Genomic DNA, 144,179 nt, shown 5'->3' with positions numbered 1-144,179 from the left:
CCATATCCCTTAGGCTGGCACTCAAGGCCTTCCCATAAACCAGAGCACCTAGTCTTCTCACCTTTTCTTTTATAATATTTACATAAAAAATATTCTCTAGCTGAACTACAGCCAGCATCACCTGGCAGGCCAACCTTCCTTCAAGCTGATGCCTTTGCCCACAGCGCCTTCCTCCAAACCAAATCTGCTAGCCTTATGAAGTTCAGCCCAGAAATGAATCCTATGCGTGAGTGTAACAGCCTTATGTGTATCTATCATCGATATTCTTCTTAAAGAATGACATGGATATCTGGCCATTTATTTGTCCCTGTCCCTACCAAGGCTATAGCTGGATTTGGGTGCTCACTGGCCTTTGGGCCCCACATTCAATATAACAGTTGAGGAATATCACTCTCACTGGCTGGGATACTCCTAAAGCACTTTCCATGAATCATTTGTCTTCTTTCTCTACAAAAAAAATATGTCGAGTTCTTTCTCTCTAACATTATGAATCCGAACCACTGCTAAATTCAGCCTCCAGTTTTTATCTCGGCTTTCTATTTCTGGCTCACTCTCTGAGCCCTCTTCATTTCTTTTCACCCACATCCTCAGTGCTAGTTGTTGGCATTCTTTCAGAAGCCACTTGTCACCAAGACACTAAACTGTGAACACTGCATGAGACATGCTTCTGAAGGGTGGGGGTACAGGCATGGGGCAGTCAGCAAGCCTCCTTCCCCACCCCAGAAGCTCCCTTCTGAACAGCTCCCCGCCCATGACAAAAGTCAGCCTCTACCACCCCGCATATTACTGCACACCTCCAAATTGCTTAAGAACAGCTGAAGTTATAAGTGATGAATCCTGTAGCTCCCATCTTACAGAGTTCTGTGAGGCTTAGAGACTGGCCCAAGTAATCCCTGGTACATATACAGCAGGCACTCAATAAATAGCCACCACTGTTGCTGCTATGCAACCAATCAGGTTACATAGAGTCACGCATGTTCCCTAACATAGTACCCATAAGGATGAATGGCCTTAGGGACCTAACAACTCTGTTTCCAAGCCTTGTATTTTGCTAAGCCTGCCCTGCAGCATCCTTCCTATCACCTGTTTCCCCTGACCTGGGTATCCTCACTCAACACACACCCACACAACAATCCCTTTCCTGTATCACCTACACTAATGAGAAATACCAGCAAGGTCTTTTGTAAGTTGGTAGGGGAAAGAGGAAGAATCAGAAGGTTCTCCCCGCATGTACAAAACCCTGGCAGGCCCTGAGGATGCATGCAGTAGTCTAGGTTTCTGATTCCGGATGCTGGCGGGGATGCCAGAAATTCAGCTGCTAACAGCAGCAACGGATGTCTTGCCTGCTCAGCCTCCCACATCTGCTCTTGTGCTCCAGAAGGGGGAAGGGAGACCCTGCACAGGAGGTCTCAGAGCAGATGGCAGCTCCACTCCCTGTGGATGGCTTCACTTGGGTAATTACGCCAGATGAGGAGGTAGGGAGGCCCCCTTGCCCGGTGGTAATTATCCAGGATAAATAAACTGAGCCCTGCTTGGAGAGCTGGGAGAAGATGAAAGATTAATACTAGTGGCTGCTGGTCACAGGACACCTACTAATGAAGCCCTTTTATCAGTCATTTTTGTTAGCACTCCCCCACAAATCTATGAGGTGTGTGTTTTTATGATCTCTATTTTACATTTAAAAAAACAAAAAAAAGAAAAAACTAACATTCAAAAAACATGAAAGCCATATACCAAAATTATACAGGCAACAGGGAACAGTTTTGAATCTCAAAACTTAGTTTGATGCAGGAGCCCTGGTCTTTACTGGGGAGCCACACACCCAGGATACCACTACCGATTGAACAATAAAGATCCCTTTAACGATACAAGTCCTGTCCTTAATCTACGACACATACTAAAATGACTCTCACTCCTAGCCACAGGGACTCGAAGTCTAGGGGAAAAATAAAAATATACATCAATACCATTACATAGCTATTGTGTGATATTTTGTGTTCTGGCAAATAAAGCTTGCCTGGAGATCAGAGGGTGGAACTAGCCACTAATTAACCATAGAGGCCAGGCAGTGGTGGCTCACACCTTTAATCCCAGTGCTTGGGAGGAGGAAGCAGGAAGATCAGGAGTTCCAGACCACCCTGGCCTACATGAGATTGAACCAGTCTAAAAGAGAAACAGTCTAAAAGAGGCAGGCAGTGGTGGTACACACCTTTAATCTCAGCACTTGAGAGAAGGAAGCAGGAAGATCAAGAGTTCCAGACCAGCCTGGGCTACATGAGATTGAATCAGTCTAAAAAGAGAAACAGATGGAGAGGATGTGGAGCAAAGGGAACACTCCTCCACTGTTGGTGGGAATGTAAACTTGTACAACCACTGTGGAAATCAGTATGGCGGTTTCTCAGAAAATTAGGAATCGAACTACCTCAAGACCCAGCCATACCACTCTTGGGCATATACCCAAAGAATGCTGATACATACCATAAAGATACATGCTCAGCTATGTTCATAGCAGCACTATTTGTAATAGCCAGAACCTGGAAACAACCTAGATGCCCATCAATGGAAGAATGGATGAAAAAAATGTGGTACATATACACAATGGAGTACTACTCAGCAGAGAAAAACAATGAAAGCATGAAATTTGCAGGCAAATGGATGGAACTAGAAAAAATCATCCTGAGTGAGGTAACCCAAACCCAGAAAGACAGTTATGGTATGTACTCACTCATTGGTGGATTCTAGATATAAAATGAACAATCAGACCACAACCCATAGATCCATAAAGGCTATATATATATTGAAAAAAAATAGCCAAATGAATGGAAACACATGAACTATGAACCAAAGGCTGAGGGGCTCCCAGCTGGATCAGGCCCTCTGAATAGGTGAGACAGTTGATTGGCTTGATCAGTTTGGGAGGCATCTAGGCAGTGGGACCAAGTCCTGTGCTCATTGCATGAATTGGCTGTTTGAAACCAGGAACTTATGCAGGGACACTTGGCTTAGTCTGGGAGGAAGGGACTGGACCTCCCTGGACTGAGTCTACCAAGTTGATCACAGTCCTCGGGGGAGGACTTGTCCTGGAGGAGGTGGGAATGGAGGGTGGGCTGGGGGTATGGGGAGGGCGTGGGAGGGGGGAGAATAGGGGAACCCATGGCTAATATGTAGAACTGAACGGTATTGTAAAATAAAAAATATATATCACAAAAAAAAAGAGAGAGAGAAACAGAGGCATACGTGGTGGCGCACACCTTTGAACCCAGCACTTGAGAGGCTCACACCTTTGATCCCAGCACTAGGGAGGTGAAGAGAGGAATATAAGGCAGATGGAGACAGGATCTTAGGGCCCATTCAGTCTGAGGATTCATAGAGACAAGAGCCTGCCCATTCAGTCTGAGAATTTCTAGATACAGGAATTCCCTCATTCAGTCTGAGCTTTCATAGAGTCTCTAGTGGCTGGATGCCCTGCTCCTCTGATCTTTCAGCTTTCACCCTGACACCTGACTCTGGGCTTTTATTATTAAGACTACTTAGGATCATGCTTCACATAGCAACCCTCTCCAGGGAGGTGGTCACCTGGATGACTTCTGCTGCTGTTGCTCATTCCTTCATTTCCATTGTTCCTGGGCCCCTAAAGGGCCACAGAGAGTGAAACAGTTTTGACAGAGTTGGGGGGGGGGAGAGGAGGGAGAGAGGGAGAGAACATTATAAATACTGCATGATAATTAGTCTCAATTGTCAATTTGATGAGATCCACCTGGGAAATGGGACCGTGGCATCCCTGTCGGGGGCTGTCTTGATTAGGGTAGCACTATTCCCCGGGCTGGGATCCTGACCTGTATGAAAAGGAGAACGTGGGCTGAGCATAGGTGTGGTGTTCTGAAAGCAAATGGCTCCCATAGGATTATATGTTTGCATATTCACTCCCCAGTTGGGAAGTATTAGTAGACATGGCCTTGTTGGAGGAAGCGTGTCACTGGGGCAGGCTTTGAGATTTCAAAAGATTTATACCATCCCCAGTGTCCATCTCTGCCTCCTACTGTGGATCAAGATGTGACCTCTCAGCTGTTCCTGCAGTCATGGCTTTTGTTACCATAATAGACCCACACCCCTGAAAGCCATAAGCCCAATTAAATGCTTTCTTTCATAAGTTGCCTTGGTCATGGTGCTTTGTCACAGCAATAGAAAAGTAAAAAGACAAGAGGCATTCATCTCTCTCTGCTTCCTGATTGTGTGTATGATGTGACACCTTCTTCAGGCTCATGCTGCCTTGACTTCCCTGCCATGATGGACTGTACTTTGAACTGTGAGCTAAAATAAATACTTCCTTCCTTATTTCGCAAGCAACAGGAAAAGAAACTAAGACACACAGGAAAGACAAGGAAAGGTCAACTATCCACACACCCAGGTTTTGTGTCTCTGAATTCAGCCGCCCACTGATAGGAATTAGGGTGAGGGAACCATTTCTGTACCCAGTATGTATGGACTTTTCACCGCCAATGTTACCTAAGCAATACAGAGTGAGAACTGTTACATCATGGGTATCCTAGGTAATCCAGAATGCTTGAGGTATTCAAAAGGATTTGCATAAGTTCTATGTAAATACTATGCCATTTTATGTGAGGGACTTAAGTGTCTATGGACTTGGGTGTTTGTCGAGAATCCTGGAAGAATTCCCTTGCAGATGGATGACAAGGCATGACTGTAACCACATGTCAGAACAGGGATCTCTCCTCTGAGCTAAGAGCATACAATATGGACCTTGTCACTCTGGAAAGTTTGGCTTCCAATGACCTGAGCTTCCGTCCACAGCTCAGAGACAGAGTCGGACATCTGCCCCTCTTATTTGACAGGAGACCCTGTGGCTTACCAAATGTCTTCCCACTCTTGGTCTCAAATGTCTTCAGACCTCTCATTGCCATTATCATCCTCCCTGGACAGTAAAGAGGTCACGGGGGTAAGACTAGAGGGAGTAACTCCACAGTCACACCAGCTCCCAGAAGGCTCTGCAGTTGCTCAATGTAACTTCCAGGTCAGGACAGAAGGCTTCCTGCCACTCTCTAAGGTCACCTTTCACTGTGAGAGGCCTGTACTATGTGAGCTGGTCTCAGAGACCAAAAAAAAAAAAAAAAGTGAGAAGATAACCAAATATTGATTTGAAATTGAACTGGACAAATGATGGGAAACAAAAAGAGTAAAGAATATAATAAGCCAGTCTAACTGGTGGATATATTTAGTAAGTTCCCATAATCATTAGACAATGGTTCTTAGGAGCAATGAGTAAAAAAGACCAGGAGTCCACACACTAGGGCACCTACATTCTAAGAAGAGGAAATAATCAGCACATAAAGCAATGTAATAAGGTGGACGAGGGAGATGCCCCAGTGGTAAAGTGTGTGTCAGGAAAAGCTAAGTTGGGTCCTCAACACCCACATTACTGCCATGTGGCCATGATGGTCCACCTGTGATCCCAGCACTCGGAATGTGGAAACAGAGGCTCGCTAGAACAAGCTGGCAAGCTCTAGGCTCAAGTGAGAGACCCTGTCTCAATATATAAGGTGGAGCATAATCAAGAAAAGCATGTTACATCTGCCTATGGCCTCTACACACACATATACATGTGAACAAACACATACATGCACAACACACACACACACACACACACACACACACACACACACACGGGCAAAAAACAAAAAGATGCATTAAGTTAACTTTAGGTATTGGTAAGTTCTTTTGAGTGTGTGTGTGGAGGAGGGTATACATGTGGAAGACAGAGGATACCACCAATCATCTTCCTTGGTCTCTCTATCTTATTTTTTAGACAGGGTCTCTCACTAAACCTGAAGGTCATTGCTTCAGCACATTGGGCTGGCCAGGGAGCCTCTGGGATCTGTCCATATCTGCTCCCCACAACACTGGACATAAATTAAACAGAGGAGTGACATAACATGATTTATGCTTAAGAAAGACGATCATGGCTGCTATGTAGAGTTCAAATTAGAAGAGTGAATTATTAGAATTATGAGTGAGACTCAGTACATTAAAAGTAATCTTCGATGATAAAGCAAGGTTTACCCCATAAATAGACTAAGACAACACTAAGAAATGCATGGATATATTTTGTCACAATTTTTAAATGACAAAAACACATGGTTATCTCAATAGAGGTAATATAGGCATTGAATTTCAAATGCATTTCAAATAAACAACATTTTAAAAGTGAAAATCGACAGGTTACTTCTCAACATGATAAAGAGGTCATGTTTCCCACTGATATTATTTTTGGCTGTCAAGGGTTAGAAGCCCATAACAAAGAGGTCTGTCATTTCCATTATGCTTTATTGCTTTGTTTACGACATTGTAGACAATCCAATAAGACAAGAAACATAAATAAGAAGCAGCAATTTGGAGAGAAGATTGTCTTTTCTGATAAAGAGCTGGATTACTTTTTCCTGAGACTCTAATCTTAGGTGTGAGCCTCCATTGTGTTGAAAGTCTCCTATTTGCCACTGTACAGGTCCTGAAGCTCATTAGGGGAGGCATCTTTCCCGTGGACAGAGACAGCAACTTTCCTGGCTAGTGAGTTGGGAAGCTGAGTTTTGGAGGTGAGTTTGTACTTACAAAGCCTATGTTCTTATGTAGTGCTACCAAAATACAAAAAAAAGATGAAGCCAAGAAGCCACTGCCAGCTTGCTTTCTTATGTCTCAGAGCTGTGGAAATTCTAGACCACATCAGGATGTAGGCAGAACCTAGAGCTCATTAGCATTTAGCACTAATAGTCTTGGTGCTAGGGGGAGGTGATGCTGTGGGCAGCTTCTGTTGGAAGCTGTGCTGGCCCCTCCACCCCCAACCTGAAGAAGAGACCTCAGAGCCTCAGAGGCTCTCCTGAAAACATACTAAGAACTCTGTATTCTAGTGTGAGCCTCTGAGGCATTCCAGGAAATGTTTAAATTTCAAAGTAAGAAAATGTTTTACCCAGTTGAACCTACAATGATTTGAGTCACACGAAGAATATCTCAACAGTGGAAGGAGTGGTTCCTTCTATATTCCCCTTGCCCTCTGACCCTATGCCACATGTCCCACACATTCCTCCTATGCTAGAAGAAAACCAGGATATTGTTACATGCCCCTGAAACTGTGCTGACCCTGACCGGAACTTAGAGCTGCTTCACTAAGGTAAGAAGAAGAAAAAAATATGGACCCTTGGGCCATGACTTCCCAGTCTGACTGACGCTCGGGAATGCTGCATTATCTTGAACCAAAATCATGCTGATGCTTGAAGCATCAGGTTGCCTGGTGAGACCATGAACTTGCTCTTCCTTTGGGTAGCAACATCAGAATAAATAGATCTCTTTCCTCTTTCAGATGAAACCCTTAATTCAAGGACCTGAGCAGACTGACATCTCTCTCTATTTTCCTCATTACTCTTGAAATACCAGCAAAGGCAACTCATCAGCTGTCTCATGTCTAGTAAACCCAAAGCTAGCAAGCCCAAACTGCTCTCCTCAGTTGCTGGTCACTTTGAAATTTTTCACTTTCCTGCAGAAGTTTTCTGTCATCCCACCCTAAAAGCATACTGTCCTTCTTGCACGCATCCTGTGTACCCTGACTTTGCTCCCATCTCAGTCCTCCACTGTGGAGTAGATGTGAATGTTGGGTATGGGACAGAAGAAGAGGGAAGCACAGGGGAGCTCAAGGACAGAAGATGGGAAAGGAGGAACATTTGAAAAGGGACCAAGAGGATGTCGCAAGAGACTATGCCTCACTGAGTGGGTACTCAGGGCAGTTCTTCTCCTGGTGCCTAAAGCACCTTTGTGCCACCATGAGGGTCAAGCTGCCCCTGTTTGTCCCAACTTATATTCCAGGCACACATCTAACCATTGTGGCACATGGCATCCCATTGTCTGTTACCTTAGGAAGTCTGCCCTTCCAGAGGCCAGTTTCCCACTTGCTAAGTTTGCCAAGCATGGCCAGGACCTCGGACAGCACCCCCCCTTGCGGCCCAAATCTCTTTGAGACTTCCCACAATCCTTCTACCTGCCTCTTCTGAATTTCAGCCGTACCAACAATAAACACTGGTTTTCTCAAAACGAAATGTAGGACTAACTGATGCACAGGCAGGAGAGGGTGTTCTACAAAACAGCAAAGCTTTTTAAACATGGCTCCCGCATCCCCCACAAGTCGCCCCGTTTATCATTTATGACAAGGTGTTTATTAGCAGTAGAGCAGTAAACAGTGAGTGAACATCTGAACACAGAGCTATAAAATCCCGTAAATCACCTCAGCGCAGGCAGCTACAGGCACTGGGACCACCCCTTGAGTCACTTACCACTCTGGAAACATGGCTGGCCTCCATCTGCATGGAATTGCTTGCCTTGGAAGCTAGAAAGGGCTTTTCCCTAGGAGACTCACTCTTTCCTGTGCACTTTGTTTAGAGTTCCTACTATGTTGCAGATGCCGAATTTAGGATCAAGCCTGAAATGACTCCAGTCATCACACAGCTCACAATCCATAAGCTAAAGTCAGGGAGCTGACCCCCACAGGCTTTGTTTTCTCAGGGTCCTGGTCTTACCATACCATGGGCCTAAGCTCATATTTTGGCATGTGACCTGATTGGTAGTGTGCTCACCTAGCATGTGTGAGGTCCTAGGCTCAGTACTCAGCACGAATAAGCCCAGCCCAGTGGCAGAAGCCTCTAATCCTAGCACTTGAGAGGAAAAGTCTGAAGGATTAGAAGTTTAAGGTCAGCCTCAGCTGTATAGGAAGTTTGAGGCCAGCCTGGGATACATAAGACTCTGTCTCCAAGACAAGAAGGAAAAAACTTTTAAAGCTCATATCATAGTTTGAGGGGGGCATGCATGCATTTTGCAGTACTAGAAATTGAGCTAGACAAACAAGTGCTCTACCACAAATCTACACACACACACACACACACACACACACACACACACACACACACGCCCAGTTCTGGGAGTTCATAGTTCATGTATAGGACTTGTCAGGTCCAAAGGAAACTCCATTTCCCCAAATTCTGGCCATTAGACAAAATCCAGCATTCCTCAGGAAATTGTGAAGCTGGTTCCCCTCTACCCAAAGGAGCCATTTCCCTTATCACTAGATCACTAGCAGACAGGACAAATAGCTGTCTGTGGTGCCTACTAGCATACCAAAGTGCATGCTGGCCTCCAGGCTTCCCCCATATCACAAGTACCTGTTACACATTTCAGGGTCCATGGTAGCACCCTAGCCCTTCTCACCTCTTCCCCCTACCAGAAACTTCCTAGTTCACAGGCTTCTTCCCCCAAGCTGCTCTTTCTCCTCATAATTCTGCTACTTCAGCTATGCTCTCTCTTTTGCCAAACTCCTGTCTTCATCTCTCTCACTTCCCATCCATTTTCAGTTTACTATTTTCTCTTTCTGATCTGAACTCTTTTCAGATGCCTCCGGCTGTTCTCTCTGTCCTATGTACAATAAAAACCTTCCTCTTAACCATACCATGGAGCAGTCATGTCATCAGTTTATACAAGACCCAGTTTGCATGCATTCCAAAATGAGCTTGGTCATGGGGTGCTGTTTGGTGTTATTCCTGGTACTTCTGAATTCTTGGGGATCATAAGGAACAAGGCCTCATATGTCACTGGCGAGACATCCTGCCTCACACTTCCCTTTATGCTGGACCCATTGTACCCTTCAAACTCATGTGCAAACACACACACACACCCACACCCACACACACACACACACACACACACACACACACACACACTAGTCCACCGAGCCTCTGTTGCAGGCTGCCAAAGAAGTCCACTCCACCACCTAAGACATAGGATCCGCCTTCACAAGCAGCTGCCCAACGTAACCAGGTAACATAAGCTGGAAGCACAAAGAAGTTAGAGCCCCATGAATGAGAACTCTGGCTGATCAACACAGAAAGATAAGGGGACAGTGATCCATCCTCCTCCCTCTTCTGAGCACCAGATAGCGTTTCTGTAAAACCTCTCGGAGATTCCCCACATTTTGGGAAAATGGCTCTTCTTTTTCATTATACCACAGTGCTTAGCGACACATATCTTTAGTTTGTTGTTGTCGTCATTGAAGAAGAAAGGATTTTGCTTGATGGAAGGTTTTTGAGTACAGTCCACTGCGGTGGGAGAGGCGTGGAGGCAGGAGCATGAGGCAGCTGCGCACGTGTCATCTGCAGTCAGAGAGGTGGGTGCAGGGCTCCCCCATGCTTGTTCTCTCACTCCTGCCCCAGTTCTCTTTCTCTAGACACTCACAAGCCTGGGGTTTGTTCCCGCATTACAAGAGAGCAGAAACTCGCTCATTTTGCCTCAGACTCCATGCCTGAGGGAATTCAGACCACAGCATTTCAACTATACACAATCTCCTCACAGCCTTCTCTTCACCCAGCCCCATTGCTTCCACAGGCCTGCTTCAGGCTTTGCCTCAGAACCAGCTTCCGGTCACAGGGAAGAGGAAAAAAATCCGAGATGGAACTTTTCAAAGGCAGCACAATGGCTGCCAATACTCCATCAGTGTCTACGTTTCCAGTGTCTACGTTTCCATTTTCTTTCACTACCAGTGTTGGCCAGCTCTGGACATCATACCCAGTCCCTGGGGAACCCAGAAAGGATGAAGCATTACCCAGAGATCCTTGGGACCTAACAGGTGATGGGTGTTGATTTTCCTCCTTCCCAGTTCGGAGCATCACCACCACCACCACCCATTCCTTCTCAGTCTTCTCGGTCTTTGCATCATCTCTCTCTCATGACAAGCAGCACACAGAGAAGAAAATGCCAATACAAGCACACTTACAATATCTGTGTGTGTGTGTTCGTGTATGTTGCCACCCCCCCTTCCTCTCCCTCTCAATATTTCTGGCTACCTAGAGGGCATTCTGAGTAACAAACATCTCCATGTGGTTCTTTTTCTAAACCAGACTCACGTAGCACCTGGCAGCTGAGTGACTTGGGGAACACAGCTTCTTGTCACACATCTCTGCACTCCACCAGCCCGAGGAATCACTGGTAATTGGGAAACAGAGGTATGGAGGTTGGCATCGGGGCGTCCTCCTTTATAACAAAGTAGGGGAGGGGTGAGACTATGCATCCCTTCCTTTCCTGTGACATACCCTCTAGGATTCATCTCAGCTCGAGGTGGGACTCCACCCCTTCGCATCTGTTAATATTTTGTTATTTACATATAGATACAGTGTGCCACTCCCATGGCAAAAAGAAACCACGGCTGTCTCTTTCTGGCAGCTAAGTGAGTTCAGCGCCTCTTCAAGTGTCAGACAAGCTCACCTGACTCCTTCCCGAGTTCGATTACATACTGTACAGGGTGTTATCATCTAGGCAAAATCAAGCATAGTCTACTTTCAAACCAGCCTCTGATCGTCCCTCTTTTGTAATGTTAATGGCGCCATCCTTTCTTCTGCGTCTCTCACCTGCACTTTTAGGGTGCCTCACTAAGTTCCACATTTTCCTTCACATCCCAGTTACTGATTGTTTTCTCTTCTTGGCCGTGTTAAAAGTTTCTTGAGGGTAGAGAGGCAGAATAAACCACTTTGTCACTGGCAGTACCTTGTATGTCTTAGACACTCATAAATGTTCCCCTGAATGAATGTTGCCTCAAAAAAAAAAGGAACAAAAAGAGACAGTGAAACCCCGTCTAAAATTTTTTTTAAAAAAAGAACATAATAGCATGCCTTTCATTTCTCTTGGGTACCAGACAGCACCTGAGGGAGGAAACCTGAATCCACTCGTCTTTTGTGAGTTTCCCATGAAGCCCCGAGCTTACCTCTCGGTCTAAGTCTCAACCAGTCAGTATCATGATGCTCTTGGAACTGACTGATCAATACCCAAGGGATTAGACAAACTCCATTCCAGAGCCACTGCTTCTCCCGCTAATTATCTTCAATGCCTCCTGAACAAATGGCTGCAGTCAGTACCTCCATCCTCGGCAGAGAGCCCATACCTGACATAAGAGGACTAAAATTCTGCAGTAATCAGGGTAGTCCACTGGCCTGAGAATTGAGGCCCAGACACTAGTGAGTTAGCACAGGGATAAGAAGGCTACAACAGGTCAGAGGAACCCCTGTGGCTACCCAGCCCTCTCATTGTATGATCAATAACATGGGAAAATAAAGGAAATAAAGAGCAAAGAGTTGAGGTACTTCCTCAAGGTCACGGGCTCCTTGAAGATAGAAATGGGGTTAGGACCTTATAATCCTGATGCCCCTGACTCAACACATGCTCAAATTACTTTTTATATGTCTAACACAAAGCACCAAAACTGTGTTACAGATGGATTACAGCAGATACAAAACAAAGGTTAAAAGTTGACTATTGCTGGGCAGTGGTGGCACACGCCTTTAATCCCGGCACTCGGGAGGCAGAGCCAGGCGAATCTCTGTGAGTTCGAGGCCAGCCTGGGCCACCAAGTGAGTTCCAGGAAAGGCGCAAAACTACACAGAGAAACCCTGTCTGGAGAAAAAAAAAAGTTGACTATGCATTAGGGATGAGAAAAAGAAATCCTAAGGTGAGGCTGCAATTGATTACAGACTTAAGCAGAGGGGATTCCCCTATAGAAACAGCCCTACAGGTTACAGAACAGCAACAAGCAGGACAGGGGCGTCACTCAACAGTAGAGCGCTTGCCCAATTTGACCAAGGCTTGGGTTCATCCTTAGCCCTGAAAAATATGGTAGAAGTCTAAGCATTTCACACATGGAGAACTAGACCGTAGACCAGGGTGTCCTGCACCATCATGAATGGAAGAGAAGGCCAGGGTGTGCTGCCCCAGTGGCTCACACAATTCAGAGCTGCCTGCATAGGGAGCAGAGGAAATGTCAGGGATTATGAAATGATTGGTTAAGTCTCCCTGGAGGAAGCGGCTGAGGAGCTGCACCTTGAAGGAACAGCGATGAGTGTGAGAAGCAAAGGCTGTTGAGAGAAACGAAATCAGTGGAGGCGGCTGAGACAAGCCATCGCTGTGTGTAGCATCAAGACTAGGGAAGCTTTAGAGGAAATGTCCAGAGTCCAGAGTTAAATAAATGATGCTCTTTGTGGTCACCTCTCCCACTTCCTTCCTCTTGGTGCCCTCTGCACATTTACTCTCTCTGCTGATGTCACCCTAAACCCAGTGGCTGAACATCACTGCATCTATCTGGTCCAGCTCCCGTATTCTCAACCATCCCAGTCTCTCACCCCAAAAGCCAGTGTAAACCATGGCTATTTCTGATCTCTTACCATCTAAAATGGCTGGCTAAGGAAACTAACAGGGCAATGATACAGAATAACTGGACATATCAGTTGCAACAAGGTACGGAGGGCTAGTACCTAACAAGAGATGGACAGCATCTAATTTAGTACTCACAGTTACTTATTTAAATTAGGTATTGCTATTATTTGTATTTAGCCAAAGAATAAATTGAATGTGGTAAGCCAAAAAATGATCCTCCCTCCAAAAATGCCCACATTCTAATGCTTGGGATGTATGGATATATTAGCTTTCATATTAAACTATGCTGAGAAGGGGCTTTGCCAATGTGATTAAAGATCCTGATATGGGAGACTATTCTCGACTCTTTATGTGGGACATGATCACAAGGGTGTATAAAAAAAAAGGAAGCAGAAACACCAAAGTCAAAGAGGGGTGTGAACTGGTGTGATAGTGCTGCTTGTAACCCCAATACTCAAAAAGTTAAGGCAGGAGGATCACTGAGGTGTGAGGCAGCCTGGTCTACATAGTGAGTTCTAGCCCAGTCTGAGATACACAGCAAGACCCTGTCTCAAAACGGGAAGTGGGGTGGGGGTAGGGGACAAGAAAAGGAGGCAGAAGGAGAGGAGGAGAAGGAGATGATGGAGAGAGAAGGCAAAGAGAAAAGGAAGAGAGATGTACGATGGAAGAAGAAGTTAGAACCATGCACCTTGAAGATGGAGAGAGGAGCCAGGAGCCAAGGAATGCTAGCAGCCTCTGAAAGCTGGAAAAGGTGGGAAATAAATTCTTCCTAGAACCTTCAGAAGAAATGCAGCCCTACTGCCTTAGAGTTTCTACTGCTGTGACGAAGCACCATGACCAAAAAGCAAGTTGGGGAGGAAAGGGTTTGTTTGGCTTACACGTCCACATTGCTGTTCATCTCTAAAGGAAGTTAGGACAGGAACTCAAACAGGGCAGGAACCTGGATGCAGGAGCTGATGCAGAGGCCATGGAGAGGTGCTGCTTACTGGCTTGCTCATGATGGCTTGCTCAGCCTGCTCTCTTATAGAACCCAGGACCACCAGCCCAGGGATGGCACCACCCACAGTGATCACTAATTGAGAAAAATGCCTTACAGCTGGATCTCATGGAGACATTTCCTCAGCTGAGGCTCCTTCCTCTCTGATGACTCTAATTTGTGTCAAGTTGACACACACCACCAGCCAATACACCTATCAATACCTTGGTTTAATCCCATATGCCCTGTGATTGTTGATACTGACTGTCAACTCGACATGACCTAAAATGACCTAGGAAACAAACCTCTAGACATGCCTATGAGGGGCCATCTAGATTAGGTTCACTGAGGTGGGATGACCACCGGCCACAGCATCCCATGGGCTGGGGTCCAGAACTGAATGAAGAGGAGAAAGGGAGCTGAGCGCCAGCGTTCATCTCTCTCTGCTTCCTGACTGCAGATGCAAAGGGACCGGTTGTCCCCCACTCCTGCCACCATCGTGAGCTCTATCCTCTCATCTGCGACCTGAAATAAGCCCTTTCTCCTTTAAGTTACTTCTTGTCGGGTATTGTTATCACAGCAGTGAGAAAAGTAACTAACATAAGCCTCATTTCAGACTTGTAACCTCCAGGACGGTGAGGTAATCAATCCCCATGGTGGTGAGCTACTAAGTAGCAGTAGAGAACAAAGAGGTCTATACACAACATTCACACTTCACCCTCATCACCTAACAGTGGCATTTATTCAAACAAAAGAACTGGTGAAAACTGGCAGACAGACAGGAGAACTGTGTTTGTTTGTCCTGGGGCGGGCGGGTGTTTGTTTTTTGTGTTTGTTTTTGTTTTAGCTGCAGAGTATTATACGAGGTAACTTGTTACAGAGTGCTGAGAAGTCTGTTGTAATAGCAGAATGCCTCAGGCAGTTAACATCCTCCCAGGTTGAAATTCTGACTAGGTGTTTAAAGAGTCCTGGGTCAGGATGGACCAAGCTGAGCCTGCCTCCCTCCTTCCAGGTTCCACATCCTTCTCCATGCCTTTATCCTGGCACCGATGGCTGCAGTCTTTGCTCTACAGGAGGCTGCTGTCAAGCTGACTAATTAGGGTGGTGTAATGATTAGAAATGGGAACCATAAAAGGAAAATTGCTGAGCGGTCAGCTGCCCATTAGAGAACTATACCTGCCATATCCATTACTGAAGGAAAGGCGGGGCTTTGCATAAACCTCCGCTCTACCATTGCCTAGTTGGTGTGTCTCGGCCATGGGAGACTGAGCAGGGCGTCCTGAAACAGTTCAAACCACTTTACTGGACAAGAGCTACTTTGTATTCCATGAAGCAAAGCAGATTTGCTCAGCTGTCTATCCGCCAGCGGTGGGGTAGCTGAGGGTTTTGTTTTCAAGAACATGTAATCAGTTACTGGGCGGCAAACACTGAGATCAGTCTCTGCTGTGAAGAGAAAGACATTAGCTCTTCATAGGCTTCTTCTCAAGAGCCCAAATCCCACTTTAATCAAAAGAAAAACAGTTGGGAGAAAGGAAGATGGCTTAGCGGGTAAAGGTGCCTGCTGCCAAGCCTGAGGGCGTGAGTTCAATCCCCAGGACTCCCATCGTGGAAAGGAAGGAATGAACTGACCCCTGGGAGCTGTTCTCAGATCTCTATAAATCACACACAGAGAGAGAGAGAGAGAGAGAGAGAGAGAGAGAGAGAGAGAGAGAGAAATGAATGATGAATGGATGAATGAATGGATGAATGGATGGATGGATGAATGAATGAATGAATGAATGTAATTGGGTGGGGAGAGAAAAACTTCAGACAAATGAGGGAGCATCTATAAAGTAACTGACCAGCTCTCCTCCAAATACCACATATACTGGCAACTGCCATAGTTTCCATTTCCTTACATAGTGTGAGAACTCTGGCTTCTACACTGTCTCCCTGATCCCTTGCCGTAAAGGGACCCCAAAATTCCCTGCCCTGGGATCTATGCAGGCAATCTTTGAGTCTCAGGAAGAAAAAAAAAAAACAGCATCAATAAACATCAAGATTTGCACCTGCGTGGCTCAAGAACCAGGAGCCAGGGGCCTGGGCAAGTGCCCCCTCCTTCCTGGGCAGAACCTGGTTACGTCCCAGCCTTTTGAATCTATTTTTGTAATCACCAAAGGACCTTGCTAAAGGTGCAGTTTCCAATTCAATAGATTTGGGACAGGGCCCAAGAGTCATCCAAAAACTTCCTGCCCCGACTAGACCACGGTGGACTGTTTTAGAAGGAAATGTCTAGACTCATAGTTCTGAAACAGACAGCTTTTGGTCTACTGGGGACGTTTGGCAACGATTGGATGGCCGTCTCTGCTAGAAGGCAGACACTGCGGAGAGCTGTTAGGGGGAAGCCCGGGGCGCTGTTAAACCCTCAGTGATGCAAGCAATGACTGCTCGCAATAAAGACTCATCCACATCCAAAGTATCAGCACCGAAGGTGGGAAACCTGGGGCCAGGGGGTCCCACACCTCAGTAGAAGAGGGTGGCACTAGAAGACACCCCAGTCCAGATGACCTGAGGATGAGATTGTCCCCTTCACCTTTGTGTGACCTTGCACACATCACTAGCATTTCCGAACCTTGATCAACAGTCTGTAGGTTAAAGCGATCCAGATTCCCAGGGGTCCATATGGAGGATTCATCCAAGCAGTGGTGCATGCTACTGTGTGCTAACGCCACCTTAAATGGGCCACACTACACCAGTGAAACAGTAAAACCCTTTCCCTGTGCACCCTTGCTGGGCACTCGGCATTTTTACATTAAATGTACTCAAGCCACATGAATGGGGCCACCTCTCCCTAAGAAATCTGTCACACACAGCTTCTGCTCCAGTCACCAAGACAAGCTCCAACAAGCCAGGCAGCTGCATCAGGGAAACTGGAACCCAGGAAGGCCGTCTCTGGGATGAATTACTTTCGGCTCAATATGGGGTAAGGTTACAGCTCTCGGAGCTTTAAACATTAAGAGTTTCATCGTGACTATTCTGTTACCTGGTGAGCCGCACCAGTGGTAATACAGTCACCCAGGGTGACTGGTCAAGGCAGGAGGTGAGATTTGCTGGACTCAGAGGCCAAGTCCTGCGAGGCAGGGAACCTGGGCATTGGCAACTCACAGTCAAATGAAAATGCATGGAGGGTGAGACGTGTGGAATGGGGTTTCTTTGTGCCAGCCACTACGCTGGGGAGGCAGCACAATGCTGGGTTCTGAGTGATTGGCACGGCAGGCGACCACCAACCCCTGCCCAGGATGTGAAGGGCCGAGAGGTCCTCCCTGCTTTACATAGAGGTCAGCTGAGAAGGCCTGGCTGGTCAACACAGTAACTGGCCCAGAGCCTCCCCCAAGCCCCTGTGGTGAATGAGCTGGCTGTGAGTTAATGCTGTCCTTAGCCAGCGTTCCTCATTCCGGTAGCACACCTCTACAGGAGATCTGTTTGGTCTGGCTAACCGTATTCTCCCGGGGAATCTCAAAACAGTGCCCAGTGCCCATTTATCGACACTCACCCGACCTCTGCCCCCCTCTGTCTGGCCCCCATTCCCTGGTGACCATGCCTAACTAGTGTGATAATCCTCCAGATCTAGGGCCAGTGAGTACTGACTTGCTACGACACTCACTGCACTGAAACACTAAGTTCAAAACACATATTCGTGTGTTTCCTATTGATCGACTGGAGATTGGTTTCTAAGGGCAAGACAGATGTGGGAATTTGCCAGGCCCTGAATAGAGTCTGGGTGTAGAAGGTAAAGTGTGGAAGAAACATTTACCTCCCCAAGACCACAACACTAAGGGGTAAATATTATTTAAACAAATGTTTGCAAGTGAGATATCTATGGCTAATGCATTTTAAAGAACTTTTTCGAGAGTCACATAACTAGCCAAAGCCTAGCCAAGATGTCCTGTGATGGTTTGAATGAAAATGGCCCCCATAGACTCCTGGGAGTGGCATTATTGGAGGTGTGGCCTTGTTGGAGGAAGTGTGTCACCAGAGGTGGGCTTTGAGGTTTCAGAAGATCAAGCCTGCTGATTGCCTGCTGATCCAGACGAAGAACTCTCAGCTACCTCTCCAGCACCATGTCTGCCTGCATGCCACCATGCTTCCTGCCATGATTATAACAGACTAAACCTCGGAACTGTAAGCCAGCCCCAGTCAAATGCTTTCCTTTATAAGCATCACTGCAGTCATGGTCATGGTGTTCCTCCGCAGCAAAAGAAACCCTGACAAAGACATGTCCTGATTCTGAGCTCACACACCCTACCACCTGTCCTGGGAAGAGTGACAATATCACGTCCACCCAGGAGAAGCCACCTGTTAGCCACCACGTACCTGGCTTCCTGACAATATTTGTACTTGGGGAGCCTAGAGGAGAGAGGCATCTCCTAAAACCTGTACCGAACCTACACACTCCTCCCCACTCCCCTCCCTGCACCCCAAAGCCCTTCAGAGTATAGTTACAGAGATCACAAAGCCCAGCCAGCTTGGCCTGAGTGGGAACGAAAATGGCTCAGATGTTCCTTGTGAGATGGGAGGATCAGCTCAGCCTGCTGAGACTTGGCGCAGCTGGCCCTCCGTGGCCTTTCCGCCCTCTGCCTGGAATGGGGGAAGCCGCGGCAGCTAAGCTGGCCAAGGAAAGCATATTCAGCCTCACAACCTGGTATCTTAAATGTCAGCCCTCCTGGGTCCAATTTGCATTTTAACCACCATCTTCGCATCACCACCAGGAGAGGGAGACCTGCTTGAGAGAGAAGCTGGACTTTATCCGAGCCAGAGGAGGTTTGGGCCTTGCAGGGCCCCCTGCCAGGGTCTTTTTCTGGCAAGACAGCTTAGCCTCGGCTGGGCCTCCTCATTAGGCAAGGACTGCAGACAATGGACTTCCTAAGTCCTACTCCAGTCTCACTCTCCAGTCTTGAAAGGGGTCTCTCCTGTCCTTTCTGCTGCCTCTCCACCATGGCACCACCCTCCTGCACCCCAGCATAGCCCCACAGAGCCCCAAATCTGCAGGATATCTTTCTGTGTCTCTGATCTGCCTTTGACATGTGCATCCCAGCCAGCTGCTGAGCCAGCTCTTGATCATTCGGCCTGCCACTGACTTGCTCTGCTGCCCATGTGACCACAGCTCTCTCTCTCTCTCTCTCTCTCTCTCTCTCTCTCTCTCTCTCTCTCACACACACACACACACACACACACACACACACACACACACACACACACACCACAAACCCTGTGGTAAAATGAAAGCGTTTTTAAGGGATTGTGTGTAGCTCCCAGTTCTCTGGGATCATCTCAGGTATCATCTCTAAGTTTCGGCTTCACACCCAAAAAAGCAGCTCCTGTCCACCTCAGAAGTGGGGAATAAGAGGGTTGGTAGGGGCCCAATGAATGATGCTCCTGTCTTCACTCATGAGCTCAGAACTAACAAGGGGAAAAAAAGACAAAAATGAAACATCTTTTTCAAAATATGTTTTATTGCAGGGTGGTGGTGGCACACACCTGTAATCCCAGCACTTGGGAGGCAGAGCCAGGAGGATCTCCATGAGTTCTAGGCCAGCCTGGTCTACAGAGCAAGATCCAGGACAGGCACTAAAACTACACAGAGAAACCCTGTCTTAAAAAAAGAAAGAAAGAATGTTTTATTGGCACCTGTAGAAAATGGATTAGATTTTTGGTCAAGGGGCCTCCCAAGATACAGATGTGAAGGGTAGAGAGAATTTGGTTATTTGACTGGGGAGGGGGGTGCTTTTCATTATTTCGACTTTTTTTTTCCTTTTTTTTTTCTTTTTATAGGGTATATCTCTAAGTAGCCCAGGCCTTGAACTAGAGAAGCTCCTGCCCCAGCCACTCAAGTGCTGAGATTACAGGCAAAGAGGGACTATTCTGAGCAGCAGCACACTGAGCTAAGGGATGAGGCCCTTGTTCTCCGACGGCCACACACAATGCTCGAAGCAGGTACACTGGCTACAAAAGAGAACACTGAGGCCAAAGAGACAAAGCAGTTTATCCAGATTAATAGGCTGCACAGCTGGGATCTGAGCTAAATTAGTTTTGAAGCCCAGGGTCTCAGCACTAGTTTGGATGAAACTGGGGCCCAGCCAATAGGCAACTGACTTTACCGCACATGGAGGCGCAGGCATGGGACAACTCTCCCAACCAAGGGGCGACCTTCACACTTTCCAAGGAATGTCACAGTCATTATCTCATTGCATCCACTTGTCCTTTCAACCAATATTTGTTGAGCATCCCTGTGTTCTAAACTATCTTTGAAATCCCAAGGATGCAGTAAGAAATAACACAAAGTCCCTGACCATAGACACTTTTATACTAATAAGATGAATGCCCAAAACAGCAGCTAAGGGAAAATACATAAAAATAAACAAAGGCATAGGTGTAGACAGAGAAATAGACGTAGATAAAGACATAAACAGGTCATAGATAGACACAGGCATTAACATAGGCATCAATAAAGACAGACTGGATCTATACATTGGCATACACATCAATACAGACAGACCAGACATTGACATACACATCCATACAGACAGACAAGACAAAGACATAGACATAGACATAGACAGACATAGACAATCCAATCCCCATGAGAAAAATTAAATCAGGACTGAGGGATATAGAAGACGTCAAGGACAGCTCTAAGTTACATACCCAGCAAAGAAAATGTCAATGTCCGGGGAAGAACATTCTAAGCAAACGGACCAGTCAATGCAACACTCCAAAGAAGGAAACAGGGTGGTTGTCACGTTCTATCCAGGAATTGAGATCTTAGCATCAGTGAGGGTGGTAAATGTGGAGCCTGGCTAATCACAAGAAGGACTTTGGATTTTGATCTTCTCTGGGTTGAGGACCAGAGACTGTAGAATAAAGTAGGTGTTCTGATTTGATTTACTTTTTTTTTTTTTAAATTTAACTAAGGACAAGAATGGGAGAAAACAATCCCAGGCTAGTCATGAGGGTCTTACAGCACTGAATCTGACAGACGAGGGTAGCTTGGATCAGAGGGTAAGCATTGAAGAAGTTAGTAAGTGGTTGGACTGGGGATCTGTTGCAAAGGCAGCAGGATGAGGGTCACTGTAGATGTAATTCTAAACCATCTTATTAAATAAGAAACACAGAGCCAAATGAAGAGTTAAAAGCCCAGAGATCGAGCACTAGCCAAGAGCTAAGACCACCTTATCTTACCACTCGCTGCTGTCCTTACCCTGAGAGAGACCTTCTTCCTGTGTCCTGTCATTTTATTGCCTTTCTGTTCTGCCTTCTCATTGGCTGTAAACCCAACCACATGACTTCCTTGTCACTGCCTGTCTATACAGACCTCCAGGTCTCTATGGTTGGTACTGAGATTAAAGGTTCTGGTCACTGCTTGGCTGTGTCCTTGAACACACAGAGACTCTGCCTGACATGTGATCAAATTAAGGGCGTGTGCTATCACTACCAGACTTCTGCTTAATGGCTTGCTCTTAGCTCTGATTCCCCAGGCAACTTTATTAACATACAAATAAAATCACATTTCAGCACAAATAAAATATCACCGTAGGTCACCCCAGAAGCAGGATGGGGACCCCAGAGCTCAGGATGGGAAAGGGAGCATGAATGTGTCATGAGTGCATTACCTAGTTCATGGCAGTGCAGTCAGCTTTAGGAGCACCTGCCCATCCCTCGGCCAGGGATCATTGCACTATCTGCATGAAGCAACCCAAAATGTCCAGCTGGTTCCCAACTCCAGTCACTGAACCATCCTTGGTTCCTCACCCCTCTCCTGGCAAGATGGCAGGCCAGCTGCACCATCTAACGTTTACTGTGTGTTTTTCAAATGACATTTTCCCAGTAGGGAAAACACAGCATGCCACTTTGGTGCAAGATGATAGAACAAAGGAACAGCTCTCAGGGAAGCATCACATCGCTCCCATTCAGACAGCCACACTGTATACCCCACAAAGAGGATGGTGGCTCTTCTTCCATACTGTTCCTCAACTGTGGCATGCCAGGTGCTTGCTGGCATGCCAAGAACTCCAGGATGCTGGTGGGGAGAGAGGTGCAGACTGATGAGGAGGGGGAATCCTTCATCAGAGGCTGCGGTGACATGGGAGGAGAGGATGAACCCAAGGGTGAGTAGAGCAGTTCCCAGTGTGTGCCCTGACTCCGTAGCAGGGGTGGTGGAGTGGAGGGAGTCTAGTAGGAGATGCTGTGGCCTGATGTGTGGGAAGAAACGAATGCAGAGTAGTGTCCACAGAGCAACGGGAGGGCAGCAGAAGGCGCAGAGAGCAGGCTGATCTGCGTGGGGAGCTTAGAGGTACCTACCACTGTGCGGCTGCCATGACTACCACTCCATCTCACGAGGAAGCCAGCGTTCAGAGGGCAGACTCGCAGGAGCAGGTGGAACCTATGTGTATAGCTTCCCCGGGAGGAACTATCTATCACCCAGGTGCATAGGTGGAACCCACTGCTCAAAAGCCTCTCATTCCTCTCCCAGGGAGAGTCCTGTCTTGATTTCCATCTCAACAGGTTACTTATAAAGACGAGACTGACACCACCAGGTTTACCAGTATCCTGAGCCCAGAAAAATCTTTTGTCTTTTATTTTTTATTAGTATGTATTAATTATACATAGCAGATTCCATTATGACATCTTCAGACATGTACATAATGTATCTTGACCATATTTACTGCCGATTGCCTTCTCTTGTTCCCGTTACTCTCACTGGCCTCACTCCTCTTCCTCTTATTCTTTCATATCTTTTTTTTTTTTTTTTTATGGCTCAATGAACTTCTTTAGGGTTGCTTACAGTAGCATGGGTGAGTGGTTATTTGCAGGTGCATGGCTCCTTACTAGGGGTTACACCACTGGAGAAAATGCCTCTCCTCCCCTAGAAACCATTAACTGTGTGTAGATCCTCAGGGAAGGGCGGAGCCTTAGGAACTCCTCGGGCTTGAATGTGCACTCACAGCTGCAGTGAGTTCAAGACCACACGGCCACGCCATGCGCTGAAGTCAGCATCCCACACCATTCCCCGACTTCATCCAGCTCTTACATTCTTTCTTCCTACCCTCACCCTGACTATGATTGTTCCCTGAGCCTTAGGGAAGGTCATAGCAATGTCTCTTTTATGGCTGGGCATCCAGTCCTGAGAAGAGGATTTTCAGTGTACTCAGTGATGGGTGGACAGGACCTCTCCAGTCTGAACTGGTCCGCCGATCAGGACAAGATTAACCCTGGTTTCTCAAACAGCATTTTCCACAGCTCTCCACTTCTCGCCTCATAAGTTCTGATGAGAACCTTATTATGAAGACAAGTAACGGTCCTCTGAACCAGTACCCTTCCTAGAGTTAGCATGAGCTGAGCAAGCAACCACCTCAAGGAGACACACACACTCCAACCCACAGATGGGGGTGCTCTTATAGTGTGTAAGTTGGGGAAGGGCCTTTAAGATGAAATACAAATGGCCAGCTGTGGTGGCACACACCTTTATCCCAGCACTCGGGACTCTGTGAGTTCAAGGCCAGCCTGGTCTACATAGTGAGTTCCAAGCCAGCCAAGCAGCTAAGGCTGCATCATGAGATGCTGTCTAAAAGAAGAAGAGGAGGAAGAGGAAAAGGAGGAGAAAAAAATATGAGCTACAAATGGCAAAATCCATAATGGGCATGTGTAAGGGTGCTCAGGGCTCAGACTATTTGCCAAGATAATCACGTTGGTTGGATGAACTGTGATTTCCAGAGCATAACCTACTGAAGAGCTACTGATGTAGGCATATGGGGCAGGGCAGAACTCTGTCATCGAGATAGCTAGACATAAAAAAAAGGTTTAGGGTTCAAGCTTTTCAATCAGAAAAACACAGGTTTAAATTGCAGCTTCCCCATGTATTGCTGACTCATCACAATTTACTTAACCTCCCCTAAACCACAATCTCCTTTTTAGAATGAGAAGTAATATCGTATACCTCACAGAATTCAAATGAGGTTTAAAACAAAATAATGCTGTGACAGGCATACCGTAAGAGTTAGCAATATAAATGGAGTGAGAGAAATTGCAAGTCTGCCCCCTGGTGGAAAGTTAAAGCCTAGCACATTGGAGAAGGAAAGACTGAAAGGTGTCATGGCCAACAGACACACAGTCCATCTTGGCTGTATCCTCCTTGCTGCTACAGAGCAGAAGGGACCGAGAATCACACATGCAACCAGGAGAAAAAAGCTCCAAGGCTGAGTGTGCAGAAGCCACATCCAAAAATCCATTAGGGAATGTTCAACCGGAAGGTGGTGATGCTGACTGTGAGATCCTTACGGGAAAAAATAAATCTCTAACCTAAAGCAGCCACCAGATCATCAATTAAAAACCTCTCAGGGAAACTGCTCTTTCATATAGGCTTCCTTCTGGTTCCCATTCCCATCCAGCAGCTCTGTACACACACACACACACACACACACACACACACACACACACACACACACACCGATAGATAGACCTACAACAGAAATCTCACCTTCACTGAAGTTTTTAAAACATAATTTGTGATCTAATTGAAAAACACTCTTGTTTAAATTGACTCTTAGGGCTGGAGTTGGAGGCCAGCCTGGTCTACAGAGCTAGTTCTGGGACATCCAGGACTACACAAAGAAACCCTGTCTTGAAAAAATAAATAATTAGAAAAACAAGAGCTCACAAGACAGAGGAGAGAGCCAATGGGGCCTGTAAACATGTAACTGAAGGTCCACAGAGAGAAAAGAGGGATCGGAGGGAGTGAAAAATAGGTCAGAGCCCTAAAAGTAAAACACGACTCTGTAAAACTTGTAGAAGACAATACAATAGAAACATGTGACAAGGGGTTATAGAAAGATTTCTTAGATAGGAAAAAGCACCCCAGTTAAAGAAAGTAATTGGTAAATCAGAAGTCATCAGGTTTTAGACATCAGATCTTTAGAAGACAGTATCATCCAGAAAGTGGAATCAAGCCACAGAATAAGAGCAATCACTTACAAAGCCCCTTAAAAAGATGTGTCCAAAATTATAGAGAGAGACCTCAAAACTCAACAAGAGAAATGCCCTTCCCCTAGAAGTGGCAAATATTTGCTACACCCAACATGGATGAATCACAGAATTATGCTGAGACAGAAATAAGTACATAATATATTGTTGCACTGTTATAAACTTAAGAGAACATGATGCAATCTGGAGCAGATCCGAGGTGAGTCACCTGAAGACTGTGGACCAGGAGAGAACTCTGGGTGGTAATAGCTAAGTTTATTCTCTTCATCACAGTGATGCTGTCTTAGTTTGCTGTCTGTTGCTGTGATGAAATACCATGACCCAAAGCAACTTGGGAAGGAAACAGTTCCCTCATGAAGGGAGGTCAGGGCAGGCACTCGAGGCAGGAACCTGGAGACAGGAACTGAAGCAGAAGCCATGCAAAGTATTGGCTTGTTTTTCCTGGCTTGCTCAGTTTGCTTTCTTATACGCGCCAGGACCACCTGTCCAGGGTTGGCACCATCCACTGTGGAATGAGCCTTCCCATGCCACTCACCAATCAAGAAAATGTTCCACAGGCTTGCCTCCAGGCTAATCTAATAGGGCATTTTCCTCCCCTCAGTTGAGGTACCCTCTTCCCAGATGACTCTAGCCCATGTCAAGTTGACATAAAATACTAGCCAGCAGACAAGTTATAGCTCAATAAAAAAAATTTTTATTAACTTTATTTAATGTAGGGCCAACCAATCTTGATGGTTCATGCCTTTAATGCCAGCACTTGGGAGGCAAAGACAAGTAGATCTCTATGAGTTCTAGACCAGTCTTGTCTACATAGCAAGTTTCAGGCCAGCCCAGGTTACATGAAGCCTTGTCTCAAAACAATACAAAACAAAACAACAAAAAAAAGAGTAAAATAAATAGATAATGCGTGGGAGGTTATGGGGGGCCATTAAAGAGGTCAACCTGCAGGGGTGAATGCTCTCTATCCACTATATGGATCCGAAGGATTGAACTCAGGTCATCAGACTTGTCAGCAATCACCTTTCACCTCTACACCATGTCAAGCCAACGTCATTAAGGTTTTTTAAATAAAATTCTATTAACAGCTTTCAGTGACTGAGAGTTTGTCTTTCCGGGTTTTGCTCATTGCATCTCTGTGCAGTTCTGATTTTTTTTTTTTTTCAGAGAAGAGATGCAGTTGCCTGAAAAGACCACATTTCCCTGTCTCCCTATGAGACAGGTGCATTCTGAGTTCTGAAGGCCGAGGAAATGTAAACAGAGGGGTCCCTCTGGAAAGCCTTTCCAAACTGGACTAAGCCTGGCCCTTCCCCACATCCCCTCCTGTATGGAATGAAGGTTTGTTGACTGTAGCCCCAGCAGCCTCTTTGGACTGTGAAATGATTTTGAAAATGAAAACTAAGTGCTGCTGATGGAAACCGTGGAGCCGGAGTCTCTGATGATTGTTAGCACTGGACCTCAACCCGGCCTCTAGGACAGCTGTTCTCAACCTGTGGGTCGTGACCCCTTTGGAGTCAGGTGACCCTTTCACAGGGGTCACATATCAGATATCCTGCATATCAGACATTTGTATTAATTATGATTCATAACAGTAGCAAAATCACAGTTATGAGGTAGGAATGAAAATAATTTTTTGGTCAGGAACTGTATTAAAGGGTCGCAGCTTCAGGAAGGTCGAGAACCACTGCTTTAGAAGAAAGCAAGCAGCTTTACTTAATTCAGGGTGTCTTTGGTACTTCGTTTTCTGCTGTATGCAGCTCAGCCCAGCCAACCCTGCTAAGACATCAGGTCTGGGGACAAACTGACCTGAAGTAGAGGAATAAATAGTCCTCCTGCAGCTTGCTGGTTCACGGACATCGCCTGCCACCTCACGACTGACCTGATGTCAAGTGCCAATCATCAACTGGACAGACTCTAACAACACCTGGGCCTCTGGGCATGCCTGTGGGGGATTAGCCAGACTATGTTAACTGGAGTGGGAAGCCCCTCCCCACTGTGGGTGGCGCAATTCCTTGACTTACGTCCTGGACTGCGTCAGTAGAGAAAGAGGTTTGAACAGCAGCCTGCGTCTGTCGCCCTCATCTTCCTGATTGTGGATGCCGCTACCACTCCAACTTCCCCTCAACTTTGCCCTTGGATGGTGAGCTAAAGAAAAGCCTTGCTTCCTGTAAGTGTCTTTTCCTAGGGCATTTTTTTATCACAGCAACAGGGGAAGAAACTGAGTACTACTTTTTGGTCTGAGCGGAACTCAATCAACTTTCAATACCACCAAGGCTAGCTGCGTATTGCAGTGAACTGAACAGCAAGCCCTGGGAGCGTTATACATTTATTATTCCTCATTCACCTAACTCACACTGTGTCATCTCATGCACTCTACTAAGCCACTACATCAAGAAAGGTGGCGACCACATTCTCAGTTCTCAAAGAGGACTGGGGGAGCAGGTGACCCACCAGCAGTCCATACAGTCCCAAAGCCTGGGGGAAGTTATGGCCAGAGGCAGGCTCCGTGATTCAGTCGTGGAAGGCAAACCACAGTGCTTCCATTTAGTGCCTGTTCCGATTGGTCTCTGAGTGCTCTGGAGTGAGAACTATGCTGGGCTGTGTTGGATGCTCAGTGAAGCAGACAGGCTCCCTGCTCTCAAGGTGCTGTTCCAGGCAGAGCTGGGATGGGGTGCCTTCTGTGTGGCCAATGGCATCTCCCCACTGTCTGTTCTGAACTGCAAGAATGAAAGGACCCCAGTGTCTCCTTCTCTCTTCCTTGGATTACAGTGATCTTGACCTTTCCAGTCTCCATCTGGGCAAGGGGAGCCCAATGCAATGCATGGGACATGTCCGAAAGAAACGGCATTACTGATGCTAGGAACACTATGGCCTGTAAGGGTCCATGTGGCTAAATATACAAGGTCCTGGCATTCCAACCCGTCCTGCAGAGCTGATCCAACTCACCCAAACAACTTGTTATCAGTGATCCTCTTCCTAGGTCTACAGAATCAGAGTTCTCAGGAATGTATCCCAGTGATGTGGATTAAAAAATAATCTCTCGGCCGGGCGGTGGTGGCGCACGCCTTTAATCCCAGCACTCGGGAGGCAGAGGCAGGCGGATCTCTGTGAGTTCGAGGCCAGCCTGGGCTACCAAGTGAGTCCCAGGAAAGGCGCAAAGCTACACAGAGAAACCCTGTCTCGAAAAACCAAAAAAAAAAAAAAAAATCTCTCTCTCTCTCTCTCTCTCTCTCTCTCTCTCTCTCTCTCTCTCTCACACACACACACACACACACACACACACACACACACACACACACACAGCTGGTTCTAATAGCAGCTTGTAAAACTACTATACTAGAAACAGTTGTAGCCTTGGGTCTGAGAAGGTGGCTACACATGCATGAGGACCCAAGTTCAGGATCCCAGAATCCACTAGGTGCTGCAGCACACATCCGTAACCTCAGTTCATGTGGGCAGGGGCATGCAGGGACAGGAGGATTCCCTGGAGCTCACTGGCCAGCCTAGCCCAATAAGTGAGATCCATGCCCAGTGAGAGACCCTGTCTCAAAAATAAATAAATAAATAAGGTGGAGGCCAGAGGTGGTGATGCACACCTTCAATCCCAGCACTCAGAAGGTAGGAGGCAGAGCTCTGTGAGTTTGGGACCAGCCTGGTCTATACAGTGAGACACTATCTAATAATAATAATAATATAATAATAATAATAATAATAATAATAAAAGGTGGAGAGTAATTGAGAAAGACACTTGACAACTGACAACTTCTGGCCTACACACACACATACACTCATTCCTACACACCCATGCACACATACATCCACACTCCCTCCCCCATCTCCATCCACACAGGATTGTAGCCATGGAGACATTAAGAGAGTTAGCTTCTATGTGCTCTAGTGGAGGTTTATATATTTTCCAAAGAGGGAGGGCAAAAGTCATATTAGTAGTTAATACTTTTAGGGGCACTTGGGTATATATGTCTTAGATACCTACAGGCAATCAAATGAGACAGTCCAACAGCCAAAGCCACCCCCTCCTGCTGCCACCTGAATCATCCCACTAGATGGCAGACACACACCAGACTTGCCACAGTTTAGGTTAGCTGTTCCTAGCAGCTGAATTTAGTTTCCCAATATACAAGCACATTCCTAGCATACTTCACAGGTCTGGTTTTTTGGTTTGTTTGTTTGTTTTGTTTTGCTTTTTTAAGGCCAGTGAATACATGACAAACACCAGACAAGTCAAATATGATCTTACAGCAGGGGCTGGATCCTGCCGAGAAAGCAGTCTCTGGAGGACTCCCATGAATATCCAGGAGGGCGATGAGCATCCTGGGCAGGTGAACTGTGAGGACATGCTGGTTTGCCCTGGCCAGGACATTCAACACTCACACACTGAACTCCTTGCCAGCTTCCTTCTGGACAACAAGTCATTGGTACCACCGGGTCCAAACAGCTCCTCAGAGAAAGACAATGGCCAGTGTGGAGGTGACTAGTTTATATAGAAAGCAGTTTTATGTCCTGATTGCTATCCGACTGCTATCTAGTCCTGAGATGTATATGCCAGGGCTTAGTCCTGTATCAGATGGGTTCACACAGCTATTTTAGTTTAGCTCATGGCTTACTAAAGTGTGTGTAAGCATACACACAGGAACAGACTAGGATCTAGCATGGTGGTGTTTGGTTTTGCGGTCCTGGGAACTGAACCCAGACCTCTTGCTGATGCTAAGCAGGTGCTCTAACACCAAGCCACATAAATGCCCAGCACAGAAAATGCCCTCTCGTTCTTTTTTGAGAGATCGGGAGTATTTTTGAGACAGGTTCTTAGTATGTGAGCCAGGATGACTTCCAGCTTGCCATCCTCCTGTCTCGGCTTCTCCAGCGTTGGAGGTCACAGACGTGTGCTACCACACCTCACCTTTAACATTAGCTGTAAAGTATCTAAACATCCCCAGCACCATATGAAGGAATCCACCCAAGTCCAGTCTCTTAGAGCCGACGTTGTCGTGTTCCAAGACCCCTCCTCTACTCCTTGTATTTAAGTTTCAAGCAGGTATCAACAGTTTCCTGCAAACTGTTGATTTCCTACTCCATCGATGGCTTCATTAAAGCAGCACTAGTCTGTGGCTAGAGAAGGCTCAACGGTTAAGAACACTGGCTGCTGAGAGGCTCACAACCACCTGTGACTCCAGTTCCCAGGGATCTGATTCCCTCGAGGGCACCAGGCACACAATTGTTACACAGATACACATGGAGGCAAAACACCCATACACATAGAAAGAATTTAAAACAGCATCACTGCCCACTAGGGGAAGAGGGGACGCTTCAGAGAGAGGCTCCTGTTGAGAGATCTGCCACTTCCTAGATGGGATGGCCTGGTCGGCGGAAAGATGGGATCAGCAGACAGAGGGAAACTAAATCAGGACTCTCAGGCGCTGCAAAGGGCACAGGCCAATTCTGTGAAAACCCTGGTGGCACATGATGTAGGTCTTTTAAAAACAAGGGTAAGTTGAGTGTGACAGCACACATCTTTAATCCCAGCACTCACGAGGATGGGGCAGGTGGACTTCTTTGAGCTCAGAGGCCGGTCTGGTCAACATGGTGAGTTCCAGACCAGTCAGGGCTATATAGAAGACCCTTGTCTGGGTGGTGGTGGTTCACACCTTTAGTCCCAGCACTCGGGAGGCAGAGATGAGGCCGGCCTGGGCTACAGAGTGAGTTCCAGAAAAGGCTCCAAAGCTACACAGAGAAACCCTATCTCAACAAAAACAAAAAACAACAAAAAAAAAAAAGACCCTTGTCTGAAAAACCAGCACCAACAAGAATAGAAAGGCTGGAAAGATGGCTCAGCAGTTAAGAGCACTCACTGCTCTTTCAGAGGATCCAGGTTTGTGTACCAGCACCCACATGGTGGCTCACAACTATCTGTAATTCAGTTCCAGATCCAACACTCACTTCTGGCCTCCTTGGGCACTGCATGCATATAGTATACATAAATACATGCAAACACTAATGCACATGTATCTTTTAGAAAATAGATATACATATGTCTTCATTCATTTCAGCATGAGTGATAATGAATGCAAACTTTCTGCTACTACACACCCCTCAGTTTACTCCATTTAGGTTTCATTTTCATTTTTAATATAGAGAAGTGTGTGGGCAACTGGTCTGGGAAGGCAATAGAGGCAGAGGCCACATAAATGACATGTGATAACAGAGCCGGTATTCCAAGAATCACGGCCTCCTGGAAGCCATGGCCCAGTGGTTCACGTGATAGGAAGTGCAAGGCAAGTAATATTAGGAGAACCGGAGCTCAGCTAGGGCCCGGAGTCGGCTCCACACACATCCCAGGACCAGAGGCCTAAACACAGCAGGCCAGGCAAGCACACTTCCTCCAGAAACCGCAAGCCCTCCCTCCACCACTGAAATGTCACAGCAGGCTCTGGCAGGCTGCTTCTCACCAGACACCACAAAGCAAAGAAGCCAGGGGTTGGGTAGTTTTTGTTCGTCTTTATTTACAGCAAAGTACATAGGACGTGGTCATTATATAGCACTAACCACGGTAGGGCAGTCAAAAGCAAAGGGAAGAGACATCATCTTCTAGGGAAAGAACAGTCTAGGTCTCTATCCAGCCACTCACGCTCGCTCCCGAGGCAGGCCTGGGTGGGAACGCAGGGCCTGAGAGCAACAGGAAGCTGCTAGAACACGTCACCTGTGCCTGGCACCATGAGAGCAGAGCAGGCCCAGAGCCAGAATCTTAAAGGGGACTTGTGCACCATCCACTTGTACCTTTCCCAACCTGCTCTCTTCCTGGTTCTGACACAAAGCATTCAGCAATCCGCCTGGAGGAAAGGATGAACGGCAAAGGTGACAGAGAAGGCCGGCTGGTCCTTCCCAGAAGCACCAGCCTGTATGTACCCAGGACTGACCCGAGTCTCAGCCAAAGCTGCCCATTCTTTGGAGATTCTTGGACATGAACACAGATTCCAAAGGCAGTGAAAGACATTTTGCTGCAAGAGGCTTGCAGTCAATGTGGACGTCTCTCTGCTTTCAGCTACTCGGGGGCCACACCTGACCCAGTTGCCTCGAAAGACACAGACAAGCCACCCTGGACAGAGCAAGCTGGAGGCAACTCCCCTACGATCTGAGCAGCCACCATCATAAATATTAGTTCTCAAGACAGGTGACTTGGACACCCCTCTCTCCTCAAGGCCTGAATCGACCCCCTTCCCCAGGGTCTGCTCTACCCACTCTTTATCAGATTCCCATCTTTTTTTTCACACCAGCCTCTGGATACCCAAAAATCACAGGCCAGCAGGCGTTACGTTAGTGGGATGACATGTGAGGCTGGGCCTCTGGTTCCCCCAAAGAGAAGTCACAGGCCAGCAGAAGTTGCATTAGCAAGATGAAGTGTGAGGCTAGGCCTTCCTGTGACACAAGGCTTAGAAGTTTGTCCTTAACACTTGAGCCAAAGACAGTATGTGAGCAGGGCGGGGGGAGGCGAGCACCATTGGGTGGCTCTGAAGCCGAGGGATTTATGCACCTGATTAATGCGACACAGCCCCGTTCAGCCATGCTTCCTCTCTGAACAGCTAAAAAGTCCCCAGACGACCAGTGTCATGGTTTCCTAATAAATTTACCTCCAACTCTCCAATGGGATTGGAGATCCAGAACCTCAAGACTCCGACCACAGCGTTTCCTGTACAAAGTTCAAGTTCAAATGCACAACTGGCCAGAAGCTGGGGCAACCTCAGAGCGGCAGAGCCTCCCAGCCCTTCCCTGCACCCAGCAGACACTGCTTCCAGCCAAGCCAGAAGTGCTCACACTTTCCCCCAGGAGGTAGGGATAGGGTCGTCCTAAAGCTGTGTACAAGCTGGGAACGGACTGCTCAGAGGTCCTGGAGGCTGGCTTGGTCCCAACACCAAGGCAGATGAGGAAGCGGCTAAGTAAAGGCTCAGAGATGAGAAGAATCCATTGGCCACGGCAGTGGGGATAGACAGCCAAGGCACTAAGTGGTTTGGCACCTGGGAGCTTCAAGTAAAGTTGAGCGCGCCACCCACCGAGAGGCCGAGGGAGGCTCTTGCGGACAGGAATGGGTTTCCCATGAGCACATGGAACCCCGGCAAGGCCAGGGCCCTTGGCCTTGAGGATGCCAGGCCAGGTCCTAACCTACCTTTTATCTCAGGACTAGCATGAACGTGTGAAGTGGATGTGATACAGACTGTCCCCCGGACACTCTAGGATGTATCTGTCTCTGTGAGTGTGTGCCTACCCTACAGGTACCGGAGCTCAACGCTCTCTGCTCCAGCAGCAGGGACCATCGTGGGAACGTGCTGCAGAGCCTGCACCATGGCCTCCGGATGCCTCAGGGAAGTGGCAGAGCTCTACCGAGGACTAGGTTCGTGTCTTTTAAATAGGAAAAAAAAAAAACGGAGTTGGAGGTAAATTTGAATCCTGATTGGGGAACTGGACGGTGCTGAAGCAGTGAGGGAACCTCGGCTTGGCTGGATAATAACAGAGAAAGAACCTCAGCGGACTCTTGAGAGCCACTGAGGCAGAAGGCTCTCCAGTGTCCATGTGGAGTGACTGAGCGTGGGACCCACAAAGTGCAGGATGGTGACCACCACCATGACAGTCCTTGGCTTGTCTACAGTTAGGCGGAGACTGAGGTCTCTACCTCACACCTGTCCCTTCTTGTTTGGTTCCCATTTCCTCTGGCTTTCTTCACAGCATGTCAATCAACTTCCTTCAGGCAGGAGTGCCTACCAAGAGGAAGTGTTCGGGAGAGCTGAAAATCTCTACCTCGGGCATCTCTAATACAAAACCCCAGCTTAGGTACCCATGATTTAAATACTCTCCCTTGATACCTTCTAAGAAATACTTCCCATCTCCTAGCCCCTTCCTGCCCGGCAGCCACCATATTATCATGGTGACAGTGTAATTCAGGAAATCATCCTGATGCCACTGCTCAAGAGAATCTCGGGTGGGAGGCATAGACTGTCCTTATCTCACTGTACAGCCCCAGCTCGGAAGGGACACAAGCTCTTGTCAGCTCCCTGGGTGGAACTCCTGGGGGCATCCTGTGAATGACTGTCAGTGGTCAATACCAGATGTCCTTAACCAAAGTCCAGGCTGCAATGAGCCACTCCATGTCCAATAACATGTCCAGGCAACCTGACCAGCGACTTAGGAGGCAGTTCCTCCTTAAACATGCCAAGGGTCACGGTCCTGCCCCTCCTTCCTCTCTCCTATCCTGAAGGATGAGACCCTATAAAAATCTCCACCAGGAAAACAGACAGCAGAGGAAGGAAGGAGTCATGGAGTCACTCAGGCAGCCAGAGCCAGAGTGAGGCAAGAAGAAATGCAGACAGACTGATCTTCCTCAGTGGGTCTCTTCCCTGAGATTGAGTTTGAGCTGAGATCACATTTAATTTCAACTCAAAAAAAAAAAAAAAAAAAGACAAAAGTATCTATCTTTCTTGAGCTCCAGTTTCCAGGAGGGGGCGATCTGTGGGGTGGGGGGCGGTCTTGAGAGTTGAGTCCCATCCCTACCGAGGCCCATGGTGCTGAGAGCGAGGGACATCGACCAATCAACCACCCACTCCCGCTGCTTCCCAGATGCCCAGAGCACAGAGCCCCGCTGAGTGGAGCGCCAGGCCCAACACCCACACACAGGTTCCTGCAGAATACTTATGGCAAACAGCTTTACAGTATTTGTACATTTACACAAAAATAGATCCTTTATATATATCTCTCTATATATGTACGTATGTACGTGTGTATTTATAACTGGTTACACGTTGGATTCATAATTAGGCATCACCAGTAGTAGTTGGCACAGTTTGTCACTTAAGCTCAGGGTCAAGTTCTGTTTGATTTGCTGTTCCAAAGTACAAAAAAAAAAAAGGAAAAAAAGAAAATCAAGGCAATTCATCTCCGTGGTGTTTTCTTAAATACAGTAATTTCATAGGAGGCGTATGTACAGATGACCAAAGCCTCTCGACCCTCCTGTGTCTTGGAGCTGGGGGCTGGGTTCTGGAGTCAGGGCACAGACGGGGTCAATGTGGCCGGCTGCTGGATTCTGAGGCCTGCCTCTTGCGTGAAGGGGTGTAGCCGTTGATATAGCCGTTGGTCTGCTGCCGCTTGGAGAGCCCTCCATTGAGGATGTCCTGGATGTGCTGCACGATGAGGTTGATGGCCACTGTGGGGCAGAGAGCGACAGTGAGAGAGAGCGAGGAGAGCAAGGGCACGCGTGCGGGGCTGTGACGGCCTGGTCTGTGTGCATGCAAGGGCACAGGGGAACCAGAGGCAAAGACTTCCAGGAACAAGGCCCTGACCTTCCAGGGCCTCCAGCTGGGCTCACAGGACCTGCTTTGTAAAGTGTTCTAAAGAGAATGGAAGTGAGACCTCACGAATGGACATCCTGCTAGTTAGAGTCCCCACTGCATAAAGCGAGCAACGCAAACATTGTGTGGATAGACTAGAGATGGTTTTAACACCACCGATCACCTCGAAGTCCCTTTGCCTAAGCATCTACCAACTTCCGTCCCAAACAGGGCCACAATACAGAAAGCCATCTTCCCACAGAAGGGTGAGCTGCATTTGCATCAGAAACAAACTTCATACCTCAGCCCACTGACCGGTGCTAAAGCACCAGGAAACGTGTGCCACTGAGTGTGTGAGTGCATGCGGTGGGGAGGGGCAAATACGTGTGAATGTATAAGGAGGCTAAAGGAAAATGTCCAGTGTGTCCTTTTCCACTGCTCTCCATCTTATCCCCTTGAGACAGAGTCTCTCACTGACCCTGGAGACAGCCGGACTGGCAGACAAGCTCCAGCAATTCTGTTTCCAGTCTACACAGTACTAGGGTTACAGACACAGACCCCGCCAAGGAAAGATTTTGAGATTTGGGTCTCACCATGTAGCCCTGACTAGTCTGGAGCTCACCAGTTCAGACCAGGCTAGCTTTGAACTTGGAGATCCACCTGTCTTTGCCTCTTGAGTGCTAGGATTAAAGGTGTGCATCACCATGCCTCGCTCTCCTTTTTTTTTAAAAAAAAAACCATGGGTGCTAAGATCCAAACTTGGGCTCTCATGTTTGAGCAAGCGCTCTTAACCACTGAGCCACCCTCCCAGCCCCAAACAACAAAGGACTACTTTCTGGCATGATTTACAGAGACTGTGTAAGCTGATGGCCGCCACCGGGACAGTGGGCCTCTGCTCCTAACACCGTCCGTGTGGTAAAAACCGAACGCAGGCTGAGGGCGGCTCAACCCTGCGTTCCCTGACCGTGGCTAGGAATGAGAAGGCCGTGCTTTTAAAACACACAGTGAAATGTTTGCTGCTGTGCTGAACACACTTTTTAAATGGAAGAAAATGAAATCAAAGAGAAAGAAACGATGAGGTCCAGTCCGATGCAACAGATGAACTCAGCTACCCTGCATTCGAGGCTGTGGGTAGCCATTGCTTCCCAGATGTCCCGAACACTGAAGGACACACTAGTGGAGCCATCCGACTCCTTTTCAGAAGGGCAACCCTGGTGTGATGGCACATCACTCTAAATCAGATTAGGAAGAAACTACACTGAAAGGTGGTCTTAGATACCAGGTGTCCAAGTGTCACTACTGGAGAGGCCGCTGAAGGGAGTCAGCAGCCCTTTATTTCTGCTGGAGATTCCCTGATTATGTCTGTCCCCACACATGGATATACACATGACTATCTATGTCTGTTCCCAAGACTATATCTGTTCCCAAGAACTATGTCTGTTCCCAAGACTAGATCTGTAGACAGAAACACCTTTCTGACTATCACAGACTACAAGACCCTGTATGGTCGGTCATATCACACTGTGCCCAAGTTATGACTGATGTGAGAAGAAGGTACTGCCCACAGGAGGACACCCCACTGGTACTCACCAAGATTGTCTGCACCTCTAGGAATGATCACGTCGGCATATTTCTTTGTCTGTGGAGAGAGATATTTACCACACATTAGCAGGGGCATTCAGAGACAATCCTGAGCCCCTCTCCAAGGGCACAAGGAAAAGCCAGCCCCTGGCAGAGGGAAGAGCCAGCCAGCCCCAGCAGCAGCTTGAGGCTTTGGATGTGATACTGTAGAAGGCACCTAAAAACAAGGAGAGGTCCAAGGAAGTACCTTCATAGCTAAGATGTGAAGGTTAGAAGGGAGGAAGAGGATAAGGAAAAGGAAAGAAGGCTTTTCCTTTGTACAAGAGGGAAAGTGGGTTGATTCAAAAACCAATTCATAATCCAATGCTTAACTCGAATGCTTAGCCCTGATGTCTATTTTATATCCACATTATACAGCCAGCTTTTCCCTGAGTACTTATTACTGGTGCCTAACATCTGTTTCCACCAAGGACCTGCAGAGAACATGGCCTTAAAACCACACATGTTAACTGTCTCCGACACCAGGAATACTATTAATTAGAAAAACCAAACAAAGGGCTGGAGACCAGCTCCGTGGTAGAGCTCTCTTGCCTGGTATGAGTAAGACCCTGGGTTCTACCCCCAGCACCGACAAAGCAGAGCAACAGTAACTACAAATTTAAAGGGGGATCCGTTCACCCTGAGTTTTGAAGAAGCCTGAAGGGTGACACTATTCATAGCCAGCTCTCGGTTAAGGCCAGAAAAGGCAATCCCCTCCTGGTGACCAGCTTTACTCCATCATTACAGTATTTTACAAAGTAAATTTTTTTTTAAAGGTGAAACCGTGCTCCTTTTGTGTGTCTCCCCTTTCCCCACCCATTTACTGAGATTTCATAAGCCATTCTGGAAATAAGTGTCCTGGAATGTACCCCCAGTTTTTCATACACGCCATTGAGTAGTAGTATGCCTGAGTACCCTCAACTCCTCATAACTGCTGACCCAGAGTCATGCCAGCCTCAGCCCCCAGACTTTTCTCAGGTCCCAACTATGGAAAAATTAAATGGTCTTCCCCGAGCTAAGAGCGGACAGTGGGGTAGAGCACAAACATCCCAGAAAACACTTGGCCAGAATCTTCAGCTCCTGCAGCTGAGCTAACCAGCAGAACACACCAGTAGGGTTGGTTCCCAATGGTGAAATCCCTTTGTGTTCTCAGTAAGAGACAAAAGAGTGAGGAGGTCCTCGGGTAAACAGATGGAAAGAATTTCAGTCCCTTGGCCCTGGGAGCCCTTTCTCAGAAACCCGATCTCATAACCTAACCTTCAACAGGGCATCGGCCTCCTGACAAATTTCCTCAAGCTGACTCAACGTCCACCAGTCCCTGACTGAAAACCAAGTCAAGCCTGGTGCAAGGCTGAAGGCCTCCTAACGGACTGAAGCAGGGCACGGTGAGGATTACCTTGTCCAGGAAAGGAGATAAAGCAGAGGTCATTGATTCTGGAGACCTTCCCAGACACCACTCTTCCCAAATGATTTCACTCAAATCCAGCCTAAGGCCCAGCTTCTCTCTCTCTCTTAATTATAAATAACGAAGGCCGGCTCTGCCGGACCTGAGCTTGCTCAAGCAGGGAGGATGTGGTGAGTCAAGATGCTCCTAAATCAAATACTTCTTCCCCAACTAAACCTTGTTCCCCATCTTCTTCCCTTCCCGCAATCCCAGGTCCACCCTGGGTCTGGAAGCCTCATGTCATAGGCCCCATTTGGTCTCTCCCGGGGAGATGTGTGTCTCTGGCTGATCATTAGCTGAGAGCCACCCCACTTTGGTTCTTAGAAAGCCATCTCACTAGAACTCAAGATGCTCTATAGGGGATACAGATGTGCCAGGAGGGAGGCAAGGGAAGAGGATCTCAGCATAGCCCAGCACTTCCCAAACGCAAAGGCCAAGAAGGTTTCAAATAAACCGCCTGTGGAGTGCCCTCCCTGCACCCTGACCTTCCCAAGTCTCCAGCTGGCTCAGGTCTATCTTGGGCAAGCTTCAGGTAAAGTCTGATGGCAGCTCTCCCAGGCAAGAAACGCAGGTTATGCTGGGAGATGTGCAGAACCAGGGTGACCTTCGGGGGAAGAAAGATGGCAGGACAGAACCCAGCCTGCCACCTCTTAGGACTTCAGGATGATCACTCACGAGAGGGGACTAAGATTCAAGCTGGGGTAACCCCAGCAACCTACAGGCTTTTAAATCTATCATGAAGGACTAGAGCGATGGCTCAGCATCTCTCTAGATGATGAGAGTTAAGTGCTCTTGTTGCTCTCACAAAGACCCAGCATGCACATGGCAGCTAATGACCATCCCTAACTCCACTTCCAGAGGATCTCATGCCCTCTTCTGGCCTCCATGGGCATTGCATGCATGCATGTGGTATACAGACGTACACAGGCAAAAAAACACCTATACACATAAAATAAAAATACATACATCTTGCCGGGCGGTGGTGGCGCACGCCTTTAATCCCAGCACTCGGGAGGCAGAGCCAGGCGGATCTCTGTGAGTTCGAGGCCAGCCTGGGCTACCAAGTGAGCTCCAGGAAAGGCGCAAAGCTACACAGAGAAACCCTGTCTCGAAAAACCAAAAAAAAAAAAAAAAAAAAAAAATACATACATCTTTAAAAAAAAAGATTAAATCATTAAATGTCAAGATGTACATTTAGCAGAAACAAAGAATATAACTCACTGGCAAGCAGAATTCCTCAAAGGCGGGCTTCACGAACGTAATGTACTGAGATAAAATCTGTTCAAGGTCCCTCCCTCTTTCGCTGATGTCCCTCAATACTGTAAGAGAAGGAAAAACAAGAATCAAGAACACAGTGCACGAGGTAGCATGCCAGGCTCCCGCAGGCCACCCAGCTGATTGAGAAGTCAGGACTACTTAGAGACTTGCCCTAGGATGGACCAGCCACAGATTCAGAAAAAACAAGTTTTGTAAGTCTCAATACCATCAAATTCTACTACAATGTGTCCCCTAACATAAAAGGCTCCCTGGCCAAGACTAGCAGCTTTCTTGTTTCAAGCAAACAAAATCTCAACATGAACCAGAAAAGATCAGGGCATCCCCAGAGAGTCGTGACAACAGGAAGCAGTGGCGTCTGGCTGGAGAATGCTCACCTGTGTTCCCAAGTCCAGGGACCCACTGCTGTGGGGTCAGCCAATCACCCACCTCACCCACCCTCTCCTGGGTGGGAATCCCAGTGGTGGGGAAGCTTTTTTCTGCCCACCTGGGGCACAGAAGTTTGCAAATAGAACATTAGTTAGTGAGAAAACCACGCTCTCAGGGACAATGAGCCAAAGCGAGGAGGAAGCCAAGGTGGATCCAGATTTACCATCTATCATCCACCATCTTCCTCGGTGCCTTCTAGAAAGGGACCTGCAGCGAGTTGTAAGGGCCAGGGCATCCGGATTCTGTCACTGTGTCCTGACCTCCCTAAGCCTCAGTTTCCCTTGGAGTAGTGAGCTAGGAAGGAGGTGCTATCAACCAACACAGCCCTCTGCACAGCTGCCACTTTGAAGCTTATTATCAACCAGCTAAGTTTTCACCTGTACCCCAGAGATTACCCCATCAGGTAACTCAAATCTCTGTAAACAAACACAGGGAGTTTTTGTGAATGAAATTCTGGAGAGAGCTACACCACTAAGTATTTCACACACACACACACACACACACACACACACACACACACACACACACACAAGAGATCACGCCTGCACATACTAGAGTGCCTGAGTTCAGGAGCTTGTGCTGCCCTTGGAGTGCTTGGTGCTGGGTGTGTTTCACGTGGCATGCTTTTCAGGAAGCTACCGGCTTTAGCACTCTGGAAAGTTTTGCCCTTCTCCCTATGGCGCACATGTGGGCACACCCCACACAGACCTCCTGCTGCCCACGGACCAGACCTGGTAACTTCATCTGTTATAAGAGAAGCCAATGGGTCATGCAGGAAGCTCCAGGGCCAAGTGGCAAAGCAAGGCTGCTTGGCTCTCTCTATCTAATGAGTACGCTCTATCTAATGAGTATGGAGCTGAAGGAACGTGACCTAGATATGAGTCCTGTCCCCAGAAACTCCTGCTCCTGTGACCTTAGACAAGTGACTTATCCTCTTTGAATCTTCATTTCCTTAAACAAAAAGTAGACAAAGAACGTCTTATTTATAATGGGGGGGGGGATCTCATGCAGCCTAGCTTGATCGTGAACTTAGATATGTAGCTGAAGATGACCTTGAACTCATACTCATGCCTCTGATTCCCAAGAGCTGGGGTTACAGGGTGTGCCGCTGTGCCCAGTTTTTATGCGGTGCTGGGAGATCAACCTAGGGTTTTGTTCATGCTAGGCAGTCATTCTACAAACTTGAGCTGCGTTTCCAGCCCTGAGGAAGCTATTATTTAAGAAAACAAGGGGGTACAATCTCCAGCATGGCGGCTGGCACACAATCCGGTCAATAAGCCTACCTACCCTCCAGGGGCAACTGTAGCTCTAGCCCAACCAGGGGTGGGGGCGGGGCTCCAGGAGAGCAGAGGCTCCTGACAGGAAGATCAGTCAATGTGAGGAGGACGAGGTACATGGGGGGAAGTGTGTGCGCAGAGGAACCCGGCAGAACACTGGAAAGGTGTGGCAAGGTTCAGGAGAGGCCAGTGGGATACAAACCCATGCAATGGATATGTTAAAAATGGACACATGGTGAAGAAATGGGGACAGGCAATAACAGAAGGCACTGTCACCTAACTCCCTAAGAGCCTTCAAGGAAGTTGTCACCTTAAACGGACTCGGATGGCTCCGTGGCCAAGGACCAGCTAGCTCACTGCATTAGAAACGCCCTGCTCCTTGGGCACTGCCAGGAAGCAGAATCAGGCCAAGGGTTGAGTCAGAACAAGATCTTGGCACAAACTGGAAACTCCAAAAAAAAAAAAAAAAAAAAAAAACACCAACCCAACACCTCCACCCCAGCCCAGCCTGAGCCCTACACACGTGCTGGGTAGGATGGGATCATTCCCAAAGGAATGGGCAGGAAGCTGCAAGTTTGCCGGTTCCCTGCCTGGCCACGCAGCCCTTCCAAATCCAGCGGTGTTCTTTCAGCTCCAAATGCCCACGCCCCACTCTTCCCCCTCCTGATGCTGGAGCAGACAGGGAAGCCCTCGGCAAACTCAGCCACCAAGAGTAAGGCAGGGGATCCAGGAGGGCCTGAGCCTCCCAGGCAGGCACTGCAGGATTCCAAGGCCAACTTCTCCCTGATTGGAATGTTAGTTGTAAGCCTGGACGTTTATGAAAGATGGGTGGGAGCATGGTACTCCATTCTCTCGGAATATTCTCCATCCAGCCCCACTACTACTACCTGCCACTGTTAGGGACTGTCCCCTGCCCTCAGCACCCTGCACTTCACCAAGCATATGCCAACATGTTCTTTGTCCTACCCGGACAGAAGGAACTTGTAAAAATAAATGGCATATAGAAAAACCACACAAACGTACCAGGAAAGTGGCTTGGCAGAAGGGTACTTGTAAAGAGACACCTGAAATGAGGAGGTAGCAACCTGCCCAGACAACAAAGGGCCAGAGAAGACTTGGGGGGGAGGGGTGCGGGAGGGGGCTACACACGCCTTTAATCAACACTTGGAGGCAGAGGCAGGCAGATCTCTTGAGTTGAGGCCAGCCTGATCTACACAGCCAGGGCTACACAGAGAAGCCCTGTCTCAAAACCCAAGTTCCACGTTATTTTAAAGATTTCCCATATTCATATAAAGACCCTCTCTCTCCCCACCCCAGGCCAAGAAACGGAAGGAGAATGTGCTGCTTAATCTGCATGCTGACCTCATTTGAGTTAGGAGCCAAGACCCACTCAATTTCCAAAGACTTCACAACTCCTCCAAATCTGGCTCTAATTCCCTAGATGCTGTCTTTTCTCCCTCCTTTGAGTTCTCTCTAGGACTGAGTCCCACTTGCTAGACTAGTCAGCCAGTAGAGCAGACTCCTGGGGTCAGAGTCCCCAGAGGCCGGCATTGCTGCCGAGAACACGATACCAGCCACCTATCTCTCCAAGATTCTGACCTGGGATGCAGCAGCTGTCAACTAATGTGCCCGTTGGCACTGCCCCTGAGTTACCTCTCATCTATCCCTAGAGGACTGATCTCCGGATTATCTGATAGAAAAATAAGGTTCAAAGAGGTTAAAACACAACTTGTCCAGGGCCACACATCCATGAGCAGTGAAGCTGGACTCACCTGGCTTTGAACTTGTGTTTCTTAATAGAACACACTGCCTCTTCAACTCGGCAACCATCAGGGACAACGGCCCACCAAGCAAGGGAAGAGCTAGGCTTGTAGGTGAGGTGGTAAGCCAGACACTGGGGCAGATGCATGGCAGTCGGGGGGTTCCATAAAGAAACACAAACCTGGGGTATGGGTAGAGCCACTGATGTCACAAGACTAGGTGGGGGACCTGCCTGCTGAGACTAACATGGTGTCTCTCCTGACCGTTCTTCACACAGTGACGCCTTTGCTGCTCCCCACCTAGAGGGAAGTGTGGCTCCAAATCAGCATGCAAACCCAGACTAGTCTCTCTCAGTTCTACTGGTTCCACTAACAGCTCTTGCCAAATATTATGTTATCAGCCTGTTTGCTAGAATGTCCAATAAGTCACAGATTCACCTACCGGGACCTGTTTGAAACAAGGTCCAAACTGGCCCTGCTACACAGCTAAGGATGACCTTGAATTTCTGATCCTGCTACCTCAACCTGCCCGGGTACATTACAGGTATAGGATACCTGTTTGTGTGATGCTGGGGATTGGATGCAGGGCTTCATAGATGCTGGGAAAGCACTCTGCCCGCTGAGCTGAGCTATTTCCCTAGCCCAAGCTACTTCCTAATGTCTTGTTCACTATCTCCCGTATATTCCATCCACATGGGGCTCTCGGAGCAGGGCACTGTGTCTGTGTAGATAATGAGCATCTTCTCTCCGTGCCCGCTCCACGGTCCCCCCTCACTCCTGCGACCTAACCCTTCTCCTCCTGAAAGGTGGAAGCACATGGCTCAGGACCCTGCAGAGCTCAGCTCCTCACCCAGTTCTGGGGCTCTGAGAATGCACAGGCTGGATGGACATAAGCATGGTGCACACTCGGGAAGGCCTGCCGGGGAATGCTCCAGGGCTGGGTGGAGAGAAGGAGAGCACGCTGGAAGCAGATGGTGGAACAAGACACCCGGGACTGCAGGCACAGGGCTCCCCATCCCCAGATGCCCTACGGCTACTTCCAAGACCAAGGCATCTTTTCTTGATGCCTCATGAGAAAATTAAAAAAGACCTGGGCATTTCATCTTAGTGACCTCACAAGCCTTCCTTTATCTAAAGAGTAAGGTGACTAATCCCTTCCTAAATGTCACTAAACATCGGGTGACAGGATGTCCTGGGGTTGGGCTACAGCTGGGCAGGGTCACGGAGCCACACAGCTGCATCAGGAGAGGTCCCGGCTTCAGACTCAGGGGGGCACATGCCTCTCGCGGGTTTCCACCTATCTGCTCCCAAGGTAGCCACCAAACGGGCCATCTGAAGCCTTACAGAACGTACCTCTGCGAGAGAGACGAGTGTCCGCATCTGTGTCCACAAAAAGCTTCATCTGGAACAGGTCTCGGACCTCCTGGGAGTAGAAGGCCAGGATCCCTTCAAAGAGCACCACGTCCGCGGGGTAGATAGTGACCGTCTCCTCTTTCCTGCAAAACACAGATGGACTGAGTGGCCAGGGAAGGGAGCCGGGTGACAGCAAGGAGCAGAGCATCTGCTGGGTTGAGGTTCTGGGTTCTCTCCCTCCAAAGACCTACACAGTAGACAGAGGAGCTTGGCCCAGAGACCTCAGGCCACCACCGCAGACAAGACGGGCGTTAAGAAGGCTAAGGCAAGCTCTTCTGAACTTTTGCCATACATACAGCAGGAAAGAGGAGCAACCGTCATTCTTTAAATAAAGTAAATGAGTTGAAGAATACAGACATTCTGTCTCTAATATCTGTGTCTAGTTTACTGTCTCCTGTATACTCCATCCACATGCTGTTCTCCAAGCAGGCCAGTGTGTGTCTGTGTAGGTAATCTGCATCTTCTCTAGCTGCCTGTATGTGTGGATAGTTATACAGGAGACCGTAAACGAGGCATTTTGTCTCTACAAAAGCGGGTATGATTTCTAGTTTCCCTGAAGGCATCTCCAGGAATGCTGTCGCGCCTGGCACTTCTGCAGCTTAGTCTGACCTTTAAGAATTGGTATTTGGGCCGGGCGGTGGTGGCGCACGTCTTTAATCCCAGCACTCGGGAAGCAGAGCCAAGTGGATCTCTGTGAGTTCCAGGCCAGCCTGATCTACAGAGCGAGATCCAGGAAAGGCACAAAACTACACAGAGAAACCCTGTCTCGAAAAACCAAAAAAAAGAAAGCAGGCTGAGGAAGCCAGAGGACACAAGCCAGTCAGCAGCACCCCTCCATGGCCTCTGCATCAGCTCCTGCCTCCAGGATCCTGCCCTGTTTGAGTTCCTGCCCTCGCTTCCTGCAGTGAGGAACAGCAATGTGGAAGTGCAGGCCAAATAAACTTTCTTCCCCGACTTACTTTTTGGTCATGGTCTTTCATCACAGCAATAGAAACCCTAACTGAGACACCATCCATCCCTTACACCACCAGCCCAAAGTACAAGCCTATCCTTCAGAGAGAAAAAGGAAATGATCCAGCCATTCCTGGAAACATCCTCATGAAAGTTGGGGAAGGTACCAGGCAGTGATGGTGCACACCTTTAATCTCAACACTCAGGAAGCAGAGGAAGATGGATCTGAGTTCAAGGCCAGCCTGGTCTACAGAGTGAGTTCCAGTCCAGCCAGGGCTACACAGAGGAACTCTGACTCAAAAAAAAAAACAAGAGAGAGAGAGAGAGAGAGAGAGAGAGAGAGAGAGAGAGAGAGAGAGAGAGAGTGAAAGAGAGAAGGAAGCTGAGTGCACTCCTGGGATGCTCTAGGCTGCAACAGCTAACAACCTCTGGCCCAGCCCAGCTTACTTACCGTGAGTGGGAGACGAAGTCATACACGGGTATCTGGACTGTTTTTCCTTCGGTGATTTCTTTCAGTGTTTTGAAGATAAGTTCGTTGTCAAAGGCATCTGAAGGATATCAAATTATTAAAACGGCTCTTGGTTTTAAACTGACCTGTCATAAAATCACAGCAAACTTCACACCCAGAACAGGCTGCCCTTCCAAAGCCAATGTCCACCCATGGTGGAACACAAACACTCCCCGGATCTTAAAACAGGGTGTGTGAGTGAGTTCTGGCAAACTAATCTGTTGTTTGATTTCTGCTGACTTTCTGTACCTGGTGTTGACTCGCCCCCTCCCATCTCTCCTCAAAGGTCAGCTGGTGCCCTGGGATCGATTGGCACATGCTAAGCATAGGTCTCATGTCAAGAAGAGCTGACTCTCACCAATATGAGAAACCTAAACCACCTGAAGGAGCAACACGTTGATCTGGAATATCAGCAAAACTCACTTAGAGGGCCACCTTAAAACACCCCCACTTCCCTTCTTGATGGTCACCAATCAGACCACATGGGCCAAATGTACACACATGGGACAGTGTGGAGGCAGGGGTGGCACAGGCTGCTACACATCAGAAGGCAAAAGACCAGCTGTGTTTGTTTCTCGGGCTCTCTGCCCAAGCTTGCATGGTTTACCTTCATTCAATACAAATTCAATCAGCTCTCTGCAAAGTGTTCAAAACCCATTCTTTCCTGTAAGCCCATGATGACCGTGTGAGGTGGTCCTCAGGCCCCCTACGTTGGCTACAGGAACAGACTGGGAGAAGCTAAGCCCTTCCTCATGAAGGCAACCACAACCCGCTCCGCCTTCAACACACAGACCTCTCAAGCCCCAACTCACCCGGGTGATCAAAGTTGAACTGGCCCTTTAGGGCTTTGGCCTTCTGCTCGGAAGTGAGGACTCGGTAGAAGCTATCCTGGCTCAGGATGACCACCTGCTTCTGGCGGTAATCCACCTCATTCTGCCCCAGGAGCTGCACGATCTTGGCACAAACGGAAGACTGGAAGGAGAGAAGACAGCGGGGAATGAGAGAGGGTGTGTGGGAGTGTGTTGGGCCGAAGGAAGTGCAGATGTCTAGCTCCCTGAAAGGAGCTAAGGGAAGCAGCCAGCAGCTCAGGTACTCTCGGCCAATTAAAAGGGAGGACCAGCCCCTAAGAGGAGGTCCAAGCCTCCCAAAGTCCTCAGCAGACTTCTACTCAGGGTACTCCTCTCTGACAGCCAGGGAATGGAAACGGAGTGCCAATTATTCATCCACCTTGTTGCCCATTGTGTAGAGACACGCGAGACACCAGAAAGTGGAATTAATACTCTGCTGACGGGCCAAAGAAATAAAAAATGACAACATAAGCATGGGGCACTCGCCCCTACACAACTCCATCAGCGCAAGGAAGAGCCATAGCAAAGGCTGGATGGTTCAGTGGTTAAAGTGCTTGCTGCTCTTCCAGGGGACCCGAGTTTGATCCCTAGCACCCAGGTGCGGTGGCTCACAGTCACCTCTAACTCCAACTCCTGGGAAGCCAACAGCTTCTTCTGGCTTTCACACAAATGCAGATACACACATGTACATATAATAAAAAGATAATCTTAATACATAAGTCACTCCAAAAGCAGACGGTCGGTCAGGATGGCTCGGTGGGGAAAGGCGCTGGTCACCGAGCCTGATAATCTGTGGTAGAAGAAAGGACTGGACTTCCATAAGCTGTCCTCTTGGTCTCCACATACATATACACACGTTTACTAAAGAAAGATGTTAATGAACAAAACAAAAAGCTCCCAGAAGTGCCGGGCCGTGGTGGTGCATGCCTTTAATCCTGGCACTTCCTGAATTTGAGGCCAGTCCAGCCTACAAAGGGAGTTCCAGGACAGCAAGAAGAAAAAACAAGAAGAAAAGAAGAGAGGAAGAGGAAGAAAAGGAAGAAGAAGAGGAAGAAGAAAGCTACAAAAGCAATACCTCAACATTCCTTGTGGGGCCAATTAACTAATTACAACAGATGAAGAAATAGCATGTGTAGAGGGTTACTGGGCTCAGTTTTGTTCTTGAGCCTATTTTATAAACTTTGCCATCTAATTTTAACAATAAAACAGACATACCAAAACATAAAGTTACAATTCTTAGAAAGTTGCTTGATTTCTATGATCACGAGAACAGCGGCCACTCCTGTTGCCCTAAATGGTACAAAGACTGTTCTGCATCCCTGTGTGGCGTGTGCATCACACAACCCAGTAGTAAGAATCCTTCAAGGAGGAACAATAGTTTGATGCAATTATTCAAGATCTCCATCCTATGGCAGGGTCCCCGGAACAATTACCCTCTTCCCACTTCCCACACCCTCAAGTGGGACAAGAGGGGACTAAAGATGGGTGGCTCAGCATCTTAAGCCAGGCAGTGGTCTCAGGCCAGCCTGGTCCACAGAGGGAGTCCCAGGACAGCCAGGGCTACACAGAGAACCCCTGCTGGGAGAAGAGGGAGTACTTGCTGCTCTTGCAGAGGACCTGGGTTCAATCCCCAGCACCCACATGGTGGCTCAAACAATCATCTGTAACTCTAGTTCCAGGATGACACCTTCTGACCTCCCTGGACATCAGACATACATGTCGGTAAAACATTCATACACTAGAGTAAAATAAATAAACCTTAAAAATCTGAAATTTTTACTTTTAAGTAGGACAGGTCTATTGCAACTGTGAGATACTGTCTAAATACAACCAAATACATGGCCTGTTCAGTCTCGGGGCTGACCTTAAGCTTGTTATGTTCAAACGAACAATCCTCTTCATCGAACTCCAGAACTAAAGTGGGTTTGGTATCAGCTCCAATATTCCCCACAAATTTCGTCCAACTCCAGCAGACGTTGGCAGGGACGGAAGACACAGAGGACAGACACACACAGTGTCCAGCCCCTCTGCATCCTAACTCTGTGTCTGTAATGAATGTCATAGAATGTCACAGAACTAAAGGCAAGGAAGTGATACATGTCTGTGAAAAGGAAGAGAAAGTACATATTCAGAAGTTCTAGAAACGTTATGTTCAGAAGAATCCAGTTGTTGGGAGGCAGTGTACCAGATATGCTCAGCAATGGACCCCTTCCTTTCTCAGAGACCCTCTCACTGCCCTGCGGGAAGCCCCCAAGTGTCGGCTCGTCACCAGGACCCTCCAGCTGGCAGTTCCTAAAAGGGCAGCTGCCGGGCCTGCTGCACAGTTTCTGGCCCCAAGAAAGGCTTTTTCTCCAAACCCATGCTCACACAGGAGATGGCTCACACAGCCCAGACACCATCTGGCTAATCTATTTCTAGCAGTGTGTCTTCTGGGAGCTAATCCGTAAGGTGCTCCTGGCCAGTTCCCATACTGCTGAGGAAGCAGAGCGCTGAGGACTCTTCTGCCTCTTTGCCATTCGCTCTCCAACCCCCAGGATATACAGGCTCTGGTCAGGGCCAGGGCTGGAGAGCTCTGGTGGCCTCATCCTGAGGAGGGGGGGAAGGCTGGGGGTATCCGTTGAGGGATGGAGTGGCAGTTCTCACCAGCAGCCTCACAGAGACATCCTGGCTACAGGCCGCTCTGCCCAGCATGCTACAAGCGCATCAAGTTGCCTGTCATGTTCTGGGGAGGCTGCTTCAGAATCAGAGGGAGGGAAGCCTTGCAAGCAGTCAGCCAGGCTTAAAGGAGCCAATGGGCAGGCAGGCAGGCAGACTCATCACTTCCTTCCCCTCAGTTAACACTGGCTCTGAACTCAACTGACCTCGCCAGCTGGTGGTGGGCACAGGCCAGGCACCAACAGCCACCTGGCCCCTTTGCTCGGGTACTGTAAGTCACACCAATTACTCTTCAGCCTTCCCCTGTCACTGTCGTTACAAAGTTCTATGGTGGCCATCTCCAGAAGAAAACACCGCAGCCCCCAGACATTACGTCACTCTTCTGGGGCCAGGGGTGATCCCCACACAACCCAGAGACTCTAATTTACAGGCGTGAGAACATCAAAACACCCATAATTTGCCCTGGCCACAACTGAGAACAGAGTTCAAATCTGGAGCAAACCAACCTTGCGGCACCAGTAGAGAGGTGTCGCTCAAATGCTTCCCTGGAGTAGCTGAGAGCCAAATAGGCTTGGAGTGGGGTGGTCCAAAACCAAGCATTGCCAAGCAGGCAAACTGCAAAGCACACCAACTGTGCACCCAATGCACACACACACAATCTCAATGAGAAACTCACTAAGCCACTACTAAAGTGTGAGGGTCTCCACTACCTCAGAGGCCACAGATCATCCCAACAGCCCACAAATTCCTGGTTTGTGACCTGGCTGTTAAATCTCCAGGAGGCTGGCAGGGCTTTGGACAACAGAAGTCTTCCTTCTCTTAAAGCTGGCATCTTTAAAGAATACACCGCTCCTTTTTAGTGTGAGCCTTGGTTTATTCTCCTCCGACATTCTAACCTAACAGATAGAAAACACTTAAACCCTTGAGATGGCTGGTTGTATGTTCTGAATCTCAAGGCCTGAGCACGACCTGGGCACTGATTCCCTGCTCTTCCTTGCAGTCTGTCATTATGCTAAATTCTGGTCACTTAAATATGCAGAAGTCTTAATCCAAAGGTTCCTGGAATCTGCTTAAATAATTAAGTACCCCTCCTCTTTTTGTTCCTCCTTCCTATTAAAGATGGAAGACTTGACAGCTGGAGCATAAGCAGCCACCCTGCAGCAACTAAAGATGGACAGACAGTAGCTGAATAAAACAAGCCTGAGAGTGAAATAATCACAAATCAGATACAGGCGTCATGGTGCGTGCTACGCTCAGAATATGTCCTCCACAGTCACGCTGAAACATACTTGTGAACAGGACAATGCCAGAAGGTGGGGGGCTTTGGGAAACATTCTACTTTCACTTTCCATTGCTGTGATAAAATACCCTCAGGTAGGTAGGTGGATGATAGGGATAGTATCACACCACGAACACTCCCACAGAACATACTGAGCACCAGGAACCACGCTGAGGATTTCACATGCAGTCACTCCTCGATACCCCAATGGGATCAGTTCCAGCAGCTCCCCTAGAAGCCCAACCCCTGTAGATGCTCAGTCTCCTATGTAAGATGATACAGCATCTGCAGAAAGCCTCCTGTGGACTCTAAAGTCATCTCTAGATCACTTATAATACTTAGTGCAAAGTTACACGAGCAGCTGCCAGGCTAAGGCCTGAACGTGATTTACAACCCTCTCCCCGTCCAAGTTTGGGTGAAATATAGACGCAGAATGTGCTGGCTAGTTTTATGTCAGCTTGACACAAGCTAAAGTCATCCAAGAAGCGAGAACTTCAATTAAGAAAATGTCTCCATAAAAATCAGACTCTAGGCAAGCCTGTATGTCTTTTTTCCTAATTAGCGATTGATGGGGAGGGCCCAGCCCATTGTGGGTGGTGATACCCCTGGACTGTGCTCCCTGTTCCATAAGAAAGCAGGCTGAGCAAGCCATGAGGAGCAAGCCAGTAAGCAGCAGCACCCCTCCATGGCCTCTGCATCAGCTCTTGCCTCCAGGTCCCTGCCCTGCCTGAGTTCCTGTCCTGACTTCCTTTGATGGTGAACAGCAATACGGAAGTGTAAGCCAAATAATAAGTTGCTTTGGGTCACAAAAGCATGGCATTTCATCAAAGCAATAGAAACCCAAAGACACAGAACCTGTGGCTAGAGCCACCTGAACCCTCCACCCACCCTATGATGTGGTTGTTATCATCCCCTCTTACCTAACAGGAAACGAAGTCACAGAGAGAAGATTAAGTGGCTCAGCCCGTGACCTGGCATGGAAAAGCAGCCGGGCCCGTCTGCAAGCTCAGACAAGCTGCAGTGAGGACGGGTGTGCATAATCACTGTGCACACTTCAGAGCGGATGGAAAGCCCTCTCTTCCCAGGAGCCCCAGGAGCCTACAAAGACGGTGTAATGCCAATATGTTTAAAGCAAACATCGAAGGAAAGCATCGTCCGTCGTAAGGCTCTATAACCCTCCCTGCAGGTTCCCAGGTGCTTACTGGGCCTCTTGGGAAGTTAATTCTTCCGATAAATACTTCACTGTGAAGGGAAAGGTAAGCCACTTCTGTCTACAATTAGTTCTTTTGGTTAAAGGGGTGTCTGAGTACATGTTCAAGGAGGCACAAATTGCCACTCTAGAAAGCAGGGGAGCCCCTGTTGTGTTCTAGAGGAAAATGACACGCAGGCTGCTTCCCCCGTGCTGGCGTCAAGCTGTGAACTGACGGACCCCATTCAGGAGGAGGACCAGACTAAGAATGGCAGTGTTCCCACTCCCTTACCAAGCAACAAGCTAAGCGCCATGAGTCAGTGTGTAAGAGGAGAGGAAATACAGGCCTGTGCAAATACTAGGACTGTTGCAGAGAGAGAGAGAGAGAGAGAGAGAGAGAGAGAGAGAGAGAGAGAGAAATGGGAAGGCACTGCTCACATCTAACCCTGGGGTTATCCAGTAGGGTCATCCAGCCTGCACAAAGGCAGACTCTCAGGCAGTACTGTGCATGGGATTCAGGCAGCCATGTTACCCTCACAAACAACAGCCACTCTGTATAAAGACATGACATATTTTAGCCTCCTCTTCCTCACTCTAGACCTGAATATGGAATCTGTGGCCACACCCACAGATTTCCTTTTAACTCCCTAATCTGTTCTCCGTTCCGTGTCCCTTTTATTACTTAGCGGTTCCTTCATCCTCTTTGCCTCCCAAATTACCCAACAGGACCGCAAGAGGGCGCCAATCCAGCAGCTCCTGACCCTGAAAACGGGCCAGACCCACACAGTACAGAGGGCGGAGGAGACCTGAGAGGGCTGGAAGGAGTTTCCTGGGAACACCCAAGAGTGCCAGACAGACCTGCAGCTGTGTGCCCATGGAACCCATCGGGGCAGAGACCCAGGCTCTGCTTCCAGCCTGCTGGCTCACAGCTGCACACTGAGAAAGGTCTAAGCTTTGGGCTGCACTAAAGGAGCAGGAACCCTCAGCACATCTGAAGAGCAGAGACAAAGGTCTTCTGTGCAGTCCTTGTCTTCTTCAAACACATGATCCACCCATCTCCCACGTCACACCAGGTGTTCTGCTGAGTGAGATCTTGTTCCCCCAACTACAGGAAACAGCTAGTGCACACACACATAGGCATATGCACGTTAAGTGTATACAGACACACACCTACTCAACCACACACACACACACACACACACACACACACACACAATTGCTCACACACACCTAAAAGTGCATGCCTTAGTAAAATCAATGAGTTTCTGCCCCCCACCAATGCTTTTGATGAAATAATTCCACATATATAACTAGAGAGGCAAAATTAAGAAACAACAGCGTTTCTAATCTATCCTGGAAAACCTACTTCCCAGATCTACTCCCTGTGTCTCATTGGCAATGGTTCCTGCATCATTCCCTTAGCAAAACTCCCTGATTGAGAAGCTTAAAGAAAGCTCTCCCTGTGCAAGGTGTCCCATCATAGGTAGTGGGCACCAAAAAGCCTGCTCACTAATCAGGGATAGAACCTGATCCTACTGCCAGGGGCCCCTTAGACAGACCAACCTACACAACTGTCTCTCTTATGCAGAGAGCCTGGTCCAGTCCCATGCACGCTCCACAGCTGTTGGTCTAAAGTTCATGAGTTCCACCAGCTTGGTTTGGTTGTCTCTGTAGGTTTACAAGGGGAGGGGGGGCCCTTGGACCAGCCGGTATGTAAAAATAAATTAAAAATCTCTTAATTAAAAAAAAAAAGAAAGAAAGAAAAGAGCCGGGAGGTGGTGGCACACACCTTTAATCCTAGCTAGCACTCGGGAGCCAGAGGCAGGCAGATCTCTGAGTTCAGGGCCAGCCTGGGCTACAGAGTGAGTTCCAGGACAGGCACCAAAACTACACAGAGAAACGCTGTCTCGAAAAACAAAAAAGAAAAAGAGGGGGGGAGGGGGGAGGGAGAGAAAGAGAGAAAGAGAGAAAGAAAGAAAGAAAGAAAGAAAGAAAGAAAGAAAGAAAGAAAGAAAGAAAGAAAGAAAGAAAGAAAGAAAGAAAGAAAGAAAAGAAGCTCTCCCTCCTGCATCATTTAAGCAAAGCCCTCCTGGCAGACACTGCGTGCAGCTCAGTAACAGCTAACAGCAGCTGTCTTCTTTCCCGTAAGAAATTACCCTTTACCAGCGGTACTGAGAAAACCTAGCCAGTGCTCCCCAAACACCGGTGAAGGCCTGCTTTCAGTATACCACAAACAACACAAGTCCAGAAGAGCCAAACTAGACAGTGCTTGGAAAACACAGGAGGCAAAGACATTGTAACACGGGATTTGGGAGATGATACCCAAAGCACAGAGAACCAAAACCAGGAAGGCTGGATGGACTCCATGAAAACTGGAAAATGTCTGTGCATCAAAGAGTACTGTAAGGAATCCTGTGGGGTGGGAGAAAGTGTGTGCATTCACGTATTGATTGAGGAATGGTGTCCTAAATACGTAAAGCATTTCTACTATAACAACCAAAACCCTGATTATAAAATGAGAAAAGTCATGACCCAAAGATATACAAATGGACAAAAAACACAAAGGTGCTCAATACTGATGCCCACTGTGAAAGCAAATCACAACCACAAGGAAATATTTCACACACAGTAGGACGGCAATGACTTTTAGGGGAAAAAAGTGTTAGAAAGACATAGAGAAACTGGAAGTTTGCATATGCCTAAAAGTATTATTCATAAAATCACCACATGATGTAGTAATTCCACATGTGGACATGTGCCTCAAAAAAGCTGAAGGTTGAAATGCATATGCATACACTCAGTTTCACAGTACTGCTCACAATAGTCAAGACGTAAATGCAAAAACCAAGCCCATCTGACCACTGACGGATAAATGGATAAACAAAATGGGGCTGTACATACAATGGAATCCAGCCTTCAATGATAACTTGTGCTAAGCAAAATAAGGCAATCAAAAAAGAGACAGATACTAATTGGTCCTCACATTTCCACCTCTTCTCTCTATTTGAGATAAAGGTTTCTTTGTGTAGCCCTGGCTGTCCTGGAACTAGCTCTGGCCAGCCTCGAACTCACAGAGACCAGGATGACTCTGCCTCCCAAGTGCTGAGATTAAAGGTGTGCGCCACCACACCCAGCCAACACTTCCGTCCTTTTCACCATCATCACCCAAGGCTCCTGGAAGCCTCCCAAGGTGGAAGAGGACCAGGAACTGGGGAGAAAAATACCAGGACTGACAAAATCAATGGCTGAAGGCAAGAGGAAGACAGCCCTGGAAACCAGCCAGGCAGCTGCAGCAGACAGAAATTGTGTAACGTTTGTAGTGCACAAGGACCATATTCTAGGAAATTCTCTGTGGTACCTAATCATGAAGAAACCAGGAGTGGAATTTTGTGGTTACACTAAGACTCATCCTTCAGAGATCAAATTTAATTTGCTCATTCAAATGCAAAGTATTCTTCAACTGGTGAGCTGTTTCAGAAAGGCCTGGTAGAGGTCATGAATGTCTGCCAGCCATGTGCTTGACAAGTTTGAGGCTGCCACAAAGGGCTAGAAAGATCAAAGGGCACGCAGAAAGGAGCCCACATTCTCGTCCCTTAGGCGGGATAAAAGCAGGACCACCCTCATGATGATGCAGGACCACCCTCATGATGATGCAGAACCCAGAATCTGAGTTAGTGATTACAACATGTTTTGTCCTATAGGAAAAGATCCAGACCCATTCATTACAGCGGTGGACCGACCACGGCCACTGGAATCCTGCAACAGTATATGCCCAATAAATCTCCTCTTTTTTGAGATCTGACTGAAGTAGCCAAATTCATAGAAACACGGTAGAATGATGATTGTCAAGACCTGGAGAGAGGGGAAACTGGGAGGTATTAGCAGGTCACTGACCTTAAGTTGGAGAAGACGCAAGGTCTAGAGATAGATGGCTGTGACGGCTGAAAACTCAATGCCACAGAATGCTCCACACATCTTAAAATGACAAATTTATGTATTTTACCACAACTTTTTACACACACACACACACACACACACACACACACACACACACACACACACACTTCTCCCTCTGCCTCTTACCCATCTAAATAAATCACCGAGAGGAACCCTATCTGGGTTAGCCTTTGTATACCTGTAACAATGCCAGGGAGAGTCAAGGCCCTGAAACTACAGTTGGCTGGGGCAGATCTCATCCTGTACCCTTTTCCTGATCTTAGAACTGATTTCTTCATTAGCACATGTTTCATTTTTACCAATGAACCAATCCCCGTATGACCAATCCCCATCTTGAAGCGGGACTCTTAAGGTGCTGGCTTCTTTCTCGGTACGAGCTAAAAGCCCAGCATAGGAAACTCAACGTACCAGTTACCAGTGAGTTCCCTTTTCCAGGAAGACGTGAAAGACGGCTCCTCAGAGTACCTTGCTCTCTCTGCCTTCTTCCCTCCCCTCCCCACTTCATTCAGGCTTACAGTTTCTTCTCTTTCGTTCTCAGCTCCCTGCCAGACACATATAAAAGACCTGTCCACACAGCACAGCTTGGAAAGGAGTCAGGTAAGAAACTGGTATAATAAGGCAACTCTATCCTTTCACATGGTGTGGGGCGGGGGCGGGGAGATGGACGAGATTTCGTAACAATGAAACCAGATGTGTGCCCATCCTCCTGGGCAAAGAGCGGGAACATAGGATGGTGCTGGGATGACTGTTCTCCCAGTCTCCTGCCCTTGTGCTCATCATGCTTGCCCCCAGCACAGCGACCCCAGCAACAGGGCACCTGGGAAACTTCCTCAGATGCCATCAGCAGCTAGCGCCAAAAGTCCGCCCAGCAGCTAGGCTAGAGTATACACTGTTCATCTTTTTTGGCCAATAAATTCCATTTCTACGTGTTTGTTCTAAGGAAACAGAAACAAAAGAAAATGTGCAGGGCTGGAGAGGTGGCTCCGTGGTTAAAATCACTTGCTGTTCTCGCAGAGGATTGGGTTTGGTTCCCAGCACCCACGTGGTATCTCACAACCATCTTTAAATCCAGTTCCTGGGAATCTTGACACCCTCTTTGGGCTTTCACAGGCACGAGGCACACACATGGTACACATATATACACACACAAATACTCATATATATTTTTATATTATATATATATATATTTGCTTATGAAAATGCCCACCATTGCATGACATCAGAGGCCATTAAATCTTGGTGCCTGGCAAACCTAACAGAGAGAGCTACCAAAAGCATTTGCAAAGAATAGCTGCAGTGTGGAAAAAATGTTGAGAATACATTATAAAACTATGCAACTGGCCTTCTCTATTATGAGTATTATATCAACATATTCAACTAAGAACTGTTTTTTTCTAATTGGATCTAGTTGGGCATGGTGATAAACAACTGTCCCTGTACTTGGGAAACTGAGGCAAAAAGATCCCGAGTTCAATTTCAGCCTGAGCTAGAAAGAGACCCTGTGTGAATAATCCCATAGACAGGATCCACACTAAACATGCACAGACTTATTCTCATCCTTACTTTCTGAACAATGAAGTATGACTACTATTAACAATGTTAGATATATATATATAGGTAATCTAGAAGGGATTTAAACTACACACCCTGTACATACCCTGAAGTATCTGGGCAACCTCAGAATTCTACATCTAAGGGAAGAGCTCCTGAAATCAGTCACCTTGAAGGATGACCACATATGAAAAACCTCAATTTTGTTTAAAAGTAAAAATAAGTTTAAAAAGAAAAAAAAAAAAGAAGTTCCCCAGACGTGTGTATTTATTATTGCACACATGAACTCATGGGGGGCTGGAGGAGATGCTCACTGGTGAAGGGCTTGCTATGCAAGCATAGGACCCAAAGCTGGTCGCCAGCACTCATGTTAAAAAAAAAAAAAAAAAAAAATGAGCATGGTGGCATGCACCTGTAACCTCAGAGCTGGACACAGCATCGGATTCCAATGATAGCTTACACTTCCCCCCCCCCAGAAGCCCTTGGATTGAAAAGAATGTTCTCTTCTTTATGCAATACCCTGCAGTCCCCAATTTACACACATTGCCCCCAGAAAGTGTATTCAGTGTATGTAACAGCAAACACATTTTTTCCCTAACAGTGGTATAAGGAACCTGACTGGCCTAGTTTTTCTGGTCGATGTCGTGGGTAGAACCCAGGGCACTGCACACTCTAGACAAACACTCCACAGTGGTCACATCCCGGCCTAGCATCTCTTCAAATGCCAATGTAACTAACCCACACAGCTGATGGAACACTGAGGCCCGCCTACTGCAGCAGAGAACACACTAATGAACCCTACCTAACTCATTCTGCTTGTGTTCTTCAGCTTTTTGGGTTTTTTCTGTATAAACTCACAGAAAAGGAGCTAGTACGGCTTGTTTCCCAACACACAACCAACACAGCCTGTCACCCTCTACAGCCAGCCTCCCTACTCCCAATCCCTCCCCGGCTCTGTTCTATGAGCTGAGGGATATTCCTCAAGTCCTGAAATAATAATGATCTGGTTTCCCAGCCCTAAGGAGGCCAGAGCTCTACAAGGACATCATAATAGCTATTCAGCAACTTCCCTTGCACCGGCAGGCCCACATTTCCTATGCTCCCCTCCAGGATGGGGGCAGCTTGAGAGCCAGGCAGTAAAAATGACCTCTATCAAACCAAATGCCTGATGACTTTCCTGTACAAGAAAATTGCATCCTTTGTTCTCTGTTTCCAGACATGAATCTAATAGGGTTCTTTTCCAGATTTTAAAGGCTGCAAAAAAGAAGTCACGCAACGCTCATCAGTGTCTCTCTGTCCATGACAAGGAACAGTGAGGGTCTAACTGTCCTCCTATCAAGGTCACTCAGCAATAACAGAGACTCACTAACCAAAACTAGAACCACTAATTGCTCAAGAGTCAGAGTCCCTGCCATCTGATGGGCTCAGAAACATCCATGAACCTGTGCAGTTAAGGAAGTCATGGACACTGGCCTTGGATAGCCACTACATTCTATTCTCTAACTGTCCTTAAGAAAACAAGGTGCTGGGAAGACTTTGAAAGACCAAGTCTTCCTGGGTGTTGGCCCTCAAGGAGGACGACCTGGGGCCTGGGGTGAAGTTGTACTTGGACAAATATGAAGACCTGAATTGAATCTCCAGATCCCTCCTAAAAAAGCCAAGCATGATGGCTTGTAATCCCAGTACTGGGGAGGCAGAAGCAAGGAAAATCCCTGGGGTTCAGGGGCCTGCTAGCATGGCCTGATCAGCAAGCCCCGGGCCAACTAAAGATCTTGTCTCAAAAATCAAGGTGGACAGTGCCTTAGGACACCCAAGTTTGCCCTTTGGCCTCTACATGGTCACATGTGCATGCCCATGCACGGGCCCACACACATACATTATCTGAAAGCCCTACTGACCTCCAGGTTCCAGGCGGGTGTTTTCCAGCAACAGGCCTCCAGTGGTCCCTGCCCCTGACTGTGATCACTAACGCTAACCCCAATGGGTGTTCTCTGCATATGACAGTGTCCTGCCCCAGTCGCCTAGGAAAGGGCAAGACTGCCTTGCCATGCTGCATGAAGACATCATCCGGGCCAGAAGCAGGATTAGCACCCAGTGTTTTATCACCTGAGACTAAATAATCAAAAGGAAGAGAAAGCAGAGATGGAGGGACTGTGCAGCGGGGTACAGTGGCAGTCACGTGAAATCTCAGCACTTGGGAGGCCTGGTTGGACTACAAAGGCAGGCTAGGCTAACATGGCAAGACCCCATCTCAGAAGAAGAGCCAAGTGAGAAAAGACATGTGAACAGAGACTGATTGATGCAAGCAACACCAGGTGACCTGCATTTTTCAGGCAAGCATTTGGCAAGGGTTTCCACGTGTGGGACATGCTTTTCAATAAAAAGCTGTTTATTCAAGTGGGAATCGTTAAAGAATGAAACGTTGAAGGCCTCCCTCCGCCAGAGCCCCTTTGATCTCAAGGAGTGTCCAATAATTACCTGGCTGGAGTGATGAAGAGAGATGGAAGCGGGCCAGTACAGGGAGAAAACAGCAACGAAAGAAAACACCAGACCTGACTTCCACAAACCCGTGTCTGGCTCTGCTGTGTCTTCTGAGTGTGGACAAGGCAGCTCACCTCCACCCCATCAACTCTCTTCATCTGTGAGATGACCAGGTCGGGGACATCTGTCTTGCACAGGCCTTTCTAAACCAGAGCCAACTGTTTTACTGGTCTGACAAGTTACTGCTAAGAGTCTGCTGTTTGCCCCTCACCCAAATTCACCTGTTGAGACCTAAGCCTCAACGCAATGGTAATAAAATGAAGGGCTTTGGGAAGTAATTAGGTCACCAGGGCTCCATTCTCATGAACTCCACTGGTGCCCTTAGACAAGAGGGTTAGGGGAGCCCTCGGGCCTTTCCACAAAAGCACTGTCTATGATGCCGTCAGCCCTCACCAGACACTGAGTCTGCCAGTCCCACAACTGTGAGCAATCTGTGTCTGTGTATAAATTACCCAACCTAAGGTAGTCTGCTATTAATAAACCAAGCAGAGAAGAGACAGTGACTTTTTATTTTTTCTTCAACAGGAACAGTTTTAAGTCCCTTCTTACCCCTGGTACAATATAAAGCATTTTAAATAAAGTCTGAAACGTCCCATGCTCTCGTTATCAGCTGTCACGGGTCTAACGGTACTAACAGAAACCAGGGGGCAAAGAAACGGTGAGCAGGTCTCCGCTAGCATTAAGAACTTAATGAATACATCCTGCACATCTATCAGGAGTACAGGAGGAGGATTCATTACAGTATTGGCCCCCTTCCTTCACCAGGAGTGGAAATCAAGCAAGGGCTCCAAGAGAGAAAGGAGGCAATCCAGGAGTGGTGTGTGACTTTAAGATAAGGCAGCAGTGGGGGAATATGTAGAAAAGAATAGCAACCATGAAAGTGACTGATCCAGCCTGAAACAGGGATACAGGCTGAGCACCTCCTGTTTGTCCTACAGCATCACGGGTCTGACAACACTCCTGGACAGAAAGCAAGCCTCCCACAGAGGAAGGAGATGGGGGCTGGAAAAATGGGTTCCTTCTCCAGACAGCCAGAAAATCCGGGATAGCACTGATGCCACCTCTATTCCCAGAGTGCCGGCAGCCTTCTCCACAGGGAGGATGAGAGAATGACAGAATAGCTTGCCCTTGGAACACCTGTCCCCAAAAGTTGAAAGTAAACATAGAAAGGGTGGTCCTTTTAGGTGGATTTCACTACGGTCCTATCCCTGTTACAGATGATGCAACTCAGTTAAGTTCCTCAGTTTGTTCTTCAAAACACACAGCTATTAAATATATTGTAGCAACAAGGAGCAATCCCAGAGGAGGCATGCAGCGGGTGCCACGCGAGAGCGGGGTCTCTTCAACTTAGATCACCATGAACTAGTTTACATGAGTTTTTACATGACCCCAGATACAAATCAAATATTTGCTATTCAATATTGAGGTTTATTTTAAAACAAGCCTATTGATAAAATACAATTTTGCTATTCATTAAAGATAAAAGCATGCTAATGGAGTGGATAGGCTTGCTTGTTTTTGCATTAAGAACGCTTTACTTTCTACAGGAAAATAAACTTGTAGCATCAGAATGTTATCCACCTAGATGCTGTTTACCTACTTGTAAACAGTGGTGAAGAGTGGTCAACAAGTAGTTTTAAATTCTTATTGTAAAAAAATAAATTTCAGCCATATATACGCCTTTAATCCCAGCACTCAGGAGGCAGAGGCAGGTGGATCTCTGTGAGTTCAAAGCCAGCCTCTTTTCATAGCCAAGTTCCAGAGTAGCAAGGACCACATAGTGAGCCTCTGTCTGTGTTTGATGGATACATACATACATACATACATACACACACACACACATACATACATACATATATACATACATAAATACATACTGGAGCACCTGTAGCTCTTGCAGAGGACAACCTGCATCCAGTTCCCAGCACCCACATGGTGGCTCACCAACATCAGTAATTCTAGCTCCAAGAATTCAAAGTCCTCTTTTGACCTTTGAGGGCACCAGGTGCACATGTGATACACAGACATACATGTAGGCAAAACACTCACACATATAAAATAAATAAATCTTAAATTTTTTAAATAAATCTTGGCTCAAGATTTGATAATGGAGGACATAGATCATCTTCAACGTTTTCCAGAATTAATCCGTATTTTTACTCTATGATGGACACTGTTGAAAACACCCCCATCCCATAATTACAAAATGACAGACAACTGTTTAATAACATATCTGAAATTTGGGAACTCCCTCCGAATTCTAAGCAAAAGTCATGAGATGATTAAGAAACTCAAGTCAGCAAGCCAAATAGCAACTTTTAAAATTAAGCACTTCAATGCAACACAATCCAAGATATACTAATCTAACACTTACATGCTGAGGTCTGACAGCAGGAAAATAGGAAGTCTTTGTTGCTCATACACTAAGTTTCTAGAAGAGCAGAGAACTCTGTATGTCAGTAAAAACACTACAGTTCATAAGGCACACCAATGTTTCAGACAACGGTACACAGTGTAAAGTGCTTATACTGTGTGCATAGAACCAAGGCTACTTTAAAGTAACTGCTGAAAGCACCCATGATTCATTAATTATTTCTGAATTAACTTCTGGTCACTGTGCTTTCAGAAACCTTTTCCTGTTGCCGTGTTTTCTGCAGCCCCTACATTTGAGTTACACAGCCCCACATCAGGTCACAATCCACAGTTCAAGAAGTGTAGTCTTGGGCCTTCCAGATGGCTGAGTGGATAGTGGTGCCAACTGCCAAGCCTGACGACCTAAGTTCAATCCACAGGATCCACACGGTAGGAGAACTAACTCCCACAAGTTGTCTCCTGAGCACCAAGCACGTTTGGGCAACACATAACACACACACACACATACTTAATTTTTTTTCTATAAGAAACTGTGATCTAAAGAATTTAACTTATGATTTATTCAGCCAATATTCTCACTGTTAACTCAACAGTCCCTGAAGGCCTTGGAATGATGAATGTATAAAATAGTCCCAACCTCCTCAGGAATCACCACTGCTCTCCCAGCCTCCTAGTCTCCCTTGCCTCATCAGTCTGTAAGCATGGTCCCTGAGCAGGCCACTGCAACCACCGCCTTGGAAGGGCAAGCTCCTACGGCCCAGGGGCCCAAGGTGCTAAACCTGCTTCCTCCTCCACTTGAGCCTCGCCTGGGCTGAGATGAATACCAAGCACGAGTCATTTCAAGAGACCTACACAGTGTGGGATGTGAAGCAGGAGCTGTAAGCTCAGTAGATTGGGTGCTGTGTCCAGCGTTCCTGCTGCAAAGCCCGGACTTGGCCACTCTCTCCGGGGGCAAGATCCCAGACCGAGCAGAACAGCTGGCTATTTGCTTGTTCACCTGTCAGCAAACTTAGCTAATGTAAGCAAAGCTGCCCTGAGGGCAGATGGGGACTCCCAGACACTCTGCTGGACGCTCAGGGCACTACTAACACACCCACCTTCGTGGAGGCAGAGAGCTTGGAGAAGAGCTGGGCAGACCACACACGTTCGTTTCCTTGTTTCCATTCTTTGTTAGCCAGGCAACCCTGCGGAAAATGTTCAGCTTCTCAGAGCTGCCATATGCTTCCATTTGCTTTCTCCAATGTAGCAGAAAACTAGCCAGCCCCTCACACCTCAGGACGGAGCACACAGGCTTTCCACTATGTGCTGCATGTAGTAGCTAGAACACTCCATCGATGCTAATGATTCTTCAAATCCCCACCTTACACACAAGTTTTTGGAGGGGTCTGAAAGCATCAAATTTTTTTCAGTTCTACTACCATGCTCATTCCCAACCTTCTCAGGGAGCCAATTCTAGATACTTGGTCCAAAAACCTGATAATGGTGATGGCACATCATTCCAGCGCTGTGCTATTTTGTGAGCCCAGGTCTGACAAACTGACCCCAAACTGCTGCACCTGTCTCCAATTCCTGCAACATTCTGAGTGTGAGCACACACAACCTTCCAAGACATCCAGCTAGCTGTCTCGGATGCCATGCCTGGCCCCACCCTCCTCATCCTGGCTAAATCCTGCTCAGCCAACACCTTCTTGCCCTCTGCCTCCTCCATCTCCTCACCCCAGCACATCTGCCGCCAGCATGGTGTTTCCCTGTTACTCTGCACTCGGTATCGTGTGGCTCACTCATATCGGTTGTCTGTTGCCTTCCTCATCTTGCCTTGCCAGGAAAATGAGTCGGGTATCCTTACACCTTAGGATGCCCGTCTCAATTACTTTCCTTGTCATCAGCTGCAGCATTAGCTGGGTGGGGTCTCACCCTGAGAGCACCACTCCCTTTATCCGCATTTCCCTTCATCACTTTCAACACAAACGTAGGCTCCAACATTACATTCCCTTATTTTCTCCTTACACTGTACTTCTTGTGTTTCACAGAGGATGTGCATAAGAGTGAACCACATGACAGTCAATATTAGGCTGGAGTGTGTTCTCTCTCCTCCCTGCGCCCACACCACCACCACCATCACCTCTGCTCTGCAGCTGTCTACTGCTCCAGCACCATGTCTGCCTACCTGCTGCCTGCCATGCATGCTCTCCACCACGGACTCACCCTCTGAAACTAGAACCACCCCCGTTAAATGCCTTCCTCTGTGGTGTCTCTCCAACAGCGGCAGAACTTGTTCCTAGAGTATGGCTGGGGCAGGCCTGACCATGATGTTCTGTGGAAGAATGTGGAAGGAAAGGACCTTGGAGGGCAGCAGTGTGCCGAGAGACATATGGACCAAGGAGGCGCGGCTCAGAGTTTTCAGAGCAGAGTAACATCAGCAGCTGGGCTAGAGACTATTCTCGTGGTATGTTGGCAAAGAATGTGGCTGGGTTTTTTTTTTTGGTTTTTTTTTGCCGGCTTGCGCTGTCACTGGCAAGTTCGTCCACCCTGTTCCTGAGCCGTTTCTCCACTGGTGTTAGGACCTATTTCCTTTGGGATTTCATCATCGGCTGAAAACTGGCAGCTCTCCGGGACTCCTCTGGGACTCCAGGACCAGGCTGACAATACTGAGTATGTGCGTGTTGTGGTGGGATAGGGTCTCGTGTAGGCCACACCAACCTCCACCTCTTTATGTAGCCAAAGCTGACCTTAAACCTCTGCACCACCACACTCAGTTTTACGTGGTGCTAGAGACCCCAACCATGGCTTCCTGCATGCTGGGTAAGCAAAACTGAGGCAGGAGGGCCTCGGTTTACGATCAGCCCATGCTGTGCAAAGCCTTGCCCACTAGATAAATATATAAATAAACACTTAAAAATGTTAAAGCTCCGGGCTGGAGAGATGGCTCAGGGGTTAAGGGCACTGGCTGCTCTTCCAGAGGTCCTGAGTTCAAGTCCCAGCAACCACATGGTGGCTCACAACCATCTATAATGATGGTCTGGTGCCCTCTTCTGGCCTGCAGGCCTACATGCAGGTAGAACACCATATACATAACAAACAAATAAATCTATCTTATAAAAAAAATGTTAAAGCTCACTTCTTTGAAGTTCATCACAAGTTACTTAAAAGAACAAATCTAAAGACATCGGCAGAATTACCTAACTCCAAACTGAGCTACACCCCCAGCTCTTACTAAAAGGAGGATGAATATTACTATTTCTTCACGTAAGACTGGTTGACTCAGAATCAGCTGAGAAAGCAGGTGTAAGAAACAGAGTAACTGTGGGTCATGGATGCTCTGAGCCTGAATGTTCTCCAGAGACCCTTAAATCATCTCTGCAGGTGGTGAGGCCAACTCATGATACCGGAATCTCCGCGAGTCAACGCGCTACTGAAAACCGAAAAGAAACCCCGGGGCCTGTCAAGGGCCCCTAGTTAACACATACCCTTCATTTTCCAACCCTGGACACTTGTCCCAGTTAACATGCGCAGCTGCCAGAGGAATGACATCCGCTCTGGGAGCGTGTTCCAAGTTAATTATTGACTAAAGCTTGCCAGCTTCCACCAGTAAGCCAAAGCCAGAGAGCTGAGAAGGTTACCAGTGAACTCCCTCCTGGCGAAGTGCTGGGCATATGCCATCTGTCATGATCATGTGTCACAGCCCCAAAATATTGAATGAACTCATCTGAAGTCTCCCTTCTTTACAAGATACTCCCCTGCCAATTACAGCGTAAATATATACAGGAAAGTCAACTAGGACTTTATGACTTAGAACTGGCTGGAGGTGGGTGCTCTGGGACAGAGCACCTAACACCTATAAGGTCCCGAGTCTTATCCCCAGCGCCATGACAGACTAAGAGCCAATGGAGTGGAGTACTCAGCTATAGTCTGTTACTCAGGAGGCTGAGGCAGAAAGATCTCAAATAAGGCTATGTAGTTTATATGTTATATAACCTGCATGCGGTAATTTAAATAAGAATGGCCTCCAGAGGCTCATATATTTGAATGTTTGGTCTGCAGTTGATGGAACTGTTGTGGGGAAAATGAGGAGGTGCGGCCTTGTTGAAGAAGTATCACTTATGAGCATCAATCGCTCCCAGTAAGGGTTAGCTCGCATGTGCCCGACCCCCATATCTCCCTGTGGTTGTTGTCTCAAGACAGAAGCTCTCAGCTACTGCTCCAGCACCATGCCTGCCTGTTGCCATGCTTCCCACTGTTATGGTCATGGACTCTACTACCTGCTGACACTGTGAGGCCCCGACTTCTTTTATAAATTGCCTTGCTACTGGCGCTTTACCACAGCAGTAGAAAAGTAACTAGAAAAATACCATGTTCCAATAAATAATTATTTAACATGTAAAAGTCACTACATTGAAAGCCCATTACATGTTGCTTAGAAAAAGCCAGGCCATGGTGGTATACCTTTAATCCCAGCACTCAGAAGCAGAGGCAGGTAGATCTCTGAATTCAAGATCAGCCCGGTCTACACTCTAAGTTCGAGGCCAGGCAGGTCTACCTGCTACCAGTGATACCCTGTCTCAAAAAAAAAGAAAGAAAGGAAGGAAGGGAGGGAGGGAAGAGAGGGAGGGAGGAGGAAAAAGCCAGGCATGGTGGTACACCTTTAATCCCAGCACTTACTCAGAAGGCAGAGGCAGGCAGATCTCTGCATTCAAGGCCAGCCCAACCTACAGAGCAAGTTTTAGAGCAAGTTTTAGGACAGCCAGGGCTACACAGAGAAATTCTGTCTCAAAAACCAAAACCAAACAAACAAATTAACTATTTACACCGCATTCCTATTATATTTAAATGTTGTATGTAGTCAAGAGATGATTTTTAAAGTATATGGTGGGGCCTGCAAGATGGCTTAGTGGATCAAGGACTTGCCACGCTAAGCCTGATGACCTGAGTTCAGTTTCCAGGATCTACAAGGTAGAAGCAGAGAACTGGCAAGTTATCCTCTGACCTCCACACACAGACACACACAACCAACAAATGAATGTAATATTTTTAAAAGCTAACAAGTACATGGCAGAATATGCATAGGTTATTTGCAAATATTATACTACTTTGTTTAAGGGACTATAGCATCACTGGAGCTAAAGCTTATATATGTATTTTAGATTATATGATATGCTGTACTGAAAAAAAATATATATATATATATAAAATCAGTTTATTATGGAGAATTTTTCATGGTTTTAAATTTTTTGGAATATTCACATTTTATTCTCATAACTCTAGAGTGCCATGGGCAGGATACTCTTCCATTTCAAAGATGATCAGAAACCAGAGATTTCAACTGGGGTTACAGCTTGGTGGTAGAGTACTGTCCAGCATGTTCAGGGTCCTATGTTTAATCCCCAGCAATCCCCACACCAGCCACCACAAGCGCGCAAACACACATGCGCGCGCGCGCACACGCACGCGCGCGCACACACACACACACACACACACACACACACACCACAGGAGTTAATCATCTTGCACCAGGGCATGCAGGAACTGAGCAGACTAGTTCCACTTCTCTGAACCTCTTCCCAGTGTCCCACTCTGGCAATGATAAGGAAAAGATGCTCCAGCTGCACATACTCCATAGCCCTGCATTTGTTCGGACACCCACAGAAACCCTGGAATGTGCAACTCAGCTCACAGACGGTATGTGGGCTAGGCAAGACAGAAGGAGCTTGCAAGGGAAAAAAAAAGTGACTGAATATATATGAAAGACAGTTTTACTTCCTGCCACGCTGGAGTCTGTTACTGTTGAAATGTGTTTAGCTGTGGGTTCCACTCTGCAGCAAGATGTGAGGAAGCAGGATCTGCTGCTATATATAAATGTCTTATTTGGGGGACGTCCTTCTTGTAAAATAACAAGCAATCCAGACAGGGACTAGGAATGAGGTTTTGTGAGCTGAATTCAGAAAACCTGACGCCTTGCAAATGCCCTCCACACTGAAGCCTGCTGCGAAGAACTTCTGAACGGAGCCAGATGGACCGTCTGATCACGGTCTGTCATCCCGGGGGAAAACAATGTTTGTTTTCACTGATTTCCCTCTAGAGTAAGACAGCTTAAAACAGGGAATGAGGGTTGGGGATGGTGGCCCACACCTTTAACCCCAGCACTGATCTCTGTAAATTTGAGGCCAGCCTGGTCTACACGAGGTCAGCCTGCTGTACACATCAAGCTCCATGCCAGACAGGGATACACAGACACATCAAGCTCCATGCCAGACAGGGATACACAGTGAAACCCTGTCCTGAAAGAAACCAAAACAAAGAGTAGGCTGGCAGGGTGGTGCAGTGGAGGAACACCTGCCTAGCACAGCTGAGGATCTGGGCTGGAGACCCAGCAAGGCAGGAAAAGGAATGATAACTAACAACAAAACTGGGGAGAAAGCAAACATGGGCTGTGAATCATCCTGCACTGCAGTGATTCCCCTTACCTGCCTGAACTCAGATAAACAATGATCTCTCTCAGTTTCCCTCTACACAAACATACCTTGATAAAGTTTAGTTTGTAATAGTAAGAAATTAACCATAATTATTAATAGAATTATAACAGTAGCACTAATAAAAGCTATGTGAATATGCTCTCTGTGTTAGTCAGTGTTCTATTGCTGTGAAGAGACACCATGACCATGGCATCTGATTGGGGCTGCTTACAGTTTGGCATGGTGGACAGCATGGCAGCACACAGGCAGACGTGGTGCTGGAGAAGCAGCTGAAAATTCTACATCCCGATCCACAGGCAGCAGGAAGAGAGAGACACTGGGCTTGGCTTGGGACTTCTGAAAACCTCAAAGGCCACCTCCCGTGACACACTTCCTCCAACAAGGCCACACCTCCTAATCCTTTCCAACAGTGCCACTCCCTGGTGGTCAAGCCTTCCACTCTATGAGCCGATGGGGGCCTGGTCTCATTCTAGCCACCAGTCTCTGTTCACCCTCAAAGATCTCTTTAGATTTATTGTATGTGTATGAGTGTTTTGCCTGCACATATGTATGCACACCACAGCATGTCTGGTGCCCATGGAAGCCAAAAAAGGATGTCAGACTCCTGGAACTGCAGTTATTGATGGTTGTGAGCCACCATGTGAGTGCTGGGAGTTGAACTGTGTCCTCTGCAAGAAAGACAAATGCTCTTGGCCACTAAACCATCTCTCCAGCCCCTCAAAGATTTTTTTCAAATGTTACAAGATGTCCTCTGACCTCCACCATGTGCACCGTGGCATGCACTCAGCCAAACGCACCAAACACGTCAAATCAGTAATTAAAAACAAAACAAAAATAAAAACGTATGTGTCTTAGTGTTTTGACTGTGTCTGCAAAACCTGAATGAGTATAGCACCCACGGAATGAAGAGGATCTTGATCTCCTAGAACAAGTTACAGATGCTTGTTAGCCATTCATCACCTGGATGCTGGAAATCAAACCCACATCCTCTGGAAGAGCAGCCAGTGCTCTTAACCATTGAGCCATCTCTACAAACCCCTTAAAGGATTCCTAAGTGCTGGGGATCTGTAAGGAGTGTGAGAACAAGAATAAAGAATCTAACAGAGTTGTTGGCGAAGCAAAAAAGACACTGAGGAAAGCTGAGTGAGGAGGGGAAATGCCTCCTCCAATTTCTAGTCAGAGCCAGGAGAGAGCTGGGATCATATGGTGTCTCCAGGCAATAGCCCCACTGTGATTCTCTGTGGGGTTCACATGGAGGCAGGACTGAAAGTCTAGTGTCCATACACACTAGTATCCATAACTCACAATAAAGGGCAACTTGGAAAAGAAACAGGAGCCAGGACATTAGCAGAGGGGCAACCTTGGAAATAACCTTTAAGAGGAAGATGATGCTGATGTTTGAGAGATGTGTGCCTGTTAGAGATGGGGATCATCTAAATAAAGGGCCACCTACTTCCTGGCCCACCTATACATCAATCCTCTCCCCCTCCTGCCCAGCCTCCCTCAGCCAGGGTGCAGAAGAACAGACAGGATGGCAGATGAGGCGCTGGCGCAGGGGGACAGGGAAGGTGGAGGATCTAGACAAAAACATCAGCAGCAACTTTACTACCCTGGCTTTGATCCTTGTCACTCTATAAAAGGCCCTTCCAGAATGTTCAAAGGAAAACCATAATGTACGCAACATCTAGGCTTGGGCTGTAAGGTCACTACTAAGAACCGCGCCCAGATTTTAAAAGACTAGAACACAAAAGGGTGGGTTGTCACATGTTCAAAGGGAAGGTAAGACAAAGAAACGAGGCTGTGCGTTGGGGAAAAAGCCAGAGACAAAACAGCAGCAGCAGCAGCCAACTAAACACACGTGAGGCCTTTACAAAACATCCTACCGCTCAGCACCGGTGTGTGACCCGGGTGCACTGGTAAGGGGATTCTCAAAGCTGCTCAGGGCAGCTCTGAGGAAAGACACACAGCTGTCAGACACACTATTCCAAGCCCTTTGGAGTCACCAAGCCAACCGTCTTACCTGTTAATCCAGACACCTGAGGAAGAGGTGTGGTTAACCACACCTACTTTACCTGGAAGAGGACCAAGTTCCCGAGACGAGCGAGGCCTCGCCAGGAGCTACTCGGCAAAACTCGGCTGAGGCTGGATGAAAGACACCAGAAAGACCAGAGGCAAGAGAGGCTACACGGAGCCACAGCCTCTGCTGTTCACCCAAAGCCAGATCTTCCTGTCTAAAGGCAACTTTTTGGGCTCCAGGGGCAAAGTTGCCTGGCGCCAAGCTTGACGATCTGAACTGGATTCTTGAAACCCACATGGTTCAGAGAACTGACCTCAAAGGGTGAGGAAGTGTGTGCTCACACTGACACATGTACACACATAATAAATATAATAAAAAAAAAACTTTTAGGAAAAGCAACTTTTCCAGTTTTTCTGGTTTCCCTGTTCCCTCCAGCATTTAGGGGGAAAGACAGTGGGGAAAAAAAAAGTTTCAGCAGATATTCGTTCCTTGCCCCTCGACCCCTGATAGATCTGGTCATTTTGGGTCACACTATTATTAGTGTCCGGCATGGCTTCCGCAGAGGAATCCAGCTCAGCTCTCTTCTCCCCAGTTCCACTACCCCTCTGCCCTACCCTGCCCCACCCCATCTCACCCTTCAGGACTGAATTACAGAAACTCTGCTTTCCTTATGGGTCCCCTGCCCACACTTCCCAGACCAGGAACCCACAATTCCACCACATGCTGTAACGATCGGGTTTTGGCCTCTGGTTCAGATTCCCAGACCAAGACTCTCTGCCACCTGACCTCTTCCATCTGGTTTGTTGGCAAAGAATTGCGCTCAGGAAAGCCACAAGCGCTGGTTGCTCCTAACCCTCGCTCGCTCGCTCGCCCTTCCGTCACTGTGTGGTAAGCTACCAAGTAAATCAACATTGGTTTTCTCACTAGGAGAAGCTGCCTAGGAGCAAGCTTAAGAAAGCTCTCCCTTCCCCCCTGGCATCTGCATTTGCTTTCCGCAGTCATCTCCACCTGCCTTCTCCCACATTAAGCTCAACCTGGACCACAGCCAACTGGGCAGTCAAGAGGGTGCTTTCCTGTGACCTCATCGCCTTTTCTGAAAGATGTGAAGGCCTGCTTCCCAACCACAGACGACCTCAGCCTAAGGATAAGGCTCAGAAAGGCGGCCAGTATCAAAAAGTGCAGCCTTGCTGATCGCCCCTTTCTACCGCAAACACGGCTACAAACGTGAACCTCCCGCACGCCATTTCATGACAGTCCAGATAAAGCAAGGAGACACAAAGAAGCATAAGCACCTAAGAGAACAAGTCACCAGGCAGACCTCAGCAGCCATAGCCCATGCCAGTCTGTCCTCTCACTCCTGTCTGTCCACAATACCCTATGATACGGGTTTGTTGTTGCTTAGTAAAAGTTTTATTTTTATTTTATGCATGAGTGTTTGCCTTCCTGTATGTACATACACCATGTGTGCAGTACCTATAGAAGCCAGGAGAGGGCACTATACCTCTGGAACTAGAGTCACAAGCAGCTGTGAGCTGCCATGTAGGTTATGGGAAAGGAATCTGAGTCCTTTGCAAGAGCAGTCAAGTGCAACTGAGTGGTCTCTCTAGCCCCATGGTTTGTTTTTCAATTCAGTTTAATGGTTAATATTCATGAAAATGTAAATACTAAGTGTCGAATTTAACCAAATCCCAACAAAATTACATCAGAAGGAGACATGGAAAATGGAAAGATGTCAATGAAGGATCAGCTAATCTGATTTTTTTTATAAGGAAGTCAATAAAAGTGCCTCATACAGATGGGGGGATAGGGAGAAATGAAGGTATAGGTGTTTGTTTTGAAATGCTAGATAAATAAAAGGAGAAATAACCAGAAGGGGTGAAAGTAGTCCTCTGGGAAACAAGATGAGTCAGTATAGGAAGGACTTGATCCGGGGTTATGGGGCTTTCAAGAGGGGTAGCTGTCAGCATCATGACCGTCATCACCAGGACCACATCACCCATCGGTCATCAGCATCATGACCAACATCACCAGGACCACATCACCCATCAGTCACCAGCACCGTCATCGTGAGATGATGCCTAATGATGCTGCTGCTATTGCAGCAGATAACCATTCATATTGCCCTCCCTGCATTATGCTATATAATCTTCACAGTCCTCACAACACAGGCAAGCTCTGACTTGGAACCCATTTTACAGAAGAGGAAAGTGACACACAGCAAGTACCTTTGACCAAGATCATTGCCCTAGGACTTGGCAGACGAAGACAGTGTGTGTGTCTATGTGTGTGTTTTTCTAGAGACATGGTCTCACTGTGCAACTCTAGATGGTATGCATTTTCTATGTAGACAAAACTGACCTAGAATTCAGAGATCCAGCTGTCTTTGCCACCAGCGTTGGGATTCAAGGTGTGTGGCATCACAGTCAACAACATACATATACTTTGTGTGTTACTGGGCCCTTGAACCCAGGGCCTTGTGCAGGCTAGATAAAGCATTATACCACTGAGCTGCATACTCAATCCCTTTCAGATTTTACCTTGTGTGGTGGTTTGAGTAAGAATGACCCCCGTAGGCTCATAGATTTGAGAGCACAGCTATTACGGAGTGCCACTGGACAGGGATGAGGGGGTGTGGCCTGGTTGGTGGGTGTGGTCTTGTTGGAGGAAGTTTCACTAGGGGTGGGCTTTGGAGTTTCAAGTGTTCAAGACAGGCCCAGTAGTGTCTGTCTCTCCTCTCTTCCTCTTCTCCTCTCCCTTTCCCTCTCTATCTCTGTCTGTCTCTGTCTCTGTCTCTGTCTCTCTCTCTTCTCCTACTGCCTGTGGATCCAGATGTCCAACTCTCAGCCACCTCTCCAGCACCATGTCTGTCTGCCTGCTACCATGCTTCCCAACATGATGATAACAGACTAAACCTCTGAAACTGTAAGCCACCACAATTAAATGTTTTCCTTTATAAGAGTTGCCAAGGTCATGATGTCTCTTCACAGCAATAGAACATCTCTAAGACACCTTGATTGGTTTTAGATTGGTCAAGCTGTCAGTCGGCTTCCTTATAACTTGGGATGGGTGGTACACACATTTTTTTTTGTAATTACAAAAGTAATCCTTTTTTAAAAAAAAATAGTATCAGTTACTTATTTATGTGGGGAGTATATATGGATGCCACAGGATGCACATAGAGATCAGCACAACTTTTGAGAGTCAATTTGCCTTCCACCACATGGGTCCCAGGAATCAAACTCAGGTTGTCGGGCCTCGTGGCAAGAATCTTTGCCCAAGCACCTCACCACACCATTTTTATTTGTTAAATTATTAATGATGTACATGCACACACAGGCCACGGCAGCAGTAGAAAATAAAAATAGCCAATGAAATGCCAGGCTGTCAGCTTTTCCTTTGACATCAGGCTCAAAGGGGGACAAGAGCGGACAGAGCATCACACTGACCAAGAACCCCTGCAATGTCCAGAGCTACTCACATTCACCTTACTTCTTGGACTACAAAAATACAGCAATGTGCATGTGCATTCAGGCGCGCGCGCGCGCACACGTACACGTACACATACACATACACGTACGTACGTGTACACACACACACACACACACACACACACACACACACACACACACACAATCCTATAACCCAATCGGCGTCCAAGGTCCTTGTCTCCAAGGAAACAATACCCTGTTAACCCAAATCAAAATACAGGTCCTGGCTGACTCCAGCACTGGGGAGGGGAGGTGCAATGCCTGTCCCGGGAAATGTGTGCTCAACAAAATTCCACAGGCAGCCTCAGGAGATAGCTGGCCCTTCCTGAAGCTCACCCGTGGACACCCTCCCCCAATAATCTAGCTAATCTGCCCTACAGAGAAACCGTCTATTCCAGGAGGAGAAGTCCAGGGCCAGCCCCTCCCAGGTGTCGTCGGCAGAGCTCTGGTTTAGAGACAGTGTGTCTGCAGGTGTCAAAGGCGCACCCTGAGTACTACTGCAGTGCTGGGAGGTGGTGGGGCCTCCAAGAGGCGGGATCTACAGTTGGTCGTGGTGTAGTGTTCTCAGAAACGATTCTGGTAGTTCTCACAGGACTTGGTTAATGCCTGCGCGGATGTGTGGTTATTAAAGGGTAAGCCTGGCATCTTCTACACCCTCTGGTTTCCTGTCTCTCACAGAGGCAGGGCACCAAACTGATGGGGTCACTCAACCTTGAACTTCCAGCCTCAAAGCAGCAAGGTAAACAAGCCATTTCTTTATTCATTGCCTGGCCTCGGGTATTTTGTTATGACAGTAGGAAACAGACCAACACAGTCAATAATATGGCTGCTCAAATTTCCAGAGAAGGGCTAGCCTGGAGATTGTGGAGCATTAACTTTCCTCCCAGGGCAGCCACTTTCCTGCCAGAACCAACAGAACAGGAATGGGAGTAGACACCTGCAGCAAGCAGTACTCCCAATAGGATACTGCTGATGAGACAAAATGCTTCCCAAATTCCAAGGAAACTGACATTTAGTTCATGTAAAACAAGCTAGGATCCAGCTGACTGCTGCATAGTCACGATGATGTCATATCCTAAGGGACATGATTCCCTAGGGGTGTCAGAGTTTTAAAAAGAAGAAGAAAATGTGTTTGCCAAGGAGGATTTCTTTCCCTACAGATGTACTATATCTACCTGAGCAGGCTGGGACATGCCTGTAGTCCCAGCACTCCCAAGGCTGAAGTAGGAATTCAAGACCAGACTGGGCAACGTAGTGAGACACACAGTCACCTCCACTTAAAAAACAAAGACTAAGAATGTAGCTCAGTTGGTAGAGTGCTTGCCTAGCATGAAAGAAGTCATGGGTTCGACCCTAGCGGTGTATGGAGGTGTGGTGGTACACACCTGTAATCCTAGCACTCAGGGTGAAGGAAGTTCCAACTATATAGTAGGACCCTATCTTAAAAAAAAATGAGAAAGTTTACTGCCCTGTTGTAGAATATTGTTTTAAGATGTGTTACATTCATTTATGCTGTGAAACATTGGTTTAATGATACAAAGATGTGTTGCATTCTTTTATGTTGCATTTGTTTAACCCTGTGAAGCTGTGTTACTTTGCCTGTCTAAAACACCTGATGGTTGAATAAAGAGCTGAACAGCCAATAGCGAGGCAAGGAGAAAGGACAGGCGGGGCTGGCAGTCAGAGGGAATAGACAGAAGGAGAAATCTGGGAGGAAAAGAAGAGCAAGAGAACAAGGAGAGGAAGATGCTAGGGGGCAGCCACCCAGCCACACAGCCAGCCACAGGGTAAGAGTGGAAAAGTAAGATACACAGAAGTAAGAAAAGGAAAAAGCCCAGGGACAAAAGGTAGATGGGATAATTTAAGAAAAGCTGGCTAGCAACAAGCCAAGCTAAGGCCGGGCACTCATAAGTAAGAAAAAGCCTCCATGTGTGATTATTTGGGAGCTGGGTGGCAGGCCCCCCCAAAAAGAGTAAAGAACTCAGAGTAAAAGAGTCAAAATCAAACAACGGCACTGATCTGTGTAGAAATGTGTCTATGGCTGAAATGAAAGGGCCTAATGAGGAAAGACTCGGAGATCACTGCCTTAGCCCTACCCCTCTGGACTTCCTACAGAGTATTTACTCTCTGCTCACCAAAATGTGTGAGACTTTCTGCCACCAGCAACCAGTCAACTCCCCACCAGACCAGCTGGGTGCACTACAATTAACTCTGTCTTCACGAAACCAGCCTGGAGACAGAATCAGATCTGCAGTTTAAGGCCTTAGTCCCACGAGATGTCCCCGCCTGGGATGCTCAGGGCAAGCCCCAACTTGTATGGCCTGTGTTTCTGACCCAGGGACTATAAAATGGGGTTTCCTTATTTCCTACTTGGGTAGATTACTTGGTTAGGAAGACCTCGGAACCCTGGGCCACTCCTTGTTCACCATTATAGATCACTGGAACAGACAGAAGAGACACATGGCACAAGGTGCGTTCGAATGCTGTGTGGGTGCCTCCCTCCAGCATCTGCTTGTTCAGATACCCAGAGGCCATTATTTAGCCCTGGGTGACCTGGAACTCTCTTTGTAGACCTGCTGGCCTTGGAACTCACAGAGATCCATCTACCTCTTCTGGGATTAAAGACCTGTGCCACCAAGCCTAGCCCAGATGAACTCTTTGATGGGTTCAAATTTGGTAATCTATTGGGACCACAGAAAAATGTAGACGGCACGGGCTGGGGATATAGCTCAGTCAGTTGGCAGAGTGTTTCATACACAAGCCTGGTTCCTTTTGAGCATCCTATAAACTGTGGTATGGTCGGACAAACCTACCCTGAGAATGGTGGTGCACACCCATCACTCAGACAAGAAAACCAAGGTCATCATCCTTCTGCTGTATAGGCCAGACTGGGACACATGGGACAATCTCAAACCCCCCAACCTTCCCCATAAACTGGTCAGTTGATGCAGGAGGATCGTAGTTTGAAGGCCAGCCTGGGATATATAAAAGATCCTACACAGGGAGAGGGAGGAGCTTAAAGACTTAGGAGGTTGATAAAGAATAAGTCGGTCCCGGAGGAGTCCTTGGTGACTCTATCTTGACCCTGATCATCCCCTCCACTCCCTGATCACCATGAAGCATGGGGCACTTCACACCACCATGCATGCTCTTGCCTTGCCATGGGCCCTGTCTCCAACGGACTCCAGTGGCCACCATCTGAGACTATAAGCCAAAATAAGGCTTTCTCCTCTAAGTTCATGTTTTGTAGGGTTTTTTGGGTCATGGCAATGTGACAATGAGGATCACAGACTCTGTGACAGGGACCGGGATAGCAGGTTGTGGCCAAAGACCAAACACTAAAACTAAAAGACTCTCCTGATCACCCCACATTGTAGAGATTTAGGAGTTCTGAACTGAACAGAGACCAAACACACATTCCTCCTTAAATGTAGGATTCACAGTGCTCAAGGTTCCTATTTCTGCTCTTGTGGTATTCTCCTGTTCATTCTGAATCCAGTGTCACCCACGAGGGAGCTCAGTCCCCAGTCCTGTGGGCATTCACTACACCGCCCTTAGCAAGCTTGTGCTGGGGCTCCAGAGATCAGTTTTCTACACCCTCCAGCTAGGCTAGACAGGCACTGCCACTCACTGGCTATGGGACTTGGGAGTGCTTACTGAACTCTGAAAACGGGGGATCCTTACAGGAACTCACCTCCCAGGGCTTCGAGAGGTTATGGAGGTAACAGACGTCAGGCCTACGCCAGCACAGTGAGGACTCGGCAGGAAACGTACTATTATAAGCCAAGCATTCTCAAAGGAAAGGGCCAATAAACAAACGTCAGGAACTTTAGGTAGCGTCAGTGATCGAAGGAAAATTAAGACGGAGGGAAGGGGACTTCCCACGGCTGGGTCAGGACCTCACAAGAGCACGTGGTACTTTAGATTAAAAAGAAACAAGGAGGGGCCCGGGAGATGGTGCCGTGGGGAAAGGCCTCTGCTGCTAAGCCTAACTTGAGTTTGATCGTGGTAGGAGAGAACCTACTCCTCCAAGTTATCCTCTGAACTCCATACTCACACTGCGGCACATGAGTGAACGCTGTGTGCGTGCACACACTCACACCACCAACATAAAATGTAAGAACGGCGGTGACCCTCACCTTTAAGCCCAGCACTAGGGCAGCAGAGGCAGGTGGATCTCTGAGTTCAAGGCCAGTCTGGTTAGTCTACAGAGTGAGTTCCAGGGCAGCCGGGGCTACACAGAGAAACCCTGTCTCAAACAAAACAAAACAAAACAAAAAAAAAAAAAAAGCCATGGACTTTTATTTTTTAAGAAAAGAGGAAGAAATGGTGGAATAAATGTGATAAAAGGAGTTTAGGTTTCACTGCTGTTATCTGAGGATTTGTTCTGTTGTTTTATAGTTTTGTTGAGACAGGGTCTCACTATATAACCTTGACTGGCCTGAAGCTTCCTGTGTAGACTAAGCTGGCATTGAACTCTCACAGATCTGCCTCCCTATTTCTCAAGTGCTAGAATTACAAGCATGAACTACCATACCGTGTGTGTGTGTGTGTGTGTGTGTGTGTGTGTGTGTGTGTGTGTGTTTTAAATAGAAATTAAGTGTATTAAGAAAGAAAGAGAAAAAAACAACAGCCGGGCGGTGGTGGCGCACACCTTTAATCCCAGCACTTGGGAGGCAGAGGCAGGCAGATCTCTGTGAGTTTGAGGCCAGCCTGGTCCACAAAGTGAGTTCCAAGACAGCTAGGGCTGTTACCCAGAGAAAACCTGCCTCAAAAACAGTAGGCCAGGGAAAGGTTGTTCTTCCTAATAAAGTCAAAGGCTGTGCCACACCTCAAAAACCAAGAGCCAACAACTTCCTGAAACTCAAAACATCTGTCCAAGTGTTCAACAGAAAAGCTATGGTTTCTGCTGCAGACACAGGGTCCGTTTAAAGCTGGCTTTTCCAAGAATTGGCATGTGAGACTAAACTTACCAGCTCTCAAATGTGAAAGTCAGTGGGGGTGGGGGGCAGACAAACTCCACATGAAACAAGGAGGGACGCCTGACCTGAATCCACTCTCTCAAGTGCCTGGGGCACCTGCTACATCGTACACAGATAGAAGAGCAGTGTCCTTAAAACTTTCGACTGGGAAAATAAACAGTACAGAAAAACACCTAGGACAGGAATCCCAATTCAGACTTAAGTGGAGTGGCAGATACAAGCAGGGGCAGAGGAGAGCTGAAGAGGGCTTTAAGAGATGAACAGAAGAGCCCAGATGAACAGAAGAGCCCAGATGGGAGAGAAGGAGGAGGCAGAATATTGAACAGAGGCAGCTCTAACTCCCAGGTACGGCGGTGAGCAGAGACCTGAGCCTGGAAGTGGCTGGGAAAGGACAGACAATAAAGAGACTACAATTACAGCTCCGTGGGCAGGAAATAAATGCTGAGGGCAAGAGAGGAGACAGACAGCCACAAGGAATGCCCCGGGAGTGACGGGCAGGATCAGAGCCGTATTTGTTTAAAGATCACTCCAGCAGCAATGTGGAGAATGTTCTGGAGGTAGTCCAGGCTGCCGGCTGGGAAATCAGCCACTGGAGAGTCATGCTGTCTGTCCGGAAATGATGGAAGCGGGGGTAAGATTCCAAGAGAGATTCATAAGTGGAGCTGATGGAATGTGGACGGCCTGGATGGATGCAGATGTGCAGACTGACACAGGTGACAGACAGCTAGGGTCTCTCCCGTCCGTGGTTGGAGAGGATGTGCAGTTGGGACAGCAGGTCTGGGGTAGAGAGGCAAGGTTGATTAGCAGGGTCCCAGTTCTCCCGCACTGAGCAGAAGGGCGGGGCAGCCGTTGAATAAATGAGAGTGGGGCTGGGACAAGAAATAACTGACCAGACAACCTGCGGGACAAATGAGGATACAGACTCTGGTCAGGGAGAAAAGCAGTGGGGCCAGGGGCTTCTGAGGGAGGACCCCATGCCCAGGCAGCATGAACACATGAGGCAACTGAGAGAACAGTAGAGGCGGGAAGCTGGCTTCTGGAGTGAGAGCCGGCAGGCACACTTCTTCCCAGGGTAAACAGCACAGCCACGCGATACAGAAAGGTGGGGTTAGAGACGGCTTTAGCAGGATCCGGACACTAGCTGACTATATCCGAATCCAGCTGGAAAAGCTCGATCCCGCAGCTCCTCTCGACCTGCCCAGCACTGACTGCCACTGATGTGGCGGCACTCATCAACCATCACTGGGTCCGTCTCCGTGCAAGAGGCTGAGGACGCAAGGCATGAACCCGCGCCCAGCATCCCGAAATCTCAAAAAATCACAGGTACAGGCGGTCAACCATGACCAATGCTCCAGGAAATGACTTAAGGGGTCCGATCTAGTCCAGCTCAACAGATGTTCACTGAGCACCTACCCAGTGACCAGGTATTGTATCACTGCTGGGTTAACAGGGATGACTTAGAGCCAGCCAGGCAGGGCAGATCCCTGGGGTCAGGGGCTTCCCTCAGGCACTGCCATGCCGAGAACCCCAGCCCACAATCAACATTCAAATCATATTTACCAAATGAAGAGCACTTGGCTGAGGAAGAAAGCGCCCTCTCCCTTCATGAGTACGAAGGAGCAAAAGCTTCAAGGGGTCATTGTGGTTTTTGTTGTTTGTAACAGGGTCTTACTATACATTCCAAGGCTTAGACCTCATGGTTATCATGTCTCCACATGCACAGTACTAGGATTACAGATGTGCACCACCACACATGGCTCACAACATGCTAAGCAACTTTACTTTCTTCCTATAAAAAAAAAAATTAAGCTGGCCATGGTGGCGTACACCTTTAACCCCAGCACTCAGGAGGCAGAGGCAGGCGGATCTCTATTATGAGTTTGAGGCCAGCCTGGTCTACATAGAGAGTTCCAGGGCAGCTAGAGCTATATGGTGAGATCCTGTTTCAAAAATATTTTCGTTGTTTTTATTTTTTATGTGTATATACTAAGTGTTTTGCCTACATGTATGTGCACCACATGTGTGCCTGGTGTTCTTGGAGACCAGAAGGGTGTGCTGGAACTAGAATTACAAATGGTTGCTAGTCACCATGTGTATGCTAGGAACTGAACATGGCTCCCTTGGAAAAGCAGCCAGTGCTATTAACCTTATTTTTATATCTCTGTCTTTCCTATATGTAAGAACACTTTAGTGCCTGACACAGACCTCTGTAAACTGCAGTAGTAAAACAGTGCCCTGCCTGGGGGTTGGGGGTGTGTGTGAAGACATCATTCATAGAGGTGGCAGTGACTAGGTCACGGATGGGGGAATGCTGAGGGGCTGCTGGTGGCTTGGCTGGTACTTAACATGGGTGGATACAGTTTGTGGTGTTTCATATTTATCAAACCTATAAATTGGTATACTGTGTTGCATTGTTTTTAATTAAAATAATTTTTAAAGTTAATAATGTTTTCCCCTACTACCCATTTAATTCAAGTTGCTAGGGACCGTGAGGCGGCTCGGTGGTTAAAGCATTTTTGCCACAAAGGCCTAAGCACTTCAACATGATGCTTGGAAGCCACAGTCAAGTGAAGGGACAGACGCCATTCCACACACAAAGACCTTCTCTGACCTCTCAATGCAAGCACCCACACTCACATGGGACGAAATGTTTCACAATTTTCAATCTTAACTTGTTTGAAATGTATTTTTGAAGGACGCCTCTGGAACACGAGGATACATGCCTGTAATCCCAGCACTCGGGAGGTGGGGGCAGGAGGGCCCATCGGAAGTCGACCTGAGCTACATATTAAGACTTTGCATCAAAAAAATAAAGGAATAACTAAATCAAATTTTAAAAGGTCCACCGAAGGCATAGAGCGGGCTGCTAACTGGAATGAAAGAACTGGTATAGTACCTAGCGTCCACGAAGCCCTGGGTTGGATCCCCAGCACTGTACAAACGAGCTGGGGTGGCTGCGTGGCTTGGATGCCAACGTTCCCCACCGGCTCTGACTTTGAATACTTGATGGCCGGCTGGTGGCGCTGTCGGAGCCGGGCCTTGCTGAGAAACACAATCACCAGGGGCCGGGTTTGAGGTTGCAATGCCAGACAGCAGCCCCAGCTCTCAGCTTCCAGCTCCAGCGGCCGCATCTGCTGCATGCCATGCTGTCTCTGCCATCCACGGTGGCCACTGACCCTCTCTGGAACCGTCAGCCCACATTGAGCCTTCCCGCTAGAAACTGCCTTGGCCATGTTGCTCCATCACAATGACGGGGGGGGGTCGGGGAGCAAGAGGATCGGGAGCCCAAGGCCATCCTGGGCTACACAGCAAGTTCGAAACCAGCTTGGGGTATGGGAGAAAAAGGGGAGAGAGAAAAAGAAGGAAGGGGGAGAATGAAGGAAAGAGAGAGGGACAGGGAGTGGGGGTCGGGGGAGACAGTGACCTGAGAAGTGCACCCTAGAAGATGCCCGACTGCTAGCTATGAACCTGATCAATGGTTATGATGAACCCCACGAACATCACAATAGTCAGATAGTGAGAACAAGGCTATACCTAGAGGCACCCTGTTGCTCTCTGTACTTACTCCACTCCAGGCACCCCCAGGCCAGGCTCCTTAGTTTAGATTTTAAATGTTTTCACATCAAAAAAAAGCAAGGTGATGATGGATGTGTCGGTTACCGGGCTTGGCCATTCAACAATGTGAACATACATCAACAAACACATCATTCAAAGCATTCCCCAACTGAACAAACATTGAGACTATTTTCAACAAAACAGACTGATCAAAGGGGCTATTCCAACAGCACACGTGCTCTAGATTGTGAATGCAGGTGTAACGGGAGGGCGTCTGACCCAGTTCAGACTCGGCTGTGTATACACTGGGACATGCATTCTCACTTATTCCGAACAAGCGAGACCTTATCTCCTCTTCACAGATGGAAGGATGGGTTCAGAAGCAGCGGATTAAAATGAGTCAAGCCAGGCCAGGAACCCGAGCCTGGCCTGACTGAGTGCAAAGGCTCCGTTCCCTGCTCCACCGAGTCAGGAGCACCCACCTCACCTGAAAGCATTCTCTGCAACAAGCCTGAGGGTCTCCATCCCAGCTGGACACAGAAACGCCATAAACCTTCTCTATTACAATGGAAGACCTCCAGTCTCACACTCCCCCTCCCTGCCCCAGCAAACAATGCCCTGGAAGGCCTGGTGGAGCTCTTCTCTAACAATGTATGTGAAACACAAGCCTCCCCTGCATCCATGCAGGAAGCAAAGGTCAAGCCAGCTTCAGTGTGTCCCGGGGCATCAGACAGGGAAGGTCCTGCGGCTGACATTTCCTCCCGGAACAGTGTTCATGCCTCCCACATTATCGCTCCATATTGTTCTGCTCTCGATGTTGGCTTTCCGCACAAGAGAGGTGTAGGGGAATGTGGCCATTGGCTAATCTAAGTGGCATCTAATCCAGAGCACAATCAATGAGTCACCAGATACAGCAAGGCTCCCCAGAACCAGCCTCCTCCCCCAAATGGGACTTCTGAAGAAATTCCAAAGTCCCCTCAGACAATCTATACATCACATAAAAGCAGCATAAGTTCTCTTCTGAGAGAGCCGTCACAACTGCTGCTGGGTTATTCGCTCCCAACGCACTGTTAGCAGAGGTGAACCTGTGGGCCATACATGCTGTAGGCTACCTGCAGCCCCAGTTCTAACCCTGAGCTCTGAGTCCTAGTCAGAACTACTCATTACCAACACTATCACAAGTCTTTCGTTTATTTATGGAGGGAGGAGGGTTGCTGGCACAGGGTCTATCTATTATACAGCTCTGGCTGTCCTGGAACTCACTGGGTAGACCTGGCTAGCCTCGAACTCACAGAGTCACAGAGATCTACCTGCTTCTTCTGCCTCCCTAGTGTGCTCCACAATGCCAGGCTGAAACTGCTGACTTTTTATCTGCCAAGTTTAGTGTGTTTCTGGGGAACCAGGCATGCCTTCACTGGATCAGAGAGACTTTAAGAACACACTTCAGCTCTCAGCCTTGGCGCCATCTTCCTTGAAACTCCTGCGCCAGGAGAGCAAAAAGGAGGAAGCAGCGCATGCACAGGCTGAAGCGCGAAAGGAGAAGGATGAAGCAGAGGTCCAAGTCAACCAGCTTGTGCACCCGCAAGGCTGAAGGGGCAGAATTAAAGGATGCCGAAGGCCGGATGCTGGTACAAGTTGTTGGACTGTGTGCTACTGTCCGTATTAAGTCTCGATGGACCTGGAACATCACCATCGGCTCGCAGAGACCACCTGAGAGACTTGACTGTTTTCACTGCAACCAAGACAGTCCCGCTGGCCCTCTGCCCTGGACCTACGGCATTCTGAACTGGTTCTGTTCTCACTTGTGACCAAGTGTAACTCCTCTACAATAAACCATCTTTCTCATTGTCTCAGATAAAGAATTAAAAAAAAAAAAAAAAAAAAAAAAAAAAAAAGAACACACTTCATAAAGCTGTGTGTCATTCTGTATTGTCTCCTTTGGATGATCACCACTTCTTCAAGACAGATGATATATAATTATATGTATTATAAACTTCTGTTAAAAGCCTAGACACTGCTGTTTAAAATGTCCTTTTCTGTTGAAAGGAGGACAAAGCCAGTGTAAACTGTGAACATGTATAGTGTTTTCTGTCTAATAGATTTGGGGGGGTGGGGCTGGAAGGCTCAAAGTGATTGTTTACTGCAGAGGAGCTGGGTTTCATTCCCAGCACCTAAACAGTTCCAGGCAATCTGACACCCTCTTCGGGCATCTTTGGTCAACATGATACACACACACACACACACAATAAGTAAATCTAAAAAACATTTATGCCAGGCAGTGGTGGATGTCTTTAATCCCAGTACGCGGAGGCAGAAGCAGGTGGACTTCTGTGAATTTGAGGCCAGCTTGTCTACTGAGGGAGTTCCTGACAACCAAGGCTACACAGCGAAACCCTGTGTGTGTGTGTTGGGGGGGGTAATTTGTCGGGGGGGGGGGTAATTTGTCTGGGGGGGGAGAAAAAACAAAAAAATAAAAAACAACCCTACCAGTTTTCCCACTGTGTAACTGCTCAGCAGAGCCCAATTCCAATTCCTGTTATAAAAGGAGGCTCCTGTCCAGGCCCTGGCAAGCAGACCAAAGCAGGTGGCTTTCTCCAAGCAAAGCAGATCCACCTTATCCTAGAAGATAATTGTTTGGGCTTCCAAGATCAACTTGTTTGTTTGTTTGCTTGCTTGCTTGTTTTCTGAGACAAGGTTTCTCTATATAACAGACCTATAGCTGTCCTGGAACTCAGAGATCCGCCTGCGTCTGCCTCCCAAAAAGAGTGCTGGGATTAAAGGCATGTGGCGCCTCAACCATCACCACCCAGCCAAGATCTACTCTTATCTCTTGGGTTGAAGATGCAGTTCCTATCAATAAGCATTCACCTAAACCAAAGCGATGACAGCTGCTGTGAAAATGTGACAGGAGACGCTCACGTCACTCTCCATCCAGCTCACTGTATCGTCTGTCTAAGCCGTCGAGCAAGCGCACTTACACTACGCCACGTGACTTCGAATATGCCAGCAGCAGCCCCTTCCAGACGAAGGGACCACCCTCTCCCCAAGAGAGCATACAAGTGTGTGAACAGCACTTGCCCCTGTCTCCCAGCAACAGTCAAGGCACACAGGTTGAGATGCTGAGCCAGTACCTGGGGGCTGCGGCGTGGCTGGGGGGGGGGGTGCGGGCTCAGAGAATGAGGTCCCATGTTCAACCACAGCACCACAAGAGCTGTTACAAGAGGAAACCAGGCCAAGGAGCAATGCGTTCTTTAGCCACTCACCCAAGAGATGAGCCTGTCACAGTTTTCAAGGATCAGGAGCAAACACTCAAGGAAGAAAGAGTTGGCCACAACCAGTCAACTGTTGGGGCAATTAGAACCGAGATAACTGAGTTATCACCTCTGGCTAGGGGAAAACACTTCCTGAAGAAGAAACAGACAGAGTCATTTACAGCCCCTTGTGGACCTTGGTGGACTTTCCCTTAAAAAAAAAAAAAAATTATTATGGCTGAGTATAGTAGAGCAAACTTGTAAATCTCAACACTCACTCCAGAGTCAGAGGCAGGAGGATCTGAGGCCAGCCTGGTTGATCTACAGAGTGAGTTCCAGGATAGCCAGGGCTACACAGAGAAACCCTGTCTCTAAGGAAAAATAAAAAGTGGGGGGGGCGGGGAGGGGCATTGAGATTCAATTGTTCAAAACACTTGCTGCAAAAGCCTAAACTCAGCGCCCAGGACCCAGGACCCAGGACAGAAAAGGGAAGAGTTGTCCTATGACTTCCACACGTGCGCTGTGGCACACACCCTCCTGTATTCACACAGTATACAGTGTGTATACAACAGTAATAAATATATATTTTTTTTAATTTTTAAAGGGACTTTCTTTTACTTGGATGTTTGCAGAGTTAATATGATCGTCATTAAGTCAATATTCAAAAGACTGAGGCGATCCAAATACTCAACTTCTAAACTAATGTCACCAAGAATCACTCAGTATTAAACATGATTTGGGCCAGATGGTGGTGGCGCAGGCCTTTAATCCCAGCACTCGGGAGGCAGAGGCAGGCGGATCTCTGTGAGTTCTAGGCCAGCCTGGGCTACAGAGCGAGATCCAAGACAGGTACCAAAACTACACAGAGAAACCCTGTCTGGAAAAATAAAAAACATGATTTGGGCTGAGGAGGTAGAGTGCTGGCACAGTATGCACCGAGCCCTGGGCTCTAACCCAGCACCACAGAAAACATGGCAGCGTGGTAGCACATGCCTGTGAGGCCAGCACCCAGGAGCTGGAGGGAGGATCCTCAGCCACACGCCAGTGCCAGATATGCCAGCCTGGAACACAGGAGCCTCTATCACAGACAGACAGACAGACAGACAGATGGCTCAGCAAGTAGAAAGCCTCACTAGAAGGCTTGAGGAATTAAGTTCAATCCCAGATCACAGCTGGTAGAAGGAGAAAACCAATTCCCAAGAATGTCATCCTCTATTTCTACGTACAGGCCATGACATCAGCACACCTGTACTCACTCAAATTAGAGTAAAATAATTTGCTCAGTTTCACCTGACATTCAGATAGTTTTAAAGGGCTTTTTAAAAATAAGTGTGGGTGCGCGCGCACGTGCGGCCGCATACACAAGGCATGTAGCCACATGTGCCACAGCATACATACATGTAAAGGTGAGAGGAAACCTTTTGGGGGGGCGGTCAGTTCTCTTCTACCATGTGGGTTCCAGAACCCAAGCTAAGCATGTCAAGCTTTACCCACTGAGGCATCGGTACCAAAGACACATTTCAATAACAAATATTTTAGTAAGAACCAAAAGTGCCAGGTGATGGTGGCACACGCCTTTAATCGCAGCCCTCGGGAGGCAGAGGCAGGCGGGTCTCTGTGAGTTTGACATCAGCCTGGGCTACAGAGGGAGTTCCTGGCCAGCCAGGGCTACATAAAGAAACTGTCTTGAGAGAACCAAAGGTTTTCTACACTAAAGAAACATTTCTAAATGTTCCCACCACTTCCATCCTCTCATAATTCCTATTCTGTCAGTTCATAAAAACTTATAATTTACATATATATAGTTAAATTAGATGGGCTAATGATAAAGCTGATAAAAAATGATTTGAAGTAATACACTATAAGTATACCTTCAAACCTTCTTATTGAGTTAAAAAATTGAGATGCCCTAAAAGACCTTGAATAGTTTCAACCATCACAGAACCCACCAGCAAAAGAAAACAAAGTCACATCTCACATTTTCAGTGGAATCACCAAATGCAAGCTCTCTGCATCACAGAGGCTGATAAAAACCAGACTGAGAAGGAGCGGGACTCGGCTCTCTCCACCGTGTCTACACACACGATACACAACAACCAACACACAACAACACAACATTTTTCTTTTAAAATTTAAAGCAAGATTCTACAAAGAAAGCACGTCAAGTCCAAGACCTAAGCACACCCTATAAACCAAGATGGAGTTAGATGAGCATGCAGGCGAGCCTCTCAGAAAGGACAGAAGCTTCAAAGACACGCAACCAAAATAAAGGCAGGCCTCCCCGAGGGAAGGAGAGAGGCCGAGAAGAGGAGTTACTGGAGGATGACTTCACAACACAAGCTGTGTGCACTGAACTAAAAGGAAGAGTTTCATGAGGAGTGGCCATAGAGAGGACCTCCCTGGAGAAGAAAAGGCATGGCGTACGTAGTGGAGTGACGCTGGCAGCGGGCACCGAGGCCAGAGCATTACCAAGATCAAGGCATCCATCTGGGGTAGTAGAAAATACCACGGTGCCTGTTCAAAGAAACAGCCCAGGGAACAAAGGCCACACCCTGAAAGACTATGGACTGGGCTGGAGAGATGGCTCAGAGGTTAAGAGCACTGACTGCTCTTCCAGAGGTCCTGAGTTCAATTCCCAGCAACCACATGGTGGCTGACAACCATCTGTAATGAGATCTAGTGTCCTCTTCTGGTGTGCAGGCAAACATGCAGATAGAATATTGTATATTAAATAAATAAATAAATAAATCTTAAAGAAAAAAAAAACTATCTACTGCTTCCTTTGCCAAGCAGTGGTGGTGGTGGTGGTGGTGCGCGCCTTTAATCCCAGCACTCTAGGAGGTCAAGGCCAGCCTGGGCTACAGAGTGAGTTCCAGGAAAGGCGCCAAAGCTACTAAGCCATGCAGATAGAAGGGGAGCAGCTGAAGTTCCAGGAATGGGGGGTAGCAGAAGCCAAGATGACATGGCCCCACGGCATTCTGAAACAGTCCAAAACCAGATGCTGACTCAGTCAGGCTGAGCTGAGGTATCATCAGCCCACACCTCAGTGGGGACCGCTTGTCCTGGATTACTCACAGCCCCGCCTCCCTAAAAATACCTTCCAGGGGTGGTCACTGCCTGCAGAAAAGCTCAAATGAGGCAGATTCAGGAGAGCTGGATCCCAGTCTCACTTCTGCCCCTAAGTCAAACTTCCACCGTCTCTTCCAGAAAGACACCTGTCGTCTACACAGACCTATAGCGAAGTGTAACATGAGCAGCGGCATCAGTGAACGCAGTGTAGTCAGACATGTGCAAAACGCAGCTCGGGGCCACATCCGAGGGCCTGGGGACTGGCACCCTATTGAGTTTCTGACCTGTACTCTGCAGAGAGGTCAAGGCGTGTGAAAGGGAGAGTAACCATGGCAAGAGCTAGCACAAGAAAGAGCACCTGGGATGGTGTGACAAGGAGCAGACCCATAGGCTGTTTTTATTGGTCAAGGTCAAGAGAAAAAAAATCAAAGGGAGGGAGGGAACCGTACCTGGTGATAAATGTATACTGTACAGATGTGGGCTGGTGGGGGCTTGTTGGTTTTGTTTCTGCCTCCCTTCCCGTGTTATTTCTTGCTATCATTTGGACTTACTGTTTAGGAGAAAATAAGAGTCTGGAAGAGTTTAGGAGAAAAAAAGTCAGGAAAACTTTCTCATCCACTACGTAGAGTGGCTTTTTTCATGTTTTTGAGGGTTAGGAGATCAAGCTCAGGACCTTACGCAAAGCAGACAAGAACTCTAGCGTGGAGTAACAGCCCCCAGTGCATCTTAATTGTTTCTTAGTTTTATTTTTTTTTGAGACAGGATCTCACTGCGTAGCCCTGGCTGACCTGGAACTCACTATGTAGTTCATACTGGCCTGGAGCTCACAGATCCACCACCCTCTGCTTCCCAAGTGCCAGGTCAAATGGTGTGTACCACCACACCCAGCTTAATTTAATGTTTTTGCCTGCATGTACGTATGTGTACCACATGCATGCCTGGTGCTTGCAGAAGCCAGCAGATCTCCCAGTACTGGGGTGCTAGGAATCAAACCCCAGTTCATCTGAAAGCCATGTCTCCAGCCCCACCACCACCACCACCACCAATAGGAAATTTTAAAATGACCTAACAATGATTTGCTTTGTCTGCCTAGAAAAGTCTAAATTTCTCATTTATCTTCATCCATAAAACAAATCTCAACGTGTCACAGCAGGGTGTCAGTACATTCTGTAATCCTAGTGTTTGAAAGGCAGAGGCAGGAAGATCACCAGCCTGGACTACAGTGAGTTCAAATCCAGCCTAAACTACATAGAAAGACCCTTTAAATAACTAAAATGTAAAATACAATTCATGGAGCTGTAATCACTATTTTTGCCTTCTACAACCAAAATAATTTAGTCTGAGATAAAATATTTGTACTCTGGACAGCCACAGCACTGAGACAAGGGGAGTCCAATAGGAAAAGGATATATATACTCCCGATGAGTGGGGTTTTTTTTCTTCTGAAGGAGAGACCAGAAAGGGAGACAGTCAGGTCTACAGTGTAGGGCTGTGAGGTACCACCATTTGCTCTGGGGTAAGTAGCTGTGAGTCCCAATGTTCCTTCCCAGCTGTCTCCATACAGTCCCTGCCCAATTTGACGGTGTGAGGCTGCACTATGGCTCCGTGTCTCAGCTCTCCAAGAAGCCAGCAGCAGAGACTGGGCAGTGATGCTCTAGTCCCAGCTCTGCCACTCACGACGTGGTCGGCATACATTATTAGCTCCGCCTCATTTCTCTCTGCTCCATGTGAAGACAATGCAAGTGCACGCTCCCGGGTTATAACACCACCACCCCAAAACACACATTTTCAAACAGGTAATTAGACTGTTGGCCTCTAGAGGCTCTGAGGTTCCTTGTAAACTGCCATTTATCTCAACCCCTTTGTCTTTTTCCGAATTCCTTTCGCCAGAACGTAGGGTATCGCCCTGCCTTGCTTCTAGCCCCTGCTGCACACGGCTTGTTTGAGACTCCCAAAGGAGACCCAGTTTGTTCATGAGGACTTCAAAGGCAAAAAGGAAGTGAGAGAGAGAAAACTTCCAATTCTTTAGTGGAAAGGCATTGAGGACTGGAATAATAAAATTATGAAATAATTACAACAAAGTGACCACAACATGAATTTTTTTAGAAGTCCATCCAATGCTTTTCTAACGTTCTAAGACAGTATTTTGCGAAATTGCCCAAGCTGGCCTCATACTCCATCTGGCTCATGTAGCTGGACTTTTTTAAAAAAACAAATACACAGTCTGGTGTGGTGGCCCATGCCTGTAATCCCAGTACTAGAAGCAGAGGCAGGTGATTCTCTCAGAGTGAGGCCAACCGAGTCTATCTACACAGAGTTCCCAAGCCAGCCAGAGAGACTGTCTTAAGATAGATACACACAATTCTTTAACCATAACAAGCCATCCTATGCCCGAGGTGTACGTTTTGAATACTGCACGAAGAGACCCTTCGTCTGTGGGGAGTTTCCTCTTCTTCCTTGATGAAAAGCAGGTCAGCAGAGAGCTGGCTACTCCCACACGGCTCACCGCTCCTCCCATTCCAGCTGTCTAGGGCGACCCTTAAAACCAATCCTGGCCAATCCTGGCGCACGCCTTTAATCCCTGCACTCAGGAGGCAGAGCCAGGCGGATCTCTGAGTTCGATGCCAGCCTGGGCTAGAGTGAGTTCCAGGAAAGGAGCAAAGCTACACAGAGAAACCCTGTCTCGAAAAACCAAAAAATAAAAATAAAAACCCATCCTTAATGTCAACTGCGAATGCAGTTTAATAGTAAGTAACACTGAATACAGATGGTTTCGCCATTTCAGTGTGTCAGTTTTCGGCCTCTGGGGTGATTGAATTATTTAGGTGATGACCAAGGTCATTGTTTCTAAATGTTCCAGTCGTCTACAAGTTTAAAGTCTCTTCCCCGCTAAGGGGGCTGGACTTCAGCGTAACAGGCTACCCCCAACTTCTCTCCAGGCATGGCTCTGGGAATACAGCCATGAATTAGAAATGGCCCCTCCACAGCAGAACACTGGGAAGAAAGAGACAGGGTGGCTGAGGCAATTCCAAAAAAGCTGATAAGGCATCCTGATAGGGCTGGCATCCTGGTTTTGCCCAGCATTCCTAGACGCACTCGTGAAGAATGTATTTTTAAACTTAACATGTTACAAGGCAAAGCGCAAATAACCTAAGTTCAGAGACCTAAACAGCATTGCAGAGTGCTAGCCACGGAAGCTAAAGATGAAGTGGATTTAATCAATAACTGGAGTTCTACAGCACACAACGCTGTCTGGGCTGCTGGCCTAAAGTACCCCAGACCTGGAGGGAAAAAATAACGAAAAAAAAAAAAAAATCAAAATGGAGGAGGGGCCAAGGTGAAATAGGCTGGAAGAAAAAAAAAAAACTCGTGGCGCGTGGCGGGCGTCTCATGGCGCCACCCAGCCTTCCTGCTCCGCGCTCCCCAACCTCGGGAGTCCCGATCCCGCCTCACCAGCCGCCGCACGCGGCGCCCGGCTCCCCCGGGCGCCCCTGGTGGAGCCCGAGCACCCACTACTGAACTTGGAGGCTGTTAAACGGCAGGCGAACAAGCAGCCACATCTTAAAAGGCAGCGTTGGGGGGTCAAGAAAGAACCATCTGGGAGGGCTCCACCCTTCCCCACCTGCAGAAAAGAGCCGAGGTGAAGCCAAGACGCCTGTCACTGCCTCGCTGGGGGTGAAAAAAAAAAACCCACAAAGAAAAGAGGCTCCTCGCAAAATGAGACTCGGCAGTCCCTTCCCTGGGATCCAAGGAGAACGCGACCCGGACGCCGAAGAGCAGGGAACCAGTACAACTTTCTCACTGAGACTGATCCCCTTATCTCTTCCAACAGTAAAGACAGCAACCCCGGCTGTCATTCCATCCGCGACTGCGCCCACCGGGCTTGGCTCTCTCCAGGAAAGCCCTGAAAACCCCCAGGTGGGCTCCAGGCAGCCGGCGCGCCGCCTGGCGCATCCTCGCCACCCTCCGCCAACCCATGGGCTCGGGCGGGCCGGCCAGGGTCAGGCCGGGGCCGAGCAGCACATAGGGGCTCGTGGGGGGAGCCCCCGAAAGCCCCGTCCCCAGCCCCGACTTGCAAAACAATAAGCATCCGCTTCCCGCCCCTCCCCCACAGGACCCTGACCACGAGTCCCAGCCGCCGCCACCACCGCCACCGCCGCCGGGAACCGGCGAGGGAGCGCACCATCCCTGCGGGCAGGGGTGGGGGACGCCCCACACCGGGGACCCTCTAGTCGTCCCAGGACCCTCGCCGGTCCCCAACGCCTCGCCCCGAGCCTGCGCGGGGCTGGCGGCGGCGGCCCGGAGCGAGGACCGCGCGGGCCACGCGGTGGCAGGCTGCAACTGCCACGGCCCGCGGGCGCCGGCCACATGTGCCGCCCGCCGGGCGAGTAGGGCGCGCGGGGCCCCTGACTTACCTTGCCGCTGGCCGTGCCCCCGCTGACGCCGATCAGGAAGGGCTCGCCGCCGTTGGGCTGCTGGTGGTTCTGCAGGGTCTGCTCGCTGTCCCCGGCCATGACTCGCGCCGCCCCTCCTCTCGCAGCCTGTGCGAAGCGACGCACGCTCCCCGCCCGCGACTGGGCTCGCTCAGCGCCTCGCAGCCGAGGTCAAGGCTGGGACCGGCCTTGGCTGAAGCCCGGGATAAGGGGGGGGTGTTGGAGGGGTTGGGGAGGCCGAGATGGCTTCCCCGGAGGTGCCGAGAGCTCTGCTGTGTCCGTGGCGGCCCGTGGGGTTTACATCCCAGGCAGAGGTCAGCGTGATGAAGCTGCTCCAATCCGGGCCGGCTGCGCGCTGCTATTCGCCAGGAGTCTGGGACCCAGCCTCCGCCCCGCCCGGGCCCCGCCACCGCCCGAGGTCTCTGGGAAAGGTGTGAGCGCCACTCCCCTCCCCACCCTCCCGATTAACCCTTTCCTGGATGGAGCCGGGAGGAGAGGAAACAGGCCAGGTCAGCGTTTTCATGCCTCCTATTTCAAAAGAGATCACAAGCGAGAGGAGGCTGCTGGGCAGATCCGAGAACGGAGGAAATGCTTCAGGTTTGAGACGCAAGACCGGAGAAGGCTAGGAAGATAGTGATGGAGCACAGTTAATGCCTGGACCCCTTATCCACGCTAAAACTTGTGTTTTCAGAGACTCTCTCCCCACCCCCTGTATGCCAAAATAGTGTTGTCAGCTGCTTGGTTTTAGAGATTTCCTGTCTTGGAAACCCCCAAGTGCCATTGTCTTTAGCAGGTCTGCCCTCCTGTGACTCCCTAAAAGAGGGTAACTGGAGGACGGTTGTCCCTCCCTGGAAAATCAGTGCCCTTCCACACCACAGCATCCTGGATCTCCATTACTGACATCCCTGTGAAGGTAGGGTTAATGAAATACAGCAGTGCCATTTCGATTCATTGATGACTTTTAACTGACCTCGTTTATCAGAGGCAGGCCATTTGTCACTTGGATAGGAAGACAGTACCAAATAGAGACTAAGGAGGAGTCTTCACCTCTGGAGCCAGACTTCTTCCTGCACCGTCAAGGTCCAGGAGCAAGTGCGCCGAGCCTCAGCGCTCCCATCTATAAAATGGGAATAATAATGGCGCTCACACGCTAGGATTTTTGTTGGGCATAAATGAATTATACCATAGGTCAAGTTTTTAGAGCAATACCTGGATACCACTGTTGAGCCTGTATTGGGGCTTTAAAAGACCCCTAAAGGACTGAACCAGAAAGGGCAGTTTTGCTAGACACATCTGAAAGAACCTCTGCTTTTCTGAACTCTGAACCTTATCAGTGAACTGATGGGGCCCTAGAAGGGGGCTTAAGAGGCAGGAGAGACGATTCGGCAGTTAAGAGCAGTGGTTGATCATCCAGAGGTACCCGGGTACAATTCCCAGCTCTCATATGGCAGTTCGTAACTATCTGTAAATCCTGATTCAGAGGATCCGATGCCCACTTCTGTCCCCTGTCTGCACCACGCACACGGTGCCCAGACTATACGTGCAGGCAAAACACCTATGTACATTAAAAAAAAAAAATCTTTTAAGTTTTAAAAAGATCAAAATTTAAAAGAGCTTAAGTCTATCCCATCCTCTTGTAAATATTAGTTTTGAAAACATCGTTAAAGGGTATTATCAAGCGCAATGGGTAAGATGTGGTGGCCCACACCTTTGTTCATGTTGATTTCAAAAATAAAAAGGAAAGAAGGAACTTCCAATCCTTTCTCTTTTTTTTTTTTTTTTTGTTTGTTTGTTTGTTTGTCTGTTTGTTTCTGAGACAGGGTTTCTCTGTGTAGTTCTGGCTGTCCTGGAACTAGCTCTGTAGTTCTGGCTGGAGTCAAACTCAGACATCCTCCTGCCTCTGCCTCCCGAATGCTGGGATTAAGGTCATGCCACCACCACTGGGCTAGAAACTCCCAGTTCTTCAGTGGGAAAACACTAAGATTTAGCAGGGTGGTGGTGGCGGCACACACTTTTAATCCCAGCACTTGGGAGGCAGAGGCCAGGATGGCCAGAGCTACAAAGAGAAACCCCTCACAAAAACAAAACAAAGCGGGGCGGTGGTGGCTTACGCCTTTAATCCCAGCACTTTGTTCTTTCGAGATAGGATCTTTTGTTTGTTCGTTTTTTTGAGAAAGGGTTTCTCTGTGTAGCCCTGGCCATCCTAGAACCCACTCTGTAGACCAGGCTGGTCTTGGACTTAGAGATCCACCTGCCTGTCTCCTGAGTGCTGGCATTAAAGGCGTGCGCCACCACCTCCCAGCTTTCAGAATAGATTTTTTTTTTTAATTTTATGTTTGAGTGCTCTGCTTGCCAGCAGAGGGCACCAGATATCATTACAGATGGTTGTGAGCCACCATGTGGTTGCTGAGAATTGAACTCAGGACCTCTGGAAGAGCAGTCAGTGCTCTTAACCACTGAGCCATCTCTACTGCCCCAAGAATAGACTCTTATGTAACCCAGGTTGACTCTGTCCTCCCTACCTAGCTGAAGATGACCTATCTGACCCTCCAATCCCCAGCTTCCACATGGTGGGATTACAGGCATGACCACCATGCCCAGTAAAAATGTCCTTTTCTGCTGTGAACAAAGGAGGATAAGGTGAAAAGGTACCAATAAATACACATTTTTTTACATGAATGGAAACATCCCTGTGATTATAATTGAGAGAGAGAAAGGAGAAGGTGGAAAGAAAGAGAGAGCTGTCCTGGAACTTGCCCTGTAGACCAGGCTGACCTTGAACTCAGAGATCTGCCGGTCTCTGCCTCCCAAGTGCTAGGATTGGAGGAGTGGCCCACCACACTCTGCTAATTTTATTTTTTAATTTTTTTCCTGTTAAATTTTCGATGTAGTTTGTCCCCACGAAAATTTCAAACTGATATTCGATTCCCTATGTAACAGTATAAGAAGTTCCTGGGACCTTTTAAGAGGGATAGATACAGGTCACAGGAGCTCCATCCTTACAATGGGGTGAATGGAGTTCTCTTGGGGTAGTTCTCAGTAATGCGGTCCTTGGCTCTCTGTCCCTTCCTGTCTCACAGGTTTCTCCTCTGCAGCCTCTGCAAGCCACACCCCACACCCTGGCTGTGCTTTGTCATCTTCCATATGGTGATGAAGTGTAGAAGCAGTCCCTCACCAGAAGCCCGGAGACTCCGGGGCTGTGCTTGGAGGCTTTCCTATTTTCCAAAGCCTCCTTTAGAATCACACAGTAACTGTCCACAGCTCATCCGTCCCGGTGTGCCTGTCACCCAGCTGGCAGGGTTACCTGGCAGCCATGTTAACCCAACACATTTCTCTGTCCCTTGCTCAGCACTAATTTAATGATAGTGTTTGACCTCTGCACGGGGGTTAATATCCACAAAAATGCTCTGGAAATGTTGAAAGCTGTCCATATAAAGATAAGGCCTGGTTGGCAGAGGAGGCCAGCTGTACACACCCCACTCCGTTTTCACTTTCCCTTCCCGTCCTTAGGGCCGGCTTGCCTGCGGCAGAAGACGTTGCTCTCTGTTTAAAGCCTTTAGAGCACTCTCGGGATGGTGACCTCAACAAGGACTTAAGTGCTTTGCTCTCTACAGAGCAAAGCAAGCTGTCTCTGCTGTGTCATCCTCTCTTGAGAGCCGGTCACAAACCCTCAGCCAGGGATGCTCACATCACATCCGGGCCGGCTCTGCAATTACACTGCAGATCCAAATTAAGTGACTTCCATCTGATCTCCCGAAGGAAAAAAATATATATACATGTATATGTAGTATGTATGTATGCATGTGTTTATTAAGAGTCCCGACAGACTCAAGAAAATGTGTTTCCTTGTTATCTACAATCATTCTTTCTTCTTTATACAGATTCAGCCTGCTCAAGTCCTGGCCCGGTGAAGGATTGGGAATGAAGTCAGCAGGAGTATGCAGCTAAGGCTGTATGTAGCCAAAGAGCAAGGAGACTCTGCCGTGGACAGTCCTTTGTCTGCCTGCCCTCCCCGCCCCCCAGCACCAGCACCCCCTCCCCTTCTGAAGAGCCAACTGAATCTTCCTCCCTGCAGGTGCTTCGGGAACAACGACCAATCCTCCATTTGCCTATTCGTCCCCCCCCCCCACCAGAAGAACAGATGCGACCACATTTCAGCACCATCCTGGGCATTTCTTTTCCCGTCCTCTCTGTTGCTTTTCTAACTTCTGTCCACCTTTCCTCAGTCGGCGGTTGCTTTGACAAGCCGCACATAACTGTCCTGAAAAGATGACCTTGTGAGAGGAAGGCTATGTCAACCTCCACCCCATTGACCTTCATCATTCACGCCGTTGATGCTATCGGACATAAAAGCACAGTGCCTGAGGGAGGGGAGGAGAGAGAGAGAGAGAGAGAGAGAGAGAGAGAGAGAGAGAGAGAGAGAGAACAGTGCGGTGTCAGACACGCAGTAGCAGCAGCAGCAGCAGCAGCCATCTCCTGAGAGTGCGGCTGGAGATGCTAATGCTTGGGCTCCGCCCCAGAAGTTGTGAATCAGGAATTCGGTGGGTGGGCCCCGAGCAGTCTTTCACAGGCTGCCTCCCCAGGGGATTCTTTTGCGCACTGAAGTTAGCGAAGCACTGACCCAGCTTGAGGATGAAGAAGGGCTAGCTAGAAAACCGAAGTTTGTGTCCTGGCTTTGTTTCTTTGAGACAGGGTCTCGCCTACCCCAGGCAGGCCTGACTCACAAACTTTAACCATAGAGCACCCACACCATTCATGTAGTCCTGGGGACTAAACCCAGGGCTTTGCTCATGCTAGGCACACAGCACTCGGTACCAGGCTTTTTCTTTGGGGGCCACCAACCAGCTCCCAAATCATGACACAGAGACTTATTAGCTTTGATGCTTGGCCTAGCTTGGAGACGTTTCTGGCTAGCTCTTAACTCGACCTGTTTCTCTTTATCTACCTTTTGCCTCAGGACTTGTTACCTTCCTTCCATATATCCTACTTTCACTGATTCTTTCTTCCCGGCTGCCTGGCGTCTGCCTGGCTTCTTGCCCGGGGCATGTCCCTCCTTCTCTCCTCCTCTCATTCTTCCTTTTCCAGCCTAGATTTCTCCTAGTTACTCTCTATGCCTGGCTATTGGACATTCAGCTCTTTGTTAGACCAAGCAGGTGCCTTAGGCAGGCAAGGTGAAACAAATGCAACACATCTTTACATAGTTAAACAGATGCAGCAAACACACCTTTACACAGCTAAAGGAACATTCTGCAGCATAAACTCATCTTCGCCCAGTTGAAATAAGATTCCACAGCAGCCCTCCAAGTGCGCCATATCCGCAGCCTGTTTCTAGCTTTGTAGTTTTGGGTAAGTTACGCAAGTTACTTCAAGTGTGTAAACACTGTACGCGCTGTGAAGTGATAAGCAAGTGGCAGAATGGTTGTGAAAATCATTACAAACTACCACACATTCACTGCGGAAGTATTATCTCCCATCCCTGCCCTTTCCCATAGCTGTCTGGATTACAGAGTGTCCTAGTCAGGGATTAGGTGTTCCAAAAGGAAGTATTCCTAGTCCCCCAAAGGCTCTTCCTAGTAAAAACCAAGACATACTGTCCTCTCATAAAGATTTGATAAATATGTGCGTGGTGCACAAACATACATGCATTTATAATAAAATCTCCAAATAAAAAGAAATGATAGAGTTGAGTCAAATGTTTCAACTGATATTTACATTATACAATGAATATAAAACTTTCCATAATACACCACTGATATGTACCACTTTTGATGTTTTACATGTGTTTAAAGCTACCATTTGGTGGAGACAGGCTCTCACTCTGTAGCTCACAAAGCTACAGAGACCCCGTCTCAAGGTAGCAAAAACAAAAACAAAAAGATAATGCTGGGACTAGAGAGATGCTTCGGCAGTCAAGAGCTCTTGCTGCTCTTGCGAAGGACTTGAGTTTGGCTCCCAGAACCCAGTTAACCAGTTACAACCCACTCTAATTCCAGTTCCAGGAAATCTGGGATTCTTTCCTGGCCTCACGGGGCACTGCACTCACATGCACCAAACTTATCACAAGTAATTAAATTTTTTGAAAACATTTTTAAAAGATAATGATCAGAATAGGGAACATCTATAAAGTCAGAAATAAATTATCTAGAAGGCTTGGGGAGAAAGGGGCTAGTGACTATGAATGGGTCTAGAATTCTTTATGTTGTGATGGTTTCCCAACTTGGAACATACTGGGAAACAGTTAGGGGCTAGAGAGATGTTCCAGTCTGTAAACACCCCGCCACAGAAGCACAAAGCCCCCAGCTAGATCCTCAGAATGCATACAAAGTGCAGAACCAGCAAGCCTATATATACTTGGCACTGGGAAGGTGGAAATGTGAGGATCCCCAGAGATTGCTGGCCAGCCAGTTTAGTGTAAGCTCCAGGTTCAGCTAGAAATCTTGTCTTAAAAAATAAGGTGGAGAACCCGGTGTGGTGGTACACATCTTTGGTTTCAGCAGTTGGGAGTCAGAGGCAGGCAGATCGCTCTCATTTGGAGGCCAGCCAGGGCTAGAGAGACCCTGCATCAAAAAAAGGGGGGGGGGACTGGGAATTTAATACCTCTTATCCTCCCCCAATCCTTATGTAAAGTGTCAGAACGGTTTAGCAGCCTTTAGTCTTTGCAAGTGTCCTTTGCCCTGGTCTGTGAAATGCCTACAGTACTGCACCAGGACATGGGTCTTATCCACTGCAGCAGGGATGATATTTTCACAGGTCCATACCAGAGAAATCTTTTTATATGTCTGCTTTGGGATTTTTGTCCTTTGATTTATTTTGTTGTTGCAGTTGTTTTCTTATGAGAAAGGTTCTCTTGTAGCCACTGGCTGGCCTCTGATTTGCTGTCTAGCTGAGGATGATCTTGAACTCCTGATCCTCCTGAGTGCCAGGATTAAGGGCATCCATACCCTTACTCCACACCTACTTCCCAGGAAGGATAGCATTCTCCATCTGCTGAGCAGATGTGAGCTAGCCTGAAATCCTCATCTTACTAACCTTTTCTTGAAGAAAAAAAAAGAGAGAGAGAGATCATGCCAGGTGTGGTGGCACACCTTTAATCCAAACACAGGGAGGCAGAGGCTGGCAGATCTCTGTGAGTTCAAAGCCAACCATGTCTACACAGCAAGCTCCTGGCCTGCCACGGGCTAAATAGTGAGACCATGTTTTTTTTTAAAAAAAAAAAAAAAAAAGAAGAAGAAGAAGAAGAAGAGATCCTTGAGGAAAGGAGATCATATTTTTATTTAGTAGATAGGAGAGGGCACTGGCATATTTCAGCACAGATGAACACATGTTAGGGTCAGAGGATAACCTTCAGGAGTCAGTTCTCTCCACTATGTGGGGCCTGGAGATTGAACTCAGTCGTCAGACTTGTTGACAAGTACCTTAAGCCACCGAGACGTCTCACTGCCCACCCCCCAGCCTAATTCCTTGGCCCATTCCTAGTATCCTGTATTGATCTGCTTCCTCCAAAAAAGCCGGTGTCAAGACGAAATCGCACACTTGAACAATTTTATTAAGGGAAAATCCTGTGGGACAGGAAATAGGGAGGGAGTCTGGAAAAGCTTTCGATTGCAATACAAGCTATGGCCCGAGTGAACGCAAGGCAGGGTAGAAGCTCCTAGACTACTTGAGCAAACTAAGAAAGGCTGTGTCAACCTGTTGGGAGTTTTCAAGCCGAAGCTGTTGACAATCAGAAGAGCCAACTGTCTCCTGGAAATGGACCTCACTTGCTATCCCAGCTCTTTGCGTTCACTGGGTGGAAGTCGACCAAGGCAGCACAGCCAGGGAGAAAATGCAACCGTCAGTCTCAGAGCCCAGGAGCCGGGCATCTCAGCTATGCATGCTCCTGCAGGAAGGTGGGCACTGCAGCCTACCATGCACTGAGAATGAAGTAGGAAAATCTCAAACTAAAACTGTTGTCTCATGAGGCAAGGCAGAAACATCTCCAGGAGTACAAGGCCAACCAGGGCTAAATAGCAATATTTTGTCTCAAAAAAAAAGATTAAATTAAATAGTTGAGTACTTTTTTTTTTTTCAAATACATCAGTATTTTCCCTTCATATATATTGAGGCTTTCTTTCTTTTTTTTTTTAGGCAGGGTCTTGCTATATTTTAGACTGCCTCAAATTCATTCTGAGCCTCCCAAGACATGGGCCATCCTGTCTCTATTGTTAGAAGCATATATATATATATATATATATATATATATATATATATATATATATATATATATATATAGAGAGAGAGAGAGAGAGAGAGAGAGAGAGAGAGAGAGCGGATCTCACATATTCCAGGCTGGCCTCAAACTCACAACGTAGATTAAAAAAAAAAAAAACTTGAATTTCTGGTCTCTTGGCTCCACCTCCCAAGGTCTGGAATTACAAGCCTGTGCCACCATGCCCAATTTTATTCAGTGCTGGATATCAAATCCAGGGCTTTATGCTTGCTAGGAGCCAACTGAGCAAAATCTCAGCCTCCATTGTAACAATTTTATATATATATAATATATATATATTATATATATATATTACTTTTTGTTATGAAATGTCCCTATTTATCCCTAGCAAGTCCTATGTTCTACACCTATTTGGAACCCAGATGCATAGCTCAGTCAGTAGTATAGCATTTCCATAGCATGCAAGAGGCCCTGAGTTCAACCATTTGAACTCAAAATAGCTGGTCTGGTATTAAAGTAGCAACTACAAACTCTTTTTGTTGTTGTTGTTTTGTTTTCTGAGACAGGGTTACTCTGTGTAACAGCCCTGACTGTCCTGGAACTTGCTTTGTAGACCAGGCTGGCCTGGAACTCAGAGATATCAGCTTTGTTTCTGCCTCCCAAGTGCTGGGATTAAAAGCATGCACCACTACTGCCCGGCCAAAGCTCTCTTATAATTACTATTTATATAGTGTATCCTTTCCTGACTTTTGGTTTTAATAGACTTGTGCTCATTAATCTAAACTGTTTCTCTTGTTGACAGCCTATAACAAGATCTTGCCTGCTCTCTTATCGAGGCTGACAATCTGTGATATATCTGCTTGCAGGGTAATAGGTCGGCCAACCACAAGTTCTTTCCATTTTTGCTTATCTGTTAATGTCTTTATTTTGTTTTACAAAAATAGTTTTGCTAAAGAACTCTGGATTGAGAGTTTTGTTTTGGTGTGTGTGTGTGTGTGTGTGTGTGCTTTAAAGACTTTTTACGTGTGTATGCTTGCCCATCGATATCTGTATCACATGGGTCAGACACCCCAGGAGTCGAGAGAGGGTGTTGGATCTCTGGAACTGGGGTTACAGGTGGTTAGGTACTGCCCGCTGTGGGTGTTGGGACCTCTGTAAGAGCAACAAGGGCTCTTATCTGCTGAGTCATCACTTCAGTCCTTATTTGTTTAGAGACAAGGTCTGAAAGCCCAAGTTGGCATCAGACTCAAAGAGGATGACTGAATTTTGATTCTCCCCAAGGACTGGGATTTTGTTTTAGGGTTTTTTCGTTGTGTTTTGTTTTGTTTTTCAAGACAGGGTTTCTCTGTGTAGCTTCGGTGCCTGTCCTGGTTCTCACTCTGTAGACCAGAATGGCCTCAGACTCACAGAGATCCTTCTGCTTCTGCCTCCCAAGTGCTGGGATTAAAGGCTTGTGCCACTACCCACCCCATCTCCCTACTCCCCACCCCCGGCGAGGACTGGGATTTTGAACATGCTTCATCACACTAAATTTACCAGTGCTAGAGATCCAATCTAAGACTTCATGCATGCTAGACAAATACTCTAATAACTGAGCTACACCCACAACATTTTATTTTTTTGACAGAGTCTGACACTGGCCTCCATATCACAATCCTTTTGCCTCAGCTTCCCAAGGGTTAGGATTGCTAGTTTGCAACACCATACCCCACTGGCTGTTAATTTTTTTCCCTTATTTTCCAATAACATATCTAGATTTAAACCGTATCATCTGCTCCATGACCTGGCATGTCATTGTTGATGTTTTCAGGAGTTTGTCTTTATTGTGTGTGTGTGTGAGCAGGGTGGGGGGAAGGGCAGAGAGAGGGGGAGAGGGAGAGACACTATTTATATGGAGGTCAGACAACTTTGGGGAGTCCAGTTCTCTCTTCCCACCATGTGGGTAAGGTTGGCAGGACTGGCGGCAAGCACCTTTAGCCTGCTGAGAAATCCGCCAGCCCTCCACTGTCCATTTTTGCTAGTTTACTGTGTCTGCTTTGCCTGTGTTCCTGGCTACGTTGCTGGCTGTTTGGCCTCAGTAGCTGCCGAGGTCTGTAGTCAGCAGAGGCTTAGGTAGAGGCCGTACTCACACACTGAGCCCGCTGGCACCCACCTTCTGCTGACTGATGTGTATGTGGACTGGGGGATGACTAGGACTCTGAGGCTGGGCTTCCCCGGGTCCCCTGGGTTGTCTTCACTCATGCACAGTGTCCCTTCAGCCATGGAGGTATGAGGAGCTATTGTTCTGCCTCTGTTCTTACCAAGATCCCGTGTTAACATTCTATTCTTTCCCTTGTTTTATATATTTTAAATTTTTTTATCGGTGGATTCTGCTGGAGGATCCGATGCAGATAAGCACTGGAGGGCTCCTGTTGCAAATCACCCTCTAGAGCGATGGAAGGATCTTTTTACTAGCTCGTGGAGGAGACTCGATCTAGTGTTGGTGTGGCTCCGGAGTTTGGTTTATGTCTTTCCTCAGGACAATGAGGTTCCTCTTTGGATTCCTGAGTACTGAATGCGCCCTGTGGCTGCTGCTGAAGCCCAACATGACAGAGACCTAATGGGTCATCATGAAAAAAATCTACCCTTCTGATGCCAATGGAGACTGAGAGCCCAATATGGCCAGCTTTGGCAAGCATTAATGTAAGCCTAGGAACTGTAGCCATGAGATTGGATTCGCCAGAAGAGCTGCCAGCCAAAGTCATGCTTGGATCAAGAAAAAAGGGCCTTGGTGGTTCGTGTTCCTGGAGTTGTATCCATGCCAGTGGATGTCCACACAATCCAGAAGAGAATTTGACATTGCTGCTGCTGCTGTTGCTGGTATAACAATGGCACACACTGCTGCTACTGTTTCTAGGATTACCATTTCATAATTGCTTACTACATCTAGCACAGTGGAGACCCTGGCAACAAAAGTAGCTACCACAGTTAGTTAATCTTTCATTCTATTGGGCATGATAAATTTAATTAAGTAGTTATATACATCTCGATCGGCTTTGAAAATTATAAATTTATAAACTCAAGTTCCAGTTGCTTTTGGGATACTATCTTACAAGGACTCCAACGTACAGTATGGCTCAATAAGGAAGGGAATGGCTCAGTTGCCTTTAGCCTACTGGCTATGGGTGAGATAGGACCTCTGTTGGTCTTTTCTGTATCGAACACACAGATTGCAAGCCCAGTGCCACTTTGAGATCTTTGGCAGCAATTAACCATGCAGCTCACACACAATTGAGCCGGTATGATAATGAGTATTCAGAGACGGGTAATGCCTGGGAGGAACTCACCAACCTAAGACAGAGCACCTGTGTGGCCTGGGCAGGCATCTCCATGACGGGTAAGGTGACCTGCTGACGTCCCACACAACCCAAGTCAGAAGCTCATTTTTTAATAAAAGGGGGACCCGCAGGGCCCTGGCCCCCGTTTTGGGTAACTGTTGCCTTGCTTGTGGACCTTGACCTTGATATTCTCCCAATGCTAATTCCCTGCCAGGTTCCACCCTCCTGAATGCTTAAGGGAAGTTCATTGTCTGTGTATCCTGAATAATGGGCGTTAACAGCTTAGATGCATGATTGTAAAACATCAGTAGCGAACTTCTGCCCTCCGGGGTCCTCCCATTATGCTGTAAGCCTATATTTAGGATCTCCTACCCACTTCAAGAAATGACATTCGACATTTAAAATTTAATATATATATATATGTATATATATTTGAATGAATACTGCAAATGTAATCTATGAATACCACAAATATGATTAATATCATGAGTGTAATTTAAAAAATTAATTAATTAATAAAAAAAACATTAAAAAAAAGATCCAGTGTTAAGTCTCTCACCGTTTTACACCTTGAACCGAAACCTCCATCTTAAACTGGCACTGGGGTTGTGATGGCTCAGGGGGCAGAGGCTCTTGCTGCCAAGGCTGACGGCCTGAGTTCAGACCCTGGGCTCGCCTCACTTTGGTGGAAGGAGAGAACCTACTTCTGCAGATTGTCCTGTGACCTCCAAGTCCATGCTGTGACACACACACACACACAATGTTTTAAGTTTCTTCAAATTAATTCATCATTCTGCTGGAAAGGCAAAGGCTTTGGAGATTTCTTCCCCGTGCTGTGTAGAATCTCACTTCTTTGGAAAAAGTGGCATCCAATTAGAAATTTGTTAAACCAAATGAAACCTGAGGCCTGATGTTCTCACCAGAGATGGCATTTGAACACTTGGTCCCCAACTGATGGCTCTGTTTGGCGAGGCTTAGGAGGTGTGGCTTTGTTGGGGAAAGTTTGTCCCTGGAGGCAGAATTTGGAGTTTTAAAGCCTGCTCCACTCCCAATGTGCTCTCCCTGCTGCTTGCAGTTGAGGATGAGAGCCCTCAGCTTCCTGCTCCAACCACCAAGCCTTTGCTCCACCATCGTGAAAGCTGGAACCACAGCCCAAAAGAAGCCTTTCTTCCATGAGTTACCTTGGCCAAAGTGTTTCAGCAAGGGGTAGAAAAGTGACCGGTACAAGAGTTAATGTCAAGATCCCACACATTCTGCCAGAGAGAAGGGAGCATTTGTAACTCATTTCATGTATAAGACATAATGGTACTTGTACCAGGCTTTCTCTTCTGGGCCACCAACCAGCTCCCAAATCAGTAGAGACTCTTCATTTTGAATGCTCAGCTTCGCTTAGGCATGGTTCTAGCTAGCTCTTTTAACTAAAATTAACCTGTTTCTCTTTCTCTACCTTTTGCCTCGGGACTTTTGACCTCTTCTTACTTTCTTGCTATCTCTGCGTCTGGATGGCTGCAGCTGCCTGGCTCCTGGCCCTGGACATCTCCCTCATTCTCTTCTCCTTCTGTTTCCTTCTCTCTCTCTCTCTCTCTCTCTCTCTCTCTCTCTCTCTCTCTCTCTCTCTCTCTGTAGTTTTGGAGCCTGTCCTGGAACTCATTCTGTAGACCAGGCTGCCTTGCACTTACAAGATTGGCCTGCCTCTGCCTCCTGAGTGCTGGGATTAAAGGCATGCACCACCACTGCCCGGCTTTTCCTCTGCATGCCTTTTATCCAGCACTCGGGAGGCAGAGCCAGGTGGATCTCTGTGAGTTCAAGGCCAGCCTGGTCTACAAAATGAGTTCCAGGACAGCGGAGGCACACAAAGAAACCTTGTCTTGGAGTGGGGAGATACTTAGAGACATAGATATATATTAACCAGAATTTTTTTATTTATTTATTTTTATTTTTTATTTATTTTTGGTTTTTTTCGAGACAGGGTTTCTCTGTGTAGCTTTGGAGCCTGTCCTGGAACTCGCTCTGTAGACTAGGCTGTCCTCGAACTCACAGAGATCCACCTGCTTCTGCCTCCTGAGTGCTGGGATTAAAGGCATGCACTACCACCACCCAGCTTATTTAACCAGATTAAACCACCACATTGTGTACATAGTTCAAAACATCACAGGATACTCCAAAATGTATAATTTTTGTACATTTTTCTCCCTCAACTTGTTATATAGCCAAGCCTTGGCCTTGAACTCCTGACCTCCAGCCTTCATCTCCCAAGGGCTAAGATTACAGGCTGCGTTGCTAGACTCAATTGTTAGTACCCATTGATAGGCCTTCCTCCAACCCTCCCTCCCCTCCCCAGGCTGCAGTAACCATTCTACTCTCAGCTTCTGAGATCAGCTTTTAAAACCTGCATGGGAGTGAAATCATGTGGTCTTCCCATTCTATTTGTTTCACTTAATGCTTTCAAGTTTTACCCATGTGGCTGAGATTTGTGTGTTCAATGTGTATGCATGTTCATGAATGTGCAGGTGAGTGTGCACATGCATGCATGTATGTGGAAGCCAGAGACCAACCTTGGGCTTTATTCTTTAGGTACTGTACACTTCTGTTGTTGTTGTTGTTGTTGATGTTGTTGTTTAAAACAAAAGCCACATTAATAAACACCTTTATTACACAAGCTACACAGGACTTGCTTGCCTCTTCCAGCCTTGGTCTTCCTCAGATAGAACCAACTCCACTTCCTTGCCTTCTAGCACACAGCTGGTCCTGATGGAAGGCTGGCAAGAAGCTTGCCCAGCTAGAACTGCTCCTCCCGAAGACTGCTGATTTGGGCCTTCTTTTATTCCCCCTTCATCGTCTTTCATTGGAATTTTCTGTGATAGTATTTTTTCTTTAAAATCTCTTCCTGTAAGACGAATTGCTAAATGGTCTTATTAATAAAAAATTCGGAGCCTGATATTGGGTTAATGCTGAAAGATCAGAGAAGCAGAAAGAAGCCAGCCACGTTCTTACCGCTAAGAAACCCTCTCAGCCCAAGGGTGCTACTTCCTGTATACTCATGCCTATAAACCTTTCTGTGCCCTGCCATCTCACTTCCTCTCTCTGCCCAGCGACATCACTTCCTCTTTCCACGCAGCTTAATCACTTCCTGTCTGTCTGTACAGACCTCCAGACCTCTATGATTAACTAATGCTGGGATTAAAGGCATGTGCCACCATGTCTGGCTCTGTTCCCAGTGTGGTCTTGAACTCACAGAGATCAGGATGGATCTCTGACTCCTGAATGCTAGGATTAAAGGCGTGTGCTACCACTGCCTGACCTCTATATTTAATATAGTGGCTGGCTTTTTCCTCTGATCCCCAGATAAGCTTTATTGGGGTGCACAAATGAAATATCACATCTTCCTTCTCAGGGAGCAGTTTGGCTCCCTCCTTGCAGCCCAGAGGCAGTGAGTGCACTGTGGGGCTCTAATGCTGTCTGTACTGTGTGCTGTTAAGGAGCATGTTCTTCACCAGGGTCGGGTGTGGACCAGCTTGTTATTGGATACAACATCAGTGATCCTGGTTTTGTTAGTTCCCCACATCCAGTCTCAGGACATGGTACTTCTTACTGCCTCCTCTGCTAGGTGTTATGTGACAGGTGCCTGTCTCCCAGGGATCTCTGTCTCCAACTCCTCAGGGCTGGGAGTTCAAGTGTCCACCACTACACCTGTGTAAGCAGATTTTTCTGTCCCACCAGTCACTCCCCAAATAACCACACAGAGACAATATTAATTATAAATGCTCAGCCGATAGCTTAGGCTTGTTTTTAGCTAGCTCTTGTAACTTAAATTAACCCATTTCTATTAATTTATGTGCTGCCCTGAGGCTCATTTACCTTGTGTATGTACTTCTCATCCTGCTTGATTTTTGTCTCATAGCATCTCCTCTGACTCCACCTTTCTTCCTCCCAGTATTCCTCTGCCCTGAAAATCCTGCCTAGGTATTAACAAGTCAACTCTTTATTAACCAATGAGAGTAATGCATATTCATATTGTACAAAAAGATTGTTCTACAGCACCCCTGGCTTTTTAAGTGTGGGTTCTGGTGATCAGGCACAAGGCCTTGTATTTCTAGGATAAGCACTGTATCTATTGAGCTATCTCTCCAGCATAGGATTTTGTTTCCTTTCTCTTTGCTTATTTCTAGTTGTTACTGTAGCTATCACTCAGTGTGTGTGAAAGTGTGTTTCCTCCACAGCACACATGTGGAGGACAACTTTCTGAATCCATTCTTTCCTTCTACCAAGGGTTCCAGGGTTTGTACCTCAAGTGTTGTTTACCTGCTGAGCCATCTCTCCAGCTCCCCCTTCCTCTTTCCCTCCCTCTCTCGCTCGTTCTCTCCTTTTTGAAACAAGTTCTTGCTATGAAGCCCAGGCTAGCTCAGAACTTAACAATTCCTCTGCCTGTATCTTCTAAACACTGGGAATTCTGATGTTCAGCAACACACTCAGCCAGTTTCATTGTTTTTATGGCTGAACAGTATTCCAGTCTGTCTGTCTGTCTGTCTGTCTGTGTCTGTCTCTCTCTCTCTCTCTCTCTCTCTCTCTCTCTCTCTCTCTCTCTCTCTCTCTGTGTGTGTGTGTGTGTGTGTGTGTGTGTGTGTGTGTGTGACATTTTGTTTTTCCATTCATCAATTGACAGACATAGATAATGTACCTGTTTTGGCCATTGTGAGTGTAGTGAACACAATTTTCACAAGAACATATAGCAAAGCATAAAAACTGATATATTACTAGATAATATATTATTAGATAAAAGCTGTGGAGGTGGGCAGTAGTGGTGCATGCCTTTAACCCAAGCACTTAAAAATAGAAATAAGCAGATCTCTGAGTTCAAGGCCAGCTTGGTCTATACAGTGAATTCCAGGACAACCAGGGATACACCGAGAAGCCTGTCTTGAAAAACCAAACCAAACCAAACCAAAACAACAACAACAAAAAAAAAAAAAAACCCCAAAAACCAAAAAGGAAAATCTGTGGTAAGAATTGATGAACCATTCCTTCAATATCCAAAAGCAGTATTTCCCAAACTGTGCTCTGTTGTAGAATGTTATTTTAAGGTATGTTACTTTGTTTATGTTGCATTTGTTTAACTCTATGAAGCTGTGTTACTGTGTCTGTCTAAAACACCTGATGGTCTAATAAAGATTTGGATGGCCAATGGCAAGGCAGGAGAAAGGATAGGCAGGGCTGGTAGGCAGAGTGAATATATAGAAGGAGAAATCTGGGAGAGGAGATATCTAGAAGGAAGAAGTAGCCAGAGAAGGGGGAGGACTCCAGGGGCCAGCCACCCAACTACAGAACCAGCAATAGAGTAAGAAAGAAAGATAGACAGAAATAGAGAAAGGTAGAAGCCCAGAGGCAAAAGACAGATGGGCTAATTTAAGTTAAGGAAAGCTGGCAAGAAACGAAGCTAAGGCCAGACATTCATAATTAATAACAAGCCTTGGTGTGTGATTTATTTGAGAGCAGGGTCATGGGCCCCCCAAAGATTAAGGAGCCAAAAAACAACAACAACAACAACCAACAACAGTGCTCCTTGCAACAGTGAGGCTGGGAAGGAAAAAGATATGCAAGATAAGTAAGTTTGAGAAAGGCTGCATGCCCTTCCCACTACATCTTGGAGAGTCACAGTGCATGGTATTAGCACGTCAAACACATTGAGCAACACTCTGGGGAGGATGTTTGCTTATCTTTGCTTAAATCACTGTTCTTCCAGTCACTTAAGCAAGCACAGCATCTTTTTTTCTTTTTCTCTGAAGAAGGAATCTGGACTAGCTTGTCCATTGTGCAGTGTGTGCATTGTCTTTCTTAGACTGGTGTGCCCTCGAGCTAATGGAAAGAGAACCAGCCCAGCAGGCTGCGGTCTGCCTCCTGAGTCTGGGTCTGCCAGGAACTAGCTATGTGCTCTCTGGTGCTACTTCATAGGCATTGCTGTCAATCTATTCTTCTGCAAAGAGAAGAAAGTGACATTTAGCCGTGTAAGCTCCTGACCGGCTCTGGATTTATATTATTATCACACGCTGGCCATGCTTCTCTACATTCTTACACGTCACAGAGAATCGGAGCGGTATATCCCCAGTTCAGCTTTCCATTTACCAGGAATTGATTAGTGTCAAGTACGTACTTACACAGGGCAGCTTAAAATCTCCGGGGTTAAGCCAGTGTGGTGGTACACTTGCAACCCCAGCACGTGGGAGAGGGAAGCAGGGAGATAAACAGTTTAAGGTCTGTCTTGGCTACATAAAGTCCCACCTGGACTACATGAAATCCTGCCTCAAAAAGAGGGAAGGGAGGTGGGTCAGTGGGTAAGGGCACTTGTCATCAAGCCCAATGACTTGAGTTTGATTCCCAGAACCCACATAGTGGAAGGAGAAAACTGACTCCTGAAAGTTGTCCTCTTACCTCCACACATATTGTAAGGATGTGCACGTAATTAGATGTAATTTAAAAAATCACGTTTTAGCCGGGTGGTGGTGGCGCATGACTTTAATCCCAGCACTCTGGAGGCAGAGGCAGGCGGATCTCTGTGAGTTTGAGGCCAGCCTGGTCTACATAGTGAGATCTAGGACAGGCACCAAAACTACATGGAGAAACCCTGTCTCAACCCCCTCCCCAAAATTTCACATCTTGAAGCACATGTAAATAGATGTAATTTTTAAAAATCATGTCTTGAACACATTATCTACTTTTGTTCTTTTTTTTTTTTTTTTTCTTTAGGGGGCAGGGTTTCTCTGTGAAGCTCTGGCTATCCTGGAACTCCCTCAGTGACCAGAGTGGCCTTGAACTCACAGAGATTCAAGTGCTGGGATTAAAGATGTGCACCACCACTGCTGCTGCCGCCGCCCAGCTCACTTAGGTATTTTTACCTTAAATATTAGGTTCCTAGTTAATACACCAGAAAGATAAATACCACTCTTACCCTTACTGAGCTTGCAGTTTAGAAAGACCGGCATCTGCATGGTGACAGCACAGGGCAATGCTGGGGAAGGCCTGGGGGAAAGGCGGAAACATTCATGTGCATCATCAGCACCACTGCGATTCGTTGTGGCTTCTGAACGTTTGTATTTACTCTATGGCAATGTCACAATGTGTACCATGTGTTCTGACTGCATCCATTGCTCTTCTCTTATCCCTCCCACTCCCACAGAACCACTTCATCCCCCAAGCCCATTCCTATGTTCATGCCTGTTGCTGTTTGTATAATCCACCGAGTTTCCTCGGTGTGCTGGCTAGTTGTCATGTCAATTTAACAATACCTGAAAGGGAACCTCAAGTGTCTTCGTAAGATCTGGCTTGTAAGGCATTTTCTTAATTACTGATTGATGGGGGTGTAGGTGAGGGCATCCGTGAGCTGGGGGTCTTGGGTTCTGTAAGAAAGCAGGCTGAGCAAGCCATGTGCAAATCAGTCAGCAGCACCCCTTCATGGCCTCTGCCTCAGCTCCTGCCTCCAGGTTCCTGCCCTGGCTTCCTTCAGTGATGAACAGTGATATGGAAGTGTAAGCCAAAGAAACCCTTTCCTCTCCAAGGTGCTTTGGATACGGTGTTTCATCACAGCAGTAGGAAGCCCGAGACTGTGGGTTGGGGTTATTTACTGAAGCCTGGGTCAGTTACTAGTGCCTACGCCACTGCAGAAGACATATTCCCCTCCTCCACTAAGTGCCCATAGCTCCTCAGTGGTGGAGTCTCGGGAGCACCTTGCTCATCCTTGGTAGAATGCTGATGGACCCATTATCGTCCAGGTCGTATGTAAGTCACCACAGCTGCTGTGAGGCCGTGAGTACAATGGCTGTGTCATATCCAGAAGACAACGTTTCACAGAATCCTCCCCATCTTCCAGCTCTTCCTGTTGTGGTCAGAGGCCAGTGGTTTTCAACTTTTATGGTGCATTGTTATGCAAAGCTTTGACATGCAGGTGACCCTAGGCTACTCCTGTAAAAAGGTCTTTGAAAAACATCTTTAAGTCTATACTTAGAAGACAATCAAAGGAAATTTAAAATCTTGAGCTTATGACCGAATAGTGAGTATTCAGTGCTCTATCAGTTTATCCAAACTCTTTTTTATTAATGTTAAAACTCAAACCCTCTGAAATCTCAGTGTAACAATATACTTTTAGTGAAGCTTGCAAGTCATACAGGGTGTATGAGATTCACGTCTAAGACCAATTGTCCTGTCAAGCTTTCTTTGACTACTAAGGGAACATACAGAGAAACATAGCCAGAAAAACCAATGATACGTGCTTCTAAAGGTAGCCAGACCAAGACAAGTCCATGGTTCACTATAATTTCTTTTTTCATTTCTAACTTCTCTGCATTATCCTTATTAGCATTTGACATTTTATATATGAACCAATTTGAGTATTATTACCTTCTCTCTCAACATCATTAGAAAGTGGATTTTACCAAGGACAGGAGTAGTTATTATTGAGAACTGCCATTGCAAGGCATGTTCCCTTAATGAACAGTTACATCTGAAACCCGTGTATTCTTTAGTACAAAGCTTGTGAGCAAGGCAAACCTGTCTGCCTTTTCTTCACAAGAGACCTAGTAGCTTAACTAACTAATGAACTGACTAATGAACCAATAAGGTGGCTGCAGCCTTGAGGGAAGGAGCTGATTGTCTGCTGTTTCCCAGCTAACAAAGCTACAGATACCTTAGCTGTCAATGTCAGAGATCTGAGAAGGATTAACCAAAGTGACAGAGGCTGGTTCATAGTCCTTTACCTAGACAGATATCCCAGGCTCCAGTGGTTTCCATGGCGATGAGGACAGAGTCATCAGGACAGTAGTCTTGGCTGCCAGGCCCAGAGGATGAGAGGCTTTCCTGGGGAGGAGGAATATGGGGAGACTGGCCTCACCCTGTCTAGCCAAAATGGGGAAATCAACTCTGCAGTGTCCTGCTTGTCCACAGTTTGGACTGAGCCTTGGCAGAAGGTGAGGCATTGGGGAGGTCTTGCCCAGTGGTCAGCTGGTTAGCATTACCATAGTCCAGGTGGAGTTGCCCATTGCTGTGTCCATTGTCTTCTTAGAGCCCTTGGGAGTCACTGCTAAGATCTGAGAGTCTCTATCTGTCATATAAGTTTAGTTATCTTAAATGCCATCTTCAGCAAATCTCTGACAGTTTGAAGACTTGAGCCAAACAGCCCTTGTTTGTTTTTAGTTAGTTGTTTTAGACAATACCTTGAAAACATATAAGAGGCTGGATAAATTTTTTTCTGGACTTGGTTACATTAGTACTTGGCATGACTTATAAGTATAGTTCTGAACATCTTAAAGCTTAATCATCTTTAGCAGTTTATAATAAAAATAATTTCTGAATTGAAGCTCTTTCTAGTATCAAGATAAGACTTTTAACTCATAAACATAGTCTACAAAGAGACTGGGAATTTTCCTGATCCTTACATAGTGTATCATGATAGAAACATAACAGTTTCTTGAATGACTCAGTTTACCAAAATAGCCATAGCTTAACAATGCTAGCAAAAATAAGGGGGTTAGACATATATCTTTAAATCAATTTTTGTATTTTTTGGTTGTGAGCCTAGCCTTTAACGGCTGAGTCATCTCTCCAGCCCTAAATCAATTACTGTAAACTTGAATAAATCTTTAAGTAAAGAAAGACACTCTTTGAGCCAGTGGCTTTTCAACTTTTTGTGGTGTGTTGTTATGCAAAGGTTTGACATGAAGATGACCCTAGGCTACTGTAAAAAGGTCTTTGACCCCCAGAGTCGTGAGACTGAAAAACTGCTCCAAGTTCTTTGCCAGGCTGTTCAAGGTCACTGTCTTATTGCATCACAATATGGAAACATCCCGGTTTTGGGTGCTGAGCAGTTGTGGTCCTAACTTCAGTTGGTCAGTGACTACACTGGGTGTTTGGGATCCCAGTATAGTATTTGGGATTGACATATTTCAGTTGACAAAAACCGTCAGAAGCAGAACTAAAGGGGTTAAAAAAGCAAGGTTAGCACATTACATTATTTGCCCAGAACTATAGACACTGAAGAACTAGATATTGTTTTAAGGGTACCTATGTAGCCTTCTGATTATTAACCCTGTGTTGAACTTTTGAGTTAACCCTTTTTATTACAGATATTACAGATTTTTACATCGGTAGCGAACTTCTGCCCTTGGGGGTTCTCCCACTGTGCTGTAAGCTTGTATTTAAGACCTCTTCCCTCCTTCAATAAACAGCATTCGGCATTAAAAAAAAGAAAAAAAAAACCAAATATTACAGATTTTTAACTATGCTCAATAAATTTATAAACTAATAATTTCTTGGTTTCTCTGCTCTTGTTCTTCCTGCCTGCCATTTTTTGACCCCAGACATAGAGACTTTAAAAGCAAATCTGGCCAGGCAGTGGTGGTGCATGCCTTTAATCCCAGTGCTTGGGAGGCAGAGGCAGGTAGATCTCAGAATTTGAGGTCACCCTGGTCTACAGAGTGTGTTCCAGGACAGCCAGGACTGTTACACAGAGAAATCCTGTCTCATAAAACAAAACAAAAACAAGTCTTGGGCTGAAAAAATGGTGGGTCCAAACCCAGTTCCAGAGCCAGCTTTTCAATAAAACAGAACATTACAAAACAACTTTAATATTATCCATATCCAGTTGACATTTAAATCCCTACTATATTAGTTCCAATGGCCAGAACAGAATGCCCAGAGATAAATTCTGAGCCCAGGTGGGCTGGCTGTAACAGTAACAACTGAGCTGTAACCAAGACACACAGAACACAGTAGACTCATACATTCAAGACACAGACGTGCAAGTGGCCACCTCCATGCGTTCAAACATTAAGACAAACAGACAACACTTTTCTGACTTCCTCCAGCTGTAATTTCAAGGAGGGGTGCCTTGCTACCTGTTGGCTCCAGTTCTCACAGGCACAGAAGGAAGTTGCCCACAAGGCCAAGTGCTGCATTCTGCAACCACACACTGTCAAGGAATTATTTCAGGTTGCAGCTCTGGGCAGCGGTGATGCTTGGTTTGAAGGTGCTGTGGGTGCAGCGCTTCAAGAGCAGGGCCAGCTCGTCAGTTTTTGTAAAAGAGCTGCTTTTTTTTCCTTTTTGAATATGAAACACAGAGCAACAATTAAGCAACTAAACATAACTACAGACAAACTGACAGACACGGACAGACTGCTGCTCCAAGGACAACCAATAGAGTGACAGAGGAGATGGGAAGAGAACCAGATGTCTCCCCAGAGGGACCCAGACATCCTGCTGCTCATCAACCTGGCCCAGGAGGCAGATGAGGCATCATCACTGGGACGACTGTATCTTCCGAAATGTGGGCCTTCTCTTGGAAATCCTTGAAATATTGCAAAACAAAGTCTAGGGGTGTAGGGGAGGCTGAAAAAACTGTCCCATGATCTCAAAATACGAAACAAGACAGAGACTGACACAGAAGAGCAAATCCAAAAAGCAAAGCTGACAGTAAGGGACAGACTGACCATAACCAGATGGTCCTCACACAGGAACCAGAGAGGAAGGGGACGTCTCCAGCCTCCAACCCTAAGAGCAATACTGCCTCCCTTTCTCCTTTGGGTCCAGGTATGTGCCAACCAGAAACCAGAAGCCAGAAAGCTTGGCTTACCTCTGGAGGGCACAGGTACTGCCAAATCAGCTTTGGGCATCCTCTTGGGTAGGCAGGCGTTCAGATTCCCAGTCAACACACCCAAAGCAGTGGTCCAAGAATCAACCCAAGCAGACCCACAGGGCAGTACAAAGGAAGGAGAAAAGGGAGGAAGCTGATCTATCGAAGCCACAGAACAGACTCGAGTGCTGTGAGCCCCCGAATATCAGTTGAAGCAAGTATTTAAGCACAAAAATCACAAACATTTGCTGCCAAGTTACAGCTATAATTTTTACCAATCAGGATTTAGAGATCGGGGGCTTCCTTGAATGGTCCATCATTGTCAACCGACATACAATGCAAGCCTTTCAGTCCAACCAATCAGATTCATTTGTTCCTTCTGTTGTTAGGACCAGCCATGATGTTTCTAGAGAACTGAAGATGCATAACGACTATTTCTATGGTTTAAGGAGGAGGTGGGTCAGTTAGTGGAAGGTTCCCAGCTCCCTGAGGGCTTGGGGACCTGAACTTTTGTTTCATCCTACAGGTAAAATGGAATCTGAAGTCAAAATGGCAGTACTTAGGGAAAGGTGCTTTTTGCTCGTTCCCAACATTACATTCCTCCAATTCCCTCTTCCAAGATCTTTCCCGAGCCTGGAGTGGGCTGTTTGAGATAGAATCTTGTTGTGTAGCCTAAGACAGTTTCAAACTAGCAGCAATTTTCTTGCCTCGGACTCTCAAGTGCTGGATTACAAGTAAACACCATGCCTGGTAAAATTTTCAATTTATAAAATAACTTTTTTGTCTTGGTTACTTGAAATGGAAATTTTAAACAATTTATATGCATATCCCTCTTTTTATTTAAAGAAAATAAATTAAGTGACAGTGTTTAGAAATTTCTCATTTTTCCTTCCTAAAAATAAGTACATTTAGGGCTAGGGAAATGATTCCATGGGTGACAGTGCATACTGTGCAAGCAAGAGTTCAAATCCCCAGCAACCACACAAAATTCCTGGAGTAGCCTAGCATACTTGCAATCCAATGCTACAGGGGTGACTGGGGAGTTTCTCGGGGAGGGAAAGGCAAGAGGATTGTTGGGGCTCTCTGGTCAGCCAGCCTAGATGAAAATAATGCAAGATCCAGGTTCAGTGAGAGACCCTGTCTCAAGGGAATAAATCGGAAATCATGTATGTGCATGCATGGGGCATGTGTACACAACCTTTGTGCGATGTGTTTAAACACCCATACACCACAAATACACACATTCATTAAATATATGAAAAGCAAACAAACAACAAATAGACCCATTCAAATATCTCCAGGTATGAGAACACGTCAGAACCAAAGGAAATAGTCGTCAGTGGTTCAATCTGTAAGGGCTGGGAGAGCTACCTCTTCTGTGCAGTAGTTAGTAAACAGCCTGCCATCTTCTCCAGTTACTGTTCAGAAATGGTCCCGGAGAGGCGAAATGAGTCAAATGCAATATAATTGATTCACTGTCCACAGAAACTCAACTGTGTTCCACATGAAATGCCACACAGATCGCTGTGACACACTGCGCAGGAACATAATTGGCTAGCATATATAGTGGTATGTCGTGTGTTTAGCAGAGTAAGGCTTCATTATTGTGGAGTGTTTTTTTGTTAAGCATTATGATAGTGACTTCCATTATTTCCCTCTCATACACGTACAGTAGAATTGTGGACAGTTTAGAAAGTCTGAGGTTTTGTTCTTTGCTTTTAAAAGTGCAGGGCTAGAGGGATGGCTCAGCAGTTAAGAGCTCATACAGCTATTGTAGAGAACCAGAGTTTGCATGTGCAAGTACGCGCATGTGCACACTTTTTTTTTTTTAAGTGCTAGACTTACTTTTAAGGTTCCAGTCAGAGATAAATATTCTCTTTTGTTCCTCCGGTTTGATACAAGGTTTCACGTATCCTAGGCTCATTTCAAACTCATCACATGGCTGAGGATGACCTTGAACTTTTTATTTATTATGTATACAGTGTTCTGCTTGCATATATCCCTTTCAGGCCAGAAGAGGGCACCAGGTCTCATTATGGATGGTTGTGAGCCACCATGTGGTTGCTGGGAATTGAACTCAGGACCTCTGGAAGAACAGCCAGTGCTCTTAACCTCTGAGCCATCTCTCCAGCCCGACCTTTAACTTTTGATCCTCTACCTTCTACCTCACCGGTGCTGGGATTACAGGTTTATGCTACCATTCTTGATTTATGTGGTTCTGGGAACTGAACCCAGGGCTTGTGCATGCTAGACAAACACTCTACCACCTGAGCTTTACCACTAGTACTAGTACTTTCTTTTTTTTCTTTTTTTGAGACAGGGCCTTGCTAGTTAGATCAGGCTGGCCTTGAACTCACAGATCTACCTGCCTCTGCTTTCTAAGTATGGGATTAAAGCTCCTTTTGGAGAGGTGAGGATTGAGGTAGGGTTTCTCTGGGCAGCCCTTGCTGTCCAGAACTCACTCTGTAAACTAGGCTGGCCTCGAACTCACAGAGATCTGCCTGCCTCTGTCTCCCGAGTGCTGTGAAAGCTACCCCTCCCCTGTTTTTGTTCTTAATAAACTCAAGGTCTGCAGGATCTAGAATATTGAAAGTAAGCTACTGTCAAAATTCCTGGGGGAGAAGATGTAACTCAAGGGTATAACAATTGGCTAGCAAGTGTAAGACCCTAGGTCTGCTTACCAGCACTATGCACACACACACACAAATGAAAATTCTACATGCTACAAGGACACTTATAATTTAGGGGTGTATGAATTTGTATAATTTGTGGTAGTTTTTTTTTTTTTGAGACAAATTCTTGCTAAATTTTTTGGCTGCAGAGATGGCTCAGTAGTTAAGAATGCAGGTACATGGGCTGGAGAGATGGTTAAGAGCACTGGTTGCTCTTCCAGAGGACCCAGGTTCAATTCCCAGCACCCACATGGCAGTGCACAACTGTTTGTAACTCCAGTTCCAGGGGATGTGACACCTTCACACTAATGCACATGAAGTAAGTTAAATGAATTATTAAAAGGAGGAAGAGGAAGAGGAAGAAGAATAATGCAGATATATGTGTGTGTGTGGCCACAGGAGCTGTCCACCTTGTTTTTTGAGACAGGGTGCCTTATAGACCTAGAGTTCACAGACTAGGCTCATCTGGCTGGCCAGCAAGCTCAGAGGTCCACTTGTTTCTCCCTGCTCAGTGCTGAAATTAAACCACACACCACCATACCTGCCTTTTCTTTCTTTTTAGACAGGGTTTCTCTGTGTAGCCTTGGTTGTCCTGGAACTCACTCTGTAGACCAGGCTGGCTTCAAACCTACTCTGCCTCCTGAGTGCTGGGATTAAAGGTGTGTGCCACCATTGCCTAGCCATACCTGGCTGCCCACCACCCCCTTTTCCCCCACAAGACAGAGTTTCTCTGTATAACAGTCCTGGCTGTCTTGGAACTCGCTTTGTAGACTAGGCTGGACTTGAACTCAGAGATCTGCCTTAAATGTGGGAGCCACCACTGCCCAACCATATCTGACTTTTTAATGTGGGTTCTAGGGGTTAAACTCAGGCCCTCGGGGGCTGCAGAAATGGCTCAGCAGTTAAGAGGACTCACTGCTCTTCCCGAGGACTTGGTTCAATTCCTAACACTCACATGGTGGCTCACAAGAGCCTATAACTTCAGTTCTAGGGGATCCAACACTTTGCTCTGGCCTGAGGGCACCATGCATGCACAGAGTCCCTCTCTTCCAGTGAGTGCTTTAATAGAAAAAATTGATTAACTGACTACAAAAATCAAGCTTCTGTTTCTCTACCATCTTCTTACATGTTCAACTTATGTGGCAGACTTATGAATTCTTGGGAATTGGAGAAAAACAATGAATAGAAAAAATGCACATAAAAGATAATTCACAAAGTAGTAGGATATTCACGGATCTAATCAAATTTAACAGGGTCCTTCTTAGTTACAATCTGAATTCGCCTTACCTTGTCAGTCCTTTTGGTGTATTCATTTTCGTATGTGTGGGGGTATGCATGTAGACTGCACACACATTTGTGAAGGCACAGGATAACTGTTGCATCCTTTGTTCCTCAGGCATCATCCACCCTTTTGTTTAGACAGAGTCTTTCACTGGCCTGGAACTCATGGAGTCACCTAAGTTAGCTGGCCACTAAGCCCTAGGGAGTGTCTGTCTCAGCCTCCCTGAAACTGGGGCGATACTTGTGTGCCACCATGCCTGACATTTTTAATGTGGATTCTGAGGACTGAATCCAAGTCTGTACTTTTGCAAGAACATTACTCACTCTCCAGCAAGCCCCATCTCCCTCCTTTGAGACAGGGTCTGGAAGTTGTCAGAAAATGACCCTGAACCTCTGATCCTCCTGCCTCCATCTCCCAAGTGCTGGGACCACAGACATGCACCATTACATCTGGCTTTTATGCATCACTGGTAATCAACCCAAAGCCTCGTGGATGCCAGGCAAGCACTCCACTAAGCCACTTCTCCAGCACTTCAGTCCGATTTCTATAAATACATATCCTCTTGAAACACTTGGAATGTTTCTGCTGTACATCTGCTTCCAACTAGCACCTTTTCATTTCTAACTCAATGCTTTTGATCACAGCTTTTCCTGTGTCTTAATTAAAATTTACCATTTCTTCTGTGTCTTAAATTTTGATTCTCAAGATACTTCTACAAACCACCACCCTATCTCTCGCCAAAGTGTCATTTCAAAAACCATTTTCATACAGTTTCTCTATCCCAGGTCACATTCCAAAGGCTAAGGGAGTAACAATAAAAATAACGTTTCTGGGCCGGGCGGCGGTGGCGCACGCCTTTAATCCCAGCACTCAGGAGGCAGAAGCAGGCGGATCTCTGTGAGTTCAAGACCAGCCTGGGCTACCAAGTGAGTTCCAGGAAAGGCGCAAAGCTACACAGAGAAACCCTGTCTCAGAAAAAAAAACAACAAAACAACAAAAAAAATGTTTCTGTTCTTCAAACAGTATTGATCACCCTAAAAGCAAATTAAATATGTACTTAGGCTAAATATACACAAACCCAGATTTCATTTGGGGAACAATATATTTTTAAAAACTCACAATACCCTTACATTTTAGCACTGTATTATACTTTTCTTTAGAAAGACGTCACAATTTTTTAATGCTCAGGTGTATGAAGTTCGTTATTTAGTCCTGCTAGTCAAAGGGGGGGGGGGTCCTAAAAGCTCGATACCCATTCTGCTCTCTCTGCTGTGAATATATTCAAGTATATAGGGGAATACAAAAATCTGGGCGATGACTTCAATTCCTCCTTCTCCCCAGTTCTGTGTGTCTAGTCACTCTGTATTTGATAAGGATCATTATTGCTTACAAGGAGAGAGTGGCTGGGTGTAGGGACAGAATCTTATATAAAAGTGACTAGTTAGAAAGCTATGCTACAAATGAACACTGTCCTGGTCTGAATTGCTTAATGATGACTGGATGTGTGGGGACTGAGGAGATAAACTGAAACAGGGAACTCCACAGGACTTAGTACGTAGATGAGTCAGACAAAGGGCATTTCTGAGAACTGTGTTTTCATATTAGGTTTGCAAGCCACATAGATGGTGGTGCTACTCATCAAAGAGAAAAGAAAATAATTGATACTTGGGGGAAAATATACAAGTTCATTTTGGGCTAAGTGAATAAAATGTCAGTCCAAGGATGTTGGACTCCATGGTTTAATAGAACCAGTAATACCATTAGCAATCATTAGCAATAAAAGCAATTATATTATAAACCAGGCATAAAAGTTTTTTTGTTTTTTTTTTTTTTTGACAGGGTCCCACTATACACCCTGACTGGCTGGCCTGGAACTATGTGGACCAGGCTGGCCTCTGCCTCCTCCTGCACTGCTGTGATTAAAGGCTTGTGGCACAACACCCAGCAGGTACAGTAAATTTTTTGTTGTTATTGATTGAAAGTGGGTCTCTATATATCCAAGGCTAGCCTCAAGCTCACAATTCTCCTTTTTCAGCTGAGACTACAAGTGTGTACCACAAAGTGTAGCCAATTTTTATTTTGCAGCCAAGTAAGTAAAACATTTGGATTTAGGCATTAGCATAACTATTATTCCATTTTACCTTGGTTCTTCTGACTTCAGAACTTGGCACTTAATCCTACATACCCTCACAGGAACTGTTAAGTGTAGGTATTTTTACTCCCATTGAATGTTGTTATTGTTTTTCCCAAAATGCTCAGAGAAATTAAGTATCAGTAACTTGTAAAAGTAACCTGTTAGAGTGGCTAAGACTGAAACCTAGTACCCATATTGTTTCAGACCTGAGTATAAACAGATAGTTCTCTTGACATACTTATTTATGATGACTAGTCTGGCACTGTTTAAGGAAGAGGCCTATGGACTCTACTAACAAAGTAAGGACATTTGCAGGTTAGTGCCTGTCTTCCACAGGAAGTGGCAACACAGCAGGAAGCTCGTATATAAACTAAGGAGGGCACTAGATATCACCAACAATACTAGATAGTACTTAAAATACTACAGGAAGCCACAGACAAAAGCATCCCTGTGGTCCTAGAGATCGGGACAGGGCAAAGTGCTCTGGGAGGACAGTTCCCAGGTGAAAAACTTTTAAATATAAATACTGTCTGTGAAAGCTATGAGGGAGAGCATTATTTGAACTAGGACCGTTCTTCAAGAATGTGCAGTGTTATGACATCACATCATTGTTCTAATAAGTATCTTAGCAGTAGCTGTTTATACAGTAATACTTGAAATGTTTTTATCTGCCCATGTCATTGATTAAACATTAAAAAAAATTTTTTTTTTTTGGTGTGTGGGTGTTTAACTGCATTTATGCACCAACTGTAAGTTTCTGCCCTCGGAAGCCAGAAGAGGGCATAGGATCTTCTGGAACTGGAGTTATTGGGACAGCAGCCATGTAGGTGCTAGGAACTGGAGCCAAATCCTCTGGAAGAGCGGCCAGTGCTCTTAACCACTGCTGGGCCATCTTCCCAGTCCTCATTTCATTTTTTAAATAAAGCTTATTTATTATTAACTTTGTTTAGTTTTTTTTGTTGTTGTTGTTTTGTTTTGTTTTTTGAGACAGGGTTTCTCTGTGTAGCCCTGGCCATTCTGAAACTCGATCTGTAGACCAGACTGGACTTGAACTCAGTCATCCCCCTGCTTCCCAAGTGCTGGGATTAAAGGCGTGTGTGACCACACCTGGCTTATTTTTTGTTTTATATGCATGAGTGTTTTTGCCCCCATGAATGTATGTGCATGCCTGATGCCTGCAGAGGCCATAAAATGGTGCCAGATCATATAAAGCTGATTGTGAGCTTCTATGTGGGTGCTGGGAACTGAACCCAGATCTTCTGCAAGAGCAGACAGTGCTCTTAGAGAGTCGTCTCCAACACTTCCTTTTTTCACAATTTTAAGATGGTGCATCTAGCTACAGTGTTTAATAAGGTATGGTTTAATAAGGCGGTTTCAGTAGTACACAATCAGTATCATTCAACTTGATGAATTCCATGCCAGTCATAGCTTTAAATGCTGTGTAGTGTATACCCTTTCTCATTCACACTTCCTAATGGTTTTATGCAGCTGGTGTTTAACGTTTTACAGAAAACCAAGGCTCGAAGACGTTGAACAGTGTATTCAAAAGCGACTGTCAAGCAGCAGAGCCACAACTGAAAATCTGGCAGATTTCAAAGGTCACCCTTTTGTCCCATCTCAACATTTACCTTGGGTGATGGACAAGGCTGAATAAAAACATACCCTTGTCTGAACTACTACTCAAATCAAGACTGAGTTCCGACACAACCTTTCTAAACCCTCCAGGAAGGACTAGTTGTGCTCTCAACCCTTTGAGAATAACTCTATTATGTCTTACTTGTTAGCACACAACTTCCCTGGGGAATTTTGGAACTAAGAAATATCGTAATCCATCTTTCCAACCCTACAGTGCCCAGTACTGTTCCTGACACACAGTGTCTGTTAAAATGGCTGTTGCTAAGTACGAGGGGAAGGGAAACTTCAAAAATAAGTTTACGCAAGATTTCTAAATTGTGCGCAGTGGATTTGAAAGAACCAATGACAGAAAGTGGAAGTCAAGCTAGGCATGGTGGCACGCACTGGTATGGAAAGCTGAGGCAGGGGGATCTCTGTAAGTTCCACATCAGCCAGGGTTACACAGTGCAATTCTGTCTCAAGACAAACACACACGTACAAATCAAGATTTCTGAGTTTCCTTGAAGAAAAAGCAAAGGAAAACAAAGCCAGACCAGAGAAACCAGGTGTTCGTTCTCCAACACATTAGGACCATTTGTTTGACCTACACAAATGCTCCTTTCAGGGAAACCGAGTATTGTTCTTGTCCGTCACAGGACTTATTTCCTTCGGTCCAGCTTGCACAAGGTAATTTATAGTCCCTCACAGAGGCCACTGGAGTTTCTGACCCTCTCCCGAGACATTCTACTCGCTGCTCTTTTACACACCACGCATTTCCAAACCCTGTCCGCCCTCCCGTCCCCCGCCTTTCACTTTGCCTAGAAGGGTTCTTTACTTTTTCTGAAACCACCACTTCTCATCCTGGAACTCAACGTGTGCATTTCCTTCCACACGACTGTTGCCACTGCAGAACCCTCAGCCGCAGCGCGTGCAAACAGCGTCCTTCCTGCGGCGCAATCCCAGTTTCTTTTAACCAGCGACCAATGGCTACCTCGTCTTCGCGCGCCCAGCTCCACGACTGGAGGCGAGCATCCCAACCCTGGCCCTAACTTTTCGGCCACAGAAGTCGGGGCTGAAGGGAAAATGCAGACGCCAAGCGACGGGACTCTGGTGTCGACCTAGGTAGCCGATCGCACCCCAGGAGCCGAGCTCTCTGCCGCAATCCGCAGCGGGGGGGGGACGGTCCTCCCAACTCTCGCGAGACCGGGCCTGGGCGCGCGCCCGCCGCCCCCGAGACTCGTGGGGTTGGTTTCTTCCAATACAAGTGGTCACCCTCGCTCGAGCGACACTGGCAGTTCCGGGTCAGTGTCCCGGAAGCGGAAGTGTGGCCTCCGTGCTGTCAAAGTTGTAGTGTTCCTCTCGGGGGGTCGGTCCCGCGAAGCGTCTTCCCGGTCCCTCTCTCGCCGGCTCGTGAGCGCTTGTCCCCGTGCAGGGTGTGGGGGCGCCGGGACGGACGAGCGAGATGAGCACCATGTTTGCCGACACGCTGCTCATCGTTTTTATCTCCGTGTGCACCGCGCTGCTCGCCGAGGGTGAGAGCGGCTGTTGCTGGGACGTCCGATGAGTCTCGGGGTGGAAGGGCACAGGGGGTCCCTCGCGCCCCCTGAGGAAAGATCGGGAGCCTCATTTCTTGCGGCCTGCCTGGTCTGTTGCAAAAAATCCTCGAGAGAAGTGGGAGGGAAGTGTGGAATCCGATTTCCTTTGACTTATTTGTGGATACATTAAAAAAAATGTTTTGAATTGACTTTGGAAAAGGCTAATTACTGATAGAGAGCAAAGTGTTGACATCCTTCTGTCTCCATCAGTCACAGTTTGTTGTGACCATTCCAATGATTTCTCATTAGCATGTTCCTTTTAAATGTTTTAGGCATAACCTGGGTCCTGGTTTACAGGACAGACAAGTACAAGAGATTGAAGGCAGAAGTGGAAAAACAAAGTAAAAAATGTGAGTATGGTACACGTTGGCAGTTCCAGCTTTAAATTATTGAGTTCATGTTTACGTTGACTATTTTAGGAGCACCAACTGATACTAAGAATACAAAACTAGTCCAATACACTTGGCTGGGGCACACACTGAAATCTTGGCACTCAGAAGATCAAGACAGAATCGTGAGTTCCAAGCCATCGTGGGCTACATAGAGAGATCAGTCTCACATTACAAACAAAACCAAAATCCAGCTTGCTGAAATAGAAATCGAAGACTTTTTTTTTATTTTTTTCTCGAGACAGGGTTTCTCTATGTAGCTTTGGAGCCTGTCCTGGAATTCAATCTGTAGACCAGGCTGGCCTTGAACTCACAGAGATCCGCCTGCCTCTGCCTCCCGAGTGCTGGGATTAAAGGCGTGCACCACCACATTATTTTTTTTTTTTTTTGAGGTGGGTCTCAGTTAGCCCTGGTTTGAGTTCCTTGTTTTGGGTAAATTTTATTTATTTATTTATTTTTTATTTTTTTAAGATTTATTTATTTATTATGTATACAGAGGAGGGCACCAGATCTCATTACAGATGGTTGTGAGCCACCATGTCGTTGCTGGGAATTGAACTCAGGACCTCTGGAAGAGCAGTCGGTGCTCTTAACCTCTGAGCCATCTCTCCAGCCCTTTTGGGTAAATTTTAAACAAGATCGTATGTAGGCTAGGCTAGCTTTGAACTCTGTTTAGCTAAGGTTAGCCTTGAACTTCTGATCCTCCGTTTCTGCTTACTAAGGACTGGGATTGCAGCTGTGCACTGTCACGTCCAGTTTTTGGGTTGCTGGGGATCGTACCCAGGTCTGGCAAGTGGTACATGAGCACGGCAACAGCTGAGGTGCATTCCGCAGCTCTTCTTGCATTCCCTGCCACCCCTAAAGTATCTTACTCGAGGGGCTTGAGTATAGTTCTGTGATGGAGTCTGTGTCTCGCGTGCTCACAGCCTTGAGTTGAGCCCTCAGTAACCACTGTGGCCGGCTGTGTAAACGTCTCCACCTAACGGGACAGGAGATGCAGACGCAGAAAGTTAATGATAGGCTTACATCACAAGAAAACAGAACTGGAGACTAAACTCAGACTTTTGTTTTCAAGCCTAGACTTCTAAAATTACAGTTCACCATTCTTTATTCAGTGTTGATAATGGCAGCTCGCTATATTTAAAACCAAATTCATTGTATTTACTTTCACAAACATGACTCTCTTCCAGGACTTACTTTCTTTTTTTTTTTTTGGTTTTTCGAGACAGGGTTTCTCTGTGTAGCTTTGCGCCTTTCCTGGATCTCGCTCTGTAGATCAGGCTGGCCTCGAACTCACAGAGATCCGCCTGGCTCTGCCTCCCGAGTGCTGGGATTAAAGGCGTGCACCACCACCGCCTGGCTAGGCTTTTCTTACTTCAGTGACTATGCTTCTAACAGAAAAAAGTTGGAAGATTTCTCTCTTGCTTGCTTCTGCTTACTAGTATGAACATGGTACCGGGGCATGGTTCTTTGTCAGTGTAACTTTCTTGTAATTCATCGGTGATAGAGCATCCTTGTAATAGATAGTCTTATGTGTTTATATTTACAGTGGAAAAGAAGAAGGAGACTATAACAGAGTCAGCTGGTCGACAACAAAAAAAGAAGATAGGTGAGATAGTAACCCAAATAACACTTAGATTTCTTTTCATAATCTTTTTATTTTTTAATCTATTTTTAATCAAATAGAGTTATATCACTTTGCCCCTTCCCTTCTTCCAGCCCCTTCCAGATGCCCCCCTCGAACCCTTCTCATAACCGCCCCCATGCTCAAATTGAGCTTCTTATTCCTTGGTTATTATTGTCACATACCTGTGTGTATGTGCATGCACAAGTGTCTACATACAGTTTGCTTTATCTGTTTTTGTTGTTTGTGTGTCTATGGTTTCAAGGCTGACTACTTGTTGGATAATTAATAAGGGGGCTCATCCCTGAGTGAGGCTAATTCTCCCTTTCCCATTAGTTGCCTATAGTTATTTGTCTAGGGTCAGACCCTGAGACATTTTCTCCCTTCCATGTTCACATGTCTATTGGTACTGCCATTGTTCTGATCTCGTTTATGCAGCCATTTCTAGGAGAGACTGTTTCACAGCAGACTTCCTGGTGTCCTGGCTATGACAATGGTTTTGCTCCCTCTTTTGTGATGTCCCCTGAGCACAGATACAGGAGTTGTGATGTAGATGTAGTCACTGCTGGGTTCTACTGTTGGTCTCTGCTTTGTGTCCCGCTGTGGTTTTCTGTGATGGTCTCCTTTTGCTGTTGAGAAGCTTCTTTGATGAGGGTGGTGGCTACACTTACCTGTGGTCTAAGGATAAGATTTAGAGTGTGGTAAGGAATTACTCTGGTCCTGCAAAGTGGCAGCAGTAGAGTCTTCTCTTTCTTTTTTTCAGTCTTTTATTATGTGAGCCTCCATGTGGGTGCTAGGAATTAAGTGTGGGTCCTCCGGGAGAGCAGCCAGTGCTCTTAACTGCTGAGCTGCCTCTCCAGCCCCAGTACTCTTTTCCATGGCCTCACCAGCTCCAGGAAGTTGCCTAGGTTTCTAAGCATGATTTCCCTCTTCTTTCATGGCCTGGAGTCCAGTTAGACAGCTCTTGGTTAGCACCCATCTGTGACGCCACATAGAGCTAGCACTTTCATTTAAATGGATGTATTTAAGAAGAATGGCACTCTTCTACATTTAAACATTCTGTTAGTACAAAATAAGCAACAACCCATGTATTCAGTCCATTTATTGAATGATATTGAAACAGAATGCTTTTGTAATCTCCAGACCGTGATAATTTATTTGAGAATTATGCTGTGTTCGTTGTACTAACCAGTTTATGAATTCTTTTCAGAGAGACAGGAAGAGAAGCTAAAGAACAACAACAGAGATTTGTCAATGGTGAGAGTCCAGCGTATGATTTCACAGTGACCTGGGGGAGCTGGAGTATTTTTAAACAAAACTCCCATTTGCATCATATACATTGCATTTAAGTCTTTGTTGTTTTTGTTTTTTTGTTGTTGTTGTTTTGTTTTTCTTTGAGACGTGGTTTCTTTGTGTATCCCTGGCTATCCTGGAATTCATTCTGTAGACCAGCCTGGCCTTGAACTCACAGAGATCCACCTGCCTCTGCCTCTGCCTCCTGAATGCTGGGATCAAAGGTGTGTGCCACCACCGGCTGCATTTAAGTTCTCAAAGTTTATCACTTATCATGGATATAAGTAATAATCATAGGTATTATTGGACCATATAGAAAAAGTGTGCTGCCACATTTAAACTTCATTTTGAAGCTGGCTTGTGGTGCATGGCTTTAATCTCAGCACTCAGAAGCAAAAGCAAGTGGAATCTCTCTGAGTTCCAGGCTATCCAGGGTTACAGAGGGATACCTTGTCTCAAACAAATAAGCAACAACTCTCCTCCCCCGCCACCATCCCCGCCCGCCTTCCAAAAAAACCCTTCATTTTAATAGTTTGGTTATAAAGGCTGCTTTGGAGGTTATAATTTGTTTCCTTCAGAAATGTCTTGCCTTTTTTTTCCCCAACACTGACATGTCCAAGTTTTTATATGCACTGATGAGCACAGACATTAATAGAGATGAAATACTGATGCAAATAATACATGTGCAATTGTTCCCATCACTGTGATACAGTAGTTACTGTGATACTCCAGGTCATGGTTTCTAAAAAGGGTTTTTAAAAGTTTTACTCTTTAAAAAAGAACTATTGCTGGGCAGCAGTGGCACACACCTTTAATCTCAGCACTCAGGAGGCAGAGCCAGGAGGATCTCTGTGAGTTCGAGGCCAGCCTAGTCTGCAGAGCAAGTTCCAGGAAAGGCAACAAAACTACATGGAAACACTCCCCCCCCCCAAAAAAAAAGTGTATAGATATTTTGCCTGCATGTATGTCTGCACCATGTTCATGCCTGGTCCTTGCAGAAGCCAGAAAAGGGTGTTGGATCTCTCAAGAATGGAGTTACAGATGGTTATAAGCTGCCATATGGGTGCTGGGAATTGAACCCAGGTCCTCTGGAAGAGCAGCCAGTAATCTTTTTTTTTTTTTTTTTTTTTTTTGGTTTTTCGAGACAGGGTTTCTCTGTGTAGCTTTGCGCCTTTCCTGGAACTCACTTGGTAGCCCAGGCTGGCCTCGAACTCACAAAGATCCGCCTGGCTCTGCCTCCCGAGTGCTGGGATTAAAGGCGTGCGCCACCACCGCCCGGCAAGCAGCCAGTAATCTTAACCACTGCATCATCTATCCAACCCCCCTTTTTATTTTGAAACACAACCAATTATTTTTCCGCCTTGTGTTTGTGCTGAATCTTGGGTTTATGGTGTTTGTGTAATTCCAGTATAGGGTTGGCACAGTGTAGATAGTTAAGAGTCTGTGTTATACGTCATGCTACTGTAAGGAAAAGTGGATTTCGTTAGCTCTCTTACTCATTGTTTGACTCAGGACCACCTTTAAGTTCTGTGTGTTTGGCATGGGACATCTCAACCATGAGTTTCTTCACTTACTGAGAGATCCTGGATATGCTTCTCCATTTTCTAAAAACCCTTTTCCATGATGACTATAGTTTACAGGGTTTTGTTTGTTTGTTTGTTTTTGTTTTGTTTGTTTGTTTCCTGAAACATGGTCCTACTGTGTATCCCTGGCTGGCCTTTGTAGACTAGGTTGGCCTCAGACACAGAGAAATCAGCCTGCCCTCTCCCTCTTTAGTGCTGGGATTAAAGGCATGTGCTGCCACATTCCTGGCTATAGGAAGGGATTTTAAAAGGTGAGTTTTCTTACCTCTAGCACAATTTTTAACATGTTCACCATTTAGAAATTATAAAAGGTAAAAATTGGCACTATACCAGTGAACCAGAGATAATGTCTGAAAACTGTACATCTTTATGCTTGTTCTATTTATGCATTTATGGGATTCGAATTTAGTAAGAATTTAGTTGCAAATAACAGGATACCAAACTCACAGTGGCCTACCATGTTGCTTTCTCTCTGTTGCCCCTGAAGTCCAGAGGTTGGCAGCCCTAAGCTGGTGTCATAGCTTAGCACGCCCTCAAAGACTTGGCCTGAGTCAGAAGTCCCTTGTCTGGTTGATGCTTTTCCTTGAGGCACTGTGCTCTTCATTTCAGCCACCCCAGCCCAGCCCTTGAAAAGAGCCTAACAAGATTCAAGTTTGCCATTTTAAAAAGTGCTTCTCAGAGACAGGTATTGTGGTTGTGCATGCCTGTGATCCCAGCTGCTCAGCAGGCTTACGCAGTCAGTGAGACCAAGAATTCAAAACCAGCCTTGGCAACATAACCAACTACACCATCATAACAATAGACATACATCTCAGTCAACACTTGTTAGTGCTGACTGGCTGACTGACTGAATGAGGCCTCAGAGCTCTCCCAGTTCCTTACAAGGAGAGGAGGAACTGGAGATGGAAGGAGAGTTAGATATCAAAGAGCTTTGGCCAAGGAGAACTTCTTGGTTTTGAGACAGGGTCTCATGTGTAGCCCTGGCTGACCTCAAATAACAGAGCAGTCTGTGTCTGCCTCCCAGTGTATGCCACCACACCGAGCTCTGTGGAAAATTTTTTAAGAAAAATTACATGAAACTTCAATTTTTATAGTATACCTTCTTTATTTCTTTATTTTTAGTGTGAAATAACCATTTTTTGCTTTCCTTGTAGGTACGAATGAAATCCATGTTTGCAATTGGCTTTTGTTTTACTGCCTTAATGGGAATGTTTAATTCCATGTGAGTAATCTTTTATGTAATTCTTCTGCCTAATAAATGTTATTCTATGTTTGTATGCAAGTGAACATAAGTTTTTTTTTATTAATACTTTGTCAGAATTTCAAAGTTATAGCCTTGTACTTGGAAAGCTGAAGCCATAATATTCTGTGTTTGAGGCTTGCCTAGACTTCATAGCCAAATCTTGTCTCAAAAATAATGGAAGAGCCGGGCAGTGGTGGTGCACGCCTTTAATTCCAGCACTCAGGAGGAAGAGGCAGGAGGATCTCTGTGAGTTCCAGGCCAACCTGGTCTATAGAGCCAGTTCCAGGACAGCTGGGGCTGTTACACAGAGAAACCCTGTCTAGAAAAAAAAAAAAGAAAGAAAGGAAGGAAGGAAGGAAAAAAAAATAGTGGAAGAAAGAAAACAAAATTTCAAAATTACATAATATATTATTCAGATTTATAGTTGTTTTTTCACCTCAGTTTTTTTCTCATATACATTATTGTTTTTCCTCATAAACATTATTTACATATTTAAAAGCCCTTTTTAATTGTATATATTTATTGTACATAGTACTATGTCACAATTATATATTATACATTGAGCATATTTTCCCTATACTGTCCACTGTTTTTGTTGGTTTTTTGTTTTTCGAGACAGGTTTTCTCTGTGTAGCCTTGGCTGTACTGAATCTCACTCTGTAGACCAGACTGGCCTCGACCTCACAAAGATCCACCTGCCTCTGCTTCCTGAGTACTAGGATTAAAGGTGTCCGCCGCCCTGCTTCCTAAAGAGATTTTTATGAGTATATAATGTGATTTGAGCATATCCTCCCCATCATATATCTTCCATAATCATTTGAGAATATGCAGTAGGCTTCATGCTTCTGTATCCATAACTACAGTGCATATGTGAAGGTCAGAGGACCACAGTCTGTTTCTCCTTCCATTAGATAGGTCCAGGGACTTGAACTCAGGTAGTCAGACATGATGGCAAGTGCCTTTACCCTCTGAGCCATGTTGCCATCCTATTTTTTTTTTTTTAAATAACTTCAAAATAATTATGTAAAAAAAAATTTTCATTTTAAAAGAATACAATCACAGAATACAGTACTTCTCAACTGTGGGTTGCAACTCCTGTATTCCAATGATCCTTTCACAGGGGTCACCTAAGAACATCAGAAAACACAAATATTTACATTATCCATAATTTTAGCGAAGTTACAATTAGGAAGTAGTAATGAAAATCATTTTATGGCTGGGGCATCACCACAACAGGAAGAACTGTACTAAAGGGTCTCAGCATTAGGAAGGTTGAGAACCACTGACATACCTGTTTTGCTGTTTTCTGAGACAGAGTTTCTGTGTGTAACTCTAGTATCCTGGAACTCACTTTGTAGGTCAAGGTGGCCTTGAACTCAAGAGATCCTCCTGTCTCTGCCTCTCAACTGCTGGGACTAAAGGAGTGGGCCACCATGCCCGGCTCATAATAACTTTTTAAACCTACTTAATAGGGAGAACATTTATTTATTAGATAAAAGCTTAGGCATTATATAGTCTTTAAAAGTCATGCAGGATGCCCTTTGTCAATAGCTACTAATATGCTTTTTCAAACTGAAGGTATTCATATGAAAATGTTTGACTCTTCAGATAGTCTGACCAACTATAGTCTTGTTCAGCGATGAGGTGCTGTTGTTTAAACAAGCATGTCGCAGACCGGGGCAGTTGTGGCCTGCTTTGACTGAGCTAGACAAACATCCAGAGCTCACCTGAACTGTGCCACACCACACCAGTAGAGCTGCCCTGACCTCATTGTCTCCTTACCTTCCTCTCTCTTTTGCTATCAGAATTTTACAGGAAGGCCAGGCAGTGGTGGTGCACACACTCGGGAGGCAGAAGCAGGTGGATCTCTCTGAGTTTGAGGCCAGCCTGGTCTACATTCAAGTTCCAGGACAGCCAGGGCTGCACAGAGAAAGCCTGTCTCAGAAAACACACACATTAACACACACACACAAAGAAAGAAAGAAAAAGAAAAAAGAAATTGTTGCTGTCGGAGACTTCATAATAATCCCAAGATGTTATTCACTTTCACTCTCATTAAAAATTGCCTCTCTTCTTACTAGTTCTTTATTTTAGAATATATTTTTACCCAAAATACTTTCTAAAGCTTTTTTTTTAAAAAAATTGTCTTTTTTAAAGCTTTAAAAAAATTTTTTTTGTCTGTGTGAATGTTGGGGTGAGGGGGTGCACTCACGTGTGTTGAGGTGCCTATATGGAAGTCTGGACAACTTGCAGGAGGTGGTTCTCTCCTTTCACCATATAGGTTCCAGGATGGAACTCAGGTCATCAGGATTGGCAGCAGACACCTTTACATAATGAGCCATCTTGCTCACCCCTAAAAGTTACTTTTTGTTAAAATATGCATGTTAGCATTTATCAGATTTCTTGCTACTTAAGAAGATAAATTTTTTAAATGTATATGGATATTTTGCCTGCATGTTGATATCTGCAGAGGTAAGGTGACATCTCTTGGAACTGGAGTTACAGACTGTTGTGAGCCATGATATGGGTGATGGGAATTGAACCCTGGTCCTCTGGAAGAGCAGCAAGTGATGGCAACTGCTGAGCTATTTCTCCAGCCCCCCACTCCTTTTTTCTTTTTTCTTTTTTTTTTGCGGGGGTGGGGTGGGGGGGGAGGGGGGTTGGTTTTTTGAGACAGGGTTTTTCTGTGTAACAACTCTGGCTGTCCTGAAACTCACTTTGTAGACCAGGCTGGCCTCGAATCCAGAGATCCACCTACCTCTGCCTCCTGAGTGCTGGGATTAAAGGTGTATACCATCACACCTGGTGTGGTGGTATTGTGTTCCCCAAAATATTGTGCACCCTAATAAACTTATCTGGGGTCAGAGAAGGGAACAGCCACTAGATACAGAGGCTAGAAAATGGTGACACCTTTAATCCTAGCCTTCTGGAGGCATGGATCTCTGTGAGTTCCACATTGGAAACAGCCAGGCAAGGTGATTCACGCCTTTAATCCCAAGAAGTGAGCCTTTAATCCCAGGGAGTGATGGCAGATAGCAGAAAGGTATATAAGGCCTGAAGACCAGGATCTAGAAGCATTTGGCTGGTTAACCTTCAGGCTTTGGAGCAGCAGTTCAGCTGAGATTCATTCCGGATGAGGACACAGGTTTCCAGTCTTAGGAAATAGGATCAGCTGAGGAACTGGCGATGTGAGGTAGCTGTGGCTTGTTCTGCTTCTCTGATTTTCCAGCACTCACCCCAATACCAGGCCCTGAGTTTGTTTTATTAATAAGACTCTTTAAGATTCCTGCTATAACCTGGCTTAGTTCACTTTCTAATACAACATATTTAAATAGCTATAATGCACACAGTAAAAGTCTCTTGTGTCTTCTATAATTTGAGTGTGTACAGGTTCTTCATACCAGAAGCATGGAGAACCACTTGTTTAGAGAGCACTGATGAGCCCGGGTCCTTTCCCACATCCCCACACTTTCAGCCTTGGTCAAAGTGTTCTACCTGTGCCCAGATGTTTTTCTAAAAATAATAGTTCCGTGCTTTTGTTTTTCCATTTTAGATTTGACGGTAGAGTGGTGGCAAAGCTCCCCTTCACTCCTCTTTCCTACATCCAAGGATTGTCTCATCGAAACTTGCTGGGAGACGACACCACAGACTGCTCCTTCATCTTCCTGTATATTCTCTGCACTATGTCCATTCGACAAGTGAGTATCCACACCCTTTACTTGATGTGTGTAGCTTTTCTTTCGTCATTGCTCAAAGGACCTTTGCTTCTGTAGTGCTGGGAACGCTTATCTGGGTTACTGAGTTCTTTCAGTTGCTCATTTTAGAATTCTAGTGCATTGTTTACAACTGTATTAAATGCCTGCAAATCTAGATTACTGACTTTAGGGATGAGAGGAGTGTTAAAACCAAGCATGACTTCCACACCCCATTCTTAAGGTCTGGGTTTTCTTCTTCATTTTATCTATCTAAAGTACAGTGACTTCAGTTTTCCCAGTATCATTTCTCTACCATGTATTGGTGCCTTTTGTCAGTTCCAGAGTGTTTACTGCTCTTATAGCAGTGGGACTTGAGAGAATGGAGCCTAAAAATGAGGCAGACCAAAGTCTCATGCAATAGCCAACTTTATTCAGAGCATCAGACAATGTATACTCTGAGGGTTAAGAAGGATCACATAAAGTACACAATCACAAAGACACGGCAAAAACATGTTTTTCATAGAGATATAAAAACAAATAACAGTAGCCAGCTGTTATGAATAATCTGAGGTAAGCTCATCCTATCTGCTACATCTGGGAAGAGCATGAAGACACATTCCAAACAATTTTGTATTTTTGAGGAAACTAAGGTCACAAGACACTTGTCTTGATTTCTAGGAGTTTTCTCACAAGCACTTAGAATTCTCCTCACATGACTCCATTCTTAGACTGTCTTCTGACACAGAAAGACCAATAATTTAGTAATTTTAGATTATTTACAGTTGAAATAAAGCCTAGGTACTAAAGAGTTGGATTTCTGTAAGTGCCTACAATGAATTCTAGGCCTCTTACTATGTTAGGAATTAATAAAATCAAACCCGAGGCGAGTTATTGGGGTCCATGCTGGTAGATCAGAGAGACAGAACAAGCCACAGCTATCTCACCTCGCCGGATCCTCAGCTGGTCTTGTCTCCTCAGACTGGAGGCCTCTGAGTCCTCATCCGGAATGGGTCTCAGCTGAATTACTGCTCAAAAGCCTGAATGCTTAACCAGCCAAAATCCTGAACCAGCCAAACGCCTCTAGTTTCTGGTCCTCATGCCTTATATATCTTTTTGCTTTCTACCACCACTCCCTGGGATTAAAGGCTGGCTTTCTGGGATTAAAGGCTGTGTCACCATGCTTGGCTATTTCCAATGTGGCCTTGAACTCACAGAGATCCAGAGGGATTTCTATCTCTGGAATGCTAGGATTAAAGGTGTGAGTGCCACCATTTTCTAGCCTTTGTATCTAGTGGCTGTCTGTTCTCTGACCCCAGATAAATTTATTAGAGTACACAATATTTTGGGGAACACAATACCACCACAGAAAACTAAGCCTATCTAACTGATATTAGTAGTGACTGCCTGTCCTCACCTCTATGTCTACACAATGCAGTAGTTACTGCCTGTCCTCACCTCCATGTGTACACTGCAGTAGTTATTGCCTGTCCTCACCTCCATGTGTACAATGCAGTAGTCACTGCCTGTCCTCACCTCCATGTGTACACAATGCAGTAGTTACTGCCTGTCCTCACCTCCATGGGTACACAATGCAGTAGTTACTGCCTGTCCTCACCTCCATGTGTACAATGCAGTAGTTACTGCCTGTCCTCACCTCCATGTGTACAATGCAGTAGTTACTGCCTGTCCTCACCTCCATGTGTACACAATGCAGTAGTTACTGCCTGTCCTCACCTCCATGGGTGCAACACGCAGGAGTTAGAAACCTGCTACAGAAACACAGTGGCCACAGAGGTTTGTTCTACAAACTAGGATTTTCCACAAAAGGACTGTTTGAATTCTGTCCTGAAGGGTGAATAGTCTCACCACTGTTCTTGACATAGGAGGCCATATGGAAGCTTGGAGGCATGGTGGTGTGTAGGGAAGTAGGGACCATGAGTCCACTGTTAGTGAGAGGTAGTGGGAAAGAAGCACAGCGCTGAGGAAGGTCGTCTTAATTTGTGCCTCACAGGACACACTGAGTTTATTAATGGTTTCTTCCTAGGATGTGGTGGTGAGGTGCTGCTGCCGGCTCTTCAGATTCTGGTCATTTGTTTGGTTTTGAGGCTGTTTTGTGGACTGTGGTTCTCCTCCTCCTCTTCAACTTCATTCCATTTCTGTTTGTTTGTATTTGAGGCTATTTCTTTCTCAGTGCTCTTATAGAAAAGTGCACAGGAAAGCTATTGCGTCATGTGTGCTGGTTTTGTATCCTGCTGAATTTGTAAGTACAGAGAGCTAGCCATCGCACCACTGGGCACTTGTTTATCTCTCCTAAGGATTCTCCGGTGGAGCATTTAGAGTATTCTCAGCATGGGCTCACATCATCTGCAAGCAGGGATAATCTTACACATCCCTCTTCCTTCTCTTCCCTGTCTCTACTGGCTAAGATTTCAAGCATCACTTTTGAATAAGAGTAATAAGAGTAGACCACTTTCTATTGTTTCTGATTTTGAAGGACATGTTTTCAGTTTTACCCCATTTAGTATGATGATGGCTGTGGATTTGCTGTTCATCACCTTTATTATGTTATGATTCTTCTATACCTGGCTTCTTCAGAGATTCAGAGGTTTTTGTTTTGTTCTGTTTCCTTCTTGTGTTTCTATCTTTCCTTCCTTCCTTCCTTCTTCCTTCCTTCCTTCCTTCCTTCCTTCCTTCCTTCCTTCCTTCCTTCTTTCTTTCTTTCTTTCTTTCTTTCTTCCTTTTTTAAGATTTTTTTATTTATTATGTATACAGTGTTCTTGCATGTATGCCTACAGGCCAGAAGAAGGCACCAGATATCATTACAGATGGTTGTGAGCCACCTTATGGTTGCTGGGAATTGAACTCAGGACCTCTGAAGAGCAGCCAATGCTCTTAACTTGCTGAGCCTTCTCTCCAGCTTCTCTCCAGCCACCTTCTTGTATTTCTTTCTTTCTTTTTTTTTTTTTTTTTTTTGTTTTTTTCGAGACAGGGTTTCTCTGTGTAGCTTTGCGCCTTTCCTGGATCTCGCTCTGTAGACCAGGCTGGCCTCGAACTCACAGAGATCCACCTGGCTCTGCCTCCCGAGTGCTGGGATTAAAGGCGTGCGCCACCACCGCCCGGCCCTTCTTGTATTTCTTATAGTACAAGTTTGTTGGCGACAAATTAGCAATCTTCATATATCTGAAACTATCTTTAATTTATCCTCTTTTTGTTGCTAATTTGAGGCAGAGTCTTAAGGCAAGTAGCCCAAGATGGCGAACTTGCTATGTAGCTGAGGATGCTTTTGAACTCCTGGGTCCTCTTACCTCTACCTCCTGAATAGTAGGATCACAAGTGTGATTGGCATGCCTGGCTCATTCTCATTGTTTGTTGCGAGTTTTTTGTTGTTGTTTGTTTTTGTTTTAAGATAGCGTCTCTATGTAGTCCTAGCTGTCTTGAAGCTTGCTATATAGACCAGGCTGGCCTCAAAACTCACAGAGATCTGCCTGCCTCTGCCTCTCGAGTGCTTTAATCACCACCACCTGGCCTGCAAAACTTTGTAATATGTATTTTTTTATTTTATTTTTTAATTTGAGACAGTCTTCCAATGCAGCTTTGGTTGGCCTAGAATTTGCTGTGTAGACCAGACTGATCTCAAACTCAGAGATCTGCCTGCTTCTGCCTCCCCAGTGCGTTCATCACCATGCCCATCTTAATGTTGTATTTCTTGAGACTTTCATATATGTTACAAGTGCCTGACTACAACTTCTCCAAACTCACCCTGACATCTTCACTTCCAACTAGGTGTCTTCCTTCCTTCCTTCCTTCCTTCCTTCCTTCCTTCCTTCCTTCCTTCCTTCCTTCCTTCCTTCCTTCCTTCTTTCCTCCCTCCCTCCTTTCCTTCCTTCATAAATAACCTAACCTACTAAGTCCAATTAGTACAACCTATATGCACATGAGTGTAAGGCCCTGGAACATGGGCAGCCTACCAATAGTCAGAGCCTACTAGTCACCACCCTTCCAGAGGAAAGTGACTCTCCTTCCTCAAGCAGCCATCAATTGCCAGCAGCTCCTCAGCTAGGGGTGGGGCCTTGAAAGGCCCTCTCCAAGCATCCATGCTGGAATTTTGACCAGTCTTATCTAAGTGAAAACCCTCAGGAGTTCATGACTGTCCTGGCTCTGTCACATTCAGAAAACAGCCCTTTACAGCACCCCTTCCCATCTCCCAAGACATTCCTGAAGCTTAGGGAGGGGGTTGATATGGCCATCCCATTTAGAACGGACCACTCAGGCTCACTTATTCTCAACCCTTTGCCCAGTTATGGGTCTCTGTATTAACGGCTGCTCACTGCAAAAGGAAGCTTCAGTGGCCGAGGCTGAGAGCAGCACAAACCATGGGGTGCCTGGCTGGCACTGTTGCATGGAGTTTAAAGGTGAAGTTCTCAGCAGTAGCATGAAACCCTTATCCGCCCACTCAGTATCTTGTTTCTCCTAAAGGTTTTTACTTGCCTTTCCATTTTCCACTTAGCTTCAGTTAACCTGTCATTTAGAAGCCATCAGAGTTTTTAAACTGGTTTTTATTCTGGAAAATGACAAGGACTCATTTAATTGACCCCTGTCTGTAGAGTAACCGAGCAAAGATCCCTTGTATGTTTTGTCTAGAATTGTATTGCTATGTTTGTTGGCTGGACAAATGTGGTATCGTTACGTGTTCTCTAATGTCTTATTTCAAGTTGTTCTTATTTCTCAGAGTCCTTAGCCAAGTGTTAAATACATTGTACATAAATACAATCTTATATATCCCAAGCTGGCCTTAAACTCCTAATCCTCCTGCCTCTACTTCCCAAGTGCTGGCATTACAGGTATTTGCCATTACACCTGACTTTTAATGCCCAAATTTTAAAAACTGGACATTGGTCAGGCATGGTGGTGCAGCCTTTAATCCCAGCACTCAGGAGGCAGAGGCAGGCAGATCTCCGTGAGTTCAAGGCCAACCTGGTCTACAGAGCAAGTCCCAGGACGGCCAAGGCTACACAGAGAAACCTGTCTTGAAAAACAAAAACAAAAAAACCCTGGAAATTGGTAGTATATCGTTTGGTTTTCTCACTGTTTTGTGCAGTGTTTTAGTTTTTTGTTTTTTAATTTGTTTACAGATATGTTTGAAGTTAATTATGAAAGTAATACAAACACAGATATTTCTTTCTCTAGCCTGGCCTACTAATGATTGGTCTTCCTAACTCATTGTAAAATTTCTCCTTTAAGTTATGAGTTATATTGTATGCTACATATATTTAAATGCTTTATGGTAAATAAAATTTAAAGGGGTCCTTTAAGTTGTATTTGTTACTTCATTATATTCTGACAAGGGTTAGGAATATATACTTCCAAAGGAACCTAAATCTGGGCATTCTCCCAGTGTCTGAATCGCAACAGATTAATAAAGGAATATTGAAGGATAGGTAGCTGTATAAAGCTGTGTACACTGAATATCACTTGTTCTTAGGAGCAGAATTTTAAAAATATTTTTATTTTATAATTAATTTAATTTTACATATCAGCCACAGATTCCCCTGTCTTCCCTCCTCCCACCTCCCAGCCTTCCCCCCCCCAGTCCACCCCCCATTTCCACCTCCTCCAGGGCAAGGTCTCCCTTGGGGAGTCAGCCCAGCCTGGTAGATTCAGTTGAGGCAGGTCCAGTCCCCTCCCCCCTACACCAAGGCTGAGCAAAATGTCTCAGCATAGGCCCTAGGATCCAAAAACCCAGCTCATGCACTAAGGGCAGGTCCAGGTTCCACTGCCTAGGGGCCTCCTAAACAGTTCAAGCTGAACAGCTATCTCACTTATCCAGAGGGCCTGGTCCAGCTCCACGGGGCCTCCTCAGCCATTGGTTCACAGTTCATGTGTTTCCGCTAGTTTGGATATTTGTCCCTGTGCTTTTTTCAATCATAGTCTCAATATCTCTTGCTCATATAATCCCTCCTCTTTCTCGCCGATTGGACTCCTGGAGCTCCACCCGGGACTTGGCTGTGGATCTCTGTATCTGCTTCCATCAGTCACTAGATGAGAGTTTTATCGTGACAGTTAGGGTGTGCGGCCATCCCATCACCAGAGTAAGTCAACTCAGGCACTCTCTTGACCATTGCCAGTAGTCTATAGTGGAGGTATCTTTGTGGATTTCTGGGGACCTCTCTAGCATTCTGCTTCTTCCCATTCCCATGGGGTCTTCATTTATCATGATAACTGGTTCCTAATCCAGCTGGGACCTCCCACTCTTCTAAGCTCCCTTTCCCCCAACCCTTGCCCTCCATTACCCCCATCTCCCAGAGCAGAATTTTAACATAGTGAGTGGAGGAAGAAAACCCACTAGACTAGAATCAGTCATGTCAGTTTAAGTTAGAAGTTTTTTGAGTTGTAACTAGGTTATGACTCATGTGGTCTCAGGCTGGCCTTGAACTCTTGATCCTCCTGCCTTCAACTCCTCAGCACTGGAATTACAGATGTGTGCCACTACACCCACTCTACCCCCACTTCTAACTTAGCTTTATTATTTTGGAAAATCCATTATTCCTTTCCAAAGTTTAGTTTTTTCAAATACCAAATGAAGGGATTGAGAAGAGTAATGAAGTAATTCCTAAGTCTTTTCTTCAAAAATGCTGAGTCACAGTTGGCCTTTACTTAACCTTTGCTCACTTATAAGCCCTCTCCCGTCTTGTTAAAGCATATGCCAATTGATTTTCTAGTCAGCTGTCTGTTCATGAGTACTCTTTAGCACACCCACGCCTGTCTGCTCCAAAAGTCCATTGTTTTCCAAAACCTGTTTATACTGGTTTTACTTGTTATTGTTGTTATGTAATTTAATTAAATGTTATTGTAGACAAAGAAATCAGAACATAAAAGAATTGTTTTTTATAGGAACTACTTCAGTACTTTTTAAAAAACAGAATAAAAAAATTAAAAAAAAAACCTATTTGTTGCATTAGATACTGTTGGCAGAAGTTTCTGTCCCACCAGCAGCTCCGAATGAACACACTGAGGCTTAGATTAATTACAAATGTTTGGCCGATAGCTCAGGCCTGTTACTGACTAGTTCTTCCATTTTAAGTTAACCCATATTTCTTATTTACACTCTGCCACATGGCAGTGCCTTTATTAGCATGGCACGTTCATCTCCTGCTCCCTCCGTGTCTGGCTGGCTGGCGACTCCAGACTCTGCCCGGATCTCAGCGTTCTCCTAGGCTCACTCTCCTGCCTTATTCTGCTCAGCTATTGGCCAGTCAGCTTCTTTATTAGACCAGTCACACCAACATATATTTACATCGTGTAAAGGAATATTCCATAGCAAGATACAGTTAAGAGAAAGAAAAAGATGGAAAGGTTTTAAAAAATCTAAAGGTCCACCAGGCAGTGGTGGCTAACACTTTTAATCCCATCACTTGGGAGGCAGAGGCAGGAGGATCTCTATGAGTTGGAGGCCAGCCTGGTCTACAAAGCAAATTCCAGAACAGCCAGGGCTACACAGAGAAACTCTGTCTCAAAAACAAAAAAAAGTCACCTTCTTTGCATTAGCAGACCCAGTCCTGTCAAGATGTACAGCTCTTACTGTTGTGATCTTCATTATTTTAAAAAAAATGACGTAGTCACCCCATGTCAGGTAACAGTACTTTTAGTTTATGTGCATTCTCTTTGCTGAGGTGGATGTAAAGCACTGTTACAGCTTATATTAAAATCAGTTCTTACTGTGCTTTCTTACAGAACATTCAGAAGATTCTTGGCCTTGCCCCTTCTCGAGCTGCCACCAAGCAGGCTGGTGGATTTCTTGGGCCCCCGCCTCCTTCTGGAAAGTTTTCTTGAAGGAAAGCAGAATTCTTTATTTCCTGTCATACTTTCTAGGCATTCACTTCAGACTGGCAAGGCATCTGGCCACCTTCTAGTTTTGAGTTATTTCTCATTTTTTGGATATGGTCAAAATGAGAATGGCACTTATCTAATGGTATAAGTGCTTTTGGTCACGGGTGACTTCTTTAAAAGCGGACTCATTA

The 144,179-nt window shown here is 46.6% G+C and overlaps 2 protein-coding genes and 1 pseudogene across 2 annotated transcripts in view; 2 read left to right on the top strand and 1 right to left on the bottom strand.

Annotated features, from left to right (window-relative positions):
* Positions 1-31,727: 31,727 nt before the first annotated feature.
* Positions 31,728-94,232, bottom strand: Uck2 (uridine-cytidine kinase 2). The gene is made up of 7 exons (XM_028864362.2): positions 93,880-94,232; positions 47,052-47,211; positions 46,183-46,279; positions 44,721-44,863; positions 39,848-39,945; positions 37,153-37,201; positions 31,728-35,438 (listed from the first exon to the last, which is right to left on the bottom strand). The coding sequence occupies exons 1-7, from the start codon at positions 93,976-93,978 to the stop codon at positions 35,296-35,298; spliced, it is 789 nt and encodes a 262-aa protein (XP_028720195.1). The 5' UTR covers positions 93,979-94,232; the 3' UTR covers positions 31,728-35,295.
* LOC114689988 lies at positions 55,326-55,880 on the top strand (annotated as a pseudogene).
* Positions 94,233-126,033: 31,801 nt separating the features above from the next.
* The window catches only part of Tmco1 (transmembrane and coiled-coil domains 1), an 18,511-nt gene continuing 365 nt past the window's right edge, over positions 126,034-144,179 (top strand). The window contains exons 1-7 of the mRNA XM_028864361.2: positions 126,034-126,271; positions 126,607-126,684; positions 128,273-128,332; positions 129,558-129,604; positions 132,378-132,445; positions 136,020-136,164; positions 143,893-144,179. The exon at positions 143,893-144,179 is cut by the window's right edge and continues 365 nt beyond it. Coding sequence (XP_028720194.1) covers positions 126,202-126,271; positions 126,607-126,684; positions 128,273-128,332; positions 129,558-129,604; positions 132,378-132,445; positions 136,020-136,164; positions 143,893-143,991 — 567 coding nt within the window. The 5' untranslated portion in view covers positions 126,034-126,201 and the 3' untranslated portion in view covers positions 143,992-144,179. The remainder of the gene's footprint in view (positions 126,272-126,606; positions 126,685-128,272; positions 128,333-129,557; positions 129,605-132,377; positions 132,446-136,019; positions 136,165-143,892) is intronic.

Source organism: Peromyscus leucopus, chromosome 15 (assembly GCF_004664715.2).
Source record: "Peromyscus leucopus breed LL Stock chromosome 15, UCI_PerLeu_2.1, whole genome shotgun sequence".
Classification (NCBI taxonomy): domain Eukaryota; kingdom Metazoa; phylum Chordata; class Mammalia; order Rodentia; family Cricetidae; genus Peromyscus; species Peromyscus leucopus.
This window is presented reverse-complemented; position numbering and strand designations above follow the sequence as displayed.

Bases quoted from the DNA above. Each gene is read 5' to 3' on its own strand.
- Uck2 (XM_028864362.2), bottom strand. From the start codon at position 93,978: ATGGCCGGGGACAGCGAGCAGACCCTGCAGAACCACCAGCAGCCCAAC. The intron at 47,212-93,879 runs GTAAGTCAGGGG...CTCTCCTTCCAG, and splicing joins GGGGCACGGCCAGCGGCAAG to TCTTCCGTTTGTGCCAAGAT. The intron at 37,202-39,847 runs GTGAGTTATATT...CTCTCTCCACAG, and splicing joins TTGAGGAATTCTGCTTGCCA to ACAAAGAAATATGCCGACGT.